This window comes from Rana temporaria, chromosome 4 (genome assembly GCF_905171775.1).
Source record: "Rana temporaria chromosome 4, aRanTem1.1, whole genome shotgun sequence".
Taxonomy (NCBI): Eukaryota; Metazoa; Chordata; class Amphibia; order Anura; family Ranidae; genus Rana; species Rana temporaria.
In genome coordinates, this window is record NC_053492.1 from 111,150,576 (window position 1) to 111,294,754 (window position 144,179).

At 43.7% G+C, this 144,179-nt stretch overlaps 2 protein-coding genes across 15 annotated transcripts in view; both read right to left on the reverse strand.

Annotated features, from left to right (window-relative positions):
- Positions 1-25,490, reverse strand: part of LOC120936435 (thyroglobulin-like) — a 115,028-nt gene extending 89,538 nt beyond the window's left edge. For all 14 annotated transcript variants that reach the window (XM_040348759.1, XM_040348764.1, XM_040348760.1 and 11 more), the window contains exons 1-3: positions 25,385-25,490; positions 17,321-17,484; positions 14,464-14,572 (exon numbers count right to left, since the gene is read on the reverse strand). In XM_040348759.1, the coding sequence (XP_040204693.1) occupies positions 14,464-14,572; positions 17,321-17,484; positions 25,385-25,427 (316 nt within the window). In that variant the 5' untranslated portion in view covers positions 25,428-25,490. The remainder of the gene's footprint in view (positions 1-14,463; positions 14,573-17,320; positions 17,485-25,384) is intronic.
- Positions 25,491-51,880: 26,390 nt separating this feature from the next.
- Positions 51,881-114,471, reverse strand: LOC120936436 (serotransferrin-A-like). Its single transcript, XM_040348768.1, has 17 exons — positions 114,365-114,471; positions 107,773-107,933; positions 103,331-103,439; positions 101,118-101,309; positions 96,910-97,048; positions 90,611-90,663; positions 85,228-85,391; positions 82,183-82,336; positions 79,040-79,188; positions 77,909-78,002; positions 73,266-73,301; positions 71,980-72,138; positions 70,072-70,207; positions 65,893-65,957; positions 62,374-62,558; positions 56,760-56,946; positions 51,881-52,053 (listed from the first exon to the last, which is right to left on the reverse strand). The coding sequence occupies exons 1-17, from the start codon at positions 114,405-114,407 to the stop codon at positions 52,013-52,015; spliced, it is 2,067 nt and encodes a 688-aa protein (XP_040204702.1). The 5' UTR covers positions 114,408-114,471; the 3' UTR covers positions 51,881-52,012.
- Positions 114,472-144,179: the final 29,708 nt, after the last annotated feature.

The window sequence follows — 144,179 nt, forward strand, 5'->3', positions numbered from 1 at the left end:
GTCACATGATCTGTCGTTACATATGCACACCTTCTTGAAAGGCCCCAGAGGCTGCAACACCTAAGCTAGAGTTACCACTAACTAAACGCTACCATGAAGACCAAGGAACTCTCCAAACAAGTAAGGGACAATGTTGTTGAGAAGTACAAGTCAGGGTTAGGTTATAAAAAAATATCCAAATCTTTGATGATCCCTAGGAGCACCATCAAATCTAGCATAACTAAATGGAAAGAACATGGCACAACAGCAAACCTGAAATAAATGATGGTGACTGCGCTGTGTGAGGAAGTGGAAAGAGCAGATGCACAGGGAAGTGAATAGCAAAAACCCACCACTGAGTAATCGCTAAAACCAGTGAGGGTGGGAGGTCTGTGGGTCAGTAATGGTGAACAGCAATAAGCATAAATTAGATATTAACATACACTATAATTAAATTAAATAGTGAACATCACAAACATGAGAAGCATGTAAATCCAAACAGCTTAGTTGATGTGGATAGTGCCAGAAAGTTCAAATATAACACAATCCAAATGGAGTCCCAGAAGTCCCAGAAGAGGGAAGATGTGGGACCGTAATAAGGTAAAAAAGTCAAATAACACAAATAAAGTCTTAAAGTGCACTGTGAACGATAATAGAGGCCCAAGGGAGTATCCCGTGGTAGAAGAGCAGACTTCGGTGCGCACACCTCTAGTGGTGTAAAAGGCTCAACTCCAGGCCATAGCACGGACAGCCTAAAACCAATTAAACACTGTATGTTCACAGGCTCAGCAGGGTAGAGGTGACATCAAAATCTCCACATCAAATGGTCATGTTGAAAGTGAAAGACAAGGGCAGATATGGCATAATACTGTGACTGCAGGTATGGAAGATAATATATCACATGCACATGCACTCACATGGAGGCCTATAGCAGTGGGCCTATCTCCTGCGAACAGCGAGTTCGTGCGATCCGTCTTGATAGGTGCACTTCCTCTATCTTTCGTTACCACCTAGGCATCCACTGGGTGTTGGGTGCTCGGAGGGGTATGTAAACATAGAGGAAGTGCACCTATCAAAACGGACAAAACTTAAAAATCAAAGGGTATCATGCCAAAATAATAAATTCCACATCTTTTCCACCCAGCCACTAATGCCAAGCTTATCGATCCCCGATCCATAGCTGATGCTTTCGGCCATTACTATAGCTCATTGGACAATTTAAAAGACGACACTACAACATCCCAACCTACTGCTGAGGAAATAAATTCCTTTTTGAACGACATTAAATTGCCCACTCTCTCCCCATATCAGTTGTTGGCTCTCAATGCCCCCTTTACAACAAGTGAATTATCAACAGTAATATCAAAATTGCCTTCTAATAAATCGCCAGGTCCGAATGGTCTCACGGGAGATTACTATAAACAATTCCAGTCAATTATAACACCCTACCTGACTAATGTATGTAATGATGCTGCCTCATCTTCCTCTCTCCCCCCTGAAATGCTCAAAGCTCTTATCATCACCCTAAAGTTGAAGAAGAAAGGAGAATAGCAAATTCAGGCGTGATGATAGGGAAACAGTCCTGCTCCCAAACGTAACACTTCTCTGCGCCACTCCTGCTTGAGTGGGATTAGTGTACCCAGACAGTCCTCTCTCACTTACCTGGCAGCCGGAGTATCACTCGAACATTTGTAGGATAGAGTCCCTGCCACAGACCCTCCTTGGTGAACTTGAACTTGAGGAAAAGTCTCTGCCACAGACCCTCCTTGGTGAACTTGAACTTGAGGAAAAGTTTCTGCCATAGACTCTCCTTGGTGAACTTCAGGGAGACACCTTTGCCACAGGCCCTCTCTGATTTGTTGTTACAGAGGCGATCCTCCTTAGATGAATTACGCCTGGATCTTCTTCAACTTGTCGCCCAGGTACCGACTGATAGGTGATCAATCCTTCAGTGTCCGGCTACCTTGATCCCCGGTGGTTTGTCAAGGCCCTTTTGGACCGCCAGCCTCTCAGGCCTTGTACACACGAGGGGATATCCGATGAAAACGGTCCGCCGGACCGTTTCCATCGGATATGTCCGCTGGCGGATTTTGATCTGATGGCTGTACACACCATCAGATCAAAATCCCCGCGGAAAACATCCGCAGTGACGTGTCCGCGCCGTCGCCGCGACGATGACGCTGCGACGTGCGCGACCCTCGAAGGTAAATACTTCCACGCATGCGTCGAATCATTTTGACGCATGCGAGGGATGGGGATCGGACGGACTTATCCGGTGAGTCTGTACAGACGACCGGATTAGTCCGACGGACAGGTTTCCAGCGGATAGATTTCTTAGCATGCTAAGAAATTTTTATCCGCTTGAAAACCGGAGAAAACCGGAGAAATCTCTGCCGAAAAATGTCCGCTAGGCCCTACACATGACCGGATTTGTCTGCTAGAACTGATCCGCGGATAAATCCCAACAGACAGATCCGGTCGTGTGTACGAGGCCTCAATGGCGCTCCTCAGATGGACTCCCCACCGAACAGCAATATAGCTTGGGATCCTCAAAGGTGGGAACCCAGTCACTCACTGGGTCCCCATCGCTGTTCAGATGCTCCGGGTCAACATGGTCCTGGAACCCTGAACACCGCGTGGCATGCACGCCCCCAGCCAGGTAGGCCATAACGCCGGGGCGCTGTGATGTGGTCACCCTAAAGGTGGGTGCCACACTCGAAGAAGAAGACCCAGAACCAATGGCGTCTGGCTCATAAATACCCCTCCCCAACATGCACAGCGATGCCAAACCCCCCTGATTGGCTGCTGGAAAAGAGCACCCAAATCTCGACTCCACTGCTGCCACCTGCAGTACCGGGGTTGGAAGAACACCCCAGCACAACAGAATAAGCCTACAGCACAGCCAAGCTGAGACAGAGACCCTGTTTTGCACATAACAATTTGGATCAGAGTTTAACTACACTCTGATCTCCCTCTAAATGTAACTAGCACCGGTACTATAAAGTACACAAGTGCTACATACAGAACAGCAATGGAGAGACCACAAAAGGGAGAACAAACAATAAGAAGAGGGGTTTATGGTGTCTGCATGCGCCTGTGTTATTTTTTAAATTGATCCCTGTTCCTATGGAGTCCTGAGGATGCTGGGTCCAGGCTGTACATAGGGTCACAGTTTTTCTTCATGCTGACACTTTCCCTTGCCAGTGTTAAACACCATCCCCTGCCACTCAACTGTCTAAAGCCAAAGCCTATACTACCCACTGAAGCTCTTCAGGTAAATCTTTTGTATAAACTGTAGCTATTCAAATTTTCCCTATAATTCTAGAAAATAAAGCTTTTGTTTTTGCCTTTTTCACACATTTCTCTCATCCACATAACACATATGCCAGAATAGACCATATCTTAACACCTACGCCTCTTCTTCCTTATATACTTAGTGCTCACTTCAAAGATACAGCCCTTTCAGATCACTCATTAATAATCATATCTATCTGCTCTAATGCTCTATGCAGAACGAGAGGCATTTGGAGACTCAACGAATCCATCCTTTCTGATCCAATTAGAGTTGAGGCAATTAAAGCGGTTGTATACCCAAATTTTACACTTGTACCTACAGGTAAGCCTATAATAAGGTTTACCTGTAGGCAAAATGAATATCTCCTAAACCTGTACGGTTTAGGAGATATTCCCTGTGCATGCTGACGTCGGCGGTGCATGCGCTCTGAATGCCCCAGCTTAAAGGGTTTGTAAAGGTAAAAATTTTTTCCCTAAATAGTTTCCTTTACCTTAGTGCAGTCCTCCTTCACTTACCTTATCCTTCGATTTTGCTTTTAAATGTCCTTATTTCTTCTGAGAAATCCTCACTTCCTGTTCTTTTGTCTGTAACTACACACCGTAATGCGAGGCTTTCTCCCTGGTGTGGAGGACACTCTCTACTTTGCAGATAGAGTAAGGAGCTGTGTGTTAGTGGGCGTCCTGACACTCCTGCTCACCCTCTCAAGAGGCTTTCTCCACACCAGGGAGAAAGCCTCACATTACGGTGTGTAGTTACAGACAAAAGAACAGGAAGTGAGGATTTCTCAGAAGAAATAAGGACATTTAAAAGCAAAATCGAAGGATGAGGTAAGTGAAGGAGGACTGCACTAAGGTAAAGGAGGGTCTGTGGCAGGGACTCTATCCTACAAATGTTCGAGTGATACTCCGGCTGCCAGGTCAGTGAGAGAGGACTGTCTGGGTACACTAATCCCACTCAAGCAGGAGTGGCGCAGAGAAGTGTTACGTTTGGGAGCAGGACTGTTTCCCTATCATCACGCCTGAATTTGCTAATCTCCTTTCTTCTTCAACTTTACTTTCCTCACCACAAGTTTACTGTTTTTACCCAGCTGGGTAATAAAGAGCACAGCAAAAAGGAAATCTGTCTAGACATTCCTTTACTTCTACTACATGCAATACGCATCATTCACCCCTAGGAATTTCGGAGGAGCCACAAGGTAACACGCCACCCAAAAATCCAGCAGTTCCTAAACTAGATCTCAACTTAATCCTCACTACACAAGCTGATAAGGAAATCCGCTGGACCAGCAACAAATTCTATTTACACACAAATAAAATGGGGACATTTAAAACTCTAAACTCCCCCCCCCCCCGAGTCCGGGTCAATTCTGTACCCAAAATCAGAATTTCGGGTCAACCTCCCACAGCCAACCGCGTCAAAATTCTAGAGGCCTTTCACAATTTTTTTTACAACCTCTACAATTCACCCACTCAAATTGATAAAGACTCAATTACTAGGTACTTCCCAACCCTTCACACCTAAATTTACCTGAAACTGCCTTCACTGTGGAGGAGGTTATAGAAGTCATTAAAGGTCTCAAAACATGTTCAGCTCCGGGCCCTGATGGATTGTCCATTCCTTATTATAAGACCTTTGCAGAAATCTTAGCTCCACATTTAACAAAAAAATGTAATGCCTAAACACTGGGAGAACCCTTGGATGCCCAACTCAACACAGCATATATCACAATTATACCTAAACCTGATAAAAACTCTGAAGAAATACTGTCCAATTTCACTAATAAATAATAATGTAAAGATCATGACAAAAATTATGTCCAATCGTTTAGCTTCCTTTATTAATACAACATACATAAAGACCAAGTAGGATTCATCCCAGGCAGACAGGCTCCTGACCAAATAAGAATAAATGTGATCTCAATACTTCAATCTAACTGGGAGGGGGGCACAAGACAGCAGGGGTTTCTTCTGGCCATAGATCTTCAGAAGGCCTTTGATACAGTTTCTTGGCCTTATATTTTTGCCCCCATAGAACATTGGGGTTTTGGAGAATGCTTCAAGGGTCTTCTACATTCACTCTACTCTCATCCTAAGGTGCAAATTCGCCTACAAGGACATTATTCTAAACCAATTAACATAGTAAGAGGCACTAGCCAAGGGTGCCCACTCTCCAGGCCAGAATTTCCCCCAAGGCCACAGAGGCCAGGCCTCCAGGCGCAGGGCACCTTTGGGCGGCAGCGCCAGCGGCATGGAGTCTCCAGATGGCCGGAACATACAGTTAAGGGCAGTAAGTTGCTGTGTGGGAGAATTGTGTGGGGGAATCCGCTCGCTCGTTAAGCGATTGTGGCGATGTCGCCAAAATCACTTGTCAAATGCGTCCCCCCCCCACATACCTCTCTCTGCTGGCTCTGTCTTCGGGACTCTGTCCTCCCCCCCGCCGCTGAGTCTGTCTCCTGTCCCTGTCGTCGATGTACACAGTGAGAGGGGTGAGCTGTGCTCTTCCCATCTCAGCTGTGACAGGAGTTCTAGCACAGTGCTGTCTTATTGCCTCAGCCATCCCCTATAGCAGCATTCCCCACATCCAACCAACCGGTGCTGGACACCACAATGAAAGAGATGCTCATCTTGCTGCAAAATTCACTCCATGTCAACATCTTATCCATGTTCATGAAATTCTCCTAAGAGATGCACTCCATGGGAAACAAAATTCCCTTTTAGGCAACCAAGTGGGTGCAATCACAGATACAGTGAATGATTTGGTTGACGCGCATGAGCACACACGCGATGAGCACCTGTGGATGAGAGCAAAAATGGCGCACCTGGAGAACAGGTCACGCCGCAACAATGTAAAAATACGCGGCATACCTGAGAGCATTCTGCCACAGGATCTGGCGACTGATTTCCACCATCCTTCTTGAATTATCTCCCATGGAAACAACAATTGATCAGATTCACTGCTTACCGAAACCTACTCATCTCCCTGAGAAAGTCCCCTGTGACGTTTTACTGAGAATTCATTTCTATCACATGAAAAATCAGCTTCTGTTCAAAGCAAGGCAGATGGGTCACCTACTAGCACCGTATACCGATTTGCAATTGTACGCTGATGTGTCGCAATATACCCGACAGCTCAGACGCCAGCTGAATACAATTACAAAACCTCTCAATAATTATAAAATCCCCTATCAATGGGTATTCCCTACAAAATTGCTGGTCACCAAAGACGGAAAAAAGCACGCCATTCGCACGGTTGAGGAGGGCCTCCAGATGCTCAAATCCTGGGAATCATCCCAGTATCGGATAACCAGCTACCGGCCCACCAGAACATCAACAACTCCTCTGTGCCCGGGAACACCAAAACATCAAAATGAGTGCTCCTCAAGATATACTTAATAATAGCATTTGCTCCGGCTCGGGCGCTACGCTTCTTGTAGCCAGCTCACAAACTTTTACCTCACCAAAGCCTGCTGGTGAGGTAACCCAATCCTGCTGGTATACTTCGATTCCCCCATCCCAGTTTATTTTGCCCTTGTTCCCCCTTCCCCCTTGTTCTCAGGCAGGCAAACTGTTTATTGTTTACATAATTGTTGACTGTCTTATTCTCTTGCCCTCCTGAGAGCCACCTCCAAAGAACACGCAAAGGACTACTACTACTGACCCGCTGCTGCATCTACTCAACAAAGTCCGACGCCATCATAAACGCTGTGCACGGAATCGGTCCTCAGCACCTTTAACTCCGTCCAATTGTAAGTACTCTAGTCACACGCTACAGCAGACTTCCATCATAAGCCACAATGCCGAAATTCCTGTCACTAAACGCCAAAGGCTTAAACCACCCTGCAAAAAGAGCCTCACTATGGCGCACGGCTCATGATTCACACTGTGAAGTGATCTGTGTACAAGAGACACATTTCAAGATCAATGCGGAACCTCAGTGCTCCAACAAAATCTTTCCCCACATCTTTAAAGCCTCCGGCCCCCAAAAGAAGAACGGAGTTCTAAGAGAAGTCAAAAACACTGTATCCTTTGCCCTCCACGACAGCCTCGTTGACATTGAGGGAAGATACCTGGTCTTAGACTGCACACTGGATAACACCAGGTATACCCTAGTGAACTTATACGCCCTCAATAACCGGCAAATTCAATTCCTACAGAAACTTATGAAGAAAATAAGCAATTTCAGACAATGTCATCTTATCCTCTGTGGAGATTTTAACCTTGCGCCAGACAATCTCATGGACACTTCTTCCCAATCCAATAGATATTCGTCTCCAATGGGATCGTTCCTCAAGAACATTGATTTGTACGTTGTTTGGAGGTGCCATCATACCACTGAACGTGACTTCACGTTTTTTTCTCACCGGCACAACTCATATAGTCAAATCGACTACTTCCTGGTAGACAAATGGCTATTACCCAAAATTTCTGACTCAAAAATTTCCACAATAACATGGTCAGATCAGGCCCCCCTCACCATTAATGTTGACACCCTGCCAATTGCCAATTCAAAAAGGTTATGAAGGGCCACTGCTTCCATTCTACAGTCCCCCAAGTATGCTGCATACCTACGCGATCAACTGGAAGCATTTTTCACCATCAACAACAGTGTCAGATAGTGCTACCCTTTGGAATGCCCATAAGGCATTCATCAGAGGTCTTCTAATACAAATTGGGGCTAGGGAGAAGAGGATAAGGGGGCAGCATCTGAATTCCCTCACATCATCCATTAAAGACCTGGAAAAGAGCAACCAATCTAACCCTGATCCCAATAACAAAACAAAACTTAAAAATCAAAGGGTATCATGCCAAAATAATAAATTCCACATCTTTTCCACCCAGCCACTAATGCCAAGCTTATCGATCCCCGATCCATAGCTGATGCTTTCGGCCATTACTATAGCTCATTGGACAATCTAAAAGACGACACTACAACATCCCAACCTACTGCTGAGGAAATAAATTCCTTTTTGAACGACATTAAATTGCCCACTCTCTCCCCATATCAGTTGTTGGCTCTCAATGCCCCCTTTACAACAAGTGAATTATCAACAGTAATATCAAAATTGCCTTCTAATAAATCGCCAGGTCCGAATGGTCTCACAGGAGATTACTATAAACAATTCCAGTCAATTATAACACCCTACCTGACTAATGTATGTAATGATGCTGCCTCATCTTCCTCTCTCCCCCCTGAAATGCTCAAAGCTCTTATCATCACCCTACCGAAGCCAGGTAAAGAACCTACATCGCCCCCAAATTTTAGGCCAATTTCCCTACTTAACACCGATACAAAGATATACACCAAATTAATTGCCACCAGACTATCTGATGTAATGCCATCTTCGAAACACAAAGACCAGTCTGGCTTCACAGCAGGTCGTAAAACGTTTGACGCCACGCGTAGAATCATAAACATCATACACAGCGCAGAGTGCTCCAGGACGCCTTCTCTGCTTCTGCCATTGGATGCAGAGAAGGCATTCGACAGGGTGCATTGGACCTACCTCCGGTGCGCGCTCTGCAAATTCGGTTTCCAAGGCCGTATTCTTTCGGCAATAATGGCCCTATATTCGTCTCCCTCGGCCCAAGTATATTCGGCAGAAATGTTATCTAAACCATTCTTTATTTCCAACGGGACCCGACAGGGGTGCCCCCTATCACCTCTTATATTTAACTTAATCATGGAGCCTCTCGCTGAACACATAAGAGAAAACCGACTTATTTCTGGGTTTCGCATTGGCCCCTTAGAGCACAAAATAAATGTATTCGGTGACGATGTGATCCTGATTTGACCATTCCCACTGTCTCCCTGGCTTCGGCACAAACAGTCCTGAGTAGATTTAGTGCTCTATCCTATTACAAAGCGAATGTTAGCAAATAACATATTCTTGATCTTGGCCTGGCAACATCCTTAGAAATAAGTATTCATACGCATGGACTGACTCAGGTATCTCCTATTTGGGCATCATACTTACCAGATCTGTGAAACAACACTTCAACAGTAACTATGTTGATCTTAAACACCCATGACCTGACCAACCTATCCAAATACGAATTTACATAGACTGGTCGACTAGTGGCCTTCAAAATGATGGTCCTGCTCAAAATATTATATCTTTTTCACACATTGCCCATTCTTGTTCCCTGTTCGTACCTCAAATCCCTTCAATCAGTCATCCATCACTTCATATGGCAAGGGAAAAAAGCTAGAAGCGGACATGACAAGCTCATTAAACATAGAATGGTCAGTTGGTCAGGGTATATTGATTTAAAAGACTACCACAATGCCACGATACTGACACAATTAAAAGACTGGCTTGCCGCGAAACCCACAACATTATGGAGTCACATAGAATCCACTCTGATCCCGGGAGGCAACCTTAAACGTTGGTTGTTTAGTACAACTGTGATTCCCCCCAGACATAGGTTTCTTGCCCAAACCATCCAGGCCTCAGTTTCCGCTTGGAAAACACTCTGCCACTCCAAATGGTCACACACAACCTCCGAAGCACTCCAAATTCCTCTCGAAACACTACGTCTAATTACACCGGACCAAATCATACCCAGTTGTATTACAGAATGATTCACCTTGACTTCAGAGCTACATGACAAATTAGCGCACAAATCATTCGCACAAGTCCAAGAAATATGAAAGGCAATGCCCAAAGACTTTTTGATATATCATAGAATTTTTCAGTGTGTGTCCTCCTGCCCTCGCCTGGAGGGAGCAATACCTACTGACATATGGAACTACTACTTTTCCAATAGCCAAAAATGCAAGGGTATTTTCCTAATATATGCAACCCTACATGAAAAAAGGGTATTTACCAAATCTCTACCCTTCAGGAGATAGGAGGAGGATTTACATAAACAATTTACTGATCAGCAATGGCAAAAGGCCTTAAATTCTATCTATAGGCCCACAAAGTGTGCGTCACTCTGGGAATTGACACAAAAATTAACACTGAGGTGGTATCTAACACCTCAGAAACTAACTACATTTCAATTCATCCCTACCCCCTCTTGTTGGAGACTCAATGGGCAAAATGGTTCACTGCACCACATATTTTGGGCCTGTCCACACCTGAATAAGCTCTGGTCAGATGTATCTGACTTGTTATCTAATAATACACAGTCACAGTGCAAAATCACACCACAATTGGCCAATTGGTATAGATTCGATCCCACCGAACTTTAGAACAATAACTACCCATGTACTGCTAGCAACTAGACTACTGATCGCCAGATTTTGGAAGACGGACAAAATCCTGACTATTGGTGATGTGACCGATTTAGTACAGACACGCTACTCTTGCGAATCCTTCATGGCGACTAAGCCAATCACGCGTTCAAAAATTCTTGCTCGTTGGCTTCCCTGGAATAATTGGTATGAAACTTTTGTAAATGTTTGACTTAACTGATGTATTCTACCTTTGTGTTCTCTCCCTCCCTGCCTACCCCTCCCCCTCCACTATAGTGTATTAAAGTGAAGGTGCTGTCTCCCACCCCCTGACACAGATTGGTCGCATATGGGGTGTCTGGGGATGTAGTGAACAGCAATCTGACCCTACAATTAACATGTTTACTGATTAACACTGTCGATTGCGGTTCACAACATGTTTTGTTATATCTTTGTGAATGGTGAATATCTTATGGTTCTTTCTCACTATACGACTCAAATATGTAACTATGTATGTTTGTCTACAAAAGTTAATAAAAATATTTAAACAAAAATCCAAACATTCAGGGGGTAACCTGTGGAGACCAGGTCCATAAATGCAGTTTGTTTGTAGATGACATTATTTTATTTGTTACATCCCCACTGACTTCACTACCAAACATTTGCCAAGTCCTAAATTATTTTTCTAAGATATTAGGTCTTAAAGTAAATTATACAAAATCACAATCACATCCTAACATTTCGCTTCCCCTTCCAAGTGTTTCCCTACTGAAGCAGTCATTCAAATTTGAATGGCATGACTCTTCTATCAGATACCTAGGCATCACACTGACAGCTCGCACGGAAACTCTCTACAATAACAACTACCCGCCACTATATAGGAAATTGGAAAATGATCTTAAAACCTGGTCCAAACACGAATTGTCCTGGTTGGGCAGGATCAACTCGATCAAAATGACTTTACTCCCGAGAATTCTCTATTATTTCAGATCCCTCCCCATTCCTGTTAAAAAATCACTTAAAATCACTTCAGAGCAAGATCCTCAAATATATTTGGGGTACCAGTGGCATATCCCAGAACACTCTATTTCTTTATAGACGTAGGGGAGGACTGGGTCTTCCAGATTTACACAAATACTTTATAGCAGCAAGATTAGCACAGGTCTCATCGATGTACTCCAAGTCTGACAAAAAGGTGTTAAATCAAGATTGAAAATCAGGCAGTACCCTGCTGTTCCCTTGATGATCTTTTATGGTGTGCACCCAAGAAACGACCACCTATAATGGCTCCTACCCTTTCTCAATCTTTTGCGCTATGAGACAGATTTAGGAATCATCCGGCTCTTGTCTCTACAGGACGCCCTCTAGCACCTCTATTCAATAACCCGGATTTTCCCCCGGGTCTAGACGTTGAGGCATTCAAGTAGTGGATGGATAGGGGATTATACTGTAAAGCAAATTTCTTTAATTCTGGGGGTCCTATTACCCTTAACCACTGCGTCAAAATATTAAAACTCTCGGACTCTGAAAGATTGCGCTTCCGTCAAATCTTACAATTCTTAAATCACCTATGGAGGGATAAACCATTACCGCTCCAATTTACGAAATACGAAACTTGGTGAGTCAAGCTGTGGAGCCAAGGGGAGACATTTCTGTGATATACTCGTCCCTCACTCACCCTACATTGAAATCCTCTTATATGACAGCTTGGGAAACAGACTTCCAATACAGCTGGGACCTGGACACCTGGCATAAAGCTTGCTCAAAGTCAGGGATCCTCAAACTATGGCCCTCCAGCTGTTTCGGAACTACACATCCCATCAGGCATTGTAAAACTCTGACATTCACAGACATGACTGGGCATGATGGGAATTGTAGTTCCTGAACAACTGGAGGGCCATAGTTTGAAGACCCATGCTCAAAGTCCTTTAAGGGTACATATATCTAATGAAAGCTAATATCAGGGTGCATCTTACCCCCACTAAATTAGCTTCCATATATCTATCTTCAGACCCTTCTTGCTTTAGAGGATGCCAACTTTCAGGATCAATGGCCCACATCTGGTGGGAATGTCCTAGGATTCACCCCTTTTGGAGCAAAGTTTTTAACTTGATCCTCAGAGTGACTGATTGTCGGGTTCCCAGGTCCCCGTCTGTAGCTCTTCTAAATGCACATATACCTCAAATACCTAAGACTACGCAAACATTAATCCATTTTCTTCTCACAGGAGCCAAGATAAGTATAGCTAAGGCGTGGAAGAAACCGAAACCCTTCCTTCCAGATGTCAAACGAAAATATCTTGGATAATGACCCAAGAAAAATTAGCTAGTATGCTAAATAACACAATCCCGAAATTTAAAAAATGATGGGAACCATGGGCTAATTATATTGGGATATCACTTAATCAAGATGTTCCATCGGTCTCTCATTCCCCAACAGCATTAAATTAGGCACGTACCCTCTCTCCTTTTCTCTTTCTTATTCTATTCCCAGTTCTCTGCTTTACTTTTTTTAATTTTTAATTTAAGGTAATATTCCTGGAGATGTTTCTAAGGAACATATTTTCATGTTATTTATCTAATGTTATTGGATAGTTAAGTTATAGATTAGACAAGTTATAATCCTGTTTATTAGGTTATATGTTTTGACAAGAGAGGCTCTGGGGGCTACAATGTAAGTCTATGAAAGAGACTGGGGATTCCCTCTTTGGGCACATCATGATCCCTATAGGGGTGCCACGGAGAGACGAGGATCTTCACTCTTTAAAAGGCCGGTTCAAAGAGGCCTCCTTGCCGTAGCCTAGTTTTACAAGTAATTTTTAGAATGTTTAATGTTATGATTTCATAATTTATAAGATCCTCTCTTCTTCTTATTATTATTTTACAGGATATTAAATATCATTCCTTCATCATCATCCTCCGGGATGTACCATTTATATATTTCAATGTCTTATGATATACTTTATGCTTTTTGAAAAATAAAATATTTTGAAAGAAAAGAACAAACCTACAGTCCATGTCTTTCTTGGGCTCGCCTGTATACTGCTGTTAAGAGTATATAGGGCCTGGGGGCCCCATGCCTTTTTCTTTTTTTTAATTTGGGTGCGAGTTCCCCTTAATATACATACAAGACCCACAGGGCCTGGTAATGGGCTGGGGGAGGAGGGGGGTACCCATGCCGTTTTTCTCAATAATTTTCATCTATATTGCCGGGACTCAACATTACATTAAAGCCGCAAGCAGTTTTAAATTACTTTTATTCCTTTCAAAATGTCATTTTGTGCAGGGACTGTTTTAAACACGGGAAACACGCGCCACTTCACAGGCATACTATAGACACCCCCCAGGTACAAAATTTAAAGGAATATTTCACTTTTATTTTTTCACTTTAATGAATGAATGACTTGTATAGCGCAACGCATGCGAACTGAATCGCTTCTGGGCGCTTTTTCCAGCCAGTATCTGCTTGGCTGGTGCAGTCATATTTACCCCGTAGGATCATGACACGCTAGGGACACACATATATACATATATACTGGGCCAATTTGGACGAGATCCAATTTACCTACCAGCATGTCTTTGGAGTGTGGGAGGAAACCGGAGTACCCGGAGGAAACCCACACAGACACAGGGAGAACATGAAAACTCCAAGCAGATGGTGTCGTGGTTGGGATTCGAACCAGCGAACCTTTTGCTGCTAGGCGAAAGTGCTACTCACTGCACCACTGTGCTGCCCTTTAAGCATCATTAAAATCACTGCTCCAAAAAACAGAAGTTTTTAAAACTTTTTTTGTATTGATATACGTCCCCTGGGGCAGGACCCGGGTCCCCAAACCCTTTTTAGGACAATAACTTGCATATTAGCTTTTAAAATTTAAAAATTTCTCAGGTTCGAGTCCCATAGACTTTAACGATGTTCGAATGTTCACGCAAACTTTCGGTCTGTTTGCATTTTCTGGATTCGAACCCTTATCCCTAGTATGTGTCTTAAATTCTATGCTTAAGACTTACCTGTATGGGAACTGGACGGTTCTGCAATAATTGACTTCAGGTTATAAGGATCCATTGAAGCTTTGTTGACATCTCCACTATCTAAGAACATGGCATCTGCTTGTCCATCCTGAAATAAGTTTGTTAATAAATCATTTTTTTTACTGGCAGTGAACTTTTGTAGTTTATTATTAAGCATAATAAAAACAACAGCTACCATATGGTGTCCATGATAAAGGTAGCTGAAAATATTCTGAAGTATTTAAATGCCAAATAATATAAAATAGTATTGGCTTCATAAGTTATAAAACAGTCTGGAGTCTCAACTATAGCTCAGTTTCATTTTGTTAAAGAGAGAGGAAAGGTTTAATGATGTATTTTTCCTCCTTAGGGAACGGTTTTCTCACGTTGTATCCCTATGAGACCAGGATAATAAATTGGGATGTAGGCAGGGGTTAGTATCCCTTTAGGGAAACCACTCCCCTGGGTGGACATAGTGAGTGGGGCTAGTCTATCTTTTATAATCCTAATCCAGAAAAGCCTGTTGCAGATGATGGTAGGAAAAGGCTACTCTGAGTATACTGATATTTAACCACCTCAATACTGGGCACTTTACCCTCTTCCTACCCAGGCCAATTTTCAGCTTTTAGTGCTGTCACACTTTGAATGAGAATTGTGCAGTCATGCAATACTGTACCAAAATTACATTTTATATTTTTTTAACACATATATAGCTTTATTTTGGTGGTATTTAACCATCACTGAGATTTTTTATTTTTTTTGCTAAATAAATGAAAAAATACCCCAAATTTTGAAAAAAAAATGTTTTTCTTAGTTTCTGTTATACAATATTGCAAATAAGTAATTTTCCTTCTTCACTAATGTGCAATGGCAAGGCTGCACTGATGAGAACTGATGGGGCTGCATTGATGGGCACTGAGAGGGACCGATGAGGCAGCACTGATTTAGACTGATGAGGTGGCACTGATCACCTGGATTGATGGGCACTGAAGAGGAGGCACCGACAAGACGACACTGATGGGCACTGATAGGCGGCACTAATGGGCACCAATAGATGGCACTGATGGGCCCTGATAAGGGACACTGATGGGTGTCACTGATGGGTCTTTACTGATCATCAGTGCACTGATGATCAGTGTGCTGATTGTCAGTGTAAATGCTGTATCCACTGTGCCCTGTGAGATCGGCTCTCGTTGTTTCAGTGTGAGGAAAGGAGAGCCAATAACTGGCTCTGTACATTGATTTAGCACAGCTGATGGCCCTGTGATCCACTGTGTCCAAGGGACACAGCAATCACAAACACTTCCCAATGCACACCTCAGGGGCCATGTGGGAAGCACATTCTTGGGAGGACATCCAGGATGTCCAAGGACATCCTCCCAGAACTAGAAATCTGCACTGTAGATATATATTGTGTGGTTAAAAGAAAAGTATGGACTTAAAAAAAAAAAAAAAACAACTGATCACTCAGTTCTTCCCTATGCTCTGAACAGAGAGCCATGACTGTCAGTCACTGGCTCTCTGCTCTGCACCTCCAATGCCCACTAGCGCACTGGGCTGTGGAGGGAGAAGGAGGTGCTTGCTTAGGCTCTCATTGGCTTGCTGAGAGGCTGAGCCAGGAGTTAGTCTAGGCATCTAGGTGGATCCCAACTATATGGGCAGGATTTTTTTAGAGCCTGGATCGGCTCCGTGACGTCAGAAGCTTTGGCTATACTTCTCCTTTAAGCTTGCAGCCTTAGGAATTTAACCATCTGGGGTAGGCACATAACAGTCTGGGTGGAGAACCAACTTATGGAGGACCTATAGTGAGGACTGTAGAAGAGTTGAATGGCCATCCAGTGTTAAAGTGGTTGTAAAGGTTGAAGGTTTTTTACCTACATGCATTCTATGCATGAGGGTAGAAACCTTCAGTATGCAGCTCCCCCTTTGGCCCCCCTTATACTTACCTAAGCCTGGTCCTGATCCAGCGATGTGCACGAGAGTGGCTGCTCTCCTGGGTCTTTACCTCCTCGTTGGCTTAGACAAAGAGAAGAGGAGAAGAGGAGAAGTCAGGAGCGCCGCCGGGGGACCAGGGAAGAGGAGGATCGGGGATGCTCCTGTAAAAACTATTGCACATAGCAGGTAAGTATAACATGTTTGTTATTTTAATTAAATTTTTTTACCTTTAATATTACTTTAATGTTGGACTTGCATTGTGCATAATTATGTGGGCACTGCTACAGTAAAAACATTACTTACATTCCTTATTTTGGGAAGTGGCCTGGAGGGTGTGAGTGACTGAATATGGCTGAGGTTCCCCATGCTAAAGATGTGTGTGTACCCTTTCTTGTTCCTCAGCATGAGGATGGTGGGAAGGGCCGTTTGCCAGTATTATCATTTCTGGCAAGGAATTAGGGCTCTGCTAACAGGGGCAAAGTGAATTACCCGTTGGAGACCTTTCCCATCTCTTTGTGTTTCTCTTAGTACTATCACCTCACTAGTAAAGGAAGTAAAGGGAAATCTCAACTCTATATCTGGACCATGTATATAGAGCAGTTTTCTGCTCAAGAATATGACAGTATATATAAAAGATGAGGCTGGTGGATACAGGTTTATACAGTAGCAGTTCAGAGAACAATATTCATACCAAATATAACGTGTAGAATTTTGTCTAACGTAGTCTGATCAGTGATATCTGACTTCTAACTATCTGATATATGATATTAATCTTTTCAAATTTCACACTGCCCTTTACTGTTTCATGTATAAATACTTAGTATAGTATTGTAGTTATACTGTAGCCCCCTGAATATCCTTACTGTGCAGTGCGGCAAAACAGTGTTGTGTTATGACTGTATAAATCAGCAACAATTATTACCTTTATAGCTGTCATACAGGCCTCAGTGGAGGATCTAAGCACACACACAAGGTTAATCTTCGGGACATTGCAGGATCCCACTAGATCATTGCACTTTTTCTGCTCAAGATCTGATATCACACACCACCGGACTTGTCTTGCACTTGGTGCTGCAAAGCTCAAGCCTAGATCATAGTAAATATAAAGAAATATAATAATGAAAATAATGATAATATACATATGTTGTTGTATAAGTGTCAAAAAATAAAAGCAATGTGGTGTTAGTTTGGTCATAAAAGATAACAGCATAATTTTTTTTTTAAACTGATTAAATATTATATTACTTTTGGTCACGTTAATGCTTTCAATTCTAGGACCCGTAAATTACAAAACTTTATACAGCACATGACTTCATGAAATTTCCAAAAACACAGGTACAAAATAAAAAAATAGATTGAATAGATTTGAAAGATCCTCAAAACACAGATTTACTCTTACCCCCCAAATTTGCCTACTGTATGCTAATATCCCAGATGTCCCTCCCCTTGTAGCAGATTGTTTCACTCTCTCTGTAGCTCCATCCAATGGATGATAGCTCTTAATTGGAGATCAGGTACTTTAATATGGTCACAGGTACTAGACAGGATGGAACTATTGAAATTATCTGATAGAATCTACCACACACTTACCGACACCCTCCATATATTTGATAACAAATGGTCATACTGGACAATCACACAGTGATCCCAGTGTCATCCCCATGTTGCACCATGATAAGGTTATTTCTCGATATTGATGGACTCAATAAGATAATCTTCCTAATATAACTCTATCATACCATGACCTTCTGTTATACTGTTTTATATTCCTCTTGAGACGGTTTCATATATATTGTCTATGTTTGTATGCAATCTAAAATTTACAATAAAAACTTTTGTAAACAAAAAAACAAAATAAAAAAATAAAAAAACACACAGCATGTAGAAAGAGGGCATCTCCCGAGGCACTTTAGCTGACTTTAGTCTATATGAGCTCTCCTAGGAAATAGTAAGAAGAGGTTAAAGCCCTGTACACACGATCGGATATCTGATGGAATCTAATTCGATGGATTTTTTTTTGTCGGATATCCGATGAAGCTGACTTTCATCAGTCTTGCATACACACTATCAGACTAAATTCCGACCGTGCCAAAACGCGGTGACGTAAAACACTACGACGTGATGCGAAAAATGTAGTTCAATGCTTCCGAGCATGCGTCGACTTGATTCTGAGCATGCATGGATTTTTCACCGGCATATTGCAGTAATTTGCAGTAACGCAGTACATACATTGGTGCTTTGCAGTGCCATTAATTTTTTTTTTTTTAAACTTTACATTTTTATTATTTTTGACAAAATACATTCCAATATAGATGAATACAATTAATTTGTATTGCTTATCATATTGCATAGAACAAATAATAACACAAATTGAGGAATGAATAACCAGACGTAATAATAACTTTAAGGTACAATATCTGAAGTTTGATATCCTGCTACCGCCCATCCCAAGTGGGATCATACTGTAGGCAGGAGCTGGTCATCATATACTCAAATTTTTAGGAATAAAAAGAAGAAGAGGGGTCTATAAGAAATTCAATACCTTGGTGTATCATATATCGCTATTCTATATTCAAGTAATTGGAGGCTCTCGGGTTGTTTATCCAAACTTGCCATTTTTTTTTAAATAGTGAAATTTTTGAATGCTAACGTCAATTCATATTGGGCCTGAGTGTTTAGACTTATAATGACATTTGACAAGTTAGGAGCTTATGTGCATTTCCACATGTTGGCAATGGTAAGTCTCGCTGCTATTAGGATACAGTATGTGATACTATTGTTCTATAGCAATGTGGGTATATATCTAGATTTCATCCTAATAATGCTATTGTCGGTGTCAGTTCTGTCAAGTTACCTGTAAGGTCTGCAATAAAGGAGGAAACTGAGTTCCAAAAACTTGAAAGGTTCTTGCATGACCAAAGAATATGATATAGGTTTCCCACTAATTCCTCAACCCTCCAGCAGATGGGAGAGACAGAAGGGAATATTTTGGACAATCTATAAGGTGTCAGATACCATCTGTTAAAGCGGTTGTAAACCGCATAAACTTTTTTTTTTTTTCCCCAAACCTGCAATGCAAAAGGCATAATAGGCTAGTATGCACCGCATACTAGCCTATTATGAAATACTTACCTCGGAACGAGGTGTGTACCACTTACCTGGTCCACGCCGAGCAGGATGTCATCTTGCTCCGGCGTGTCTTCCGGGTATCGCCGCTCCAGCGCTGTGATTGGCTGGAGCGGCGATGACGTTACTCCCGCACGTGCGCGCGGGAGATTTAAAATCGGCAGGGTCCGGCGGATGCCGGTCCTTCAGCCGTGGATTCCCCCCTGCGCATGCGCCGCCCGCATTGCGGGGGGAATATCTCCTAAACCGTGCAGGTTTAGGAGATATTCTCCTTACCTACAGGTAAGCCTTGTTATAGGCTTACCTGTAGGTAAAAGTCCAAATAGTGGGTTTTCAACCACTTTAAGCTTTTTTTATGAATTATCCCATGTTCTATACATTAGGATGCTTTACTAGGCCTTTATGCCTTTGTTCCCATGTAAAGGTTTGTGAAAAGTCCTTTTCCCATTTTAACATGTTGGGATTTTTTTCTTCTGGGGAAAAAGGGGAGAGAAGGTTGTAGAAAAGCCTAATTCCTCTTAGGCCTAGTACACACGAGAGGATTTATCCGCGGAAACGTTCCGGAGGTCCGTTTCCGCGGATAAATCCTCTGGCGGATTTTGATCTCATGGTTGTACTAACCATGAGATCAAAATCCCCGCGGAATTCCGTCCGCGGTGACGTGTCGTGCCGTCGCCGCGATGATGACGCGGCGACGTGCGCGACGCTGTGATATAAGGACTTCCACGCATGCGTCGAATCATTACGACGCATGCGGGGGATGGATTCGGACGGATTGATCCGGTGAGTCTGTACAGACCAGCGGATCAATCCGTTGGACTGGATTCCAGCGGATCGATTTCTTAGCATGTCAAGAAATTTTGATCCGCTGGAAATCCATCCCCGGGGAAAAAAATCCGCGGAAAATGATCCGCTGGATCGTACACACCAGGGGATCTATCCGCTGAAACCGGTCCGCGGATCAATTCCAGCGGATCGATCCTCTCGTGTGTACGGGGCCTTACTTTTTGAAATTTGTGGTGTGTGAAATATTGCCATATTTCTGTTGGGATATCAATATTGTCAGAAAGCTTTATATTTTTTTAGATATGCGCATTTGCTGAATTTCTTTTCCACTATGTCCTTGAAGTGTGCTGGTAGACAATTATAAGTTTGGTCCATTCTTTTGTTATATTTATTAAACGATTGGCTATAATCTTAGCATACATTTTTATGTCTACATTTAGTATGGATATAGATCAGTAATTTAAAGATAATATTGGTTCTTTGTCTGGTTTTGGGATGTTAATTATTAATGCTTCTAACATCTCCTTAGGGAATTGGCTAGATAATGCTGTTTGATTGAACATTTTGGTCAGATGTGGCAATAGTATTTCACTAAATGCTTGGAAATATTCTCCTGAGAGACCATCTATGCCTGGGGTTTTGTTTTTAGAAAGGGATTTTATAACTTTGAAAGTTTCTTGTAATGAGATTGAGTTGTTGATTTGTTGTAGATCTTGGAGACAGGATGCTGCAGCCATGAGGTTTGGCAGAGTCTGCACGAGACTGACTGGGACCAGTAATCCACCTTAATACAGCTAGCATGAAAAGACTCCTTGGCCCGGATTCAGATACCAGTTACGACGGCGTATCTCCGGAGGTCGAGTTGCGGGGTCGTATCTTTGCGACTGATTCATAGAATCAGTTACACATAGATTTTCCTAAGATCCGACCGGCGTAAGTGTCTTACACCGTCGTATCTTAGGCTGCATATTTACGCTGGCCGCTAGGTGGCGCTTCCGTATATTTACGCAAGGAATATGCAAATTAGGTAGATACGCCGATTCAGAAACGTACGTCCGCCCGGCCCATTTTTTTACGTCGTTTACGTTAGGCTTTTTCCGGCGTAAAGTTACCCCTGCTATATGAGGGGTATCCTATGTCGAATGTTAAAAATTTTACGTCGTTTGCGTAAGTCGTTCGCGAATAGGGCTACAGCCCTATTCGCGAACGTAAGTTACGTAAGTTACGTAAGTTACGTTCACGTCTAAAGCATTGACGATTTGCGGCGTAATTTCAAGCATGCGCACCGGGATTCTTTTTCACGAACGGCGCATGCGGCAAATACGTCAAAAAACGTCAAATACGCGGGGTCACACTTAATTTAGATAAAACACGCCCACATCATGCACATTTGAATTAGGCGGGCTTACGCCGGACCACATACGTTACGCCGCCGTAACTTAGGGTGCAAGTTCTTTCTGAATACGGAACTTGCTCCCTAATTTACGGCAGCGTAACGTATCTGAGATACGTTACGCCCGCCGAGAGATAGTCAGATCTCTCTGATTCCGGGCCCTTGACTTGAGAGGCCCTTATAGTCCCAATAGCTCCAGGCATTGAACAGGGGGCATTCTGCAGCCATGAGTGGTCAGTCCACTTCAGTAACTGGGAGACCCAAGAGCTTTTTTCATCACAATGCCCTCCCTTGCACAGGCCTACTCAGACAGTGTTGCTGGAGGAATGCCTGAATGCTTGATAGCGGGAAGAGGGGGGGCACAGGGACACAATGGTTACTGCTAGTTGCTATAGCCGCCGACAGTAATCGCACATAAAAAACCTGAAAGGCTGGTTGTACCCAAGTCGATTGATGGACAATCAGTGAGCTCATAGATCAAATTGTGATCTATGTATGGCCAGCTTTAGTGTTTTCAGCCATCAACAGGAAGTGCTTTACTGTCAGGTTCTCCAGGTAAGCAATTTTGTAAGAGGGTGACAAACTTGTATATGCTGTATTCAGTAGGAAATTAAACATACATACTGAAAAATTGATTTAGGGTTTACATACACTTTAAATAACTTGATGACTAATCATATGAGCAATGTCAATCATTAAACAATTGGGGTTTCAAAGTCAGCCTATTTAATATCATATCAATATACAGTAAAACCTTGGTTGGAGAGTAACTTGGTTAGAGAGCGTTTTGCAAAACAAGCAAAATATTTTAATAAATTTTGCCTTGATATAAAAGCGATGTCTTGATTTAAGAGTAGCGTCATGGCACAACTGAGTATAAAAGAGAAGAGAGGAGCCTCTAAGTGTAGCAATATGGTTACATTTAACCACTTGCCGCCCGCCAATGACAGATTGACAGCGGCAAAGTGGTTGTAGAATCCTGACCGGACGTCATATGACGGCGATCGTTGTTGCGGGGTGTCAGTCTGATACCCCGCAACACCGATCTCGGTAAAGAGTCTCTCACGGAGACTCTTTACCACGTGATCAGCCGTGTCCAATGACGGCTGATCACGATGTAAACAGGAAGAGCCGTTGACGGCTCTTCCTCACTCGCGTCTGACAGACGCGAGTAGAGGAGAGCCGAACGGCGGCTCTCCTGACAGGGGGGGTTCGCGCTGATTGTTTATCAGCGCAGCCCCCCCTCGGATCGCCACATGGACCACCAGGGAAGCCCACCCTGGACCACCAGGAAAGGGCAGATCCCCCAAAAAAAGGCTAAAAAATAAATAAATAAAAGGCTGTAAAAAAAAAAAAAAAAAGGGGCAGATCAAAAAAAAAAAAGGCTCAAAAAAAAAAAAAAAAGGCTGTAAAAAAAAAAAAAGCATTATAAAAAAAAAGATGCCACTCAGTGCCCACAAATGGGCACTGACTGGCAACATAGGTTAATCAGTGCCGCCCCAGTGTCCATCAGTGCCACCCTACAGTGTCCATCAGTGCCACCCCACAGTGCCCATCCATGCCCAGTGCCCACCTATCAGTGCCCATCTGTGCCACCCATAAGTAGCCATCAGTACCACCCATAAGTGCCGCCCATGAGTGCCCATCTGTGCCGCTTATGAGTGCCCAGTGCCACCTATGTGTGCCCATCAGTGCCACCTATGTGTGCCCATCAGTGCCGCCTATGTGTGCCCATCAGTGCCGCCTATGTGTGCCCATCAGTGCCGCCTATGTGTGCCCATCAGTGCCGCATACAAGCGCCGCCAATCAGTGCCACCTCATCTGTGCCCGTCAGTACTACCTCATCGATGTCCATCAGTGCCATCTCATCGGTGCCCATCAGTGCCGCCATATCAGTGCCCGTAATTGAAAGAGAAAACTTACTTATTTACAAAAAAATTAACAGAAAAAAATTAAAACGTATTTTTTTTCAAAATTTTCAGTCTTTTTTTCGTTGTTGCGCAAAAAAAAAAAAATCGCAGAGGTGATCAAATACCACCAAAATAAAGCTCTATTTGTGGGGAAAAAAGGACGCCAATTTTGTTTGGGTACAGTGTAGCATGACCGCGCAATTGCCATTCAAAGTGCGACAGTGCTGAAAGCTGAAAATTGGCTTGGGCGGGAAGGTGTATACGTGCCCTGTATGGAAGTGATTAATGAAGGTACAACATTTAGCAACTTATTGCTACACTTAGCGGTGCCTCCCTTCTCTTTTATACCCTGTAAAAAAAATGCTTTGATATACAAGTGCTTTGGATTACAAGCATGTTTCTGGAACGAATTATGTTCGCAAACCAAGGTTTTACTGTATACTAGATTTACAGTTGTTCCTAAAACTACCTATGGGCTTAATAACCACTTAAGGACCGCCTCCTGCACATATATGTCGGCAGAATGGCACGGCTGGGCACATGTACGTACAGGTACGTCCTGTACTAGTACCCAGCCGTGGGTCGCGGGCGCGCGCCCACGGCGCGCACCCGAGACCCGGTTCGAAGCTCCGTGACCGGAACTGCGGGTCCCGTGGACCCGATCGCCGCTGGAGTGCGGCGATCGGTCCCCGGAGCTGAACAACATCGGTCCCCGTTCTTCACTGTGACGGCTGCATCAATCGTGTCATCCCTGTTATAGGGGGACACAATCGATGACGTCACTCCTACAGCCACACCCCCCTACAGTTGTAAACACACTTCAGGGAACGCATAACCCCAACAGTGCCCCCTAGTGGTTAACTCCCAAACTGCAACTGTCATTTTCACAATAAACAATGCATTTTAAATGCATTTTTGCTGTGAAAATGACAATGGTCCAAAAAATGTGTCAAAATTGTCCGAAGTGTCCGCCATAATGTCGCAGTCACAAAAAAATCGCTGATCGCTGCCATTAGTAGTAAAAAAAATAAAATGCAATAAAACTATCCCCTATTTTGTAAATGCTATACATTTTGCGCAAACCAACCGATAAACGCTTATTGCGATTTCTTTTACCAAGAATAGGTAGAAGCAGGGCTTTTTTTCAGGGGGAACTCAGTTCCAAAACCCTTTGGTGCCTGTTCACCACAATCACTTGTAAACACAGAAGTCTGTTTTTTGTGTTTACAAGTGACAGCTCTGCACTCTGTGTGTAACCCCCTGAACTCTGCACCCTTTAAGACCCTATTACTGTTTGTGAAATCTGAATGGGGTTGTGGTTGGGTTCCTGCACGTATTTTCTGAGAAAAAAAGCTCTGGGTAGAAGAATACGTATCGGCCTAAACTGAGGAAATTTTTTTTTTTATATATATATATTTTTGTGGGATATTTATTACAGCAAAAAGTAAAAAATATTGCATTTCTTTTTAAATTGTCACTATATTTTTGTTTATAGCGCAAAAAATAAAAACCGCAGAGGTGATTAAATACCACCAAAAGAAAGCTCTATTTGTGGGAAAAAAAGGAAGCCAACTTTGTTTGGGAGCCACGTCGCACAACCGCACAATTGTCAGTTAAAGCGACGCAGTGCCGAATCGCAAAAAGGGGCAAGGTCCTTTAGCTGCATTTTGGTCCGGATCTTAAGTGGTTAAGTGCACCTTTGTGTTTAGCTGCACATATCTATGTGAACATTGCTGAAATTCCCACATAGAAATATAACAGCTGTACTTACCAATGATGGTGAAAAATAGGGCTGTTTGGTAAATCAGAGCCATCCTTCTCAGTGCCTTCTGTGCCTCGCTATAGCACTTCAATTTTCACATATTGTCACAGCTCACCCTTTTTATATGAGATGATGAGTGGGCGAGTGTGCAGACCCATTGTCCTTGACCATTGGTATCTGTAAATAGACACTGTTTTCTTTACACAAAGACATCTCTAAAACACCATACGAGTCCTGCCAGGTCTAATTTTGGATTGTTCATCACAACCAGTACTGACAGAAAAAGATTTCGCTGCTCTTTTCAAAAAGTTATGTTCCTGGCTATCATGCTGATTTAATTGATTCATTACTTTCTGACTCCCTGACCCAGGAAAAATATTTAACAAGATCTGATCTACATTATGTACATATATAAATAAATTGCAGCAATAAAATTTGTCTTATATCAATAAATAAGATAAATAAATTAGGTTAATCGGTGCTAGCCACAAATCCCCTGTAAACATCTCATCAGTGCACATGAAGAAATAACATATTTTACATACATATAAATTAGTCAATAAATACATAAAAAAAATCCCTTGTGCAAACTTCAGTGCTAATAAAAATAAATTATTTAACAAATCAATTCTCATATACTGTACATATAGTTTGATCATTAAATAAATATATAAAAATTCCCATGTGCATAACCAATCACATAAAATTAATGAATTAATTGCAGAATTTAATAGAATGAAAACATGGTGAATGCAATCATTAAAGTGAAACCCTAAAAGAGAAGTTCCACTTTAGCACCTCCTTCCCCCCTACTCTTTCACTTTTGGGGTGGTTGGGTTGGGGGGGGGGTAGGCACCTAGTTTTAACAGGTACCTGCTCCTACTTCCGGTCTAGCCACCTAGGCAATTAGAGCAGAATTCCCCCCCACTACTTTCTGGGATGTGTCACGGGTTCCAGAATGCTGCGGGACCATTCACAAAGTGCAGTGTGGTTTGCACATGTGCAGTGGGAATCCAACTGTGAAACCACAAGGAATCACAGCCTGCTTCTTGTAGTAAAAATGCTGGCACCAGAGACCCGAGTGCCCACAAATAATCCACCCTGGTGAAGACGGTGCTAAATCCTTGGATGGGTACGTGTCCTTTTTATAAAAAGTCAGCCACTACAATTTATTTTTTAATTTAAAATTTTTGTGTCCATGCCTTTCACACATTAAAATAATAAATGCCAGACATGAAGTAAGCCCACCAATTGGTAGTTATAGGCACTAGCCACTTTCTTTGGACACTTAGCACCTTCTTGAGGTGTGTTTATAGAGCTATACACAATCACCTAAAAAGTTTTTTCACATATGCTAATTTTTGTGAACACTTGAGCAATTAGTTGGATTAATTAGATTCACTCCAGCACCAATAGTAGTGTTTTTACAACATAATAACAACTTACCTTTATTAAGCAGCACCACATCCACCTTTTATTTTCCATTCAACTGGGATTCTACTTTGGTAGGTGTTTAAGTGGAGGCAGCAGCTTTTTGTACATAGATATTATCCAACCATAGCACGGAACCTTTTTTTTATTGTGTCAACAGGGACATTAACAGGGCATATGCATATGCTCCTAATGTTTGGTTGCTTGTATTGTGTTTTTCCCCTTAGTTACCCATGGTAACTACGCCTTCTTCCTTGTCTTGCCGAGTTAACCTTTTTGTAGTGGTATTTCTCATACTCCATAGTGCTTTACAGACCCAGGTTCTTTGGAATATACCAGAACCAAGATGCACCCCTTTCAGACCAGGCTCAAAGTGGTTAACCACTTCAGCCCGGACCATTAATCAGCTTAAAAACCGGAGGTTTTTTTTACAATTTGGCACTGCGCTGCTTTAACTGGTAATTGTGCGGTCATGCAATGTTTTACCCAAAATAAAATTTGCGTCCTCTTTTTCCCACAAATAGAGCTTTCTTTTGATGGTATTTAATTGCCTCTGCAATTTTATTTTTTTGCGCTATAAATGGAAAAAGGCAGAACATTTTGAAAAAAAAGTGATATTTTCTACTTTTTGTTATAAGAAAAATCTAATAAACAAAATTGTAGTCATACATTTAGGCCAATTTTTTTTCAGCCACATGTTTTTGGTAAAAAAAAATTCAATAAGCGTATATTTATTGGTTTGCGCAAAAGTTATAGCGTCTACATACTAGGGTACATTTTCTGGAATTTACATAGCTTTTAGTTTATGACTGTCTATCTCATTTCTTGAGGTGCTAAAATGGCAGGGCAGTACAAAACCCCCCCAAATGACTCCATTTTGGAAAGTAGACACACCAAGGAAATTGCTGAGATGCATGTTGAGCCCTTTGAATTTTTTTTTTTTTTTTGTCCCAAGTGATTGAATTATGACAAAAAAAAATCCAAAAAGTTGTCACTAAATGATATATTGCTCACACATGCCATGGTTATATGTGGAATTGCACCCCAAAATAAGTTTTGCTGCTTCTCCTGAGTACGGGGATACCACATGTGTGGGACTTTTTGGGAGCCCCCAAGATGGCACAACCCCCCCCCAAATGACCCCATTTTGGAAAGTAGACACCCCAAACTATTTTCTGAGAGGCATGTTGAGTCCATGGAATATTTTATATTTTGCCACAAGTTGCGGGAAAATTACAAAACTTTTTTTTGTAGTATTAGCGGTGGCATCATCAACTGGGAGAATATGCCACTCTCTAAGCAGGGTCAGACCACCTTCCAAGGAAGTCACTACATGGTTCCTGCCCTCCTTAGTGATGGTGATGCTGGTTGGGAATCCCCACCTTGGTTCCTCAAGGCCTTGGTTATAGTGACCAAGTTTCTCCGTTTCTTCAGGGTATACTGCGATCGGTCAGCATAAAACTGGGCGGTATGCGTTCTTTGTTGTGCATGGCCGCCATTAACTGCTCCTTAACATGGAAGAAGTGCAATCTCAGGATCACATCCCTAGGTATGTTATCAGGGAGGTAGGATGGTTTTGGAAGGCGATGAATCCTATCGATGATGACATCTATTGCAGTAAGGTCAGGGAGTAGGTCTGAAAACAGAGTAGTGGCGTAAGCTTTAAGTTCCCCCTGCTGAACTGATTCAGGGACACCTCTAATTTTCATATTATTTCTTCTACTCCTGTCTTCCAAATCTGCCAGCTTAGCTTTGATGCCCTCCGTCTCGTCCTCCTCCTGCTCTTGGACATCCATTAGGTCATTAATTGTTGAGGAATATTCCCCCATCTTGGAATCAATATGCTCAAACCCTTGTCTCCACCTTCTGTATGTCAGTGTGAAATGTTTTCATGCAGGACATCATGTCAGCTTGTATGGTGCTGCGGAGGGAGAGAAACATATCTTTTAGCACTGTGTCCTTTACTGGTTGGTTCATAGTGGGGAATTTCTCTATCCTGTCAGGGAGCTCCCTCGTGTCATCCCCTGAGTCCATCTCCGGCCCTGGGACTGGGCTGCATCGCGGCTCATCCATCCTGAATCTAGCCTTTGCGGGGCTAGTCGTCTGTGGTGTGTCTGGGCAGGACCAAGGGCTCCCAGGGCACCCGCTATGTTTGCTCTGCAAAGGAGAGAGGAGGGGAACGAGTGGGGCATGCTGGAGTGGAGGACAGACCGGCGCCATCTTGCCTACCTCCATGCTGTCTGAGCGGAAAGAATTCTGTCAGCTTATGAGGTTTCCTTTCCTCCTTTCTTTTCCTCGTCATTGCCGACGAGTTGTCGAGGGTGTCAGCCGCAGATTCTGGGTGGTGAGAAGGTGCCTTGGCAGCTGATTCATGCCGTTATGGTTCCCGATGGTGCGGAGCTCCTCTCTGAAGCTGCCATCTCTGACCGCAGCTAGCCACGCCCCCCCACAAACTTTTTTTGCACAAAGTTCTCACTAAATGATATATTACTCACACATGCCATGGTCATATGTGGAATTACACCCTAAAATACATTCTGCTGCTTCTCCTGAGTACGGGAATACCACATGTGTGGGACGTTTTGGGAGCCTTGCCTGGTACCGGACCCTGAAAACCAAGCACCGCCTTCAAGATTTCTAAAGGCATACATTTTTGATTTCACTCCTCACTACCTATCACTACCTATGACAGTTTTGAAGGCCGTAAAATGCCAAAATGCCCCCCCCCCCAAATGACCCCATTTTGGAAAGTAAACACCCCAAGCTATTGGCTGAGAGGCATGTTGAGTCCACGGAATATTTAATATTTTGTCACAAGTTGCGGGAATAGGACAAACATTTATTTAATTTTTTGCAAGTTGTCACTAAATGATATATTGCTCAAACATGCCATGGGCATATGTGGAATTACACCCCAAAATACATTTTGGCACAAACCCCCCAAAATGACCCCATTTTGGAAAGTAGACACTCCAAGCTATTTGCTGAGAGGCATGGGGAGTATTTTACAGCTCTCATTTGTTTTTTCAAATTTTAAAACTTTGTAACAACTTTAAACTTTACAACAAAAAATGGCACATAATTGTGAAGTGGAAGGAAAATGATAAATGGTTTTCACATTTTTTTACAAATAAATGTCTAAAAAGTATGGCGTCAATTCTTTGTAGAACCACCTTTTTGCTGCAATTACTGTCTTTTTGGATATGCCTCTACCAGCTTTGCACATCTAGAGAGTGAAATGTTTGCCCATTCTTCTTTGCAAAATAGCTCAAGCTCTGTCATATTGGATGGAGAGCATCTGTGAACAGCAATTTTCAGGTCAGGCCACAGATTCTCAATTGGATTTAGGTCTGGTGTTGAGTTATTCACTTTGGGGTCATCACAGAGGACAAGGAGGCACTCTTCACGTCTGGAGGAAAAAAGATTTACCTCCAAATATGGAAAGACTTCAGCGGCTGGGAAAATATGGAATAGACCTCATCAAGACCTAGTTCTAGCCAGATCAGTAGATAAAAAAAAGCCTGGATTCTTTCCTTAATGTACAAAATATAACTGGATACTAATACTTACTGTATAGGTAAAGTTGATCCAGGGAATGTCTGATTGCCTCTTGGGGGGATCGGGATCAATTTTTCCCCTGCTAGAGCAAATTAGATGATGCTTTATTGTTGTTTTTTTGTCTTCCTTTAAAATAGATCACCTGTGTGATTGTGTATATAGAGGTTTTCCTTTTGTTTGTGTGTTTTTTTTATATCTGTGGGTTGAACTGTATGTGTCTTTTTCAATCAGGCTAACTATGTAACTATGTAACCTGTCAGCTTGTTAGTTACATATGTCAGCTATGCCTCCTACCCAGTGCCTAAAGATTCCTTTATCCAGTCCTTAGGATTGTGTGTTATGCCGTGTACACACGATCGGTCCATCCGATGAGAACGGTCTGATGGACTGTTTTCATCGGTTAACCGATGAAGCTGACTGATGGTCAGTCGTGCCTACACACCATCGGTTAAAAAAATGATCTTGTCAGAACGCGGTGACGTAAAACACAACAACGTGCTGAAAAAATTAAGTTCAATGCTTCCAAGCATGCGTCAACTTGATTCTGAGCATGCGTGGATTTTTAACCGATGGACGTACCCACAGACGATCGTTTTTTTTTCTATCGGTTAGGTATCTATCGGTTAAATTTTAAACAAGATTGCTTTTTTTTAACCTATGGATAAATAACCGATGGGGCCCACACGCGATCGGTTTGGTCCGATGAAAACTGTCCATCAGACCGTTCTCATCGGTTTGACCGATCATGTGTACGCGGCATTAGTATTAAGCCAAAAACATATACTTGGGGGGCACACCCTAAAATGCTTTACATTTCAGATAGTGCTGCTATAAGACCAAAAACAGTAAAAAACAGATTACAGCGCACACATGCAAATATTACATTTATCCTGCAAGGCTAGTTAAAAACACCTGAACATATTAAAAAATAATAGGATTTTTATACTCACCGTAAAATCCTTTTCTCTAAGTTCATGGACGGACACAGCCTTAATCTTGACAAAGTGGGTATTAGCCTTCCTTTAGGAGTGACTAGGCAGAAAGTGTTAACAACTTCAAAGCTGAACAGCCCCGCCCAGTGGGTGGTCCTATTGGCTATATCCCCTCAGCCTGCACTAAGCAGCTTAGTTCGTCAAAAGCAGTACAAACTTAAAAAAGAGGGGTGGGTGCTGTGTCCGTTCATGAACTCAGAAAAAAGGATTTTACGGTGAGTATAAAAATCCTATTTTCTCCTTCGTTCATGGATGGACACGGCCTTAATCTTGACAAAGTGGGACATCCCAAAGCAGTGTTAAAACGAGGGGTGGGAACAGCATAAAATTAAACTTCACCCCAAAACAAAACAGAGCTCCTCAACTGTAACTAAACAGCTGCCTACAAAACTTTGCGGCCGAAGAAGCACCCGAAGATGCACTCACATCAACTTGTAAAGTTTAGTGAAAGTGTGAACGGGCGACCAGGTCGCCGCCTTACACAACTGGGAAACAGACGTTTGATGTCGGAAAGCCCAAGAGGCACCTATTGCTCTGGTCGAATGCGCCGTGACAGGGAGGCGCCCGACCCTTTATGGCGTAAGCCTGATCATGATCTATTGGGTTCACCTCGAAATGGTGGCCGATGAGACCGCTGGGCCCTTCTTGGGACCAGCCACCAAAACAAACAGTGAGTCTGAACTCCAGAACGGAGCAGTAACAGACAAGTATACTCTCGGAGCTCGGACAACGTCCAAGGAATGCCACGTCGTCTACTTAGGATTCGATGGATGAGGACACAAGGATGGCAGTACAATGTCTTCCTTGAGATGTAAGAAAATAATACAATTTGAAATAAACCTCCAGGCCTATGGGCCCAAAGGGAGCCATGTCTTCTCCTTAGCTAGGCAGAAAAAAACTGAGCTGCTTAGTGCAGGCTGAGGGGATATAGCCAGTAGGACCGCCCCCTAGGTGGGGCTGTTCAGATTTGAAGTTGTTAACCCTTTCTGCCTAGTCACTCCTAAAGGAAGGCTATTAACCACTTTGTCAGGATTAATGCTGTGTCTGTCCATGAACAAAAGAGAAAAAGGGTTTGGTCACACTATATTGTCATATAGTTCTAAGCCCACTTACTGTGACAAAGTACCCCGAATTAGTGGGTCTTAACCTAGTAATAGAATGAAAGAACCTGTGTCTCAACCATGGGAGACAAACTCCTCTATGTGGGAGAACTGAAGGGATTCTTCCTATACACTGATGGCCACTAATAAGAGGTCATGAGGAGGGGGAGGGTTGCTCCAGCCAAAGATAGACAGATAGACACATAGAGGAGTTTGTCTCCCATGGTTAAGACACTAGGTTCTTTCATTCTATTACTAGGGTAGGACCCACTAATTTGGGGTACTTTGTTGCAGTAAGTGGGCTTAGCACTATGTAGCGCCCCCTTACTTTCAGTATGGGCACTACGCTAAAGTTAGTGGGGAATGGGAGAGTTATTTTACTCTCATTCATAATTTGCTAAATTTGGGCTGCTGTCATTCCTGAACTGTCCTGTAGGTCAGTCTGCGCTCCAGGGGTGCCAATCCCACCCCTGGGCGACAGTTGGCGCTAAAGGGGTTCTGGCAGAGCCGCTTTTTCCCAGCAGCCAATTAGAGGAGTTTTCCCTCGCGGGGCATGCTGGGCGAGAGTATATCTGTGGCAGACGACATTTTTGTTGGTTCTTTGCGGGTTCCAGGTGCGGCACCCACCTTTAGGGTGTGCGTATCCAACGGACCCCGGCGATATGGCCTACCCGGCCGGGGTCACATGCTACGCGGAGCTCCATGTTGCTGAAAGGGGCCCCAGTGACTTGCTGGGTCCCCGACTCTATTGAAGAGATCCCAGGCTGTATGCCGTTCGGTGGGGGGTTGGCTTGAGGAGAACCCGGAGGCAGGTTGTCCAATAGGGCTTGAACGAACCATCGGGGATCTGGTGACCGGGACATTGACAGGTGCACTTCAACTGTCACCTGGTGACCCTAACTTAATTTACTGGGAGGATTCGCTCAATCCATTCAGCTCATCCAAGTACTAGGCCTGTGGCAGAGGTCCCTAGAGCCAGGTCTGTGGCAGAGACCTGTTCCTCCCAGCAACCTTAAAGTAGCGCTTTGGCTGCCAAACTCGTGGCAGGAGTTTGTCCGGGGGCACTTCACCCACTCTGGCTAGAGTGGCGACGAACTGTGTTTATTACTACTGAGAGCAGGATTGCTCGCTTCATATCCAGGCCTGATACTGCAAAGTTCTCTATCGCTTCATCAACCTTTCTCTCTACCTCATGTTGATGTTGGTCATGTTGGGCCGAGAATAAAGCATTCAGAAAACCTTTATTTACTGACTGGACATTCGCTCACTAATCTACTCATCAACTTCACCCCTAGACACCGGTAAGAGGTAACTTAATACGCCAATCCCAAAACAACCAGCGGCTCCTGAGCGGGTAGCGCTACAACTATATGACCATATAGGGTAACCAACCCCCCCCCCCCATATTTTTGAACATGTTCAGGTGTTTTTAACTAGCCTTGCATAATAAATGTCATTTTTGCATGTGTGCGCTGTAATCTGTTTTGTTAGTATTAAGGCAGGCACATCACTATGTGTGTATTATGCGGCAAAGGAGTGTTGAACCCCAGACATGACATCAGTTCCAGCAGTTTGGTATGTTTACTGTAGTTAAATAGCTTGTGCAAATTAGGTTACAATATTAACCAAAGTGCACGTACATGACCTAGCTATTGCATTGTATCTAAATTGTATCCAGTGTTATTGCACTGAGAATGTCAAAGTACGGTGTACTAATATTTGAGGTTATATGATGCTGCATTACTGATATTCAAAGTGGTGTGACCAGGGCCGGACTTACCATTGGCCTTGACTGGGCTCAAGCCCAGGGGCCCCACCCAATAGGGGGCCCCCTTTAAAAAAAAAAAAAAAAAAAAAATGTTTTTTTTTTTTTTTTTAGGGGTCCGGAGGTCCCCAGGGGCCCGCAGGGCCCCAGGGCCCCGGACGGCAACCCCCCTTTTTTTTATTTATTTTTTGTAAAAAAAAATTTTTTTTATATATTTTTTATTTTTATATATATAATATATATATATATATATATATATATATATATATATATATATATATATATATTTTATTATTATTATTAAAGGGCCCAGGGGTCTCCAGGGCCCCGGATGGCAACCCCCCTTTTTTTTATTTATTTTTTGTAAAAAAATGTTTTTTTTTTTATATTTTTTATTTTTATATATATAATATATATATATATATATCTATATATATATATATATATATATATATATATATATATATATATATATATATATTATTATTAAAGGGCCCAGGGGTCTCCAGGGCCCCCGGATGGCAACCCACCTTTTTTATTTTTTTATAAAAAAAATTACATTTTTTTTATATATATATATATTTTTTTTTTATTAAAGGGCTCAGAGGCCCCCGGGGCCCCATGTGGCAACCCCCCCTTTTTTATTTTTTTTATAAATGTTTATTTTTTTATTTTTTATTAAAAGGCCCAGAGGTTCCCAGGGGCCCAGAGGTCCCCAGGGCCCCCTGGTTTGGAAACCTCCGTTTTTTTATGTAATTTTTATAAATGTTTTTTTTTTTATTATTAAAGGGCCCAGAGGTTTATTTTTTCTTTTTATTAAAAGGCCCAGAGGTCCCCAGGGCCCCCGGATGGCTACATATATTTATATATATATTTGTTTTCTTCTTTATTTCTTCTTTATTTCTTCTTTTTTTTGTAAAGGCCCCCCCGCTTCTCAATTTGCGGCAGCCCCCACGCTTCTCAATTTCAGGCGGCAGCACCCCCACCCCCCCCTAGGTTCTCTGCTTCAGGGGGCCCATGCCTTAAGCTGTGCAAGGGGCCCCAAAATTCCTAATGGCGGCCCTGCACATACCTCCCAACACGCACGGATTCTGTGGGACTTTCCCGCACAGACAGCTTCTTCCCGCAGTCCCGCAAAAGGGTTAATTTTCCCGCACTGCTAGAGGAGGCAGCACGGAAGCAGGAGGAACCGGAGTGGTGTGTGGAGGACTGTGGCTGCTCAACAACTTCGATCCGCCCCCAATTCTCGGCTCCAGGGGGCCCCTACAACACTCAAGCCCAGGGGCCCCCACCACCCTAAGTCCTGCCCTGGGTGTGACTTATTTCAAACATATTTACTAAATCTCCTGTATAAAATACATCACTGGTTTAAAGCCTGCAAAATACAGGGAGTCCTACTAGACTCAGCTTTTCCTTAGTCCAAAATCTTGTAACTTATCATTTTGAATGTCGTTAAAGTGTGACTGCACCTTTGATGCAGTTACTGTAGCGCTACCCCTCCTGGTAGGCTGTGTCCTCTTTCCTGCCATGACTCTTTAAACTGCTTAGTCGCCATTGAAACACCTGGTTACAGACTGAATGCCTCTTACACCTGAGAAACATAAAGTGGTTGTAAAGCCTAACATTTTTTACCTTAATGCAAGGAATGCATTTAGGTAAAAAAGGTTTAGGCATCGAATTTGGCCCCTCGCCCCCTTACACTTACATGAGCCCTCATTCGAGCGAGCGCTGTGCACATCTGCAGCTCTTCTCTCCCAACACTTCCATATATCGCTTTGCTGAGGCATCAGGAGCCATCAGGAGCCATTGGCTCCTGGTGCTCTCAATCAAAGACAGTGACGAGGGAGCGGGGGGGTTGCTGGGTCCCACTGTCTGTGTCAATGTACACAGTAGCGGGGCTCATGGAATGAGCACACATGAGCGAGCACAAGCGGCTTCCTGTGGAGACACTGAACAGAAAGGAGGAGCCAGAAGTGGCGGCGGGGGATCCGAGAAGAGGAGGTTCGGGGGCCACTTTGTGCAAATCCTTTGTACAGAGCAGGTAAGTATAGAGATGCATGTTATTTTAATTTATTTTAAAATTGCTTTAAGCTTTTAATATGCTCTAAATTACTATACAGAAAATAGGCTAAGCAACTGGCAGTAGATTAAATAGTTGTATTGAAACAATGCGGTTAAACAAAGAATAAATCATTCAACAGACAGATAAACAGATTTACAGATGCTATACTAGATAAATGAGCACTAACCTATAAGCTGGAAATACGTTTAACTGTAGCAAAATTAACCCAAATTACAACTAGTGCAGGCAGAGTTAAAGCTTCGGCATCAACTAGCCCAGACATAGGAATTAGTTCTTGTGTGCACACTAGTAGGGATGAGCTTCAAGTGCGAGTCGAACTCATGTTCGACTCGAACATTGCCTGTTCGCCGAACAGCGATCAATTTGGGGTGTTTGCGGCAAATTTGAAAAGCCGCGGAACACCCTGTAAAAGTCTATGGGAGAAATCTAAAGTGCTAATTTTAAAGACTTATATGCAAGTTATTGTCATAAAAAGTGTTTGGGGACCCGGGTCCTGCCCCAGGGGAAATGTATCAATGCAAAAAAAGTTTTAAAAATGGAAGTTTTTTCGGGAACAGTGATTTTAATAATGTTTAAAGTGAAACAATAAAAGTGAAATATTCCTTTAAATTTCGTACCTAGGGAGGGTGTGTATAGTATGCCTGTAAAGTAGCTCATGTGTCCCGTGCTCAGAACTGTCCCTGCACAAAGTGTAATTTCTGAAGGAAAAAAGTCATTTAAAAGTACTCGCGGCTGTAATGAATTGTCGACTCCTGGCAATACAGAGAAAAGTCATTGAAATTCATTGATAAAAAAAAAAAAATGCGTGGGGTCCCCCCAAATTCAATTACCAGGCCCTTCAGGTCTGGTATGAATATTAAGGGGAACCCTGAGTCAAATAAAAAAAAATGGCGTGGAGTTCCCTCCAAAAATCCATACCAGACCCTTTATCCGAGCACGCAAACCTGGCAGGCCGCAGGAAAAGAGGGGGGACGAGAGAGCGCCCCCTCTCCTGAACCGTACCAGGCCACATGCCTTTAACATGGGGAGGATGCTTTGGGGGTCTGTGACTCCTCAAAGCACCATGTCCCCATGTTGATGGGGCCAAGGGCCTCATCACCACAACCCTTGCCTGGTGGTTGTGGGGGTCTGCGGGCGGGGGCTTATCGGAATCTGGAAGACCCCTTTAACAAAGGGAAAAAAACAAGCTGCGCTAAATAAATAAAAGGATAATTTGTCAAGAGCTGACAAACATGTGACCATGTGTCGCATAAAAAAATATATGATGAAGTTATATTTTATGCATAGATATTAGTGTGAACCAAAAACCTTAACTGAGCACAAACATGGCATTACATAAATAAACCCAATGTGGTTATCTCTGTGAATATTTAGATAAAGTTTGTGAATTTTGTGTTTCGAGCCCTTTACTACTTGCTCGACAGTGGGTGTGGTTTATTTTCTGGAGTGCCCATGTGGCCTCCAATATGTGGGTAGGACCAAGCATCCCCTGCAAGTACGCCTCAATGAGCATATCAACAATATAAGGAATGGATACACCAAACATTCTGTGTCCAGACATTATTTGTTGACCCATAAAAGAGATCCAACTAACACTATCTTTTTGGGGATTGACAAATACAATCCCCAATGGAGGGGTAGTGATTTGGTTAGAAGCATATCGAGGCTTGAGATGGCATGGATACATAAAGTCAAATGTTACACCCCTTTCGGCCTCAATATTAATGTCGATGTCAATTGTTTTATTGACAATTCATAGATTGACTATTAGGTGCCTTGTTAGCTCTACACTAATTTCATCCTATGTGGTATTGCTCAGATTACCAACATTAATATAATTTTTAGATAGGTGTTTAGAGGGTATTTTCATATTTGTATCAACAATCTTGCTTATTTCCCACAATAAGGATGATGTGGCTATATATATTCATATGATGTATGTGTACTTGATGTGAATCCCAGGTGGCCGGATACATGTCATTTTGCCCCTATTTACTCTATTTACTTTCATCAATTCTCATTTTATTTAATTTCAGTTTTTAAGTTAATATGCCTCTTGGTTGCAATATTATCCGGAATTTTTTGATTTTTGTTTTTAATTCTTCAGCCATGTAATCTCTGAGATTCATTTGGGGAGGTTCTGTGCTTTATTCACCTATCTGTCCTGCAATGAATTGCAAGATGTTTGGGTGTATGTATTTAATATTTTAACAACATAATTTTTGACGATTTGTAAATCCATTTGTCTCATACACATTTAAAATGTTTTTTTTTGTCACTACTTAAATTTTGCGCCGGGAGTTGCATGTTTGCGGGTATCTGTGACAACCGACGGCATTGATTATCAATGTTTTTTCCCCATTTCCGTCAGTCCATTGGCTCTCAGGTTGTTTCCCTGCGGTTTTCCAGTTTCAAAAATGGCGCCATTGTGGTATCCTGGGGATTCACATTGAGGCTAATGTTATGTATTTATAGCGGTGGTCAGAAAGCCGCCCGTATCCCGTGACCACGTCCATCTTTGAGACGAAACGTTGGGTAAGCGACGTTCTGACGTCACCGCGCTCAGCTGAACCCGGAAGACACGGGCAGGCGAATTGTGGAGCCGGCTCGATTCTGTAATATGCGATTTACATTCTGCTATGTTGTAAGTGCATCTTTTAATCTTTTTTATTAAATATACCGCGGATTTTATGCTATGAGCGTTCCTTTTCTTTTTTGGCACATCTCGTTACATCCATCCATCGAGGCTGCAATCCTTTGGTGCTACAGGCGGTTTTAACTCTATCAGCATACACGCTTTATTTGATCTCCTATAATAAGAGGTCAACATCAGCTGGTAAGAGTCAGTATTTCTCAAGGTGGCGGTGTTTACTCTATCATCACTTTCTGGGTTACCAACGTATCGGTTCATCACTTGGAGCTGGGGATCCTAATTTTTTGGTTAACCAACATCTTGGACATTGGTTATAGTTGTTGATTGGACTGTGTGTGATTCACTTGACACAAATTCACAAACTTTATCTAAATATTCACAGAGATAACCACATTGGGTTAATTTATGTAATGCCATGTTTGTGCTCATTTAAGGTTTTTGGTTCACACTAATGTCTATGCATAAAATATAACTTCATCATATATTTTTTTATGCGACACATGGTCACATGTTTGTCAGCTCTTGACAAATTATCCTTTCATTTATTTAGGGCAGCTTGTTTTTTTCCCATTCTTGTTTCTTGTGTAGTAAAACACTGTTAGTTGCTTGCTTCACCTTTCTCAGAACGAGCGCAGTATTTATTTTTCACTTGCTAGCCCTTTAACAAAGGGGACCCCCAGATCCTGCCCCCCTATGAGAATTGGTAAGGGGTACCCCTACCATTTCACAAAGAAAGTGTAAAAAAAATCTAAAAAAACACAGACACCGTTGGGTATACGTCCTTTATTAAAAATAAAAAAATACAAATAAAAAAAAGATTCCAGCGGTGGTAATCCACTTTTGATCTCCACTCCAACGCTGTCAGTATCCTGTGAGGGATGATCTCCTCTCCAGGCTCCAGCGATGAGATGTCCAGCGCAGCGCATCCTGTCTCCACCGGAGACACCCTGGGAATAACGTCTAAGCAGCCTGACAGGTAGCTGAGGACGGGGCCACCCGTCACGTGACCTCGCCCCCCTCTGACGCAAGGGGAAACCCAGGCTTTCCCAGTGACGTGACGGGTGACCCCGCCCCCTCTGATGTAACGCAGGTTTCCTGTTGCAACAGAGGGGGGTGGGATCACCCGTCACGTCACTGGGTAAGCCTGGGTAAGCCTGGGTTTCCCCTTGTGTCAGAGCGGGACAGGGTCCCATCCTCAGCTACCTGTCAGGCTGCCGCAACGTTATTCCTGGGGTGTCTCCGGTGGAGACAGGATGCGCTGTGCTGGACATCTCATCGCTGGAGCCTGGAGAGGAGATAATCCATCGCAGGATACCGACAGCGTTGGAGTGGAGCTCGAGAGTCGATTACCACCGCTGAAATCTTTTTTTATTCTTAATAAAGGACTTATCCCAACGGTATCTGTGTGTTTTTTTACAATTTTTTTAAACGTTCTATGTGAAATGGTAGGAGTACAATGTACCCCTTACTAATTCACATAGGGGGGGGCGGTATCTGGGGGTCCCTTTTGTTAAAGGGGTCTTCCAGATTCCGATAAGCCCCCCGCAGACCCCCACAACCACCGGGCAAGGGTTGTGGGGATGAGGCCCTTGTCCCCATCAACATGGGGACATGGTGCTTTGAGGGGTCACAGACCCCCAAAGCATCCTCCCCATGTTGAGGGCATTTGGCCTAGTAGGGTTCAGGGGGGGGCGCTCTCTCGTCCCCCCCTCTTTTCCTGCGGCCTGCCAAGTTGCGTGCTCGGATAAAGGGTCTGGTATGGATATTTGAGGGAAACCCCACGTAATTTTTTAAAAAAAAATGGCGCAGGGTTACCCTTAATATCCATACCAGACCTGAAGGGCCTGGTAATTGATTTAGGGGGGACCCCCAGACATTTTCTTTTATCAATGACTTTCAATGACAATTCATTATAGCCGCGAGTACTTTTAAATTACCTTTTTTCCTTCAGAAATTACACTTCGTGCAGGGACAGTTCTAAGCATGGGAAACAGGTGCTACTTTGCAGGCATACTATACACACACCCTAGGTACGAAATTTAAAGGAATATTTATCTTTTATTTCACTTTAAGCATTATTAAAATCACTGCTCCTGAAAAAACTGCCATTTTTAAAACTTTTTTTGCATTGATACATGTCCCCTGGGGCAGGACCCGGGTCCCCAAACACTTTTTTATGACAATAACTTGCATATAATGCCCCGTACACACCATCACTTTATGTGATGAAAAAAAATGACGTTTTTAAAAACGTCACTTTAATTGACCGTGTGTGGGGGAAAACGTTGTTTTATGTCTTCTAAAAAACGACCAAAAAAAATTGAAGCATGCTTCAATTTTATGTGTCGTTTTTCAAAATGTCAACTTTTACTTCACAGAAATTGACCGTGTGTAGTAAAAAACTTTGTTTAAAACGACGTTTTTTCACCCGCGCATGCCCAGAAGCTACTTATGAAGCAAGCTTCAATGGAAAAAGTGGTGAGAACGTAACCTCGCTTTGCTAGAACATTGTGAGAAAAATGATGGTGTGTAGGCAACTTCGTCTTTGAAAATTGAAGTTTCAAAAACGTCATTTTTTACTTCACAGAAAATGTCGTTTTTTTTCATCACATAAAGTGATGGTGTGTACGGGGCATAAGCCTTTAAAATTGGCACTTTCGATTTTTCATGTTCGAGTCCCATAGACTTTAACGGTTTTGGATGTTCGGACAAATTTATTGCCTGTTCGCATGTTCTGATGCGATCAAACTGGGGGGTGTTCGGCTCATCCCTACAAACTAGACTAGATGGGCCCATACGTTCCTGATGGAATGGTACCCCTAGCAGCGATTGCAAAGCATCTGTTGCCTAGATGATGGTCGATCGACTGTCAAAAAATTCAATCACCCACCCCATATAAAAATGCTATAAAAATGCATTGATTACTGTGAAAATGACAATTGCAGTTTAGGAGTTAACCACTAGGGGGCGCTGTAGGGGTTAAGTGTGACCTCACATGTGTTTCTAACTGTAGGGGGCGGGGCTGGAGTTGTGACGTCCATGATCGTCTTTCCCTATATCAGACGATCAGTGACACTGCCACTGTGAAGAACGGGAAAGGTGTGTTTACACACACCTCTCCCCGTTCTTCAGCTCCTGTGACCGATCATGGGACACCAGCGGCGATCGGGTTCGCGGGTCCCACGGCCACAGAGCTTCGGACTGGGTCGCGGGCACTTAAAGGGGACGTACCCTTACATGATTGCACCCTACATTAGGCGGTCCTTAAGTGGTTAAATATGTTAATATCTTGTAAATGATGGTAGTGGATTTACATCCACTTTAAGCCAGCCAAACCTGCAGTCTCATGCTTGTGATAGGGTGTGTAATACCTGTTCCAGACTCCCTGTTTGTCTGTCCTGCTCTGCTAGATTAGATTACCTCATTGACGACCTCTAATCAGATATCGACAATTTTTTTTAAATCTGCCTGCCAAAAGGCTATGGATTGACCCCGGCTAGTCTGAACTTGCCTGCCTTGTACCTGGACTGTCGTCGAAACACTCTTGCCTGTCTGCCAACTGCAAGCACTTGTTTGCTTTGCTCAGTTCACGCATGACCTGGCACGGTAGCCAGGCACTACAGCATTGTGTATAAGTCCTGGGGGCAACTCAGTACCAGTAGGCCTGCTTGCTTTATGGGAAACATGGCTGCTATAGGTGAAAAACACAGATACCAGCTATAGTGTCTGACCACCTTCATTAAGGGTAAGGGTGACAAGATCACTCCCTAATAGGGATGAGCCCAACACCCCCCTGTTCGGTTCGCACCAGAACCTGCGAACAGACCAAAAGTTCATGTGAACTTTAGAACTCTGTTAAAGTCTATGGGACTCAAACGTTTGCTCATTTTAAAGGCTAATTTGCAAGTTATTGTCCTAAAAAGTGTTTGGGGACCCGCGTCCTGCCCCAGGGGACATGTATCAAGGCAAAAAACAGAAGTTTTTTTCGGGAGCAGTGATTTTAATAATGCTTAAAGTGAAACAATAAAAGTGAATTATTCCTTTAAATTTCGTACCTAGGGGGGTGTATAGTATGCCTGTGAAGTAGAGCTTGTTTCCCGTGCTTAGAACTGTCCCTGTACAAAGTGTCATTTCTGAAGGAAAAAAAGTCATTTAAAACCACTCGTGGCTATAATAAATTGTCAGCTCTGTCAATACAGAGAAAAGTCAATGCTAAAAAAAAAAAAATGTGTGGGGGTCCCTCCAAATTCAATTACCAGGCCCTTCAGGTCTGGTATGGATATTAAGGGGAACCCTGCATCAAAAAAATTAGCCCCCTGCCCGCAGACCCCCACAACCACCGGGCAAGGGTTGTGGGGATGAGGCCCTTGTCCCCATCAACATGGTGACATGGTATTTGAAGGGTCACAGACCCCAAAAGCATCCTCCCAATGTTGAGGGCATTTGGCCTGGTAGGGTTCAGGGGGGGCGCTCTCTCGTCCCCCCCTCTTTTCCTGCGGCCTGCCAGGTTGCGTGCTCGGATAAAGGGTCTGGTATGGATTTTTGGGGGGAACTCCACGCCATTTTTTTTTATTTGGGGTGGAGTTCCCCTTAAAATCCATACCAGACCTGAAGGGTCTGGTATGGATATTTGAGGGAAACCCCACGTAATTTTTTTAAAAAAATTGGCGCAGGGTTACCCTTAATATCCATACCAGACCTGAAGGGCCTGGTAATTGATTTTGGGGGGACCCCCAGACATTTTCTTTTATCAATGACTTTCAATGACAATTCATTATAGCCGCGAGTACTTTTAAATTACCTTTTTTCCTTCAGAAATTACACTTCGTGCAGGGACAGTTCTAAGCATGGGAAACAGGTGCTACTTTGCAGGCATACTATACACACACCCTAGGTACGAAATTTAAAGGAATATTTATCTTTTATTTCACTTTAAGCATTATTAAAATCACTGCTCCTGAAAAAACTGCCATTTTTAAAACTTTTTTTGCATTGATACATGTCCCCTGGGGCAGGACCCGGGTCCCCAAACACTTTTTTATGACAATAACTTGCATATAATGCCCCGTACACATCATCACTTTATGTGATGAAAAAAAATGACGTTTTTAAAAACGTCACTTTAATTGACCGTGTGTGGGGGAAAACGTTGTTTTATGTCTTCTAAAAAACGACCAAAAAAAATTGAAGCATGCTTCAATTTTATGTGTCGTTTTTCAAAATGTCAACTTTTACTTCACAGAAATTGACCGTGTGTAGTAAAAAACTTTGTTTAAAACGACGTTTTTTCACCCGCGCATGCCCAGAAGCTACTTATGAAGCAAGCTTCAATGGAAAAAGTGGTGAGAACGTAACCTCGCTTTGCTAGAACATTGTGAGAAAAACGATGGTGTGTAGGCAACTTCGTCTTTGAAAATTGAAGTTTCAAAAACGTCATTTTTTACTTCACAGGGGCATAAGCCTTTAAAATTGGCACTTTCGATTTTTCATGTTCGAGTCCCATAGACTTTAACGGTTTTGGATGTTCGGACAAATTTATTGCCTGTTCGCATGTTCTGATGCGATCAAACTGGGGGGTGTTCGGCTCATCCCTACAAACTAGACTAGATGGGCCCATACGTTCCTGATGGAATGGTACCCCTAGCAGCGATTGCAAAGCATCTGTTGCCTAGATGATGGTCGATCGACTGTCAAAAAATTCAATCACCCACCCCATATAAAAATGCTATAAAAATGCATTGATTACTGTGAAAATGACAATTGCAGTTTAGGAGTTAACCACTAGGGGGCGCTGTAGGGGTTAAGTGTGACCTCACATGTGTTTCTAACTGTAGGGGGCGGGGCTGGAGTTGTGACGTCCATGATCGTCTTTCCCTATATCAGACGATCAGTGACACTGCCACTGTGAAGAACGGGAAAGGTGTGTTTACACACACCTCTCCCCGTTCTTCAGCTCCTGTGACCGATCATGGGACACCAGCGGCGATCGGGTTCGCGGGTCCCACGGCCACAGAGCTTCGGACTGGGTCGCGGGCACTTAAAGGGGACGTACCCTTACATGATTGCACCCTACATTAGGCGGTCCTTAAGTGGTTAAATATGTTAATATCTTGTAAATGATGGTAGTGGATTTACATCCACTTTAAGCCAGCCAAACCTGCAGTCTCATGCTTGTGATAGGGTGTGTAATACCTGTTCCAGACTCCCTGTTTGTCTGTCCTGCTCTGCTAGATTAGATTACCTCATTGACGACCTCTAATCAGATATCGACAATTTTTTTTAAATCTGCCTGCCAAAAGGCTATGGATTGACCCCGGCTAGTCTGAACTTGCCTGCCTTGTACCTGGACTGTCGTCGAAACACTCTTGCCTGTCTGTCAACTGCAAGCACTTGTTTGCTTTGCTCAGTTCACGCATGACCTGGCACGGTAGCCAGGCACTACAGCATTGTGTATAAGTCCTGGGGGCAACTCAGTACCAGTAGGCCTGCTTGCTTTATGGGAAACATGGCTGCTATAGGTGAAAAACACAGATACCAGCTATAGTGTCTGACCACCTTCATTAAGGGTAAGGGTGACAAGATCACTCCCTAATAGGGATGAGCCCAACACCCCCCTGTTCGGTTCGCACCAGAACCTGCGAACAGACCAAAAGTTCATGTGAACTTTAGAACTCTGTTAAAGTCTATGGGACTCAAACGTTTGCTCATTTTAAAGGCTAATTTGCAAGTTATTGTCCTAAAAAGTGTTTGGGGACCCGCGTCCTGCCCCAGGGGACATGTATCAAGGCAAAAAACAGAAGTTTTTTTCGGGAGCAGTGATTTTAATAATGCTTAAAGTGAAACAATAAAAGTGAATTATTCCTTTAAATTTCGTACCTAGGGGGGTGTATAGTATGCCTGTGAAGTAGAGCTTGTTTCCCGTGCTTAGAACTGTCCCTGTACAAAGTGTCATTTCTGAAGGAAAAAAAGTCATTTAAAACCACTCGTGGCTATAATAAATTGTCAGCTCTGTCAATACAGAGAAAAGTCAATGCTAAAAAAAAAAAAATGTGTGGGGGTCCCTCCAAATTCAATTACCAGGCCCTTCAGGTCTGGTATGGATATTAAGGGGAACCCTGCATCAAAAAAATTAGCCCCCTGCCCGCAGACCCCCACAACCACCGGGCAAGGGTTGTGGGGATGAGGCCCTTGTCCCCATCAACATGGTGACATGGTATTTGAAGGGTCACAGACCCCAAAAGCATCCTCCCAATGTTGAGGGCATTTGGCCTGGTAGGGTTCAGGGGGGGCGCTCTCTCGTCCCCCCCTCTTTTCCTGCGGCCTGCCAGGTTGCGTGCTCGGATAAAGGGTCTGGTATGGATTTTTGGGGGGAACTCCACGCCATTTTTTTTTATTTGGGGTGGAGTTCCCCTTAAAATCCATACCAGACCTGAAGGGTCTGGTATGGATATTTGAGGGAAACCCCACGTAATTTTTTTAAAAAAATTGGCGCAGGGTTACCCTTAATATCCATACCAGACCTGAAGGGCCTGGTAATTGATTTTGGGGGGACCCCCAGACATTTTCTTTTATCAATGACTTTCAATGACAATTCATTATAGCCGCGAGTACTTTTAAATTACCTTTTTTCCTTCAGAAATTACACTTCGTGCAGGGACAGTTCTAAGCATGGGAAACAGGTGCTACTTTGCAGGCATACTATACACACACCCTAGGTACGAAATTTAAAGGAATATTTATCTTTTATTTCACTTTAAGCATTATTAAAATCACTGCTCCTGAAAAAACTGCCATTTTTAAAACTTTTTTTGCATTGATACATGTCCCCTGGGGCAGGACCCGGGTCCCCAAACACTTTTTTATGACAATAACTTGCATATAATGCCCCGTACACATCATCACTTTATGTGATGAAAAAAAATGACGTTTTTAAAAACGTCACTTTAATTGACCGTGTGTGGGGGAAAACGTTGTTTTATGTCTTCTAAAAAACGACCAAAAAAAATTGAAGCATGCTTCAATTTTATGTGTCGTTTTTCAAAATGTCAACTTTTACTTCACAGAAATTGACCGTGTGTAGTAAAAAACTTTGTTTAAAACGACGTTTTTTCACCCGCGCATGCCCAGAAGCTACTTATGAAGCAAGCTTCAATGGAAAAAGTGGTGAGAACGTAACCTCGCTTTGCTAGAACATTGTGAGAAAAACGATGGTGTGTAGGCAACTTCGTCTTTGAAAATTGAAGTTTCAAAAACGTCATTTTTTACTTCACAGAAAATGTCGTTTTTTTTTCATCACATAAAGTGATGGTGTGTACGGGGCATAAGCCTTTAAAATTGGCACTTTCGATTTTTCATGTTCGAGTCCCATAGACTTTAACGGTTTTGGATGTTCGGACAAATTTATTGCCTGTTCGCATGTTCTGATGCGATCAAACTGGGGGGTGTTCGGCTCATCCCTACAAACTAGACTAGATGGGCCCATACGTTCCTGATGGAATGGTACCCCTAGCAGCGATTGCAAAGCATCTGTTGCCTAGATGATGGTCGATCGACTGTCAAAAAATTCAATCACCCACCCCATATAAAAATGCATTGATTACTGTGAAAATGACAATTGCAGTTTAGGAGTTAACCACTAGGGGGCGCTGTAGGGGTTAAGTGTGACCTCACATGTGTTTCTAACTGTAGGGGGCGGGGCTGGAGTTGTGACGTCCATGATCGTCTTTCCCTATATCAGACGATCAGTGACACTGCCACTGTGAAGAACGGGAAAGGTGTGTTTACACACACCTCTCCCCGTTCTTCAGCTCCTGTGACCGATCATGGGACACCGGCGGCGATCGGGTTCGCGGGTCCCACGGCCACAGAGCTTCGGACTGGGTCGCGGGCACTTAAAGGGGACGTACCCTTACATGATTGCACCCTACATTAGGCGGTCCTTAAGTGGTTAAATATGTTAATATCTTGTAAATGATGGTAGTGGATTTACATCCACTTTAAGCCAGCCAAACCTGCAGTCTCATGCTTGTGATAGGGTGTGTAATACCTGTTCCAGACTCCCTGTTTGTCTGTCCTGCTCTGCTAGATTAGATTACCTCATTGACGACCTCTAATCAGATATCGACAATTTTTTTTAAATCTGCCTGCCAAAAGGCTATGGATTGACCCCGGCTAGTCTGAACTTGCCTGCCTTGTACCTGGACTGTCGTCGAAACACTCTTGCCTGTCTGTCAACTGCAAGCACTTGTTTGCTTTGCTCAGTTCACGCATGACCTGGCACGGTAGCCAGGCACTACAGCATTGTGTATAAGTCCTGGGGGCAACTCAGTACCAGTAGGCCTGCTTGCTTTATGGGAAACATGGCTGCTATAGGTGAAAAACACAGATACCAGCTATACTGTCTGACCACCTTCATTAAGGGTAAGGGTGACAAGATCACTCCCTAATAGGGATGAGCCCAACACCCCCCTGTTCGGTTCACACCAGAACCTGCGAACAGACCAAAAGTTCATGTGAACTTTAGAACTCTGTTAAAGTCTATGGGACTCAAACGTTTGCTCATTTTAAAGGCTAATTTGCAAGTTATTGTCCTAAAAAGTGTTTGGGGACCCGCGTCCTGCCCCAGGGGACATGTATCAAGGCAAAAAACAGAAGTTTTTTTCGGGAGCAGTGATTTTAATAATGCTTAAAGTGAAACAATAAAAGTGAATTATTCCTTTAAATTTCGTACCTAGGGGGGTGTATAGTATGCCTGTGAAGTAGAGCTTGTTTCCCGTGCTTAGAACTGTCCCTGTACAAAGTGTCATTTCTGAAGGAAAAAAAGTCATTTAAAACCACTCGTGGCTATAATAAATTGTCGGCTCTGTCAATACAGAGAAAAGTCAATGCTAAAAAAAAAAAATGTGTGGGGGTCCCTCCAAATTCAATTACCAGGCCCTTCAGGTCTGGTATGGATATTAAGGGGAACCCTGCATCAAAAAAATTAGCCCCCCGCCCGCAGACCCCCACAACCACCGGGCAAGGGTTGTGGGGATGAGGCCCTTGTCCCCATCAACATGGTGACATGGTATTTGAAGGGTCACAGACCCCAAAAGCATCCTCCCAATGTTGAGGGCATGTGGCCTGGTACGGTTCAGGAGGGGGGGCGCTCTCTCATCCCCCCCTCTTTTCCTGCGGCCTGCCAGGTTGCGTGCTCGGATAAAGGGTCTGGTATGGATTTTTGGGGGGAAATCCACAGCATTTTTTTTAAATTTGGGCTGGAGTTCCCCTTAAAATCCTGAAGGTCTGGTATGGATATGGAACCCCATGTATTTTTGTTTTTACCAGACCTGAAAGGCCTGGTAATTGAATTTGGGGGGGGACAGTAATCCGGCCCTTTGTTTAGAAAGTTTGGAGACCTCTGGTCTACACCACCCGGCGGGTAGGCTCCACCTGCGCATGGCTGATGGATGACGAGGGACTCCTCACCATCTCCATCTCATGCCTTGTGTGCAGGGAGGAGCTCCTACCTGTCCACGCTGTGTCTTTGACACGGAAGGGGATCTTCTTTGGCCAGTGACGCGTCAGCGCGTGACCTCATCCCACCCCCCAGAGGCGAGGCTACACAGCACGCCCCCAAATCAGAGAACCTCCCTGTATCTGGCCCCAGCTGCAATCCATGCAGCAATGGCGCCAGATTTTTAACAGCTAGCATGGATCGTTCGAGCACGGCCAATGTGATGTGTGCACTTCCACCAGTGTATTGAAAGGTAATGTACTTTGTAATCCAGGCAACTCATGGCAATCTGTGCCTTGTCCCATCATCACAGCACATCGTTTGTGTCTGTGTATCAACTTCAAAACATTTATTAACTTCACTTTGTTCTCTTGGCTTTTAGACACTATTAGCGCTTCTTGTGGATGTAAGCTGTTTCCCTGTGGACTTTCTCAGCCAACATTAAATTCATCACATTGTTACTTGTTTCCTTTTTGTGTCCATTTAATTAACCTTTTATGTAAGTACCTTAAAGCCAAGTACTATATAGTTTATTATGTAAAATTAATTGTTTAGTTTATGTACATGCACTGTAGTGTGACCATTATGAAACTATACCTATATTTCAGATAAAGATTAAGTCACCCAAATGTAAATCTCCACTGATGAAGGAAAATATATACCAAAAATTTCCAAAACATGTTGGGATACATGCTATAAGTCTTCACTGACCTCAGCTTAACTCTGGCAGTACTTGGATTATTCGCCTTAGGTTTGACAATATATATATATATATATATATATATATATATATATATATATATATATATATATATATATATAATGTGTGTGTGTGTGTGTGTGTGTGTGTGTGTGTGTGTGTGTAACCTGGTTCATTGGTATACTCTGTATATTTTAATAATATTGTTTATGGTTATATTCAAAAATTATTAATATTATTATGCTGTGTACCCAATAAAAGTGGCAAGCCATTGTTTACAAAATAAAGAAATCTTACAGGGAAAATAAATGTAAATGTAATTTTTTTTCTTTGTACAGTATATGTCAGTTTTGCTACAGCAGGTTCTATACACAGTACAGATGTGCCACGTTACAGGCAGACTAAGAGGACCCCCCAGGCATTATATTTAAAGGAATTTTTCATTTATATTGTTTCACTTTAAGCATCATTAAAATCACTGCTCCTTTTAAAAAATATATTTTTGCACTCACTGAAACATATCCCCCAGGGCAGTACCCAGGCCCCCATACTCTTTATGGCCCATAACTTGCATATAAGCCCTCAAAATGGACACTATTTATTTTTCAAGTTTGGGTCCCATAGACTTCAATAGGGTTCGGAGTTCAGGGGCAAACCGAACCAGGGGCTGTTCGACCCAACTGTAGTCACAGTGTGTCATAAAAAAAAAATATGTAATCAGAATTCAGTGTCTATGATTACTACCACACCTGTTATATGATAATGATGTACTGCACTGGCGACAGTATGTCAAAAGAAAATTTGGGAAGTTTTTATTTATTTTTTTCCAAAAATTGTGACAAAAACTTAAAAAGACTTGCCACGACTCTTACTAAATACCTTGGATGGTCTACTTTCCAAAAAGGTGTCACTTGTACTGTCCTGGCATTTTCAGGCCTCAAGAAATGAGATAGGCCGTCAGTACATCATGACTGATCGATTTTCAGATATATATACCATAGTTTAGGGATTCTAAAACTTTCCTACAGACTAAATAATATACACTGATTTGGGTTATTTTCACCAAAAATGTAGCTGAAAACATTTTGGCCTAATTTTAGGAAGAAAAATTATTTATTTGGAAACAATTATAGAAACGAAAGTATGACAATTGGCCTGGGCAAGAAGGGGGTGAAAGTGCCTGGTATTGTAGTGAATCAGTATGATTTATTTGTGCTACTATAGTTATTTCATCTTTTTGGGAGTTTATTTTTATTCCATATAATTCCATATAATTATATTCCATATAATTTATCACGTTCAATTTACTGTATATCTGCCTCTGAAGTTCTCTGTGTTGACTTTTGAAATTGAGTTGTGATGACTAAGGCCCCTTTCAGACGTCCGTTCCGCCTGTCCGTTCATTACAAGTCCATTAACGGACTTGTAATGAATCCCTATGGGAACGCGTCCGTTAGCGGATGGAGCATCCGCTAGCGTCCGAAAACCCTATTTTTCTTCCGTCCGGCGGAACGGAACTGATGCAGACGGACAGACGGTCCGCCTGCATCCGGTTCCCCATAGGGCAGAGCGGAGCTCAGACAGGGCGGTCCCTGCACTGTGTGCGGGGACCGCCCTATCCGCCGACAGCTCAGCGGGGATCCCGGCTGAGCCGACGGAGCGGACGAAAGAAACTGAAGGGACGTGTGAAAGAGCCCTAAATCAAAAGAATAACAAAAAACAACAACATTATAACTGAAAATATTTATTGAGCGATTGAAGGCAAAACATCAGTGTAAGGGAGATGAATATGTATTTTCTTATGAATATATAAGCAGATAAGTGGAAGGAAACAATGGACACTGTTGGTTTTGTACATCATTACAGCTTGCATGTGTGGAATGTGCAGGCCTCCAGCAGACCTATAGAAGGAAAAGAAAAGACAACATTCATAGCATTTGGGTATGTTATTATTATTCTGTGACTTCATATAATCTGTGCTCCTTATAAATTAAAAATCATTTTCTTCATTAAAAGACTTGTGAAAATATACAAAGAACTACTACATGTTACTAGGCTCATTTATTGACAACATTCTTCCACCAGTGTAATTGGCGTCCCAAGACCTATACAGACTGGATGAAAGGTTTCTGGCTAAAATATCTGCAAACATCTTTTGTTGTAATTCAACACTTTACTAAAAATCATAATGTGAAGGATTATATTTAAAGCCGAAGTATGTACTCCCCCAGTGGCGGCTGGTGCTCAAAAACTGAAAAACCAAACTTTTAGTAATGCAGGGCTGCAAATAGCCATTTATCAGGTGATTATATATCATTACTGCTAGGTAAAACTGTGGCCGTCAATTGCAGTCTCACTGTGCCCATTATGAGGGGTTCCCACCATGTACTGCGTTCCCGGGTTTGTACAACTGCTGTGCTCATTATGAGGTGTTCCCACCATCCCTGTGCCAAGTTCGCAGGTCTGTAACCTGATGTGCCCATTAGGAGGGGTTCCCACCATCCCTGTGCTGAGTTCCCAGGTCTGTACATCCGCAGTGCCCATTATGAGGGGTTCCCACCATCCCTGTGCTGAGTTCTTATGTCTGTACACCCGCTGTGCCCAGGGGTTCCCACCATCTCTGTACTGAGTTCCCGGGTCTGTACACCTACTGTGCTCATTATGAGGGGTTTCCACCAGGGCTCAAGTCCTGCGGGAACAGCAGGAACTCAGTTCCCTTTGCAGGACTAGAGCAGCCGAGTCGCCCGAGCCAATCCTTCACTAAACGGCGATGCCCAGCTCGAGTCAATGTCAGGGGCAGGCGAACCATAGTAATCCTTTATGTTACTGGCCGCTTCCTGTATATGGATTCATCGGGTAGTGTGCGGGTATTCCGTCACTTCCTCGATGCCGCAATGTCTCCTGGGAGCTTTTGTCATTGTTCCCAGGAGACATTGCGGAGGTCTGCCACAAGTTATCGTGGGATTTAGAAATAACTTGCCCCCCTCTTTCCTGGCAGCCCCGTCTCATTGGAGGTTCACCCTGGCTGTATTTTATGTTTTTCATACTTACCTCTTCCAGATTTTCTCAAGTGGTGGACAGCCCCAGTGGTGCAGAGAGCATAATAGAAGTGCTTAAAGTTATTATAAAATCTTGGATTTTTTTCCTATAAAAATAATAAACATGTTATACTTATCTGCTCTGATTTGCTCTGATTTTCACAGAGCAGCCCGATCCTCCTCTTCTCGGGTGCCTCTTCTGTGCTTCCAGCCCCTCCCTCCAGTTGAGTGCCCCCACAGCAAGCAGGGGCACCCAAGCCGAGTCACAGCTCCCTGTGTCCATTCGGACACAGAGCCACTGCCTGGCCCCTCCTCGGTGTCCATTCGGACACAGAGCCGCTGCCTGGCCCCTCCTCCTTTCTCCCGATTGGCTAACTGACTTTGATTGACATCAGTGGGAGCCAATGGCGCAGCTGCTGTGTCTCAGCCAATCAGGAAGGAGAGTCTCAGAAGGCCGAGACACTCATGGACATCGCTGGACAGAGAGGGGGCCAAGGTAAGTATGAGGGGGTGCTGATTTTATATCTTGATGCATAGAATGCACTAAAGAGGTTGTAAACCCATAAAAAAAATGTAAGAGAAAGGCATAATAAGCTAGTATGCATCACATACTAGCTCATTATGTAATAATTACCTTAGAACTAAGCTCTCTCAGTGGTGCCTGCACACCGCTGAGATGGCTGACATTTTTCCTGGAGTTTCTTCCAGGTTTTCAGGCTCTGTCGCTGTGATTGGCTGGAGCTATTCACGGCAGCGAGCTCGTGAGGAACGACACCCATGCCGGTTCTTTTTCCGAGGAACACGTTTAGGAGATATTTTCACTACCTATAGGTAAGCCTTAAGCCCTGTACACACGGCCGGGAATCCCGCCAGGAAAAAATGTTGGTTTTCCTGACGGGATTCTTGGCAAGCTTGGCTTGCCAAGCCATGCATACAGACGGCCATTCAAAAGAACCGCCTTTTTTTGGAATGGCAAGAACACGGTGACGTTATCGACTACGACGAGCCTGCGCTCGTCACATTCGATGCCTTCGCCGCCATCTTGCTACAACCTACACTATGCCTTGTATGGTACCGCGCATGCGTCGAAGGCTTATAGAGCATGCGCGGGTTTACCTTTGGACAGGTAAGCATACAGACGGACGGTTTTCTCGTCAGGAAACACTCTGCCGGGAATCCCAACGAGAAAATAGAAAGCCAGGTTCTCTATTTTCCCGTCGGGATTCCCAGCTGTTTTCCTGATGGGAAAACTGCTAGGGAGCATACACACGGCCGGGATTCCCGGCCAAATGCTCTCCTGGCAGTTTTCCTGCCGGGAAAACCGGTCGTGTGTACTAGGCTTTATTATAGGCTTACCTAATAGTAAATGTATGCAGAGGAAGTTTACTTCCTATTTAAGATAAAAAAAACTTCTGACTTTATAACCACTTTAATGTAAATATAGGTTGTATATAGTTGTAACACCATCTCAGGGGCATGACTTTAATGACTCACACTCATGGGATGCCCTCAGCTAAGATTTTAGATTTTTTAGGGTTAGGCAAAACTAACATGTTCCACATAATATAGCAAATCTTTTAAACCTTCACTTTTTGTTTTCCGTTTCAAGGTATGTTGTTTAGTTGGAATGTATGTTTAGTTGCCTGTAATTATTTGTTCCTAACAAACTGCAAAATTTTATATTAGTATATATATATATATATATATATATATATGTAGAGCCTGGTTACTTCTAAGTACCAGTGCTATTGAAATTTAGAGGGTGATCAGAGTAGTAATGACTAATGATCCGAATTACAATGTTCAAATAGAGCCTCTGCTTCAGCTTGGCTGTGCTGTGGGCTCATTCTGTTGTACCTGGGCTGCTATCCCACCCCAGGGCGACAGGTGACAGCAGCAGGGTCGAGACTTGGGTGTTCTTTTCCAGCAGCCAATCAGGAGGGAGTGTCCTCGCTGGGCATGCTGGGAGAGGGTACTTATGGGACAGACGCCATTGAGTCTGGGTCTTCTTCCAGTGTGGCACCCACCTTTAGGGTGACCACATCACAGAACCCCGGCGTTATGGCCTACTTGGCTTGGGCATGCGTGCCACGCGGTGTTCCTGATTCCGGGGACCATGTTGGTCCGGAACGTTTGAGCAACGGCGGGGACCCTGTGATCAGTAGAGCTGTTCGGTGTGGAGTCCATCTGAGGAGCGCCATTGAGAGGCTGGTGGTCAAAAAGGATTTCGACAAACCACCGGGGATCAAGGTAGCCGGACACTGAAGGATTAATCACCTGTCAGTCGGTACCTGGGCGACGTTAAGAAGTAGATCCAGGCGTAATTCTTTAAGGAGGATTGTCTCCATATTTGCAATCAGAGAGGGCCTGTGGCAGAGGTGTCTCCCTGAAGTTCATTATAAAGAGGGTCTGTGGCAGAGACTTTTTCTCAAATCCAAGTTCATTCCAAGGCGGGTCTGTGGCAGGGACTTTTCCTCAAGCCCAAGTTCATTCTAAGGAGGGTCTGTGTCAGAGACTTTGTCCTAAAAAGGTTTGAGTGATACTCCGGCTGCCAGGTCAGTGAGAGAGGACTGTCCGGGTACGCTAAGCCCACTCAGTCAAGAGTGGTGTGGAAAGTGTTACGTATGGGAGCAGGACCGTTCCAAATACTACGCCTGAATCTGCTGTTCTCCTTCTTCCAAACTCTATCCTTTCATCACCGGTTTATTGTTTTTACCCAGCTGGGTAATAAAGAGCACAGAAAAGACACTTGTTGCGGACATTCCTTTACTATTGCTATATGAATCATTCACCCCTAGGAATTCGGAAGAGCCACGAGGTAAATGTGCCACCCAAAAACAAACCAGCAGCTCCTCCGGGGGTAGTGCTACACGTGTATATTATACATATATATATATATATATATATATATATATATATATCATTCGGCTACGACAAGCAATGATTTGTGGGAACTCTATTTAGAATAACTAATATATTTCTATTCAACGGTATAATAAAATATATAACAGAAGAGAATAATGTAGCTTGTCATTATGTTATATACTGTGTGGAATAATCAATACGTTTTGGATCAAACTTGCAGGGCGGTTTGGGAAGCTGACTCAACATCTCATACTGCAGTTTAAAAAACTAGTTTCTCTAGACGTAATTCAAGGTTCTCATAAAAACAACTTTCAATCTTGGTAGCATTGGAAGTAATACTGGGCAAGTGGTTGAAAAGTGACTCCCCATGGGTCACAGACATAGAGGCATTTGTCTCACTACATCATACTGGAGTTTTATGATTCTATGTCTGAGAAGGTCAATTTAGATAATGATTTGAAGCAATATCTGCTCCATCCAATGAAGACAAGGTGAAGATATCAAACTTTGTAATTAAGATGTGTTGATGTCTTACATTGGGGGAGGTGTGAAGTTTGAGAAATGTATGCCTGCATATATATTTTTCAAATAAAAAAGGAAGGTTTTATATAAAGTCTAAAATACATTTTTTTTTATATTTAAAAAAAAATTATAGTTGGAGAGTAGGGATCTCATCCTTACAATTAAGTACACATTTATTTTACCTGATTTTGCACATTTGTTAAGATTTTCAATGGCATCAGAATATTGTTTGCCCAGATATCCATTCATGGTGTTCTCTTTCACCTCAGACAGACATTGTGTAGAGTCCTTAAATAGTTGGTCTTTCTTTTTTTCTGAGACAAACATTTGGAACGGTGGATTCGGGCCTACGTTCTTTCCGAATTGTTCCTACAGTTAAGGACAAAGAGATTGTTGAATACCTTGGAGTACATACCTGCGGCCTGCCTTATATTGTACATTTACAAGAGAATTTAAAACTGGAAGGATGGTAAAATGTTTTTTTAGAACAAACTCAAACTGCATCTGAAAGCAACATCAATGTACAACATTACAACATTTAATCATAATGTAAGATTATAAAAATTAAGCTTTTGCTGTTGATGTCCCTTTAACCTGTAATATCATTGTTTTTATTTTATTCTTAGCGTATTAATTATTTTATGTTATTTTGTGCTTTGCTGATCTGTGTAATATTACATTGTAATCCATGTAATTATTTAATTGTCAATATATTTCTTGTTCTCTGGTGGCAATTTTTTAATTGATTGGCTTACAATGAAGTGATAGTACTGTTGGCCTTTTGTGTACACCTTTGTTGTGAGAGTGCAGGCTGCCATGCTTACTTACAGTACACCTGTAAGTATCCCTGTTACAGCTAATGCAGACATATCAACTGTCCTGGAATTTTTTTGGGAGTCATGCATATTTGTACTTCCTTTTCCCAATCAGAGTTTCCTCCTGAGCAGAGTGCTGTAATTTCAAAACCAGGTTGTTTGGCCACAGACAATGGCCGCTGCATTTATGCTTCTCATAAGTGACACTTGATTGAGCTGTATTTTCCAGTTCAGGACTCTAGTCTGTTAGTGACCAATCAGGGAGTTCTGAGATTGTCACGTGCATTTTGAGAACCCCCAGATTGGCTGCATATTACAGTCACACACCAGGTTAGGGACCCCTGCTTTATAGGACAGTCAAGATTTGCTGCCAGCCTAATCAATACAAATAAATTGGAGTTAATGCAGCGCCATATAATGTGATAATAAAGGTTACTTTTTTTTTTAAATAACATAAAAAAAAAAAGTTATACTTACCTGTGCAGTGCAAAGATGTTACACAGAGTGGTCCCTTACCACTTTTTTCAGTCCTGCCCTGGCTCCTCCTTCCTCTGGGTGCCCCCTCAGCAAGCCTGGTTTTAAGGAGGCACCCATAGACACATGCAGAGTCGGTGAGCCATGCCCCTACTCCCTCCTCACAGGAGTTTGACTGACAGCAGCAGCAACCTATGGCTCCCAGTGCTCTCAAGTTCTCATGTGAAAGCAGGAAGTGAGGGAAGCGGTGCTGAAGCTGGGATAGTGCTGAATAGATCACTCAATCAGGAAAGTGTTTATTAGGGATGAATTTGACTCGAACATTGGCTGTTCGCCCAAACAGCGAACAATTTGGGGTGTTTGCGGCAAATTCGAGAAGCCGCGGAACACCCTTTAAAAGTCTATGGGAGAAATCTAAAGTGCTAATTTTAAATTGTGACCCCGCCCCCCTCTGACACGACGCAGGTTTCCCATTGCATCAGAGGGGGTGGGGTCACCCGTACATGTCACTGGGTAACCCTGGCGATTCCCCTTGCATCTCTGGCCCCACCTTCAGCTATATAAGAGCTGTCAGGCTGGCAGCGTGTCATTCGTTGGGTGCCTCCGGTGGAGGCAAGATCGTGTGTGTTGTATCCTCGCTGGAGAATGGAGATCATTGCAGGAGCTCGAGAATGGATTACATCTTTGGAGATCGAGAATGGATTACATCGCTGGAATCTTTTTTTTTTTCATTTTTTATTTTTAATAAAGGACTTGTCCCAAGCCGTCTCCTGTAGTTTTTAACATTTTGACATTTTTTTTGTGAAATGGTAGGGGTACAATATACCCCTTATCAATTCACATAGGCGAGGGGACGGGATCTGGGGGGTCCCCTTTGCTAAAGGGGGTTTCCAGATTTCGATAAGCCCCATGCCCGCACGCCCCCACAACCACCGGGCAAGGGTTGTTGGGATGAGGCCCTTGTCCTCGCCCCCCCTCTTTTCTTGTGGCCTGCCAGGTTGCGTGCTCGTATAAGGGTCTGGTATGAATTTTTGGGGGGAACCCCACGCCATTTTTTTTCTATTTTGGCGCGGAGCTCCCCTTATTTCCATACCAGACCTGAAGGGCCTAGTAATGGAATTTTGGGGGATCCCTACGCATTTTTTTTCAATGACTTTTAATGACTTTTATCTGTATTGCCTGGATCCGAAAATTCATTATAGCCGCGAGTAGTTTTAAATGACTTTTGTTCCTTTAGAAATGTCATTTTGTGCAGAGATTGTTAAAAAACACAGATTTACAGACATACTATAGACACCACCAGGTACGAAATTTAAAGGAATATTTAACTTGTATTGTTTCACTTTAAGCATTATTAAAATCACTGCACCCGAAAAAACGTCATTTTTTAAAACTTTTTTTTGCATTGATACATGTCCCCTGGGGCAGGACCCAGGTCCCCAAACACTTTTTATGACAATAACTTGCATATTAACCTTTAAAATGAACAAATTAGCACTTTTGATTTCATCCATGGACTTTTAAAGGGTGTTTCGTGGCTTTTCCAATTTGCCGCAAACACCCCAAATTGTTTGCTGTTCGGCGAACTGGGGAACAGGCAATGTTCGAGTCGAACTTATGGCAGGACCCAGGTCCCCAAACACTTTTTATGACAATAATTTGCATATTAACCTTTAAAATTAGCATTTTTGATTTTTCATGTTCATGTCCCATAGACTTTAACGGTGTTCGAACAAATATTTTGCCTGTTCGCATGTTCTGCTGCGAATTGAACCGGGAGGTGTTCGGCTCGTCCCTAGTGTTTATGGATGGAGGTGGGTAGATTAGGTAGTAAGGATTTTTTTTTATATCTTAATGCAGATAATGCAGTACAGACATAGGGGGGGATTTCTTAACCTGAAACATGCAAAATCTGGTGCAGTTCTGCATAGAAACCTTTTAGCTTAAGCCTAATTGAACAAGTTAGAAGCTGATTGGCTACCATGCACAGCTGCACCAGATGCTGCAGTTTTAGTAAATCTCCCCCATAGTGTAGTACAGTCATAGGACATCAGTGAACTTTTTTGGGGTGGGAAAAACCTGCAAGAGGATTGTCCCTCATGGACTTCAGTTTCCAGTGCTCAGTCCACAGCCCTCACGGTTTTTGTGCTGTAGTTTCACAGTGAAGTGTTGGCACCCTTGCTCCCTCCTTTTGACCTACAGTGGTCTGGTAATGGAGGGCATTGCAATTGACATGGAAGCAAGTTAGGGACAGTTTGATGTAACCCAGAGATGTCACCCATTCACAAGTGTACCTGGCTGATAGTGTAACAAAAGTCTAAGTGTTGCAAAAAAAAAGTGTTACTAATTGAAATAAGTTTTACATGAACACCAGAAGACAACATCTTTTCCTATAGATGGCCTTTAATGAGGGTAATTTCAGAAACACAAATTCATTTCTAAGAGGCCCTGTGTTATTCAAAAACTGGGACTCAGGAGACTGTAGGTAAAGCAAAACTACCTAGGAATGCCAAGTGACTTGACAGGTCTGTATTGAAGATACAAAGCACCAACTAGGTGTAACCTATTATACATTTGCTGTAGGAGGAGGTGGACCTTGAAAAGACTAGTGAACGTTTCCTCTAATTCCATAATTGTAAAGCATCTTCTTAAATTTTCAACATTTCTCTATTCAATCATTAGATTTGGTAGGGTGCTGAAAAGATTTTCTAGGTGGGTCATTTAAAGCCTACATATAAAGGGTTCATTGCTAGACATCTAAAACAGCAGAAATGAACTTTTATGAAAAATCTGTAACTTACGACTTGACTTTACCTGACCCTTTTTGCATGTGCATTGTGGTGTGCTGTACCTTGTATATTGCCAACTACTCAAAAAATAGTATGTTGTGGTATCATTTATAACTAAGGGTAAGGGCACTGCAACTCACCACTATTCTGCTTGTGATTTACCATGTGGTTAAAAACTTGTGAATGGATCCTTAAATTTTCTATGTTTTTAAGCTAGTTATTTATAAATATGTGTATATATAATTGTACATATAAAATCTGTGTTTTACAAATAAGCCTGTAATACAGGGTTAACTTTTCTTGCCATAAAGGTTATTTACGAAAGGTAAATCCACTTTGCACTACAAATGCAAATTACAAATGCAAAGTGCACTTGAAAGTGCAGTCGCTGTAAATCTGAGAAGTAGATCTGAAATGAGGGGAAGCTCTGCTGATTTTATTATCCAATCATGTGCAAGCTAAAATGTTGTTTTTTATTCTCCTTGCATGTCCTCCTCGGATCTACAGCGACTGCACTTCCAAGTGCACTTTCAGTGCCATTTCAAGTGCACTTTGCACTTGTAGTGCAAAGTGGATTTGCCTTTAGTAAATAACCCCCATAGTGTTACTAGAGGACTACAGGCTTTCTAACAGTACAGCACAGCAGTAGCAGTGCTACTTCAGACAACTCTGTTGTGTATTTATAAATAAATTCAGATGCCAATTGACTCAGTGAAAGTGCATGTTCTATAGTACGAATGGGGCAAAAAAATAAAAATGTATTAGGCGATCTCCTGTGCTGGTCGAAAGTTTTTCATTGATTTAACATGGAAAATACTGCATGTGGTCCCTAGCATTTAGGTATATAACAGACAAATTGAGTATTTTTTTTTTAATACACCCCATGTTTCTGTTTAAATGTATCCGGCAGAAGACTCAAGAGAAGATAGGGGTTGAGTCACAGTCAGTCTCTATAATTTATCAGTAACTAAGGCGGGCCCTCTGACTTTCTGACGCAAGAATCTTCACAGTAAATGTTATTTTTTAATCCTGGCTATAGGACAGAAAAAATAAACACAAAACCACTATATCTCACAGTAAAATGTGGCAAACCCTACAGTGTGGAGAATAATGTCCAGGGTTAGGAAACTTCCCCATGAACTGCTTCCCCTCAGCCAATCAGAACTCATGGCATTGACCCCAAACCGCAGAGATGCTGCTTAGGTTGGCCATACATGGTGCAAATTTCTTTATTGCAACCAGAGGTTGATTGCATGATTCTCCCATCAACACGGATAGTGCTGCCAGGAAAATCTATCCTGCTGAGCTATTGTCTGCTCCTGGAGGGGGGGCAGGGGAAGCTGTTCTTGCTGGGAGAAGACAGTGGTTATTGCTAGTGGCTTTAGCAGCCGCTAGCTATAATCATAAGAGAATCCGACAGGCTAGTTGTACCCAAGTTGATCGATCAATCAACTTGGTACGTTCAGCCTGCCCATTAACGGTTTGAATCTCAGCCGGTTCCTGCTGAACCAACTGAGATTTGAACCGTGTATGGTCGGCTTTAGGCTGAAAAGAAAGACAACACCATGCTAGTAATGAAATCCATGAAATTACTTTCCTGTATAGCAGGGTCTCCACTGTTTAATTAAGTGTAGGAAAACCCCTATAAAGAGTTTATTTAAGGCAAACAAAAATCCAAATTTTTAAATGTGGAAAGAAAGTGCATGAAAGGGGCTTACCTGCTGATTTTTGAGAACTCTTACAACTATGTCTTTTCTGTCTGGGGTGGTGGCAACGGCATGGGCTGGTACTTGTGCGAGATTGCAGCTTTCGTATTCAGTGACAGGTTTGCGAGTGCCATCTAGACACAATAGTTCTAAATCATCTTTCTTCACATTTTTCGCCCATGCTGGAGAATTTTCATCTAGACAGTAAAACGAATCTCAATTATTTCATTGCCACTCTTCATAGGTGAAATAATGTGTAACAAATTAGCAAACAAAACAGTTGATGGCACCCTATTAACTCAACTATAGTGATAGCTGCCCCTTTAAAAAAGTGATAAGTGACACTTCTCAAATATGGCAAAAAAAATATAGTAAAAGTAGTGGCGCTTCACCATAAACTTCATAAATATATAGCCAAGTCTCTAATCAAAATCTGGTAAAATGTGCACAACATCCTCATATGCCCACTGTCCCCATTACTTTTTGTACTGGCCCTAGAACCGCTGCAATAAAAATTCGTACTTTGCTTAAAGTTCGAGGAATAGTATGTAGGAATAGCGAACATAAATGCATCCTTTTTGCAGATGACATTCTGATGCTGATTTCATTCCTTATCACCACCTTCCCAAACTTATATGTCATACTTAAACCATTCTCTATAATCTCGGGTCTCAAAATAAACCACAATACAATACAGGCTATGAACATTTTCCTTAGAAAAAAACACACTTTCCACTCCTATAAGTTCATATGGTAGACAGAAGCCCTTCCATACCTGGGTATTAATCTCACCCCGTCCTGGAATACGCTGTATTCACAAAACTACCCTGCTCTGTTTAAACGCATAGAGGCCGATCTGGCAAGGTGGCTGCTCAACCCGCCGTCGTGGTTTGGCAGACTACATTCGGTGAAGATGAATGTACTACCAAAAGTGCTCCATCTCTTCAGAATGCTACCAGTGGCACTGGTCCAATGAGACTTGAAAATATTTCAAACTAACCTTCTATCGTTCATCTGTGGAGGTAAGAGGCCTAGGGTAATAAACATACACTATTTACCTCCAAGAGAAATAGTGGGTTGGGAGTCACAGACTTACAAAAGTACTACTATGCAGTACAGCTGACCCACATCCCTAGATTCCACAGTTCACAACCCCATTCAATCTGGATGCAGATATAGGCTGGTGCCTGCGAGAAAAGCTAAATTTCCTCTATCCTCTGGCTATCGCCCAAGAAAAGGCCCCCAATTTTGTGCCCGGCTCTCTCTATTTCTTTGAACATCTGGGAATAGAATAACAAAAACTCCTACATTTTAATCCATGCATACCCCACTGGCCCCTATTTTGGGTATACACCACTCCTAAAGCACCCCAAAGATGCTGCTTGCAGGACTTTTTTTGACATCCTGCCAGTGCATCGCCCCAGTGTGAAAGCATTCGGGCTTTCACACTGGGATTGCAGATGAGGCATTTTTCAGGCGTTTTACAGGCGCTATTTTTAGCACTAAAGCGCCAGAAAACACATCCAGTGTGAAAGAGGTCTAATACAGCAGCACATAACTAATCATGTCAGTGACAGACTGTACACTGCACCTGGGCTGCAATTACACTGAATGGGCTCAGCCACCTGTGTGAAAGAGCCCTAGCCTGATGGTCTGGATGGAGGGAGGAAGGGATGAATGGATGGGGGGAGATAGATAGATGGATGGAGCGAGGGATGGTTGGAGGGAGGGGTGGATAAATGTGGGGATGGATGTTTGAATGGATGGAGGGAGAGATGGTTAGATGGATGGAACAAGAGATGGTGGGATGGAAGGAGGGCTGGTTGGATGGATGGAGGGAGGAATGGTTGGATGGATGGAGGGAAAAATGGATGGATGGAGGAACAGATGGAGGGATGGATGGATAGAGGGAGGGATGGCTGGATGGATAGAGGGAGGGATGGTTGGAAGGATAGTTAGATAGAGGGATGGATTGAGGGAGGGATGGATGGTTGATTGGCGGGAGGGATGATGGATGGATGGGGGATGGAGGGAAGAAGGGAGGGATGGATGGCTGGAGGGAGGGAGGGATGAATGGACAGATGGAAGGAGGGATAGAGGAATGAATGGATGGATGGATGGAGAAATGGATGGATGGTTGGATGAATGGATGGAGGGAGGGAGGGGGGGTGGTTGGTTGGATGGATGGTTAGATAGAGGAATGGGTGGAGGGGCGATGGTTGAATGGATGGAGGGAGGGAGATGGAAGGAGGGATAGATGGATGGAGGCTAGAGGGAGGGATAGATGAAGGAGGAAGGGATGGATGGTTGTAGGGAGGGATGAATAGAGGGAGAGATGGATGGATGGATAGATGGAAGGAGGGATGAAAGGAGGGATAGAGGGTTGAAAGGAGGGAGGGAGGGATGGATAGAAGGAGAGATGGATGGATAGAGGGAGGGATAGATGGATGAAGGGATGGATGGATGGAGGGAGGGATAGATGGACGAAGGGATGGATGGATGGAGGGAGGGATAGGTGGATGAAGGGATGGATGGATGGAAGGAGGGATAGAACACACAGACATCCTGTCCTGGTGCTGCTCTTCTAACTTTCAGTATCACACACTTTGAAAACAGCCTCTGCTCTCATTGCTGGCAGAAGCTGTTTCTTTAGTTTAATGAGCTCACTGCAGAGGCTGAGAAATGATCCGGTTGCCTCTTGTAATCCTTCCTCCATAGCAGGCTGTGTTCTCTCTACTCCTCTCCTGTCCCCCTCTTATTGATCTGACGGCACCTCCTCCTGATACAGCTTAGCTTAGAAGTCAATTCAGGCGGGCTGAGGAAGGGGGCAGATACAGTGCTTTCTCATTTGCTCAGAAAGTAGCAGAGAGGCTGTATATCAATCCTTCTCTGAAATCAGGCTGCTGAGTCTAACTAAAGATTATCGGCTTATGCGTCAGGAGCAGCTGTATCCCTCCACAGGAAAAAAAAGTCCCCAGCCTTCTGACATCAATAGAGGATGTGCAGGTACAAAAAAAAAATGTGACATATTCAAGTAGTGGCATCTGAATTTTGGGGGTGCTATGAGGGTGCTTAAAGAATGTTTGGGGGTGCTTAAGCACACCCAAGCACCCACCAGGCGCCGCCCCTGCCGGGGACACAACCGGGCAAAGACATGGTTCGGGGACGTCTGGTCACCCTAGTTTAGAATAAAGATGACTGCAATAGATTGTCTCATATAGGTGGCGATTTCAATCATGAAGGTTGGAAGTTATTATCAGATTGCCCTGATGCTTGGTCAGATCCAAATTTCTGTAAAGATGCGGGACAGATAGCACTGATAATGAACTGGCAATAGAAACTTCTTCTGAAACTGGCTTGTTAAATATTAAAAAATCAAATATTAACTCTTGGAACATACAGAGTCATCATTTTCATACCTCTCATGTGGTAACATGTTGAACCATAAAGGGGAAGATTTGGGCTGTTTCGGAGCATGTTCCTTCTATATGAGACTAAAGCTACAGATGTAGAACGTAACATTTTACTTACTTTCAATGAGTTCTTCAACAGTGGTGTGCTTCACAAAACCTACTTGTCCTTTCTCAATGAGACACCTGAAGAAAAACAGAGTATGCATGTATTAAAGTAATTGTGCATCGCTTATCATAATATGTATATATAAATAATAATAATTATTATACATGATTTATTTAGCGCCAAAAGTTTGCGCAGTGCTTTACAATGTAGAGGGGGACAGCACAATTACAATACAGTTCAATACAGAAGGGACAGGAGGGCCCTGCTCATGGAGCTTACATTCTAAGGGGGGGGGGGGGGGGGGGGGGTGGTACAAAAGGTAATAGCTATGAGGGATGATTTGAATGGGGTGGCTCGGGTACAGTTCTTGGGTGGGCGTGAGATAGGCTTCCCTGAATAAATGAGTTTTCAGGGATCTCCTAAAGTTATATATATATATATTATCTTCACTTGAAGACTATGTCCTGTCCATAATACAGTTGAACCTTGGATTATGAGCATAATGCGTTCCAGGAGAATGCTTGTAATCCAAAGCACTCGCATATCAAAGCGAGTTTCCCCATAGAAGTCAATCGAAACAAAGATATCTTGTTCTGCATTGACTTCTATTGCATGCAATGCCGCATGTGGCCAGAGGTGGGGGGGGGGGTGCCGGAGAGCCTTGGAAATTCTTGGGGACAGCTCAGCTGAACAGAGTATTTCCAAGTATTTCTGAGTGATTCTGAGTATTTCCGAACGCCTCTGAACCTTTCTGAGTGTCACTAGCGCCCCCGCCCCTCTGGCCAAATGTGGTACTGCACACCCCATTAGCTTGAATTCTGCTTGTTTTGCGAGACAACACTCGCAAACCGAGTCAGTATTTAAAAAAAAAAGTTGCGTGTCTTTCAAAACGCTTGTTAAACGTGTTACTCGTTAATCAAGGTTCCACTGTATTTATATGCATATACACATCTGGTGCAGGGCCTATTTTAGAGAGTATACTTACTGGTTACGGATTTTTTCAGTGAACAGAGAACCAGGATGCTAATGAAGGGGACACACTAGAGCAGGGATATGCAATTAGCGGACCTCCAGCTGCTGCAGAACTACAAGTCCCATGAGGCATAGCAAGACTCTGACAGCCACAAGCATGACACCTAGAGGCAGAGGCATGATGGGACTTGTAGTTTTGCAACAGCTGGAGGTCCGCTAATTGCATATCCCTGCACTAGAGGAACCCTCAGAATGGGGGGAAGTTGTATGAGCCCCTGGTCAAGACTCTGCAGTGACATCTAGTACAGTTAAGATGAAATAGTTGCAGTAGACATATTACAGGTGTCAAAACACTGGTATAAACAGCACTCTTCTTATCACATTATATAAAGATGCTTTGAAATATTTATTCTTTGGTCCTTGAGATCAGAACTGAATGAGTGAATGAATGAGTGACTTGTATAGCGCTACACATGCAAACTGAATCGCCTCTAGGCGCTTTTTGCAGCCAGTGTCTTCCTGGCTGGTGCGGTCATTTACCCCGTAGGATCTCGACACTCTTGAGACACACACAGTGCCGGCCCAAGACATTGTGCTGCCTGGGACCAAGAATGAAATGCTGCCCCAAATCACGCCAACCAAAAGGCCCCCACATTCATTATTTTATATCATGATAACTAAAGGGGACCCGTCATGGATCTATACATGTATATAGAGGACCTGTCATTTACTCTTTACATGTAAAGGAATATCAAGAGGACCTGTCATGGCTCTATAAATGTATATAGGACTATAAAGAGTACTTGACATGGCTCTATATATGTATAAAGGAGTATAACGAGGGCCTGTCATGGCTCTATAGATGTATAAAGAGAACCTGTCATGGCTCTATACATGTATAAAGAAGTATAAAGAGGACCTGTCATGGCTCTATACATAGTATATAGAGGACCTGTCATGGCTCTATAAATGTATATAGGAGTATAAAGAGGACCTGTCATGGCTCTATACATGTATAAAGAAGTATAACGAGGACTTGTCATGGCTCTATAGATGTATAAAGAGGGCCTGTCATGGTTCTGTACATGCATATAGGCGTATAAAAGGACCTGCCATGGCTCTATACATGTATCCAGGAGTATAAAGGGATCTGTGAATTGCCGGCAGCCACAATGTCTTTTGCGCAAACTAATCAATGTGCGCTAATTGTGTTTTTTTTTTTTTTTTGGTACCAAAAATATGTAGAATACATATCTGCCTAAACTGAAGAAAATGGTTTATTTTTCTAAATTTTGGGGATATTTATTATAGCAAAAAGTTAAAAAAATATATATATTTATAGCACAAAAAATATCAAATATCACCAAAAGAAAGCTCTATTTGTGGGGAAAAAAAGGACATCAATTTTATTTGGGTAGCGGAGCTGGCGGAACGGGCTGGTGGGCATCAGTATGCTGCCCCCCTAAAAGTGCTGCCTGGTACCCATGGTACCACCCGGGCCCATCATAGGGCCGGCCCTGGACACACAGTTGTACACACATATATACATATATACTGGGCCAATTTCAACAGGATCCAATTAACCTACCAGCATGACTAACAGTCCTTTTTTTTTTTCTTACACTGAGAGTTGCATTTTTATCTCTATATCTTTCTCCAGTGGCATGGGATAAGAGTGCAAAGCCAATGCACTATAAACAACTATGTCCATGAGGAACTCCTCAGATGCACAACCATTTGTTAGAGTCCTTTACATGGGAACTTCACAATCTGCAGTCCTACTCTCTCCGACATCGATCAGCTGCCTGAGGACCTCTGTTCAGCTCTTTGATGACCAGAGAGTCAAACAAGAAACATCAGAACTCATAGTAGGCTTGCACATTGGTGGACACACACATTAAGTATGTATTCTGCATCCGGTAATGTTCAGGCCTGTGCTGACTTGTTGTTTCCTACACAAATTCTAGTTGATCATAGAGAAGAACGGATACCTTTCTATGGCCAATATAGTCTGGTGTGAGACTTTGGGCAGGAAGATCAGAGGTAGGGCATTTTATACTGCTGCATATAGTTAGCCAGGTTAAAAAAAGACATATGTATATGTAGCGCTCACCCCCAAAGGAGCCTCTGCTTAGTTTGGGATCGGCCTATTTAAGTTACCTTCTTGACTTGGTCTAGGGGTGATAGCTGTGAGTGTGAATAAAGAGCAAGTGTCCAGACGTCAATTGAGTTTTCAATGCTTTATTCCAAGGCCCAACATGGCCAACATCAACATGACACACAGTAGAGAAAAGTTGATGAGCGTAGAAAAACTTTAGTATCAGGCCTTGGATATGAAAGAGAGCAAGCCTGCTCTCAGCAATAATGTAACCCAATTCGTCGCCACCACAATCAGGGTGGGTAAAGTGCCCCCGGACAGGCGTCTATCACATGCCTGGCAGCCGGAGCGCCACTTAAGTGTCACCCACTGACAGCTTGAGCATACCTGTCATGCAGTGTGGTGACTGGATCCCCGATGGTTCATCTAGGCCTCCCAGACAACCTCTGATTCTAGGTTCTCCCTAGCCAATCCCCCATCGCACAGCTCCCGGCTTAGGATCCTCTCAGCAAAAGGTTGGAACCCAGCCAATCGCTGGGGCCCCTCTCTTGGTTAGGCTCCGCATTGGTGCATGACCCCAGTAAAGCAGGCCACGGTGGCGGGGCCCATGGATGCGCGCACCCTGAAGGTGGGTACCGCACCTGAAACTCGGGCCCCGCACAGAACAGAACGGCCAAAAGGCAGTTGCCCAGATATATCCCCCTCCCAGCATGCCCAACGAGGGAAGACCTCCTCTTATTGGCTGCTAGAAGAAGGTGGGTCTGTCAGAACCCCTCTAGCGCCAGCTGCCGCCCGGGGGTGATAACACATCCCCGGAGCACAGACTGACCCACAGGATAAATTCTGAAAATTGGCAACAGCCTAAATCTTCATAAACTGTGAATGGGAGTAAGCTAATTCTCCCATTTCTAGTTATTCTAGCGTAGCGCCCGAACTGAAAAGTAAGGGGGCGCTACACATATATACTAATATATATATTTTTTATAGCTTAATTTTTTTATTTTTTTCCTTTAATTGCCTTTTCTAACCTAAAATTAACTGTCATTCACAAATCCTGCTTTACTATTTGGTTTACAGTGAAACTACCGGTATATCACAGCAATAATCCTTCATTCCATTACCTTAATGCACCTTCATAACCAAAATATATCTCTCTGTTATTTGGAAGGCATTTTGTTTTTTCATTTCCAGCACACAGACTGCAGAGGTTAGAATTAACATCAGCTCCAGGAATACAGCTCTCCTTGAAGTAGGTTGCTGCCAAAACAAATGAGTGTCAACATGTTTGTAGGACAATAAAAAGACCCCCCACTCCCTTTCAATTATGATACTTCAGTTTTGCATGCCATCAGATAGTAAAGCCCATTTTGTTATTTCTACCTACAGGTAAGCCTATAATAAGCCTATTTCTACAGCGGTTTACTACCACTTTAAGGTTTTGGGTATGTGAGCTCTTCTTCCTTCCCTTTCATGCTATAAGGGCCAGCTCACACCAAAAAACATTGCAGGAAACCCACATTCTGTGTGCGTTTGCTGCACCACATTCAAAACACACTGGAGTTGCGATCTGCAGCGGGTGTCAATATTAGGTTAACCGCTTCCGGACCGCCCACCATACATATACTGAAGCAGGGCGGCCCGGCTGCGCAAAATCATGTACCTGTACGTGATTTTGTGCACGCAGTGTAGTGGGGGCGTGCACGCCGCTGAAGCGCTGCTTCTGCTGTGATTGGACACAGGACGCAGGACATGTCCCGCCGATCGTTCACATGTAAACAAGGCACACCGCTGATCTGTCAGTGAGGAAAAAGGAGGTCTTCTGTTTCAGAATGCGTTAAGATAAAAAAAACCTTCTGACTTTACAACCCCTTTAATACTGAAAAATGAAAAGAAATGCACTTGGGAGCTAAAAATTCTGGGGAAATCAAGGATGGAAAAAGATCTGGGGATGCTAGTAGATCACAGACTCAGAAATATCATGCAATGCTAAGATGCAGCAAGAAAGACTAGAAGGCTATTAGCATGCATTTAAAGGTTATTTGCTCAAAAGATAAAACTATAATTCTACACTTTACAAAACCCTGTGTAAGCTACATCTCGGGTAAGCTGTCCAGTTTGGGTTACCAATCTTCAGGAAGTCCCCGAAATGGATGAAAGTCCAGGGATGGGCAACAAAGCTGATAAGGGACCTGGCGGAACTCAGTTATGAGGACTGACTACTTTAAAATTTAAAATGAAGAGACATTTACGGAGGGGGTATGATCATGATATAAAAATCTGTAAACGGTGACTCTAGTGTTGGGAGAAACTTATTCAACTAAGGTTTCTAAATAAGACACATGGCAACACAATGAAGTTGAATGAGAAACAGTTCAATCTTAAATTGCGTAAGGCCTTGTACACACGGTCGTTCTAAACCGATGAGAATGGTCCGTCGGACCGTTTTCATCGGTTCACCACTGAAGTGGCCTGACATGCGTACACACCATCGTTCCAAAAACCGATCGGGTCAGAACGCGGTGACGTCAAACACACAACGTGCTGAATAAAACGAAGTTCAATGCTTCCAAGCATGTGTCAACTTGATTCTGAGCATGCGTGGGTTTTTAACCGATGCTTTTCTGTTTGGTTTGGACCGATCCGGCAGCGGTCCATCGGTTCGGTATTGAAGCATGTTTTAAAATTTTGGACCGAAGAAAAACAGACCGATGGGCTATACACACGGTCGGTTTGGACCGATGAAACTGAACCTCGGTCCATTCTCATCGGTTTTGTCTGACCGTGTGTACGGGGCCTAAGGGGTTCTTTACTGCAAAAGCAGTGAGGATGAGGATCTCCCTTTCACAGTTAGTGGTGTCAGTGGGGAGTGTAGATACATTCAGAACACTTTTAGATTTGTTTCTTAGATGTTCACAATGTATATGAATTTAAAAAATTGGCAATGACCTAAACACACAAACACACGCAGTTGGTAAGGTTGAATAAAATCACCGATCCAACCAGTTCAACCTGTGTAAATACTAACTTACACAAATCACAAATTCCAGTTTGCTTGTGAATTAAACCAGCAGGAATATTATAGCCAGCGGTGCGTCCAAGAGCTGTGTGGCAAGACTTAACGCCTCGTAGATTTGTCAATGTGATGTCCTTGTCCTTCTTTTTTACGACTGCAACAGCGTAGTATGTGCCTTGATGGAGATCAAATAAGACATTATTATTTCTACTTTGCAAAAGTAGATACACTTCTCTTTCTTCCATAACACATATAAACACATATAATGTAGAAAAACAGTATCTCCGAACAGTGTAACCACTTCATATGTGCCATATCCCAAGTATAAAATAAGGAATATATACAGTCTTTCAATTATACAATGAAAATGTGACTATTCTGTACAAATGCAGATTCTTTTTTTTTAAATAATGTACATCTTTCTGCTGTGAACGTGTGAATAGGTAGAATAGCAGTCACCTCCGGGTTTTATGCCTGTCTACTTATGGTGTTGGCTGGTGACCTCTATCTGCACACTGGAGCTTCCACATCTACACATTGGGGGCCAGATCCACAAAGAAGTTACGCTGGCGTATCTATTGATACGCCACGTAACTTCTAGGATGCTCCGGCATATCTTTTTTCTGTATTCAGAAAACAAGATATGCCGGAATTTTGCTAAGATCCGACTGGCGTAAGCCTCTTACGCTGACGTATCTTAGTTGCATATTTACGCTGGCCGCTAGGTGGCGCTTCCGTAGATTTACTCAAGGAATATGCAAATCAGGTAGATACGCCGATTCACAAATGTACGTCCGCCCGGCGCATTTTTTTACGTCGTTTACGTAAGGCTTTTTCCGGCGTATAGTTACCCCTGCTATATGAGGCATACGCAATGTTAAGTATGGACGTCGGGCCACCGTCAAATTTTTTACGTTTTACGTCGTTTGCGTAAGTCGTTCGCGAATAGGGCTGTGCGTAAGTTACGTTCACGTCTAAAGCATTGACGATTTGCGGCGTAATTTGGAGCATGCGCACTGGGATTCTTTCACGGACGGCGCATGTGCCGTTCGTAAAAAAACTCAAATACGTGGGGTCACGATTAGTTAGCATAGAACACGCCCCCAACCAGCCTCTTTTGAATTAGGCGGGCTTACGCCGCCCGATATACGCTACGCCGCCGTAACTAAAGGCGTAACTTCTTTGTGAATACAGTACTCGCCTTTCTAAGTTACAGCGGCGTAGCGTCCGCTTAAAGATAGGCGCATGTACGTGGATCTGGCCCTAGAAATCTAACTCAAGGCTTAAGTATAAGAAGATTACCTTTTACATTTGGTGTTTTTTGTTTGCAAGCTTCAGCTGTTGAAAAAGAAGACACATAAGTTAAAGCAAGCAAATTCTGTTACATGAAATCAGAAATAAAACTTTTTGATATTTCCCTAACATAAACCTTTTCCTCTATTTGCTTTCTACAAATAACTGAAGATTGCGGCAGAAACAGTAAAACAGTTATTAAATACATACATACATACATACATACATACATACATACATGGATATGTGTGTTTTAAGAACCTGTTACAATATATTCAGTCGTTAAGCCTAAAAATTTGACTTTATTGTGCAATGGTCAGCTAAGACTTCAGAGTCCAGATATACAGCCTTGCTTACTAGTAATGACTTTTAGACATACATCACAGGAACTACTGGTGTACTGCACTTAAAGTGGAACTAAACTGTATCTGAGCACCAAAAACCGAAAATTTTATTTCATTATTTTCTTCATATGGATAGCAAACTCACCCATCCATCTAGGCCTCCATGATTTATTTTGCTCATAAATCACTTTGAACCCCCCTACACACACACACACACACACTGGGCCGGATTCAGATACCTGAGCGTATCTGTCCGGCCAGCGTAACGTATCTCCGATACGTTACGCCACTTTTAACTTTGGGCGCGAATTCTTTATTCAGAAAGAACATGCGCCCTTAGTTACGGCGGCGTAACGTATGTGTTGCGACGTAAGGCTGCGTAATTCAAATGGGGATGTAGGGGTTTTTTTTTTTTTTTTATTTGTCTTGACCCCGCGTATTTGACGTTTTTTTTAACGGCGAATGCGCCGTTCGTGAAAACATCCCAGTGCGCATGCTCGAAAATCCGCCGCAAAACGTAATTGCTTTCGACGTGAACGTAAATTACGTCCAGCCGTATTCGCGAATGACTTACGCAAATGACGTAAAAGTTTCAAAACTCGGTGCGGGAACGACGGCCATACTTAACATAGGATACGCCGCACATACCCCTCATATAGCAGGGGTAACTTTACGCCGAAAAAAGCCGAACGCAAACGACGTAAAAAAAAAGCGGCAGGCGGTCGTTCGTTTCTGAATCGTCGTAAATACTAATTTGCATATTCCTCGCGTAAAGAAACGGAAGCGCCACCTAGCGGCCAGCGTGAAATTGCAGCCTAAGATACGACGGTGTAAGACACTTACACCTGTCGAATCTTAGGGATATCTATGCGTAACTGATTCTATGAATCAGGCGCATAGATACGACCGAGCGCACTCAGAGATATGACGGCATATCAGGAGATACGCCGTCTGAGACAGGTATTTGCACCACTTCCGGGAATAGACTCCCACGAAGTCACGACCCTTCGCGTCACCCCTTGCTGTCTTCTGGGAAAGACACTGGTCCCAGGAGACACCGGGGACCAGTTAGGACGCGATGTGCGACTCGCGCATGCGCAGCAGGGAACCGGGCAGTGAAGCCGCAACGCTTCACTTCCTGATTCCCTCACAGAGAATGGCGGCGGGGGCAGCCGAGAGAGGAGCGATTGCTCGGCTTCGGCTGCCGACATCGCGGACACCATGGACGGGTAAGTGTCCATTTATTAAAAGTCAGCAGCTGCAGTATTTGTAGCTGCTGGCTTTGAATATATATTTTTTTTGTGGGATCTCTGAAAACTATATTTAGAGAAATGTGTGGGCTGTCATTGCTGATCTCATTTTTAAAATGTTAGTTGCCTGGCTGTCTTTAGCATCAATAATTAGAGAGTCATTTAAAAAAAAAACAAGCACGAAGCAGCAAAAGTCAGAGCGAAGTATGAAGTTCTGGGTCTGTAACTCACACTATTGAAGCCGTTGGACCCACAGACAACCAACCAAGGCTAAATCACCCACAAGTAAAAATATTTAAAATAAGACAGCGCTGTAAACGGGTGTGTGCAAAATTAATGATCAAAAAATATATATATACAGTATACATACTGTGCTAAATTCTAATATTATCCTTATTGAACCCTATTATATATTAACAATCTCGCAGTGCTAATGATGTTCAAAAAAAATACTTTGTATCATAAACAAAACAAAAAGTGACAAAATGGCAATAATCTAATATACAAGTGTGTAGTTCTGTGAAAAAAAAAACATATAAAAAAAATATATACTCAAACTCGTTAATGTGTCACAAAAAGGTCTCAATAGTCCAGCAGTTCATATCAAATCACACATATAGCAAATTCCATGTGTGATCTCAGAGGACATCCAAGTGCAACTTGACAATTTACTTCTCTCTTGTTATAAATTACCACCACACCAAGTGAATTATTCACCACCACTTATGATCAAAATCATTTACCAACAATAATGGCTGATAATATATGAACCAGCAAACGGGCGTTTTCCCTTATAGGGCACAATCATCTGCAAATCTCTAATGGATCTTCTCTGCAATCTTCCCCTGATCTCAAGCGATATCTCCAGAGAGGTGAAACCCAGTATAGGACAGAAAGCTCAGCATAGCATAAAATCCTTTAAAACAATTTATTAAAATCACCATACACTCACATTTGGAAGTGTCTCCACTGACACAGGTTTGCAAGCTTAAAATTATGTATGGGTCAGCTCCGAATCTTCCAATACCTGATCTAACGTGATGGACGACACCTCCAAACACCGGCCCTACGCACGTTTCGTCACTGGACGTCTTCCCAGGGAAGTGGCACTTTTGGAGGTTTAGAGGTGTCGTCAACACGTTAGATCGGGTGTTTGCTTGTGGTATCAGAACATTCAGAGCTGACCCATACATGATTTTAAGCTTGCAAACCTGTGTCGGTGGAGACACTTCCAAATGTGAGTGTATTGTGATTTTAATAAATTGGAGATATGTTTTAAAGGATTTTATGCTATGCTGAGATTTCGTTCCTATACTGGGTTTCACCTCTCTGGAGATATCACTCGAGATCAGTGGGTGCAGAGAAGATCCATTAGATATTTGCAGATGATTGTTCCCTATAATGGAAAACGCCCGTTTGCTGGTTCATATATTACCAGCCATTATTGTTGGCGAGTGATTTCGATCATAAGCGGTGGCGGATAATTCACTTGGTGTGGTGGTAGTATATAAGAAGAGAGAAGTAAATTGTCAAGTTGCACTTAGACGTCCTTTGAGATCACACATGGAATTTGCTGTACTGTATGTGTGATTTTATATGAACTGCTGGACTATTGAGACATTTTTGTGAAACATTAACGAGATTGAATATATTTTTTGTTTTTTCTCACAGAACTACACACTTGTATATTGGATTATTGCTATTTTGTCACGTTTTGTTTTGTGTTTTTGTTTTGTTTATGATACAAAGTCTTTTTTGAGCATCATTAGTACTGTAATTTTGTTAATATATAACAGGGTTCAATAAGGATATAAGTAGAATTTAGCACAGTGTATATATATAATATATATCATTTTTTTTATCACTAATTTTGTACACACCAGTGTACAGCGCTGTCTTTTTTTTATATATATTTCTACTTTGGGTGAGGTCCCTCAATTAGATAGCAGCAGACTGGGTTAAGAGTATTGCTACAATCTTGGCGCGGTCATCTTCATTTAGGGTGACCACATTTCCAAACTGCCATTCAGGGACACACCCCCTCTCTCACCTTCCCCAAAAAAAGATGAGGGAGGTACTGTAGTCTCGGGGTTGATGGGGACTTTGGTGACAGGTTATTTGTCAGGTGAATGTGCCACTTGCCACCAGATGCAGTACCGCTTGCCACCCATAGCCTGCCACCAGATGCAGTGCTGCTGTCACTCCCTCTGCATGAGCCGCGTGCATAGAAGTAAAGGAGTGGTGTCACTATCTGGAGAGCGAAGATCACACCAGTCCCTGCGGCTTGTCGCTTGGTCCCGGAGAAGGAGGAGGTGCCGAGGTGGGTGGAGACAGCAGTGCTGCACTAGGCACAGGCCTCGCTCTCGGTCTCACTGTCTGAGAGTAAATTGTCACTGGTTGCAAGATGCCGGGCAGCGCTGGCCCTAGCAACCAGTTCTGGAAATGTAGTTATTAGTTAGTAGGGGGTGGCTGTGTCCTCTATTTCATTCCGGGACCTTGTATTGTCCCGGAATGAAGGTGCCGGGACCCAGGACAGACATGTCAATTGCGGGACAGTCGCAGGCAATCCGGGACATGTGGGCACCCTATCTTCATTATTTTTTAAATCACCTACAAGACTGTCTTTGCAGGAGCCTAGGACCTGGCAAATATCCAGGGGGTCTAGCTACAATAACATTCATGTTTCTACAGTAACTAGTCAAGTGGATAGTGCAGTTAGTTGAAACTGTGAACTCATCTGTCATTTAACAAAGAAGGATGCACTTTAAGGTAGTTAAATGGGGGAAGCCTTGACAGTTTAGACAACCCTATTAATGTAAAAAAAAAAATGAAGGAATGAGTGGAAAGGTAGGGGATGTAAATGTCAACAACTGCAAGCAATATATTCCTCTCAGTACAGATTTTCTTTAGAAGTTCGTACTTGCTAATAAACAAGTAAGCAGATAGCAAGTGCTGTTTATTCAGACAGTGTTTACATGGTGGAGTATGCGGTGGCCATGTTTGTAATGACTTTGCATTATTACTAACTATACTACTGTGTGATATCTTTTTGTCTTACCATCATAAATTTCTTGCATTGCTGGGACTAATCCACATGCTCCTGCTGTATACAGGTATCCACCATCAAGAGAAACAGCATCAGCTTCGCCTTTCTGAAAAATGTAATACACAAAGCAAAACATCACACCGGCACAATACTGTCCTAATAAAATGGAGGAGCCAACTGACGGTTTGGCATACGCACATATGCACAAACACGCAACACCCACTTCCAAGCATAAGAAACTCCTGTAGTGGGTAAGAACGTAAGAATAATAGCATACTATACTGTACAGATCTACTTCTTTCATTTTAGAGAGTCTTGAATAAAGCGTGGTAAAGCGCTGCTAGTTTTAGCGTCTCTTTACCGTAATTTTAACGGTGCTTTTCGGCCGCTAGCGGGGCACTTTTAACCCCCTGCTAGTGGTCGAATGAAGGGTTAAATGCGCCCAAAAATCGATTTTCAGGTGCTTCGCCAGCACTGCCTATTCATTTCAATGGGCAGGGGCGGTGGAGGAGCGGTGTCCTTCACCGCCCTAAAGATGCTGCTTGCAGGACTTTTTTCTAATGTCCTGACAGCGCACCACCCCAGTGTGGAACCGTTTGGAGCCGCTCTGAGTCGTTTGGAAATACTCGGAATCACTCAGAAATACTCAAAAATACTCCATTCCCAGGTGTTTTTGAGGCCTTTTCGAGGGTTTCCGAGGTCAGCCGAGGTGTCCCTGAGCATTTTCAAGGCTCTCCGGTGCCCCCCACCTTTGGCTTCATGCGGTATTGCATGCCATTGAAGTCAATGCGGAACAAATTATTGTCATTTCCATTGACTTCTATGGGGAAACTCGCTTTGATATGCGAGTACTTTGGATTACGAGCATTCTCCTGGAATGGATTATGCTTGAAATCCAAGGTTCCACTGTAATTACAAATTCTCTGAGTGTACACTGTGCTCCAGTTTATCAACACACAAATCGGTAACAATATGGCCCTATTTGATCGTATTGTGTGTTGACATACTGGACTGGACAGTTTCATAGAATAGTAAGTGGGAAATTGTAGTGAATAAGCAGCAGGGAATGCTTCAAGGGTTTGGCCTATTCCAGCATAAATTCCAACTTCTTGTTCTTATTCATTCTAGAAATGTCTCACTCACCAGAACTTTTGTAATGCATTCTTCTGCAAAGGAAGCCTCAACACATTCAATGCTTCCTTCACTTGCAACACTCCAATTGTCACATTTATTCTTCTCCTCTGTGCTCTGTGTACACCAGCGGATTGATTTCTCTGATGGAGGCTCCAACGCTGCATTAAAAGTGATGGAAATTGTATTTAGAGTTCAATAACACTTGTCACTGCTAGGAATGTGAAGCTTAGGTCCATGACTAGTGTTTTTCGAATGGTGCCGTACACATGACAGGGTCGCTTTTTAAGCACGTAAAAATGTGGGATGGGAAAACAAAACATCCTTAAAGTGTTACTAAACCCACAACAGGTTTTCCTGCGGTTTCCCTGTCAGAGGGGGCGGAGTCACCCGTGTACGTCACTGGGTGGCGCCCGCCCTCAGCTATAGAGGAGCTGTCAGAGCGAGAAAAGAGTCACTCAGCGGGAGCCTCCTCTCGAGACGCATCTGTATCGTCTTTTTTTTTTGGTCCCGTCGGAGCGAGATGGATCTACATCGCTGGACTTTTTTCTATTTTTAATAAAGGACTTGTCCCAAGTTGGCTCTTGTTTTTTAATTTTTTTTACACTTTTCTTGGTAAAAATGGTAGGGTACAATGTACCCCATTACCAATTCACATAGGGGGGCTGGGATCTGGGGGTCCCCTTGTTAAAGGGAACTTCCAGATTATCATAAGCCCCCCCCCCTGCAGACCCCCACAACCACTGGACAAGGGTTGTGGGATGAGGACTTTGTCCCCATCAACATGGGGACAAGGTGCTTTGGGGTCCAGACCCCAAAGCATCCTCCCCATGTTGAGGGCATGTGGCCTGGTACGGTTCAGGAGGGGGGCGCTCTCTCGTCCCCCTCTTTTCCTGCAGCCTGCCAGGTTGCATACTCGGATAAGGGTCTGGTATGGATTTTTGGGGGGCCCTTAACGTAATTTTTTTATTTTGGCGCGGGTTCCCCTTAAAATCCATACCAGACCTGAAGGGTCTGGTGTGGATTTTGAGGGGGGACCCTACGCCATTTTTTTTTATTTGGCACAGGGTTCCCCTTAATATCCATACCAGACCTGAAGGAACCGGTATGGAATTTGGAGGGACCCCCACGCAATACATTTTTTTTATTTTGGTTCAGGGTTCCCCTTAATACTCATACCAGACCCAAAGGGCCTGGTAATGGACTGGGGGGAACCAATGCCTTTTTTTAAATGAGTTGTATCTGTATTCCCGGGACCCGACAATACATTATAGCCACAAGTAGTTTTAAATTACTTTTTTTTCTTTAGAGATGTCATTTTTGCCGTGGGACTGTTCTAAACATAGGAAAAATGTGCCACTTTACAGGCATACTATAGACACCACCCCCCCCCCCCCCCCCCCCCCCCGGCATGAAATTTAAAGGAATATTTCACATTTATTGTTTCACTTTAAGCATTATTAAAACCACTGCTTTAAAACTGATTTTTGCATTGATACATGTCCCCTGGGGCAGAACCCAGGTCCCCCAACACGTTTTATTACAATACCATGCATATAAGCCTTTAAAATTAGCACTTTTCATGTTCGTGTCCCACAGACTTTAACAGTGTTCGAACCAATTTTTTGCCTGTTTGCAAGTTCTGGTGCGAACCGAACCGGGGGGTGTGTTCGGCTCATCCTTACTGAGCACTTGTATAACAACAACACAGATATGGCCATGTGGAATCCTCTGACAGAACTCTATTTGCTGCATCATAGCAATGCCTAAAGTCTTTAAGTAAACCAATTCACCCTTTTAGGAGGTTTTTGAATATTATTTGTTCATGGAGACAATTGACTTAAAGTGTAACTAAAGGCAAAACTTTTATCTTATTTAGTTTTGGATGAGGGATTAGAACCCTGGTCAGTTTAAATTGCTGTCTGTGCCCCCGTTAAGGAGATTCACCGTTTCGATTTGTTCTGTTTACCATTGTCATTGAAAGTGAAATAAAATGTCCCCAGAAAAGTAATAGAGGGTAAATCTTCCAATGGGGACACTAGTTCTGGTGACCTGGGGGGCCTAAGGAATTCCCCTAATTTACAGGGATTTCCTCTCACTTCCTGTTAGGCTATTGGACAGGAAGTGAAGGGAAATCGTCGAAAAAAAAAACCTGACAGGGGTAAAATGAAAAATGTTTCCTGTAGTTCTATTTAGGATTAGAGTTTTCTATCATGAAAATTAGTGTTTGATAATAACCCAAATTAATTTTGCTATTTACATACAGTATTAATAAAACATTATCGTAGAATTGACAATTTCTGACACGTTTCATTTTTTACACTTATCTCATTTATGCTTTAGTACGATGCATTAAAAAAAAAATTCATACCTGATTTATGGTGCAATAAGTGCCCTGCCAGCCCTTTCAGATTGAATGGCCTGTCTTAAAGTGGATGTAAACCAGATTCATGAAATTTGAGCTGAGCACTGGGCATCTATCTGTAGTGTCTTGTTATCCCACTTGAAAGCACTATGTCTCATAGCTTTCTCCTGCAGCGTTCTTCTGTTATCACCATGAGAACCCCTAACAAGTTCTCCATCACATGTGATAAAAGCAGCTTGAGGTTTGTGTTGGGGAGGATGCCATAAATACATTAGCAGAGCCCGGAACTATTCAACAAACAGAGCTGAAAGTCTCTACCTATGAGGAGAGGGGGGTGTGTGCCTTTCCTCCAATCAGCTGTCTTGGATGTATGCTCAGGCTTCACTGCAGTGCTTACCAAAAAGACAAAATCTCCTAACATGATATGCACTTTCTAAACAGTATATAAAAGCTGAAGACAGCAGATATACATGTAAAACCTCAAACTTATGGCAGCAATAGCAACTGGTCACATCTTTAAGCCCAAGACAGCAGTTAGATATAAGGAATATTTCAGGAATTTAAAAAATGGAATCTACAGAAAACGGAAATATCAATTTGAGGGCGAACTGATCCTTTAGGCTTTATTTTATATAATACAATTAATACATATATTTATACAATTTAAGTAATTGGTTCATGAATTAATATTTACTTGTACCCCCAATATAGTTTTTTTATCCTTTGGTTCTGTTTTTCTGTTGTTAACAGAGAATATGTAAATTGTAAATGAGACATGTGGGCCACGTACCATTACTCAGGGCTTTACTGGCACTTGTGAATGCTGATCCCAAATACAGGAAGGTGTCCATTTCCTTGGGAAGTGTAATGATGCTAGTTGCAGAGTCTTTGAACATCAGATCATGTCCATGTGGAGAACTGAACAATTTGCATTCAGATTTTTTCTACAATAAAAAGAAATTGACAGTAATTATGGTTACTGTACACGTGCATGTGTTAAGACTAATCCTGTCAGACATTTTGAAGCCTAAAAAGTAAAAGTCAATACCTGTAACAATCCAGACATGACTGACCTGGGTCACAGCTTGTGGACAACTAGCTCTTCCTTCTTTCCTGGAGTTTATAGGAGATTTAGGGGGTTATTTACGAAAGGCAAATCCACTTTGCACTACAAGTGCACTTTCAAGTGCAGTCGCTGTAAATCTGAGGGGTAGATCTGAAATGAGGGGAAGCTCTGCTGACTTTTTCATCCAATCATGTGCAAGCTAAAATGCTGTTTTTTATTTTCCTTGCATGTCCCCCTCGGACCTACAGTGACTGCACTTCCTTGTAGTGCAAAGTGGATTTTCCTTTAGTAAATCACCTTAGAGTTGCTGAATTTATGAACTATCCTGTGCACTGCAGCTGTGCTGCATCCTCCATACTTGGACTTATTAAAAGATTTTAGAGTGAAGCCAGGGCTACCAGCCTTTTCAGGTTTAGCCTGACTTCCATATACTCTGGATTACTCTGTAGATTATCTGGGTATCTTCCAAGCTCTGCTTGTCTGCACCGGTCCAGATTATTTGCTCTGACCACCTATCTGAGATTTCTCTATCCATTGTTTCAGCATCTGCCTTGCCTATAGTGGTATGTTACCAGCTCAGCAGTATCAGTGGTCCTGGTGAAGATCTGACACATCGGGGCTGTGCAAGAGTCCTGTACCGCCTTGTGGTAACATGAACTGCATAGCTCCCAACTGTCCCTGATTTCGAGGGAGTGTCCCTGGTTTGGAACAAAGTCCCTCTGTCCCTGTTTCCTCCTCATTTTGGTCTAATCTATATAATTGTATATAAAATGTGAATTCTTATGCCTCAACCCAGGGTTTGACGAATTTGCTTGGAATCTAGGAGCCAGCTAAAAAAGTTAGGAGCCAGAAAACGCGCCCCGTCCCGACGAGCTCGCGCGCAGAAGCGAACACATACGTGAGTAGCGCCCGCATATGTAAACGGTATTCAAACCACACATGTGAGGTATCGCCGCGATCATTAGAGCGAGAGCAATAATTCTAGCCTTAGACCTCCTCTGTAACTCAAAACATGCAACCTGTAGATTTTTTTAAACGTCGCCTATGGAGATTTTAAAGGGTAAAAGTTTGTCGGCATTCCACGAGCGGACGCAATTTTGAAGCGTGACATGTTGGGTATCAATTTACTCGGTGTAACATTACCTTTCACAATATTAAAACAAATTGGGATAGCTTTACTGTTGTCTTATTTTTTTATTTAAAAAAGTAATTTTTTTCCCAAAAAAGTGCGCTTGTAAGACCGCTGTGCAAATAGGGTGTGACAGAAAGTATTGCAATGATCGCCATGTTATTCTCTAGGGTGTTAGAATAAAAAATATATATAATGTTTGGGGGTTTTAATTAGAGGGAAGGAGATGGCAGTGAAAATAGTGAAAAATTACATTAGAATTGCGGTTTAACTTGTAATGCCAACGGCCACCACCAGATGGCGCCAGCTGACAGAAGAAAGAGCTTGGGACTTCACAAGGCCGCAAAGCCGCGGCCTCAATTACCAGCCGTCACAGGCCCACCGCGATCACGCGGCGGGGGAGGTGGGGCCGCACGGAGACACATTACCGCGGCGGCCGGTAATTGAGGCTGTGGCTTCACGGCCTTCTAGGCGAGCGCGGGCACCAGGTCACAATTTCTTGTCGCAATTATTTATAATTTTTTTGCTAACACCGTATTTGCTCAGTGGTCTTACAAATGCACTTTTTTGGGAAAAAGTTAACTTCTTTTAATTAAAAAATAAGACAACAGTAAAGTTAGCTACATTTTTTTTATATTGTGAAAGATACACCAAGTAAATTGATACCCAACATGTCACGCTTTAAAGTTGCGCCCGCTCGTGGAATGGCGACAAACCTTTACCCTTAAAAATCTCCATAGGCGACGTTTAAAAAATTGTACAGTTTGCATGTTTTGAGTGACAGAGTAGATCTAGGGCTAGAATTATTTCTATCACGGCGATATCTCACATGTGTGGTTTGAACACCATTTTCATATGTGGGTTCTGTTCAAATATCCGTCCGCTTCTTGGCGAAAGCTCTTTGGGACGGTGCGCTTTAAAACTATTTTTTTCTTATTTATTTTACTTTACGTTTTTTATTTTGACACTGTTTTTAAAAAAAAAAAAAAAGTAAACATCCCTTGTAACAAAAAAAAAGCATGACAGGACCTCTTAAATGTGAGATCTGGGGTCAAAAAACTCAGATCTCATTTTAACACAAACATTCAATACAAAAAAAAAAGGTTAATTTAATGCAATTTAAAAAAAAAAGTCTCTTTAAGAGCATTGGGCATTGGGCATTGGGCAATCTTCCCCTCACTGGTCTCCATGTCACAGAAGGAAAAGCATCCAGTTGCCTGCGCCGCTACTGACGGCTCTGGTAAGCGGCGGAGGGCACCAGAGAGCGGCGGGAGGGGGGACCCTCTCCCATGACCGATAAAAGTGATCACTGGTACATGCACTCTGAAGGCATAGTATACCTGTGCCATCCCTTCAGAGCTCTGTGCCGCAGTTTGTTACTCCTGCATGCATAAGCGGGAGTGACAGCACCGTGGCATGGCCAATCAGATGGCCAGAAGACGCAAACCCAGACTTTTGAAGAAGATAGAAGTGCCTGTCAGCTGTGACAGTGCGGTATTGGAGGGCTTCATTCTAAAGTAAGCATTTCATTATGTGCTAGTATGTGATGCATACTAGCACATTATTCCTTTACCTTGCAGTGTTTTTAAAAAAAATGGTGGAGTTTACTACCGCTTTAAGGAAGGAAAAAAAGGATTTACCTGAGCTTCCTCAAGGAACTGAGTAACAGATCTGATTTTATCTTCCCTGTCCACAGTCACCACAGCATGAGCTGGTATTCTTGTCCAGAAACAATCCTTGTACTCTTCAACTGGCTTCCTAGTATTGTCCAGGCACAACAGCACATAACCTTTATGGAATTCCTCTGCAGATTAACATAGATGCACAGTTGGTAATTTCTTAAGCAGTAAATGAATTGCTGTACTGGTGTTTTGTTTATTACTTTGTATATCACAGAGAGCTAGCAGAACATTACCAAAAACCATGAAGAAGCATTAGGCTGCATTCACACCTGAGCGTAGCGTTTTGCGGCGGTTTTTACCGCGATTTGCCATGACAAAACACCGCGTTTTTTACCGCGATTTGCCGCGACAAAACGCAGCGTTTTTTACCGCGATTTTTTACAGGTCTAGGGTCACCAATGAAAAACGCCCAAACGCCCAAATTGGAGCGACAAAAAAGGATCCAGAACTTGTTTGGGCTTCAGGCATTCAGCGTCAGGCATTTTGTAGTGGAGATGTGAACCATCTCCATAGAGAATAATGTATTTTTTCCCCTCTAGCGTTTTGGGGCGTCGCGCATCAGGCGACAAAACGCTCAGGTGTGAATGCAGCCTAAGTGCTACCACATCCAACAACTGCAGGGTAGGGTGACCACGTCTTCTGGATTTCCCGGGACAGTTCAGCATTTTGCAGGTCTGTCCCGGGCACCTTCATTCCAGGACAATACAGTGTCCCAGAATGAAATTGACACAGCCACCCCCCGGGCCACCCCCTGCTTGTGATTGGAGAAATCATAAATCCCACCTCTTGTGTCCAATCACTGTGCTGTGACAAGCTGATTTTTGGGAAGGGTGTCCCTGAATAGTAGTTTGGAAATGTGGTCACCCTACTGCAGGGTGGGAGTAGCGTGTGCTTGGGCCTTGGTCACCAGCACTGTGATGTAGACTGAAACAAATATGTAGCCATAGAAACTATCCATGAGGGAAACATTCGAATATATGAACTAACTGCCGCTAGTGTATGTATTGGGCCTCTGTGAAAGCTGAAATGCTAATATCTCTTTGGTAGCTTACGCAGGTCCTTAACTTCCTTGTGACATGACAGCAACATGGGATGTCCAGCTGCATTGGGACAACAGATTAGCACCATGACGGTGGTTGAGCATTTGTCCTGAAGAAGGAGAAAAGCCAAACATGCAGGTATTTTCACAGACAATGGAGGTGGTATCATAAGCCCTTGCCAAAGCAGTAGACTGAGAGGTATGTGTGTGGGCCACTAATCCTCCGATGGGGAAATTGCATATTTCATATTTTTGATAACAGGAGCATTGTCCCTTGAGGGCGACAGTTTCCCCTTTACCTCTGACCTTGGTTAAATCTTTGCCTCTGGCAACAGGAATGGTTGTCCTCTGTTAGGAACTTTGTCTTTGACTTTACCTTCGACAAAGAGGGGTTCTCTGTCTGGGGGCCCGCATCGAGATTAGAAATGCTGCACAAACTCCACCACAACCATGTGCATTGCAGGGCAGACACTTGAATGAGTCACATTTTGCAGCAGTAATACCCACCAAAGGTGACAGGAGAATCTTTTTTCTGTAGCTGCAAAGCATCACAGCCGTGGCATGTGTACAACCCAATCTAGCTTCCTTTGCATCTTCAAGGGATGGTTGGGGGTCAATTAAATGTGTTATGCATGACCAGGCCCGTCGTTACAGGACAGGAAAAACAAACAATTGCATGGGGCCCCGAGCTGGCCTGGGGCCCCCAACTTCCCCTTCCCAGGCTGCAGTGTGGCCAAGCTCCTCTTCCTTCCTCCTGGAGTCCTGTCAGTCCGGCCGGGTACCGCGCGTGATACAGGAGATTCAATTTCCTGTTCCCGACCGGACTGACAGGAAGTGCACACTGAGTGCTCACTTCCTCTCAGTCCGTCCGGGAACACAGGAAACTGAATCTCCGGCCCGGGTACTATCTGATAGGGGACTGGGGACCCATAATGATAGAACACCGGACTGACAGGAGGAAGAGGAGCTCCGCCATGCTACAGCGGCTGCCTACAGGGAAGAAGGGGAGGTGAGAATAGAAAAACATAGGGGGGGGGGGGAATAAGAACATGGGTGTAAAAAATGTGTGTAGCGCTAATGTAGGCTTTGCATGTGGGGGGGGGGCTTGGGGGCCCCCATTTTGCATGGGGCCCCCAAATTCCGTCAAACGGCCCTGTGCATGACTAATCTGCTTCTGCAAATTCTTACGGAACAGCTTAGTACGACATAACATATTTTCATTTGCCAAGCTCTATATATACTCAAACTAGACATGTACAATTTGTTTCGTTCCGAATTCATTTTTTTATGTTTTTTGACAAATCCGTTAAAATTCGGAAATTAGGAAATTCGAAAATCTGAAAACCCGAAAATTCGAAAATCTGAAATAATAACTAACTATTAAAATATAGGTATTGGAATTTATTTTCAAATTTGGCTGTTAGTGAACATAAAGAATACAAATTTATCCGAAGTTACGAATGATCTGAAATAACGAATGCCGTATATAAACGAATGGAACGTAACGAATTAATAATAATAAATAATAAGAATAAGAATAAGAAAAAAAATGTTGAATTATTATTATTTATTAATTCATTCCGTTCCATTTGTTTAAATGCAGCATTCATTATTTTGGATAATTCGGAACTTTGGATAAATTTGTATTCATTACTGTAGGTTCTCTAACAGAAAGTTACAATACCTATAATTTAATAGTTAGTTATTATTAGATAGTTAATTAGTTAATGTTTAGAATTTTTGGATTTTCGTTTTAAAATTTTCAGACTTTCTTTCTTATTTTCTAATGCCGCGTAAACATGGTCGTTTTTTGTCTTGTAAAAAAACTTAGTTTTTTCTCATGAAAAAAACAACGTTTTTCAAACTTCATTTTAAAAAACGACGTTGCCTACACACCATCGTTTTTTCAAAATGCTCTAGCAAAGCGCGGTTACGTTCAGCACGTACGGCGGCACTCTGTTCCATTCAAGCTTGTGTCATAACTTGCTTCTGAGCATGCGCGGGTTTAAAAACGTTGTTTTAAACGTCGTTTTAGCCCACACACGGTCATTTTTTATGACACAAAAACAACGTTTTGAAAAACGACATAAAAAACTGAAACTGAAACTTTTTCTCCCACTGACACCAATGATGTAGCACTATTCCGCCCACTAACACCAACAATGAGACACTATTCTTCTCACTGACACCAATGATGGGGCATTGTTTACTCCCATTGATGCTGGGGCATTTTCTACTCTCACTGGTCACAGTCTGGCCCCCTCAAAGTCTGAACGACAGCAAACGGGCCCTTTGTTCAGAAGGTTTGGAGACCCCCTGCTGTTAGACCCCTTTCACACTGGAGACATTTATTCAAACTGGGGTGCTGTGCTGGCAGCGCATAAAAAAAAGTCCTGCAAGCAGCTTCTTTGCAGCATCTTAGGAGCGGTGTATACACCGCTTCTAAAGCGCCCCTTGAAATCAACGGGCAGCGGCGCCGAAGCACCTGCGGGCGCTTTTAACCCTTTATTTGGCCACTAGCGGGGGTTAAAAGCACCCTGCTAGCGCCTGAAAAGTGCCACAAAACGACGATAAAGCAGCACTAAAACTAGCGCCGCTTTACCGCCGACACCCTGGCACGTGCTGGCAGTGTGAAGGGGCTCTAAAGGAAAGAAGTCTATGCTTACCTATGCTTAGGCCACTCCCATCCGGTCATATGGTCAGGTCCCGGCGCCAGCTTCAGTGTAGAGGAGGGACAGCCACAATTGGATGTCAATCTCTCCTCTTCACTGAAGCTGGGGCTGGTAAGATCACATGACCAGACTGGAGCACCCCATAATAGGTAAGTATAGACATCTTTCCTCTACAGCAGGCATGTCCAAAGTCCATCCCGGGGGCCAATTGTGGCCCCCCTGGTGATTTAATATGGCCCCCCTGGGGATTTGGATATATATATAGCCATTGCAGCCTCACATGTGCCCTGTGGGCCACAAAAGATCTATACCGTATTTATTGGCGCTGCCTCGGAGGGGACAGGACGTGCGCCGTCAGATTACATAAAGAGAATCTCATGTTTACTCGGCGTCGTCTGTAATAGGAAGTCCCGTTTCATGGGATGCCATTGGATGACTGATCTGTTTATCATAGGAGGCGGGACTTTGTATTAAAGAGGCCACAGAGTAAACAAGAAATTCTCCTGTTTGTAATCTGACGGCACTTGTCCCTCCCCCTCCCTGTCCCCTCCGAGGCTGCAGATGGGCATCGATCAGGCTGCACTGATGGCAATGGTAAGGCTGCATTCAGGGCAATGGTGAGGCTGCATTCATGGCAATGGTGAGGCTGCATTCAGGGCAATGGTGAGGCTGCATTCATGGCAATGGTGAGGCTGCATTCATGGCAATGGTGAGGCTGCATTCATGGCAATGGTGAGGCTGCATTCATGGCAATGGTGAGGCTGCATTCATGGCAATGGTGAGGCTGCATTCATGGCAATGGTAAGCCTGTGCGTGTTTATGCTGATAAATACAGTATATCCAAATAACACGCCCAAGCTCATCTCTTCACCACACACCGTCACAAAGGCAAGAGAATTCTTGTTGGGCCGTGTATTAGTGGTCGGACGAACACACTTAGATCAAATTTTAATGGTTCAAAGAATGTCAGGCAAAATGGTCGGCCCTCGAGCATGTTCACTTCATCAAATGTGGCCCTCTTTGAAAAAAGTTTGGACACCCCTGCTCTACAGGGTAGTTAGAATAGACTTAGGCCCCATTCACACTGGGGCGGGAGGTGCGGTGGTAATATAGTGCCGTTATTTTTAGCGGCGCTATACCGTCAGAATTGCAGCGGTATTCGCTCGCTAGCGGTGTGGTTTTAACCCCCGCTAGCGCCCGAAAAAGGGTTAATACCGCCAGCAATGCGCCTCTGCAGAGGCGCATTGCTGGCGGTATAGCCGCGGTTTCCCATTGCTTTCAATGGGAAGGTGCGGTGGAGGAACGGCAAACACACCGCTCCTCTCACCTCTCCAAAGATGCTGCTAGCAGGACTTTTGGAGCGGTCCTGCTAGCGCACCGCTCCAGTGTGAAAGCCCTCGGGCTTTCACATTGGAGAAACAGCAGCCGCTGTTTAGGGTCAGTCGCTATTTTTAGCGCAAAAGAGCCTGCAAACCTCCCCAGTGTGAAAGGGGCCTTAGAATGCGGAAGGGAATAGGTTTAGGCTTAGTTAGTATATTTGACTGGAATTACACCTTAAGGTTTTGTGACCAGATTCAGCATTAAATGTCTACATATTAAGAAACTGCTATGTTAAATATATTTTAATTACCTGGTAAAATATGCTTCACAAATGCCACGTCACCTTTGTCCTCTTTCAGACATCTGCACAAAGAAAATAAAAGGTTGCTTAGATACAATTGTAACCGTGTTTCACGAGTTGTAAATGTATTCTGGCATTGTGTGCCCTGTGTTAACCACTTAAGACCCGGACCAAAATGCAGGTAAAGGACCAGGCCCCTTTTTGCGATTCGGCACTGCGTCGCTTTAACTGACAATTGCACGGTCGTGCGACGTGGCTCCCAAACAAAATTTGCGTCCTTTTTTCTCCACAAAGCTTTCCTTTGGTGGTATTTGATCACCTCTGCGGTTTTTATTTTTTGCGCTATAAACAAAAATAGAGCGACAATTATGAAAAAAATGCAATATTTTTTACTTGTTGCTATAATAAATATCCCCCAAAAATATATAAAAAAAAATATTTTCCTCAGTTTAGGCCGATACGTATTCTTCAACCTATTTTTGGTAAAAAAAAAAATCGCAATAAGCGCAAAATTTGCGCAAAATTTATAGCGTTTTACAAAATAGGGGATAGTTTTATTGCATTTTTATTAACTTTTTTTTTTTTTTACTACTAATGGCGGCGATCAGCGATTTTTTTCATGACTGCGACATTGTGGACACATCGGACAATTTTGACGCATTTTTGGGACCATTGTCATTTTCACAGCAAAAAATGCATTAAAAATGGATTGTTTACTGTGAAAATGACAATTGCAGTTTGGGAGTTAACCACAAGGAGGGCGCTGAAGGGGTTAAGTGTGTTTACACACAGCTCTCCCCGTTCTTCAGCTCCGGGGACCGATCGCGGGACTCCAGCGGCGATCGAGTCCGCGAGTCCCGCGGCCGCAGTCACGGAGCTTCGGACCCACGGCTGGGCATTTAAAAATCACGTACAGGTACGTGATTGTGCCCAGCCGTGCCATTCTGCCGACGTATATCGGCGTTAGGCCGTCCTTAAGTGGTTAAAGAGCATTTAAACTCAAAAACAAAAATGTAATATATTGCAGCTTGCCAATCCTTAAAGCGGAGGTCCGCTATTTTTTTAAATTTTAAGTCAGCAGCTCCAAATACTACAGTTGCTGATATTTAAAATAAGGACACTTACCTGTCCAGGGCGCCCGCGATGTCGGCACCCAAAGCTGACCCTTCCTTTGGATGCTGCCGCTGCCATTTTCGGTAAGGGAATCAGGAAGTGAAGCCGCAAAGGCTTCACTTCCTGGTTCCCTACTGCGCATGCGCAAATCGCGCTGCACGCTCCGAATGGTGGCTGCTGTCTTCTGGGACCAGTGTGTCTCCCAGAAGACAGTGGGGGGGACGGGAAGTGGCGTAGACAATTTGTTAGGACTGACATTCTGAAAAAATAAACCCAAATAATTCTTAGCTACTGTATCTGTCTTTCCACTTGTCCCTGGTAAACAAGATATTTAACTGTTATTAACCAGTACCTTAGCTATGTCTGTTGAGTTGAGTAGTGGTACTGTCAGGTGTGTTAATGCAATTTGCACTGTGGTGCATTGCTCAAAAATAGCGCAAGTACACTTTTCTTTGGGCTGAGGCTTGTTAAAGAGAGTTCTGGGCATCATTCAGTCCAAAAGACTCATAACATCTTGTGCAGAGGGGAGATACTGCACTGTGGGGGGACAACCACAGATCGGACAAAAAACAGATGTAAACTGACAAATGGTCAGTTTTTCACCCGTTTGTGCATTGGTAGTGGATGTAAATAAAAACTGATGGAAAACTGACAAGCACTAATGAAAACCTGATGAAAAACTGATGAATACTTCATCCATTTTGGGATGACTGGGACTGATGAAATGAACGGTCCGCATGTGTGAAAGGGTCCTAAGGGTTTGCTATGTAGTTTGGAGGGGTGTGTGTGTGTGCTGTTTTGTTTTTTTTATTATTATTGCCAGAAGTTGGCAATGAAATGTAATTTACCAGCAATTTAAACTGTGTCATTTGTTTTTCTTTGTAAATGTTGCTTTTGCTATTGCACATTCTACAGCAAGAATAAAAAAAATTGTGTAGGGCTCTCCCCCAAAAACACATGCCAGACCTTTGGCATCAGGTATTGATTTTAAAGGTGTGCCTCAGGCAAAAAAAAAGAAAAACACCAAACCCTTTATCCAAGCATGCAGCCTGGCTGTCCAGTTAGGAAGCTTGCGCGTCCCCTCCTGAACCAAGCCAGGTCACAGGGTGACTTGCAAGCAGAGACCCCCTGGGAATGCACCTTGCCCCTCATGTTGGTGGGCCCCCTGGTACTGCCCTACCCTCCATGTGAATGTATATGGGATAAATTAATCAACAATCACGATGCCTGCCGCTCACTGACTCACCAACCCAACAACCTAGCGCACATGACTGATACCAAGGGTGCCATTAGCCGAAGTACAGGGAAGGGGTCGAAATAGAGGTGACATCATTGCCCAAATATGGCCAATGGAACCATTGCTTATATTGCTAGGCATTCCTGGTAATGTTAGCTGTTTCTAGCAGGGATGGACTGGCCATCGCGACTACCGGGAGTTTCCCGGTGGGCCGATGGCTCAGTGGGGCGTTTTTTTAATGCAGAGTTCAGCGGCAGCGTGAGCGTGGCAGCAAACAGCGGTGGGGATTCGGGGAATGTGGCCAGCGAGGGGGGGAGTTAGCTGTAAAAGCCGAGGAGGGAGAACAGCTCCACCCCCTCCCTGACCACCAAAGAGACGAACAGGAGCGAGCGTGGTCAACCCAACGCTCCCATAACCTCGATTCCTCCACCTCCTCCCTGCTCTAGGAACTGTGCGGCCCGGGCCGGAGGACAGGCTGGCTGGGAGGCGGGAGCCTGGAGGAAGAGAACATGCGGGAGGCCGAATCTATAGGTAGACTCGGCGCTGCCACTGCTGTCCATCAGGTACCCAGCATTTTGTACATACATGCCAGCACACTGAGATGGGGGTAAGCAGAAGAGGGACTGCACTGCAGGAAGGGACAGTGCTATGTGGTCTGTCTCAGCCCTCCCCTCTGTCTCTCAGTCCCCCCCTCCTCTGTCTTTCAGCCCCCCTCTGTTTCTCAGACCCCCCTCCTCTGTCTCTCTGCCCACTCCTCTGTCTCTCAGACCCCCTCTGTCTCTCAGACCCCCTTCTGTCTTTCAGACCCCCTTCTGTCTTTCAGACCCCCTCCTCTGTCTCTCTGCCCACTCCTCTGTCTCTCTTCCCCCTCCTCTGTCTCGTTCACTACCTGACTCTTAGGCTGCTTTCACACTGGGGCGGGAGTTGATGGTAAAATGCTGCTAGTTTTAGCGGCACTTTACTGTCGTTTTAGCAGTGCTAATCGCCCTCTAGCGATCCTGCCAAAGTGCTTTACAGGCGCTTTGCAGGCGCATCAGCAGTGGTGGCCATTCATTTCAGTGGGCAGGAGCGGTGTATATACTGCTCCTCCACCGCCCCAAAGATGCTGCTTGCAGGACTTTTTTTATGCCCTGCCAGCGCAGCGCACCAGTGTGAGGGCACTCTGGCTTTCACACTGGGACTGCAGGGGAGGCGGTTTTCAGGCACTTTACAGGCGCTATTTTTAGTCCAAAAGTGTCTGAAAAATGCCCCAGTGTGAAAGGGGTCCTATACTCACTCCCTCTCCCACACTCATCCCCTCTCTCTCTCTCTCTCACCCCATCTCACCCCTTTCCCTCAACCCCCCTCTCTCTCTCTCTCTCTCTCTCTCTCTCTCTCTCTCTCTCTCTCTCTCTCTCTCTCTCTCTCTCATTGCCTCTGTCTTTCACCCTCTCATGATATATAATAATGGATGTAAGGGCCTTTTGGTGGGCGTGATTTTTTTTAAGGGGGGGTGGGGGGCAGAATTGTATTGAATTAAAGTGGGCTGGTCTTGATGAAGTCCAGGGCCAAATATTTTGTCCCAGTCCAGCCCTGGTTTCTAGGGATGCAGCTAGTGCTGAACCTGGGTTTAGACCACCTGCACATCCCAGGAGACCATGAACTGTTTTGATGGTGTGCCTGTCCACTCCTGCCTGGAAGGCACTCGTCTTCAATTATTTGCCTAGGTGTGAACAAGCATTATGGAAGATTTGTGGGATATTTCTAGTGTGCCCCAGAGGCCCCTGTTGGTCCTTCAAATCCTGACTACCGCAGAAGTTTCTACTCACCTCTATCTTCAGTCAAGAAGAAAACAGGTGATCTGAGACCAGTTCTGGACCTGAAGTCAATGAACAAGAGAATCCATATACCATCTTTGCAAATGGAGTCAATGCAGTTAATTATTCCAGCCATTCTGCAGGGGAATTGGGTGCTATTCGATGATATATCTGATGCATACCTACACAATACTTTCCACCAGAAAATCCAAAACTTCCTTTGATCTGCAATTATGGAAAAATGCTTTTTTCCAGTTTCTGTAGTTTAACTGGTTGAACATGGTGTAATCTAATTCCAGCCCAGTGATTTGTCTTCCTAGGAGCATAACTGGTATAATAAACAGCTCATACTGAGTTTCCACCAGAAGAGATTGCAGGCATTTAGAAACAAGGTCCAAACAGTTATGTCTTCAGAATAGATGCATGTGTCCTGGTGTCTGAACTTCTTCCTGCACAAAACTCATGATCAGATGGGCTCAATGATGAATTTCAGGTTTTCTCAAAAATGGAACCAAAAGGATATTCACCAACCATCATATCATTGCACAGCATGAGAAATTCACCATAGTGGTGGATGTATCAGTCAAATCTGCTTAGACATTATTAAAAAAAAACTCCAGAACCCCTGACTATCCTAAGTTTGGGTGCAGCAGTGGAACCCACTGCAAAGAGTTAGCGACCCAGAATTAATGACATTTCCAAACCTCCAGGCTGGTATCCAGCATTCTCAAAATGAGGGCAGCTTTTATGGCCCTACAGTACAATGAAACTGCAAAAACGAATGTTCACTTATGCCCACTGGTCTTTAAGGCAGCCCATTCCCTTGAATGGATCCGTAAAGCCCACTTTTTTTTTTATGTCCCAGCAGGAATAAAAAAAAATTGCAATACTCACCTAATTTCTGGAGGTTGTCCCCCCACAGTGCAGTATCTCCTCTCTGCACAAGATGTTATCAGTCTTTTGGACTGAATGATGCCTAAAACTCTCTTTAACAAGCCTCAGCCCAAAGAAAAATGCACTTGCGCTATTTTTGAGCAATGCACCACGGTGCAAATTGCATTAACACACCTGACAGTAACACTACTCAAATCAACAGACATAGCCAGGGACGGACCGACCATTCGGGCACTCAGCACTGCCCGAGGGCCCCATGCCACTAGGGGGCCCCATCAGGTCTGCCAGCCTCAATAAAACCAGGGACAGTATGTAAAAATCTGTGTTTTAAAAAAAATCCCAAGATTATAGCTGCCCGCCTCTCCAGTACCTTTTTAGTGTGTGTATGTGTATTCTGTGTGTATGTATACTGTGTGTGTATACTGTCTGTGTATATTGTGTGTCTGTGTGTGTATACTGTGTATGTATACTGTATGTCTGTGTGTGTGTGTGTGTGTGTACTGTGTGTGTGTACTGTGTATGTATACTGTGTGTGTGTACTGTGTATGTATACTGTGTATGTGTATGTGTGTGTGTGTGTGTGTGTATACTGTGTGGCCCCATTCTCCTATTGCCCGGGACACCCATAATCTCCTATTGCCTTGGGGCCCCATAATCTCCTATTGCCCGGGGCACCCATAATCTCCTATTGCCTTGGGGCCCCATAATCTCCTATTGCCCGGGGCACCCATAATCTCCTATTGCCCGGGGCACCCATAATCTCCTATTGCCTGGGGGCCCCATAATCTCCTATTGCCCAGGGGCCCCATAATCTCCTATTGCCCGGGGGCCCCATGAGTTGTCAGCCTGCCCCTGGTCAACGCTAAGGTACTGGTTAATAACAGTTAAATATCTTGTTTACCAGGGACAAGTGCAAAGACAGATACAGTAGCTAAGGATTATTTGGGTTTATTTTTTCAGAATGTCTGTACTAACAGATTGGCTTCATTTATCAATGTGTTTTAAGCAAAGCTGGTCATAGGTGGGTTGCAAATTGGAAGGTACAACTGGGACAATGTCCCAGCAGGGGGATTTCTTTAATAATTTTGTGTGGATGGAGGAATCCATTCATTGGAATGACATCACTTGAGGTTTTATAACCAGAAGTGGCTCTTTTTTTTATGGAAAGACTTGGACAATGGTAGTAATAATATATTGAGTGATGACTGTCCACAATTTCAGCTGAGAACTCTAGATGAATCGGATGGCAGAGGTTACAGTATACTCACAAGCGGGCTCCAGCGTAGCCAAAATATTGCTCAATTTCAGATGCCTTGCACTTTTTATCTTGCTTTCCTTTACACTGCTTACATAGAATTGGTTCTTTGGCTCCAGGAGCACAGGCGCCAGAAACAAATGCTGCAAAAGCTGAAAACAAGAAATGTCATGTTAAGCATTAGAAGTCTATGTATAGACATTTCAAGGAAAATCCCCCAACCCACCTTACTCAGCAAGCAGTCTTAAAGCGGGGGTTCACCCAAAAATACATTTTTAAAGGGGAGTTCCAGCCATTTGTATGTTTATTAAAAGTCAGCAGCAACAAAAAGTGTAGCTGCTGGCTTTTAATAAACAGGCACTTACCTGCTCCATCGCTCCAGCGACGCGCCGGCCGGGGCTCCGCTCCTCTCCCCCCCTCCCCGGCCGGCGTCTTCATCTTCAGTGTGGGCACCCGGCCGTGACAGCTTTCGGCTTCACGGCCGGGCACCCACTGCGCATGCGCGAGCGCTAGCGGCGCGGCACTGCGCATGCGCGAGCGGCGCGGCCCGGCGCCGCGCCGTGTAATTGGCCAGGAGATCGCCTAGGACCTGTGACGTGTCCTAGGCGATCGCCTACAGCAGCCACTTCCTGAAGGCGATTAAGCTTAGTCGCCTACAGGAAGGAGGAAGTGGGACAGGAAGTCCCACTCGTGCTGAAGCCCCCACTCCCCCCCCAAAAAAATTACATGCCAAATGTGGCATGTAAGGGGGAGAGGAGTGGGTTAAGAGGAAGTTCCAAATTTGGGTGGAACTCCTCTTTAACATTACATTCAGCCGAGTTGTCCTAATGACAATCGGCTGTTTTTTTTTTGTTTTTTTTCCCGTACATACCTTATTTCACCGCCGCTTCCGGGTATGTCTTCTCCGGGACTGGGCGTTCCTATCTGATTGACAGGCTTCCGACCGTCGCATACTACGCGTCATGAGTTGCCGAAAGAAGCCGAACGTCGGTGCGGCTCTATACGGCGACTGCGCACCGACGTTCGGCTTCTTTAGGCAACTCATGACGCGTAGTATGCGACGGGTTGAGGTTGTTTTCGTCATCATGTCAATCACCTGCTGGATAGGAACGCCCACTCCCGCGGGTGTCCCGACCCGGAAGCCGGGGTAGAAATCAGCTGTACGAGTTATGTACAGCAACAACAAAAAAACAAACGGCATACTGTCAATGTAGACAGTGAGCTGGATGTAATGTTAGAAAATCGTTTTAAGGGTGAACCCCCGCTTTAAAAAGAATGTAATATACTATACTTCAGTAAAGGCAACCTTTCAACCTTTATACAATTGTGCAGGAAAATTTATCAAACCTGAATTTCTCCTAAATATCATTGTGTTTAAAAACAAATACAGGTTACTTTTAAATTCTTAAAGGGGTTGTAAAGGTTCATGTTTTTTCACCTTAATGCATCCTATGCATTAAGGCGAAAAAACATTCAGCGATTGCAGGCCCTCCAGCCCGCCCCCCCCCCCCCCATTTACTTACCGGAGCCCTCGAAAGTCCCGTGTCAAGAACACGCTTTATGTTGGCCTGGTCTTCTCAGCTCATTGGATAGATTGATAGCTGTGCAGTTATTGCCTCGCACTGCTGTCAATCAACTTCAATGATGCGGGGGGCGGGGCGATTCCTGTAGTCGGCGGCTTATGGACGCCAGATATAGGACTCGGAAGCACGCCCGCAAGCTAACCCCCTTGGGAGAGCGCTTCCCAGAGGGGGTTAGCTGATGTGGGGAGGAGCCGAGACAGCCACCGGGGGACCCCAAAAGAAGAGGATCGGGCCACTCTGTGCAAAACAAGCTGCCCAGTGGAGGTAAGTATGACATGTTTGTTATTTTTTTTTTAAATGAAGCCTTACAACCACTTTAAAGTGGATGTAAACCCGATTCATGAAATTTGAGCTGGGCACATAGATCTGCAGTGTGTTCTTGTTTCTCTTCAAAACCCTGTGTCTAGTAGCTGTCTCTTTCTGCATTCCCCTGTTATCAGTCTGACAAGTTTCATCACATTAGGATAGGAGCAGCCAAAGTTTGGAGTTGGGTGAGGTTGCTATGTATAGATTAGCACAGCTCTGGATGATACAATGGAGAAAGCTTAGAGTCTCTACCTATGTGTAGAGGGAGTGTGGGCCTTTCCTCTAATCAGATGCCTTGGCTGTCTTGGCGGTGTGCCCAGGCTTCTCTGTAACAATAACCAGGAAGAGAAAAATCCTAACACGAAGGGCACTTTCTAAACAGTATCTAAAGCTGAAGACAGCAGATTTTGATGTAATACTTATATAGAGAGGTTTGTTTCATCCCTGTGTATCTTCTGTGGCTGTTCACACAGACTCTTATACTGGTCGATTAATTATTAAGGTGCAAGTGCCAGCATCCAAGTGCAAATTCCGCTATTCAGCATATTCAGGTATATAAGATAAGAGGCTTGGGGAAATAGTGTGGCGCATGCTGAACAGCGGCACTTGCACCTTAATAATTAATTGACCAGTATAAAAGTCTGTGTGAACAGCCACCGATGATGGTAAGTATAAGAGTTTGGTAAGAAGCATATTATCCTGCCGTATGAGGTGAGAGGCTTGGGGAAATAGCGTGGCACAAACTGAATAATGGAAACTACACTTGGATGCTGGCACTTGCATTTTATCATTGATGACTTTATCTGCACATTTTTTGGATTTTTTATTCATCTGAATTCTTCTGCACATTGTTTTATATATATATATATATATATATATATATATATATATATATATATATATATATATATATATAGATTTGGATCTTGGTTTCAAAGCAGCTGCCTCATACTTGCCAACTATTCCAGTTTAAATCCCCTTGTCCCTCCCTTGAAGTTTTAGTCCTTTCCTCGTCCTAATATATCAGTGTGAAGTGCTGCTACTAATGCTGCCCAGTTCTGCCCAATTTTTTTGTACAGATGACTCACCTGCAGACCCTGTATTTACATGTAAATAGCCATCATTCATATGTAAATAACGGGAGCATTCATATTTAAATAGCTGAGGTTGGCGTCATTCATATGTTAATAAAGGCGGCATTTATATGTATATCATGACCCTCTGCAGTGAAGAGATGATGTGCTGTAACCTCTAGCAACCAATCAGTGAGCAGTATTACTGTACAGTAATCTCTAGCAACCAATCAACAAGAAGAAATCATGTGCTGTAACTTCTAGCAACTAATCAGTGAGCCGTAATGTGTGCTGTAACCTCTAGCAACCAGTCAGAAAGTGGTAATGATATGCTGTAACCTCTGGCAACCAATTGCAATCACTGCCTGATCTGATACAGTAAACTGATTTTAAGTCTAGCTGAAATTGATTGTATGTCTCAGAGCATGTGGAGAGCAAAATTGCATGGGGGGGCAAGAAAATGTTTGCCCAGGGTCCAATCAACTTTAAAGACGGCCCTGATCATGTTACTGCCTATCCATAAAAAATTCCTGTGCATAATCAAAGGTTTCACACTACTGCTTGTCGGAGCAATTTTACCCAGGTTGTTATCGTTGTTGTCCCTGCAATCTCTGTATATTTTTATTGGTGGCATGGCATCATGTATTGGGTAATTTTAACTCAACCTTATAAGTTATGAGCCAGTACACCTAGAATTTAATTGTTAGCAGAGTCAGGTAACAGCTTTCCTTAGGCCCCGTACACACGAGGGAGTTTCTCGGCAGAATTCAGCCAGAAACTCGATCGGAGCCCTATTCTGCCGAGGAAACCGGTCGTGTGTACACTTTTGGCCGAGAAAACCGACGAGGAACTCGTCGAGCCAAATAGAGAACATGTTCTCTATTTCCTCGTTAGTCAATGGGGAAACTTGGCTCGCCGAGATCCTCGGCGGCTTCACAAGGAACTCGACGAGTTTTCCCCGTCGAGTATCTCGGACGTGTGTACGGGGCCTTACTCTTCTAATGGTTTATTCTAGGTGTACTGATCCAGTTTGTGTAGCTAGGACACTTATATTCTTAGTGTGATGCTAAGGTTGGATGAGATAGGGGGAGAGGGTGATGGTAGCACAAGACAATAGGTCTAGGGAGCAGGAATTATGAATATAACCATGACCTATTTTTGCTCTTGGCCTAATCAGGAAAATGGTGTAAATAAAGAAAAGTTGTGAAATGAAGAAGACTATTTATTTGTAGACCTGTAGGTAAAGAAAAAGTGTTTACCTTTCTCAACAGGCTGGTTCTCAGGTCCCTCCCATTTAACCAATCCCTTTGAGATGAGCGTTCCAACCACTGAATTCCAACCCGCTGCCCTTCCGACTGCAGTGTGACAAGTCCTCTTGCCCTTAAGCTCGGAAAACATGAAAGAACTTGACTCTTTTGCCAGAGCCACTGCATAGTAACACGTATCTGGTTCTGAAATGAAAATTAATAAGCAAGTTAATTGAGTTGAGTTAATATATATATGTTGGGAGGTGTGATATAATAATAATAATAATAAAAAATAAATATATATATATATATATATATTTTTTTTAATTATTATTATTATTACTATATCACATCTCCCAACATTTTGAGAATGAGGAATGAGGGACAACTACTAGCAAATGTATGTAAGCATAGGACACGCCCACATCACACACCTTAAAAGAGAATTAACAAAAAAGGTTAATTAAATCCACAAGTGCTTTTTTTACCACTACTATTCCTTTATATTAGCTTTTAAAATTTACAAATGCAGCAATTTAGAATTTGGATGAAAGGTTTTGCACTGGGAAACACTTTTTGAAATATAAAACGTGCATTTTATATACAAATATATAGATCAGACGAAAATAAGTGACAAATGAGGGACAGAGCCTAGGTTCACACTGCTGCGAATTCAAAATCGCGGTAATTTTACCGCGATTTCGCGGCTGCGATTTTGCCGCGATTTTGCCGCGATTTCGGCCGCAATTTAATGTAAATCGCGGCCCGAAATCGCAAAAAGTAGTACAGGAACTACTTTTTGAAATCGCAGATGCAGCGTTGCACTGATTAGGACAGTGCCATTGCCGACAATTGCCGCCGATTTGAGATGCGATTTGACATGTCAAATCGCATCTCAAATCGTTCCAAATCGTACCCAGTGTGAACCAGGGCTGAGGGACATTTCTCCAAATCAGGGACAGTCCCTCGAAATCAGGGACAGTTGGGAGCTATGCTATATTTGTCCCATCCCACCTCCTTGTAAACAGCTGTTTCAATAATGCATCAGCCGTGTAGTGAGTGTACTGTTTTTAATGAGCCAGCTGAGTCATGGAGGTGGGTTTACTAATGGCAATTAGACAGTTGCATTCTGCAAGAACAGTTGCTCCAGCGCTTAGTAAATGAGGAAAAGCTTCACGTTGCAGAGAGTACCCAAGCATGTGCAAGGTTTTTTTTTTTTTTAAAACAGCATTTTTACTTGCACCCGATTGGATGATTGGCTGTGTGATGTTTTAACACCAAGTATAGATATAAGTATAAGTACACATCATTACAGGCAGAGCTTCTGCTCATTTACTAAACTCTGGAACAGCTTTTATGCATACCTTTACACGCCTTTAAAGGAGGATAGGAGAATTGTACAAAAAAACAAGATTGGTTAAGCCCACAAGTGCTTTTTTTTTTACCACTACTACATACCTCCCAACTGTCCAACTGTCCCTGATTTCGAGGGACTGTCCCTGATTTGGAGCAATGTCCCTGATTTGGAGCAATGTCCCTCTGTCCCTCATTTGTCCCTTATTTTAGTCTGATCTATACAGATGTATATAAAATGCTTTTTTTATCTATCAAAAAGTGTTTCCCAGTGCTAAACCTTTTATCTGGTTTCTAAATTGCTGCATTTGTAAATTCCAAAAGCCAATATAAAGAAATAGTAGTGGTAAAAAAAGCCCTCGTGGGTTTAACCAATCTTATTTTTTTGTACAATTCTCCTGTAAGGGGGCGTGGCAAGGGGTGTGTCCTATGCCTACATACTTTTGCCGATAGGTGTCCCTCATTCCCATCTCAGAAAGTTGGGAGGTATGCTACTATTCCTTTATATTGGCTTTTGGAAATTACAAATGCAGCAATTTAGAAATTGCATGAAATGTTTAGCTCTGGGAAACACTTTTTTGATAGATACAAAGTGCATTTTATATACATCTATATATATATCGGACCAAAATGAGGGACAAAAAAATGTTTATGAATATGGTAAAAACATACCAACTTAATGCAGACTGCATCTTGGCTGGTCCTACCTTAGGCAGAATTGCCAACCATTGTGTGCAGGTACTGTACAGACCATTAAGAGAAAGCAATGACATATACTATCCCATAGCCTTCAGTAGAGAACCAAGTTCACTTATGTAGCCTGCAGCCCGCGTGATTGACATAATTATTTTCAAGTGTTGGGATCAATCTACCTTTCCCCGTGCCATAGTTTTCAGAAGCAACTGGTCTCAAGTTGTAAGGTTTCAAGGAACCTTTGTAAACTTCTCCAGCATCCAAAGAAATTGCATCCGCCGTGTCTTCCTGAAAAACAAACACTTTCAGTGGCAAACTAAAAACTGCATAAAATCATAATGGTACCTAAACGGTTTCTAACTCCTTTATATCTGACCTATGTTGTCCAAAACTATAAATGGATTTAGCAAAATGAAAAGTTTTTAAATACAGCGATATGAACTAGATAAGGGATGGTAGACTCAAACAAACCCTGCAGATGAATATGCCAGAAGCATCCTCTATTCAACCGATACAACGTATTTATTATACAATATGATTCTACCTTTCCAGTTTTTTCTTTTTGAGAACTGACGGGCAAAAAAAAAAAAAACCTGCAGAAAATTAAAAAAGAGCCCTAACATACAGTATGAGACTCAGGACTTGGTTGTGTAATTGTTTCCCCTTAGTCCTTTTTACTCAATCCACGTATTGCAATGTCCTCAGAGAATGGCTTATGCTGACAATAAAGGGAGTCTTCAGGCCATGAAACCACAGCCCTCTGCCACAGAATATTAGTCCTTGGATTAATAGATAGAGGGAAGTATCCCAGTCCAGTATGACTGTTCACTGGCAGTACAATTTGTACCTCTATTTAGTCTTGTTTATTATTGTTTTTGCAATTTTTTACCAATAAATCCATTTTCTATATGGCGTGGTCCGCCCGTGGCTTCTTTATCCGGAGGGGGGGATCACTCAGACCCCCCTGTCTTTTCCTAATGTCTTGGGATGCTGGACTCTATGACACACACCCCTCCTGTGACTAATGAACCAATTGTCTCTTCTCTATGCCAAATCTATATTTCAGAGTTTTCTTTTTCCTTCTAAAACTTTTTGAATCGGCAGCCTTCTCTGGACAGTTACTTATTACTATTATTTTGAACTTTACATGGACTAAACAGTCAAAAAGAACTGTTACTATTCCATTGGCCTCTCCACCCAATCCCTTCTTATTTGTACTGAGTCTGAACCTGAGTGCGCCATATTAACCAATCTTGTTTACAGCTTCTAACTTTAGCTTGTTCAATTGAGCTTTGACAATAAAATCAAGAAGCTGGTTGGTTACTATGCACTGTTGCAACAGATTCTTTGTACACCGGTTTTAGTAAATCTCCCTAGGATTGTGTAAAAAGGCTGTTTTATCCTGTATGCACAGATCCTCCCAGGGATGGACTGGCCATTGGGACTACAGGGAGTTTCCCGGTGGGCTGATGGCTCAGTGGGCCAGCTTCAGTGACAGCGGACCGCCTCTGTCTCTCCCTCCCCGCAGCGCTCAGGCAGGGGGAGGAGCAGGGGGGATTATAGAGGAGCATGACAGCTGACTCAACAGCTATGGCCTCACTTCTGCCTAATCTTGTCCCATTAGGGGGGGCACCGAACTGATTCTTTGTCCCGGGTGAAATAATGTCTAGCTTCCCCACTGGTACTGCCTATAAGAGTACCAGTACCAGCCGTTCTACTCTAATAAATAGAACGTCTAGTGGCTAGTGAAGGGGGAGAGGGGGCTTGGATGGCCGGAGGGTGCAGGAGTTGTCCGGCCGCCATGGGAGAGACCTGTCAAAGTGAGCCAGTCTGGATGAAGTCCAGGGCCAAATTTCTGTCCCAGTCCAGCCCTGGATCCTCCCCTCCTGCAATGTCTAGCTTGGTAAGGCCAGCTAACACACAGGCAATAGCCAGCCTGCACATGCTCAGGTGTGTCTTTTATGCTGAAGATAACATATACTTGTTCTCAGAGATAGCCAAGTCACATGATATTGGCATCACACATGTGGGCGTGTATTCAGTCTGTAGTGTAAATCCCCTCCTACCTGAACTCTCAGCACTGGAGAAACTGTAAAGTTTATCACGTTACCGTGGTATACAGATCATCCAAAAAGGTATATAGTGGCAGTATTTTAATGTAAAAAAGAAGATTTGTAAGCCGTGGGCACTGTGGAGGGGGGCAGATTAACTATTTTCATATTATTGGGTTTAGTAACACTTTAAGATTTTTGGTGAAAGTGATACATTAGCGTATTAAATCCATTTATGTATTGACTTTGAAAAAGAATACTGGAAAACAGTCACAGAGTTAAAAGAAAAATGGACCTGCAAGCAAAATAAGCGCTAAACGCTACAGCACTATGTTTTTTTTTTGTTTTGTTTTTTTAAGGTGTAGTATCACTTTAAATATAAAATTATTAAGCTAATGCTTAGTTGTTTTAAGGGTACACACAAATTTAAAGAGTAAAGTTGGCCACACATGGCTCAGGTCTCGTACACATGACCGAGTTTCTGGGCAAAAACCAGCAAGAAACTTGCTGGGAGATATTTTTTTGCCGAGGAAACCGGTCGTGTGTACATTTTCGTTGAGGAAACTGTTGAGAAACTCGACGAACCAAAAAGAGAGCATGTTCTCTATTTCCTTGACGGGAATGGAGAAAATTGGCTTGTCGAGTTCCTCAAAAGCCTAACAAGGAACTCGACGAGGAAAACAATGTGTTTCGCCCATCGAGATCCTCGGCTTTATTTTTTTGTGCTCAGCCAGCGGGTTGAAATTAAAATACTAAACTGATTCCCCCAACAACACATTCAAGGTGGATACGGGAACCCTCCCTGCTGTGTCATTGTATTCTGACAGCAGGACTCCTCTCCTGTCAGAATACATTGACCAGCGCTGCAAAACTTTTCAACAAACCCGTTCATAAAAAGTCAATTGTTAGATTGACAAATCATGAACGGGAATGGACGAATCTCAATCTACTTCTTAATCAGGGGCGGACTGACAACTCATGGGGTCCCTGGGCAATAGGAGATTATGGGGCCCCCGGGCAATAGGAGATTATGGGGCCCAAAGGCAATAGGAGATCATGGGGGCCCCCAGGCAATAGATTATGGGGCCACACAGTATACACACACACACATATAGTATACATACACAGTATACACACACTGACACACAATGTACACACACAGTATACACACACAGTATACATACAAACAGAATACACATACACACACAGTATACATACAAACAGAATACACATACACACTGAAAAGGTACTGGAGAGGCGGGGCAGCTATAATCTGGGTATTTTTTTAAAAACACAGATTTTTACATACTGTCCCTGGTTTTACTGAGGCTGGCAACCCTAATGGGGCCTCCTAGTGGCATGGGGCCCTCGGCAGTGCCCGAGTGTCCGAATGGTCAGTCCGTCCCTGTTCTTAATGTATGTTTTCAAAAATCTTTTTAAGTGAAATTGTCTGATTTAGCTAACCTTTTACCTTCTAAAGAAAACAGAGTTAGAGTTGTCTGTGTTGTTGTCTGAGGCCAGAGGGGAGGATTTCAGTTATTATCAATGTTTGCCAATGTGATAGTGAATTTTTGGACTTCATGACACTGACATTTTTTTATCCACAATCTCTTTCTCTCACCCCCCCCCCCCCTCCCCCCACTACTGTTCCACCTCATGGAAGGACCCCCTTTCTAGTTCACTTTACATAGACAAAGATGTAAAGTATTTTAATGAAAATCATAAAAAAGCATAGGAAATTTAACCAAAAAGTCTGAAAACTAAGAGGCTTTTGCTTAATTTAAAAATGAAAAGTTAAAATGAAAAAAAATGAAATAAAAAATAAAATGAAAGTTAAAAATGAAATGAAATGAAAATTAAGTAGTTTTAGGCTGTAAATTGTAGAAAGCCATCAATATAAAAAAAATGTAAAATAAAGTTTAAATTCATCTCTGTATAAACAGACTCCTTAAAGCGGAGTTCCAACCACAATTGGCATTTTTTAAATGTAGGTCCTTTCATCCTGCGTTTTTATAAAATAAATCCGGTCACTTACTATTTTACAATCTGCCACCGATCCGCATAGATATTCAAAAAAGATAGTTTATAAAACTATGTCCACACTGTTGTCATTTTGCTTGTGGGCATTGTGAAGCCTACAAGCACTTACTTCCTGAAAGTCTTGGATGGGGAGTGATAATTGGACAGCGCACTGCATCCTGGGAAATGATGACACACATTTCCCAGGAGCATTAGAGGGAGATGATGTCAGAATCCTAGGTGATTTCAAAGGCAGATTTCGTGGGACCGCATAGCAACAGGCATTTCCAGATGAGTAAAAAAAAACATTTTTTTTTACTTTTTTAGGTCTAATGAGCACAATAATGAAAATAGTTTTTTGGGATGGAAACTCCACTTTAATAAGGCAACAAGAGTTTTTCAGGAATGTCAGTTGCTCTTTTATGCTCCCTAGAGGCAAGTGAATGTAAGTACTCATGGCATTAGTACCCATGCTTTTTTTTTTTATTTGCATTTTCTTTTCATTTACGTGATTTAGGAAGTCTTTCACCAAATCTTCAAAATGAACTTACGGAAATTGCTTTGAGGCAGTCATCAACGCTGCTTTTGAGAACACAGCTGAGGGTTGCCTGTTCACTTCCACAGGTTTGGCTCACATCTTTGCATTTTTTCAGCTCAGTCTCGGATTTCACACACCAGCGGACGTTGTTTACTGGATTTGCAAGGCACAGGGCTGTATGAAGACACAATGGATGATTATGACTTCAGTAAAGAAAAACTACAATGGTTTTGTCCACAAACTTGCTTAATTATCACCACTCGCCACCACACACACCAGCTGGGGGTGCCAGTCAATCCAGTCAATCCTCTCCTTCCACAATCCACGTACACAATAGGGTTAGACATCTAACCTTGTTTCTTTCCATGTTTCTTCCCAATAACATTATAACGTTAGAGGTGAGGGCACTAACACCTGCCAACTTCGTCTGATGCATTTCGCCCCATACCACTAGTCTCTGTAACTGAGCCCCAGTAGGGGCAAAAAATGTCAGAAGAAGTTAGCAGGATTGTGTCTTTACTATTTATCCTTTCCAGGCTCCATTCACACTTGTATGACTCCAAAGTTGCATCTGTTTTTTAGGCAGACCCAATCGGGCCATCCATTGCCCTATATGGAGCAGTGGGTGTCAGCGTATATGTGTCCATTGACACCCGCTGACATCCAATCCTATCTGCTAAAAAGAGACGGATGGAGGATCCTCTCCCCATCCATCTGGCTGATTGGATTGGATGTCAAAAGATGGTCCTTTTTCATCCGACTGCCCATAGAGGAGAGCGGGCTGTGTCCATAAGCGAAGCAGACATGGACCTGTCATCCGCCTGCTCAGCGGGGATCAGTGGACAGATTCCCCACTGAGCAAGCAGACTCCAACAGAGCCTGTCTCATGTGTAAAGGGCCTTATTATTTCCATGCATTCTATTTTTGTTTTATAAATAAACATTTAGTACATGACATAGGATTTCCTGAGCCCAGACAGCACACCAGTGACTGTTTGTCTATTGGCTTCCTTTTTCCACCTAAAACTTCAGACTAAATCATATGATAAGGGATATCATATGGTCATTCACCTTTGTCTGTAAAGCTTGAGCTATGAAGCCTGTAAACAAAGTGTTTTTTCAACAAACAATAAATAGATAGGGAAACATATGTGAAAAGAAGCCTAAGCCCCCGTTTGACTGCGGCTTTGAAATTGTGTGACTTCATCTGAAATCACACTATTTCAAAGCTGCATCTCAGTGTGACTTTGAAGGCATCTGTGCGGCTTCATGCACAGATATCTATTCAAGTTGCACCTGAAGGGCCAGATTCACAAAGAGATACGACAGTGTATCTACAGATACACCATCGTATCTCTGACTTACACTGGTCCTATCTATGCGCCTGATTCATAGAATCAGTTACGCATAGATAGGGCTAGATCCGACAGTGTTACACTGTGTTACACTGTCGGATCTATTTTTAAATTTATAAATGGCGCCGGGGGCGTTCCCGCTGATTTACGATAAATAATATGTAAATCAGCGAGATACGCAAATTCACGAACGTACGCGGACCCGACGCAGTCTTCTTACGACGTTTCCGTAGCGGCGTACCCGTCGTATACTTACCCCTTCTTTTATCAGGCGCAGCCAATGTTAAGTATAGCCGGCGTTCCCGCGTCAAATTTGAATTTTTTAACGTCGTTTGCGTAAGTCGTTCTCGAATACGGACGGACGTCGTTTACGTAAGCGTCGAAACCATTGACGTCCTAGCGACGTCAGTGGGAGCAATGCACGCCGGGAAATTTCGCGGACGGCGCCTGCGCATTTAAATCGGCGCGGGAACGCGCCTGATTTAAATAGTACACTCCCCTAGCCGCGGAATTTGAATTCCGCCGGGGGAGTTAGGATACGCCGTCGCAAGTTTGGAGGTAAGTTGTTTGTGAATTAGCCACTTGCCTCCTAAACTTGCGGGAGCGGATCTTAATTCACGTAGATCAAGCGGATCTATAGATCCGCTGCGCTACGTGAATCTGGCCCGAAATCTCCAATAGTAGTGCATGTACTACTTTTTCAAATCAATGCGGCACCGCAAAGTTGGCATCACACCGATTTGTACATTGTGATTGCCAGCAATAGGATGCGACTTGTCATGCGATTTGACCTGTCAAATCGCATGACAAGTCACTCCAGTGTGAACGGGGGCTAAAGTTCTACACTCTGGTTTTAAAAAATTATAAATATTTAAATTAAGTTTTTTTATATTTACTTGCCTTTAAAAAAATATAAATATTAAAATTACGTTTTTTTTTTACATTTACTCGCCTTTAAAAGATTATGTTGGTAATTGTTTTGGTCCCAGTCATAATAAATTAAGAAAATATGCACACATCCACTAAATATTCTCTTTTTTGACTTTACATACTGTATAACAGTGAGAAAAAAAATATTATTTCCCCAACCTCAACTGGACTGTACTTCAAAATGACTCATTAGAACAAAATAGGAAAGACAATTTATGTCCATGTTGATGTTCAGTGTTTTTATAGCATGAGATAAATTGCAAGATTTTTTGTCTCTAAACATAGGACTGCATGCCCTATCACTTTACGTTCAAGAAAATAAAAATGCTGTCTCCAAACCACCTAGAATATTCGTTACACTGACTATATTCATACTTCTTAAAGTTCATTCAGGGTGTCACTGACACCACAAAATGCTGTCCAATGCACAGACCAATCTCAGTATAACACTGTTCTGATGATAAATGCTGAGCCATCAAGTGAAGTATGAGCTATATGTTGCAATACATGCCACTGTGTGTAGACTTTTTAGCTAACAAAGATCAAAAGGAACCTGCACTGAGGCTAATATGGAGGTTGTCATCACTGACCTCCTGGCAGTGTCTGGTTTTAATACTTTGAAGTCAAGGGGAAAGGTCTAAAAGCGGTATTCACCCCTGTTTTTGCACACATTTTTAAAATTATTTTAGGCTTGAAGATTAACACCCCACCCAAACATTATATGTTTCCTAAAAGCAAAGACCCTGAAGAATTTTGTTATAATTTGTTACAATTTGTTATATCACACTATATTAGTGCAATGGTTAGCACAATGTTTCCATAAAACATACACTAAAAACAGCGAACGGTTGGCTTGTCAGATCTACACACATTGCTACAGCAGCTGGGAGTGTGTATAAAACCCCCAATGCTGCAGACATATGCCATATGTTGGTGGCAGCAAAAGGACTAAACCCAAAAACCAAAATTTATTATATGTCGCAGTCATGATAAAAATCACTGATCGCCGCCATTAGTAGTAAAAAAAAATATATATTTTTATATATTTTTGGGGGATATTTATTATAGCAAATTGCATTTTTTTTTAAATTGTCGCTCTATTTTTGTTTATAGCGCAAAAAATAAAAACCACAGAGGTGATCAAATACCGACAAAAGAAAGCTCTATTTGTGGGAAAAAAAGGACGTCAATTTTGTTTGGGAGCCACATCGCACGACCGCGCAATTGTCAGTTAAAGCGACGCAGTGCCGAATCACAAAAAGAGGCCTGGTTCTTGACCACCAAAATGGTCCAGGGCTTAAGTGGTTAATGCCACTTTTAATTATAAAGGTTTAGAGTACAAGGCCTGTTTAGATATACAGTATTTAAAGTGGTTGTACACCATGTACAACCACTTGTACCTACAGTACAGGTAAGCCTATAATAAGGCTTACCTGTAGGTACTGGAAATATCTCCTAAACCTCTATGGTTTAGGAGATATTCGCCATATACGCTGGCGCCGACATAATTGGCGCATGCGCACTGAAGAAAGGGCATAATCCGTGCCATTTCTATAGTGATGTCACGTGACTCTGGCCAATAGCAGAGCCAGAGTCCACAGCCCCGGAAGGAAGAGGGGTTGAACATGGACGTGATTAGACAGCGGGGACAGCGCTGGCATCTCAGGCTTCTTCTGCAGGTAAGTGGCACATAATGGGCTAGTATGCGATGCATACTAGCCCAATATGCTTTTAATTTGCAGGGAACAAAGATGAAGTAAAATCCATCAGGGTTTACTTACTCTTTAAAGCATTTATATTGTTACCCTAACACTTCATTTTTCTGATATGTGCCTGCTGTACCAAATACTTGTATGAGAAAGTATCCTGTTCTCTTTGTATTGCTTCCTTTGTGTGAAAGCCCCGGTGATTCTGCCAGTCCATCTGCTATCCTAATAAAACTGACCACACAGCAGGAGAACACACAGTAGTCAGTTCTCTACCTATGCTGGGAACTCAGCCTGCTCTCCTCCAATCATCAGACCTGTCCTGACACTCCCCCACTGCACAACCATTCACTGGGAAGCTCGGGGTACTGCTGTTTCTCCTCCCCCCCAGCTCTCATGCAGCTGAGAACAGAGGGAATGTGATCACTTATAAAAAAGGGAAAAAAGGTATTTATTATGTTTTTTTTAAATCTATACATAAATCTTTTGCCTTTAATTTCTATGTTAAACTGAATGGGTTGCTTTACAAGGAGATCATTTACAATCACTTTAAGGTGCAGTTGAAATGTGTTTACTTTGTGTTTGCCAGGCATTCACAATGACATTTATAAAGGTGTAAAAGCACAAACTGATCTTAGAAAATATGTATAGCCAAAATATTTATGGATAGAGTAGGAAAGAGTTAAAACCCCACTCAATTATTATTATTATTACTGTATTATTATTATTATTGACTGTGCAACATTGGAAAAATTTCCTTTAATTTCCTGCCCCAGAGATGTAACAGAAAGTTAGTGGGAAATGAGAGAAAATCTCTCTTAAGCTGTTGTTCCTAAATCTTATCTCTTGCTCCTGTGACAACTGAATAGAAGGGTTATGCCGCATACACACGATTGGAATTCCAGATGAAAAAAAATTCAGATTGTGTTTGGGCCCCATCTGACTTTTTCCCGTCGGTGTTTAGAAATAGAACATGTTTTATTTTTTTCCGATGGACAAAAAAAAACGATTAGGAAATTCCTATCGTCTGTGTGGAACTCCGACGGAGAAAAAACCCATGTATGCTCAGAATCAAGTCGACGCCTGCTCGGAAGCATTGCACTTCATTTTCTTGGCTCGTGGTAGTGCTTTACGTCACCGCGTTTTGGACGGTCGGAATTTTGTCTGACAGTGTGTATGCAAGACAGCTTTGAACGGGATTCCGACTAAAAATTCCATCGGATTTTAGGCCATTGAAAATTCCGATCGTGTGTATGGGGCATAAATCTCCCCCAATGGAAACTTGGACAGCAATAAAAACTTGAATGGTGGAATTACCCTGCCCACTCTATCCAAAAGTTAAGAAAATAAAATAAAGAGGATTTTTCCCAAAGATGCAGTTTAATCTGTCCGTAAGTGATCTGAAATGCCAAGGTGCACTTGTCTACCATATCATTTTGTCTGAGCATGCCCCTCTGACAATCAAAGCTAAAAACTGTCTAATGCCCTGAGCACTGCCTAATAATAATACAGGCAGTCTCCAAATTCCAGAATGTACATAGCAAAATCAAATAATGGAAACCCATAAGGCCTCCTCCACACAGGCGGACTCAGTCGCTACGGAGTCCGCCGGCTCAGGGGGAGATCTATCCGCTGATCTCCGCTAAGCCGCCGGATGACAAGTCCCTCTCTGCTCACTGAGTGGGGAGGGGCTTGTGTAGCGCCAATGTCTCCTATGGGGAGATCTGATGAAAACATGCTGTTCGTTTTCATCAGATCTCACCCGATCCGATCCGCCATGGACGGATGGGGACGTATCGCCATCCGTCCGATTTTGGCGGATCGGGACGGATGTCAGCAGTAGGGTGACCACATTTCCAAACTACCATTAAGGGACACCCCCCCCTTCTCAAAAATCGGCTTGTGCTGTAACGAATCACAGCACAGAGATTGGACACAAGTGGCAGGATTTATGATTTCTCCAATCACAAGCAGAGGGCGGGGATTGTGCTCCTCCAGGCATTCCCGGCCAGGGCAAGTACTGTCAGTGAGTAAAGCGGTGATGTGGCGGCCTTTTTTGGGGCATCAGATTGGCCCGGGGGGGGGGTGGCTGTGTCAGTTTCATTCCGGGACACTGTATTGTCCTGGAATGAAGGTGCCCGGGACAAACCTGCAAAATGCGGGACTGTCCTGGGCAATCCGGGACACGTGGTCACTCTAGTCAGCAGACATGTCTCCTCTGACATCCGACGCTCCATAGGACTTCATGGAGCGGCCGTTCAGGTCCGCCGTCAAAACTGACAGGCGGACCTGAACGGGCCAATCGGGCCTAACTGTCTACATTATATTTAACTATAGAACTCTGTTTTCTGATCTCTGTCAGTACAATTTTTATAGAATCCCCCAATTATTCTTTATGCCTCAGTTATACCCATATGGAAAATCTAAAATAAGGACCTTTGTACGAACACTCATAAATACTGTATTTAGATAGCATTTAAAATGGTTATAACACCAACATTAAAAAATGTTTCCCAACTCAACTTATGTTTTCTGTAAAAATTCTTCTGTTATAAAAAAAAGCACAGAATAAATTTGTAACATCGTCTTGCAAGTAAAAGATGGCTTTTACTTACCCACCATCCCCAGACAAAGAAAAAGTTGTAATGTAGAAGCCATGGTCACTGCAGATCTCCCAAACTGTCAGACTTCAGTTTGTGAAGGAATAACGAACAAGGTCTCTGGCATTTTATACAAGAGCAGGGGAGCTGAGTGGACAAAATCCATGTTGCTGTAATGTTTACCTAATAGTGTTTCTCAATATCAGCCACCTCCTCGCCCTGTCATTTCTGGAGACAGATTTAAAGTATTGGCACACAACTTCTCAATTGTTTGAATGGCCGAATTAACCCTTGCTTTTAATAAGGGTATTAAGCATGGGGAAGAGAAGGGAAATTCCCAGCTATAACTTTGGCATAGATACAAGTCAGAGATTTGCTCTGCTTTGCTTGCATCCCAATAATGTGCTTCATTGTTTTATTATAGGACACATAATACACAGTAAGTTCAGTCTAATTCAGTCCAAATTGTTTCAAATATCTCATAACATCATTCATTATACTTTGTAAACGGAAGATCATAATAATAATGTTTACACTTATATAGCGCCAATTAGAGTCGGTTCACACTAGGGCGACACGACTTCCAGAGGCGACTCCGACACGACTTGAGCATGAACCACAGGGCGATCTGGGGCGATTTACAACACGACTTGAAGTCGTCTCCAGGACAGGAGACTTTTCAGTGGCCAATCAAACAACAATCAGCTCTAGGGGAGGGAGAGGTTTGCCTGAGAAATGTATGTTATCTTCCTGGAAAGTCGCTTCAGTTAAGACAGTGATCAGACTTGGAGGCGACTTCCATTGAAATCAATGGGTACAAATCGCCTACAAGTCAGATTGAAGTAGTACAGGAACTTCTTTTGAAGTCGGAGCGACTCGAGTCGTGTGTATTAACACCGCTCCCATTCACTTGCATTGTTTTTCTCAACAGCACGACTTGGGATGACTTAAGGCGACTTCAAGTCGGATCCCAAGTCACCCCAGTGTGAACCGGCTCTTACAGCGATGCCGCTGTGTCTAAGCGCTGATAATGGTTGTCATTATTACCCAACTCAATGGTACTCATTTTACCAACCTCGGAAGGATGAAAGGCTGAGTTGACCACGCCGGGATCGAACCTGCAACCCTTGGGACACAGGCAATCACAGACTGCTGCAAAGGAGCATTAGCCCCCTGTGCTATCTTACCAGCTTTATCACAAAGTCATCCAGAAAAAAATCTTCCACTGTCAATATACCAGATCATAAATAACACTAATCAATTACAAGATTAGGATACCCAGTCTTCAAAGATAATAACAACAAGAATTGACTTTAAAAAAACTTAGGGTATCAACCATGTGATGTAGCAATATACATACCGTATATACTTATGGGCAAAAACAAAATACCGTATTTGCCGGCGTATAAGACGACTGGGCGTATAAGACGACCCCCTAATTTTCCAGCTAAAAGGTTGGTTTTGGGATATACTCGCCTTATAAGACGACCCCCTTCCGACACACCTCACTGTGCTTATTGCACACCTCACTGTGCTCATTGCATACCTCACTGTGCCTGCTGCATACCTCACTGTGCTCATTGCATGCCTCACTGTGCCCACTGCCTACCTCACTGTGCCGATCTCCATACCTGTATGCAGAGTCAGACTTCGGGCATCCATTGTTCAAAAGCCGCGCCTCCTCGTCCTATTCCGTGATAGGCGGAAAACTCAGTTTCCCAGCAGAGCATGTGTTCGGTGATCCGCCTATCACGGAGGTCCTCTCATCCGAAAGCCGAGGCTCTGCTTGGAAACAGTGTTCCGCCTATCACGGAACAGGACGAGGAAAAGGCGCAGCTTTTGAACAATGGACGCCCGCAGTGTGACTCTGACTCTGCATACAGATTCCATCGTCCCCACATGATTGGAATTTACGAAAACGTCTGATGGAGCTTACACAAGGACAAAAAGCTCCCATCGAACATTTGTTGTCGGAAATTCCGACCGTGTGTACGCGGCATAAGAATGCCTTTTATTTTTTTCAATGAATACAAGGCAGTTAGATGAGGTAACAATTGTGACATCACAGCTCATCCTTTCCACCTCATCCAATCAAAGAATGCATTGTATTCACTGCAAACAAATAGTGCAAAATCTTTGTTTTTAAAATAATCACCACAGAGGTGGTATTTAAATAGGATGAAATAAAAACTTTGCTAACTTTTAACTGTGTGGTTTAAATTTTGAGGCACAATCTGAAGTCCATTATTATATGATCAATCATAATTAATACATTATGAAGGGATGTTGCCCCTCCCCAATGGCAAAGTATCAATTATTGCACTTTCCCTAGTATTTCTCTTAATTTCAACAGGATCAACACATATGCTGGTACTTGCTGAAAAACGTTCTTAGCTTGCAAAAAGAAAAACTAAGGACTGGTAAGCTACAGCATATTTTGTACTTAGGTTTATCTATGCACAACATTAGAAAGTATACAGAAAGAATTTCATAATCCACACTTGTCCTTTTGACACGTATAGGCTACTAGTACAGCCACATTCTTATATGGTCATAAAGTGAGGAAATTAAAGCTTTTGTGGTACCCCAGTGAATATGGGCTCCTGGGTACATTTGGACCTAAACTGCTAAGAAAGTTTGTTTGGGACTAAAAGCATAAGGAGCAATTATGCTTGGCACCTGATAAATTAAAGTAGAAGTCCAGCCAAATAATATCTAAACTTAAACCTACCTTAAAACTACCATTCAGGGACACCCTCCCTTCCCAAAAATCAGCTTGTGCTGTAACGAATCACAGCACAGCGATTGGACACAAGAGGCGGGATTTATGATTTCTCCAATCACAAGCAGGGGGCGGGGATTGTGCTCCTCCAGCCATTCCCGGCCAGGACAAGCACTGTCAGTGAGTAAAGCGGTGATGTGGCAGCCTTTTTTTGGGGCATCAGATTGGCCCGGGGGGGGGGGGGGGGGTGGCTGTGTCAGTTTCATTCCGGGACACTGTATTGTCCTGGAATAAAGGTGCCAGGGACAGACGTCAACACATAGGCATTGCAGCCATTGTTGCCAATCTCTTTTCTTCACCGGAGCAGGCCACTGGGCAGATCATGTGACTCGACGTGAGCACCTTTAAAATAAGTATATACATTTTTCCTTTACAGGGGTAGTTAGTATACGACTTAGAATGGGAGTGGAAACAGGTTTAAGCTTAGATTAGTATTTGAATGGATTTGATCAGCACAGCCAGAAAACAAAACATAATAATTTATTATAATCCATTTAAAACAATTCAAATCAGGTACAGAAAACACCTACCTCCGGATTATTCAGAGGAGCATGTTTTTGTTATCTGCCTTGCATTTATTTTACATAAATGTAATTAAAGGATTTTGCTTTATATTTTGGCAGAACTAATCAACTTGTGGCTTCAAACTTGACAGTGTGAAAGAACAGCTCAGACCTGTCTTAAATGGAACATATAGGGCCAGATTCACATAGAGATACGACGGTGTATCTTCTGATACACCGTCGTATCTCTGAGTTGTGCCAGTCGTATATATGCGACTGATTCATAGAATCAGTTACGCATAGATATCCCTAAGATCCGACAGATGTAACTGTGTTACACCGTCGGATCTTAGGCTACAATACCAGGCCGGCCGCTAGGTGGCGCTTCCCTATCTTTTACGCGACGATTATGCTAATGAGCAGTTACGCCGATTCCGAAACGAATGACCGCCCGGCGTTTTTTTTTTACGTCGTTTGCGTTCGGCTTTTTCCGGCGTATACTTACCCCTGCTTCTATGAGGCGCAGCCAATGTTAAGTATGGCCGTTGTTCCAGCGTCAAATTTATTTTTTTTACGTTGTTTGCGTACGTCGATTCACAAAAGCGCTGGACGCAAGTTACGTTCAGGCCGAAACCAATGACGTCCTAGTGACGTCATTGGGAGCAATGCACGCCGGGAAAATTCGCGGACGGCGCATGCGCATTTACATCGGCGCGGGAACGCACCTGATTTAAACACTACACTCCCCCTAGCCGTGGAATTTGAATTCCACCGGGGGATTTACGATCCGCCGCCGCAAGTTTTGAGGTAAGTGTTTTGTGAATTACCCACTTGCCTCAAAAACTTGCAGCGGCGGATCTTAAATCACATAGGTTACGCGGATCTAAAGATCCGCTAACCTATGTGAATCTGGCCCATAGAGTTTAAACTGGTTTGTACATTTAATCTGATAAACTAAACCTGGATTTTTAGATGTTAAAATAAATCTAAACTTCAAAACTAAATATTGAATAAAGTGTTAAATGGTACTCCAATTACATTTTTTTTTTTTTTTTTTTACAATTTTGTGCCACCCCCTACTATATAAAAAAAAATGGCAAGCTTTACTTTACTCTCCATGCTGTGCCACCAGTCCTTTTTATGCAGAATGACAATCAGCCTCTTTCTAGCCATTTTGTGTGATCCCAGCCTGTCTTTGAAACAACCCCTGAGGCGCATCATAACACAGACTGGACTCAAATAGACAAAGGGCCAACACACACCCCCCCCCCCTGTTCAGGAGTTCTGCTGCAAAATCTTCTAACCTGAACGGCGAACCCTATTGAAGTCTATGGGAGCCAAACAGGAAAAATAAAAAGTGCCCATTTTGAAGGCTTGTATGCACATATTTGTCAATAAAAGGGGTATGGGGGTCTGGGTACTGCCCTGGGGGACATGTACCAATGCAAATGTTTTTTTTTTTTTTTTTTTTTTAAGAATGAAAAAAGGAAGGGGGTGTCTGATATAGGCCCACCTTTTTGGATGGGATCACTGCAGCAGCATTAGGTGGCTAAAATTAATATGGTCAGCTTTGTATGTCAGTTAAAGAATCAGCTGGCTGGGTTCAAGTAGTGGTCAAAGGGTCAGGTAAAAGTCAGATGGGAAGGTTAGTGCTGGAAATTTAACGGTTAACTTAGTTAAGGCTAATAAACTGCAGGTGCTGTCAGCCGAGGTTAGGAGGGTGAGAGGCAGTCAGGGATTGGCCCAGTAAGGCCAGGTGATACATAGGAAAATTCTGGAACCCAGCCAGGAGCCTATTTAAGGGTCCAGTCAGGCTGGTGTCGGTGCCAGCTGTTTCATCAGAGGTAGCAGAACGAGCTCCCCGCCCCCCCCCCCCTGTTTTCTTTCCCCGTCGCGGCCGGTTTACGTGGTGGCTCACTCTGGTAGTTTTCCAGAGGGGAGAGTTGAGTCAAGTTTCTGAGGTTAACGATGGATCAGCTCGAGTCTCAGTGGCTGGGCTGGAATTTGATGGTGATTTAAAGTTGGTGTGATAAGAGTTAAAGTTAAATTATTCTGATACGTTATTCAACGGACTCAAGAAACCAGTGAATCAGGCCGTGGCCAAAAAATTATTCCAAAGTAATAATTTATATTCGAGATGTATGATTTATGATGGTCATATATGACGGTAATATGTGGACTATGTAAGTGGGATTAATAAACTTTTAATAAATTATATTGTTTTCATGGTGTTTATTTCTCTATGCATGTTTGGATTCTGTTGAATGGTAGTTTGGTGCATGTGATCCCATCAGCAGTGATTTTAATTATGCTTAAAGTGCAACAATGAAAAATGAAAAATTTGAATACATACAAACGACCACTGACTAGATTATTAATCACTGCCGCAAAAGTAGTGATCCCTAAAGATTGTAAATCCACAAATACCCCCACAATTAAGGAATGGCTCAACAAGGTACACAACTTTATGCAATGGAAGAAAAAATGGCAACTGCTCACAAAACTACTGAAAAGTTTAACAAAACATTCACAAAACAAGTCATCTTCAAATACTCTCGAGATTTTGACTCACTTACTGGAAACTAATCACGGCCACGCCTGGACCCCTGCTCTATGTCTTCTACCTCTTTTCTAGTCTTTTTCCCAACTTTTATTTTTCAACTCTACTACTTTCCTATATTTCTTATTACATATTGTTACTTATGCTCACATAGCAGATACCATGCTTACTCGAATCAGAGCAAACATTCAAACTATATGCAACATAATGATTAATGACGACATCAGTTCTTGTTTTAAAATCATAATTTCACATAACTGTCTATTCAACTCACGTCTAATGCGGCGTACACGCGATCAGTCCATCCGATGAGAACGGACCGATGGACCGTTTTCATCGGTTAACCGATGAAGCTGACTGATGGTCCGTCTCGCCTACACACCATCGGTTAAATAACCGATCGTGTCAGAACGCGGTGACGTAAAACACAACGACGTGCTGAAAAAAATGAAGTTCAATGCATCCAAGCATGCGTCGACTTGATTCTGAGCATGCACAGATTTTTAACCGATGGTTGTGCCTACTAACGATCGATTTTTTTCCCTTCGGTTAGGAATCCATCAGTTAAATTTAAAGCAAGTTTGCTTTTTTTAACCGATGGTTAAATAACCGATGGCGGCCAAGCACGATGGGTTTTGACCAATGAAAACGGTCCATCAGACCATTCTCATCGGTTTAACCCAGGGGTCTCCAAACTACGGCCCGCGGGCCACATCCGGCCCGCTAGGACGTTTTGTCCGGCCCGCAGCTTCAGTGATCAGACTCACTGCAGGGACGGCTTGCTTTGCCTTCTGACATGCATTGAGGGATTTCAGCGCAGACCTGCTGCACTTCCCAGCTCCTCCACCAGAGTTAGTTAATTTTAGCTGTAACAGCTTGTCTGTGTAAAAGGGGCGGGAGCCGGGAAGTACAGCGTGTCTGCTCTAATGCTGGCTCTTCAGAAGCAGGCAAGCAGCACAGAACACGCTGATATACGGGGAAACTTGCAGACAGACAGTGATGAGGAAAATACTGTGCTGGGGGGGCACACAAGTATAGAGGGGGGACAAAACTGTGTGTGGTGGGAGATCTGATGGGGATGTGGATGTGGTGATGGCTCTGATGGGGATGTGGTGGGGGCTCTGATGGGGATGTAGTTATGGCTCTGATGGGGATGTAGTGATGGCTCTGATGGGGATGTAATTATGGCTCTGATGGGGATGTAGTGGTGGCTCTGATGGGGATGTAGTGATGGCTCTGATGGGGATGTAGTTATGGCTCTGATGGGGATGTAGTGATGGCTCTGATGGGGATGTGGTGATGGCTCTGATGGGGATGTGGTGATGGCTCTGATGGGGATGTAGTAATGGCTCTGGTGGGGATGTGGTGATGGCTCTGGTGGGGATGTGGATGTAGTGATGGCTCTGATGGGGATGTAGTGATGGCTCTGATGGGGATGTGGTGATGGCTCTGATGGGGATGTGGTGATGGCTCTGATGGGGATGTAGTAATGGCTCTGGTGGGGATGTGGTGATGGCTCTGGTGGGGATGTGGATGTAGTGATGGCTCTGATGGGGATGTAGTGATGTGGATGTAGTAATGGCTCTGGTGGGGATGTGGTGGGGGCTCTGGTGGGGATGTGGATGTAGTGATGGCTCTGATGGGGATGTAGTGATGTGGATGTAGTAATGGCTCTGGTGGGGATGTGGTGGGGGCTCTGGTGGGGATGTGGATGTAGTGATGGCTCTGATGGGGATGTGGTGATGGCTCTGGTGGGGATGTAGATGTGGAGGGGGCTCTGATGGGGAACACTGATGTAAGGCCTCGTGCACACTTAATATTTGGCCCTAGTGCATGAGGCTCTGGCATTTAGGTGCGGGCAGAGGATACAGGTGCACCATCCAGCCCTGCTAATGGCAGCTTTTTTTTAAATTCTGCTCTATTCCATAGCTGAGGAGTAATTTATAAATGGCTTCTTTTTTTTTCGGCCCGCGAATATCTGTAAAATATACAATGTGGCCCTCGAAGTCAAAAGTTTGGAGACCCCTGGTTTAACCGATCGTGTGTACGCGGCATTAGAACAATTTGATGAGGTTACGTATGTGTTATGACAATCATACTATTCATGTGTATTTGTATACAAATGTCATACTTTGGTACGACTGTACAACTGTTATCTTTGCACTGGCAATACAAAATATTATTGGAAAAAAAAAGAAAAATTCCTTTAACCACTTAAGCCCGGACCATTTGGCCTGCCAAAAACCAGGCCACTTTTTGCAATTCGGCACTGCGCCGTTTTAACTGACAATTGCGCGGTTGTGCGACGTGGCTCCCAAACAAAATTTACTTTCTTTTTTTACCACAAATAGAGCTTTCTTTTGAATATGCTAATTAGGTAGATAAGCCGATTCAGAAACATACGTCCCTCGGCGCATTTTGTTACGTCGTTTACGTTAGGCTTTTTCCAGCGTAAAGTTACCCCTGCTATATGAGGGGTATCCTATGCATGCGCCTCTCGTAAAAAACGTAAAATACGCGGGGTAACCATTCATTTAAATAAAACACGCCAACATCATCCCCATTTGAATTAGGCGGGCTTAGGCCGGACCACAGACGTTACGCCGCCGTAACTAAGGGTGCAAATTCTTTCTGCATACGGAACTTGCGCCCTAAGTTACGGCGGCGTACCGTATCTGAGATACGTTACGCCGCGCCGAAAGATACTCCAATGTATCTGAATGCGGCCCACAGTGTGTAGAGGATATTTATGCATCCCAGGTGCTGTATATACAGTATATTTATACACTGTATACAGTAGTTTAGCTATATCTGCATTTCCTAATTTACTGGCAGGCAGGTGATTGTGCTAGCTGTAGTATTCTCACGTGGTGTACTGCCTGTGTCCTCTGCAGTGTGCACCTAAAGCTACGTGGTGTGTGTACTGTCTGTTCATTTTTTTTATTTTATATTTATTTAAGCACCATTAAAATCACTGCTCCAGAAAAAGGACCGTTTTTACATTGATACATGTTCCCTGGGGAAAGACCCGGGTTCTCAATGACGTTTTTACAGGCATACTATAGACACCCAGCAGGTACGATATTTAAAGGAATTTTTCATTTATATATTTTTTTTTTATTGAAGCATCATTAAAATCACTGCTCCAGAAAAAACAACCGTTTTTAAAACTTTTTTTTCAATGATACATGTTCCCTGGGGCAAGACCCCGGTTCTCAAAGACGTTTTACGACAATAACTTGCATATTAGGCTTTAAAATGAGCACTTTTGAATTTGAACGTTCGAGTCCCATAGACGTCAATGGGGCTATAAATGTTCACGCAAAAGTTCGGTCCGTTTGAAGGTTCTGGTGCGAACCGAACGGGGGGGTGTTCGGCTCATCCCTACCACCCCACATCCTTCTATAAGATGAGCTGAGTCTGGCAGGATGTGTGATTCCAAGCCATAAATCAGTTTGAAAACAAAGTGAGATCTTATTATGTAACTTTTTTAAATGAAGAGGCTCATGGATTTGAAAACCTTTTTTAAAGTTTCCATAACTTTCTGTAATAAATAACACACTAATGTCTCCTTTCCTCAGCCCACCACTACCTGTTAATATTTTACCCATTATGATGTTTCTCTGTGCAAACACTCCAGCAGTTTGTCCTTTTGGCAGAAGGGAAGGATGATTCTCTGGTTTCGCAAATCATTAAATTAGCCAATATTATATGGGGACATTTCTTCATGTTCTCATTATAGAGCACGTGAAACCAGAACTTCTGCACTTTACAATTCCATCCCCAATCACTATTAACAATAAAAAAGCCATACTTAGACCTGGTTCACACCTATGCATTTTTTTTGTGTGTTTTCAGTTTTGCAGAAACACAATACAGTCCATTTAACACGGTTTCCTATGGATTTAGTTCACATCTGTGCATTTTATGGAACGAGCCAGGGACTTTTTTCTGGTTTTTGGTTCCATAGACTTCAATAGATCAAAAACATGTATTGAAAAACGCAAAATGCACCTGGAATATTCAAACTTTAACCTGCATAGGTGTGAATCAGGCCTTAGGCTGGATTCACACCTATGCATTTTTAGTGCTTTTTGCATTTTGCAGATTTGCACTACAGTCCATTTAACATGGTTTCCTATGGAACACGTTCTGTAGAGCAAATCTGCAAAATGCAAAAAGCACTAAAAATGCATAGGTGTGAATCCAGGTTATAAAAATTGTATCATCTCCACCTTTAGTTTCCAGTGAATAGTAATCCTTGTTATAACATTTTCACATAACTAGTTACAATATAATGCTTCTATACAACTCACCACATACATTATACTGGATATGAAAAAAACATAGTGTGTGTGTGTTAGTATCATACATGGTACAAAGAAACCACAATGTGTCAATATGTACAATAAATACATAGGGCCAGATTCACGTCGAGCGCGTAACTTTGTGCGGGCGTAGCGTATCCTATTTACGCTACGCCTCCGCAACTTGGACGGGCAAATGCAGTATTCACAAAGCACAAGGCATATACGCTACGCCGCCGTAAGTTAGAGAGGCAAGTGCTGTTTTCACAAAGCACTTGCCTCCTAAAGTTACGGCGGAGTAGCGTAAATGGGCCCGGCGTAAGCGCGCCTAATTCAAATGAGGATGGGGGGCGTGTTTTATGTAAATGATTGGTCACCCGACGTGATTGACGTTTTTTACGAACGGCGCATGCGCCGTCCATGTACATATCCCAGTGTGCATTGCTCCAAAGTACGCCGCAAAGACGTATTGGTTTAGACGTGAACGTAAATTACGTCCAGCCCCATTCACGGACAACTTACGCAAACGACGTAAAATTTTCAAATTTCAACGCGGGAACGACGGCCATACTTAACATTGACTAGGCCAGCTATTTGTTCGACTAACTTTACGCTGGAAAAAGCCATATGTAAACGACGTAAAAAAATGCGCCGGGCGCACGTACGTTTGTGAATCGGTGTATCTAGTCATTTACATATTCTACGCCAAACTCAACAGAAGCGCCACCTAGCGGCCAGCAGAAAAATTGCACCCTAAGATACGACAGCGTAGGAGACTTACGCCGCTCGTATCTTAGCCTAATTTAAGCGTATCATTGGGTAGATTCACACACAATGGCCTAAAATTAGGACGGCCTAGCCTAGTCTTTTTAGGCTACACCGCCGTAAATTATTTAGGCTATTAGTGATTCTCAAACCACTTACCTGTTAATTTTCGGCGGCGTAGCCTAAAACGAGCGGGTGTTTGGGGGCGTGTACTATGGAAATGAGGCTTGACCTCACGTTTTTAGACGTTTTTGCGTACTGCGCATGCGCCGGGCGACTACATTTCCCAGGGCGCATTGCGGCTAAGTACGAGGCGGACGTAAACGACGTAACTCCCGATTCGCGGACGACTTACGCAAACGACGCTAAAAATTCGAACCTCGCGGCGGGAATGGCGCCATACTTAGTCCACTAGAGCATAGCTCTAAATTTAGGCAGCCTATCCCTTACGGAAACGACGTAACTCGACGGTGTAGGCCCGGCGTACGCTCGTAAATCGTCGGGAATCGGCGTATCCCCTCATTTACATAATCTAGGCCGGCCGCAATGTAAGCGCCACCTAGCGGTAAGCCAGAACATTGCAATCTAAGATAGGGCGGCTCAAGCCGTTCTATCTTAGATATGTTTAAGTGTATCTCTGTTATAAAATACACTTAAACATAGGTCGGCTTAGATTCAGAGTTAGGTCGGCTTATCTGTAGATAAGCCGGCCTAACTCTTTGTGAATCTACCTACTGGTTTCCAGAATGCGCTTAAATTTAGGATGGCGTAGATTCAGAGTTACGTCGGCGTATCTACTGAAAAGCTACCTGAATCTAGCTAAGTGTGTATTTGTGTACCCACACCTGTCAAATTAGAACTTACAGCTGTGTTCATACAGCTGCTGCATCCCCATAGAGTAACAGCCACACAAGCAAACCAGATATTCACATGACTGTGAATAAGCTTTTACATTTTTTACATATTTTTTCCACAATGCCATGAGGCATCTAAACAGGAATTGAAGACACTCTTTACAGAGGCTCCTGTTTATTTTACAAATGTAAGTATAGTAACTGAAGCACTGTTTACTAGGCTACAGTTATGAAAGAACACGGTGAGTGATCGGTACTGATCATTCACTGCGTTCATTCAGAAAAATCTCCATTTTGAAACAATCCCTCTGTGGAGGAGGAGGGGGAGTTGGCAGCATTAAGCGGGAAAGGGGGACACAAGGGGGCCCGAGTAGCAGAGGAAAGGGGATCATGAACAGAAAGGGGTGCATTTTCTGGAACCGATCTCCTGCCGCTCTCCTGCAGCAGCTGAAAACCTGCAGGAGAGAGAGGAGGACAAGTCTGATTTCAGCCTCTGCAGGAGAGCCACAGGGGATCAGTTAAAGTAATGCACCACTGCCACACCAATAACCCTTCCTGTTCACAATCTCATTCTCTCTGCTGGCCCTATCAGTTCAACAGGAAGGGTGGTGGTACCCCCTTATCTATAGAAAATAGTGCCTATGGCAAGCATTGAAATTCCCACTCAAAATCTATATCAGAATCCTTATCCTTGATGAGGGTCTATTATGAATTTTAATAGAAAAACCCAAATTTGAAAAAAAGAGAAGAAAGGGGCATTCTGGTCCCATGCCTATACCAGGGCTGGTATGGTTTTTAAAGAGGAACCATAACACAAAAAAATTATGTGAGGTCTCCCGCAAAATCCATACCAAACTCTAATCTAAGCTGTGTACACTTAACATAGGAGGTTGCTCGGGACAAAGGCCTCTTCCCTTACATCCCTGGCTCATGGATGGGGAGTCTGAGTGTAGGGGACCTGGACTGGGCAGATATTGGTGCCAAGTCCTGCCCCACTTCCTCTTGGATACAGCACCCATTAACCTGTTATTTAGTCATCATCTTGGACATATTTCTTCCGGCCAGAGGCCCACTCCCATATTCCCCGGTATGAGACCAAACACTAGAAAAAAAGGACTGTCCTGACTGCAACTTCATGGTTCTTCTCATGACATATTACATTTGACATGGGAAAGCAGATGGAACATACCCTTAAACTACTTAAAATAAAAATAAGAGACATCAGACAACTTGTTGGATGATAAAGGCCGTGAGTGTTTATTATTGGTTTCAAAAGGGTAATAAATAAATACTAAATAAATAATTTAAATATTTACATAAATAAATAAACTTAAATAAGCCTTAAGCTAACCTCGCCACTACGGCCCAGGCTGCCAATAAAATTACCCAGCTTGAAACAAATACCATAGCATTAGCTAAATTAATATTATCATCATAACAAATACTCATGTAAAGTAATGAAAAAACTCGTCCCCCTTTGATAAGGCAAAGGTGACCCTACCACATAACAAACACTGCGACAAAATTAAAAAAGAGGGGTGGGGGGGTGGGGGAAAAGAACACCACAGCTCCTAAGTCTTCTGAGGCGAATGAGCCTGAGCTATCGGAACCCTGTTTAAATAGCCCAGAACCGGGTAGGTTCTGGCCAGTTCAAACTGGATTTTCCCGGGCTTTCTACCCCAGCTGCAGAGGTCATCTGTCGGTCAAAGAGCCCGCCAAAATCCCCATGCAGTAAAAGGTCAATGCAAGGGCAAAGAGCCCGCCAATTTTACCTGAGGGAAAACTGTTCCTCAGGTAAAATTGGAACCATAGGGTCCATCGCTTTCCCATGAGGAAAAGGGGGGCAAATGCTGCCATTCCCCTTTTCCTATCATACTAACAGAACCTTGGCTCGGAATGCCAAAAGCATCAAAAGACATTCTGTAGCAGTCTTTCTAGTTGTGACAGACAGCCCATGTCAGTGGTTCATGAGGTAAATGGGTGGCAGTGAAAGGTCTGTAGCAGGATGCTAGGGGTTACGCACTGGCCACGCATTGCTTCCCACCTGGGGTATAATTGGTCTTCCCTGGGTTAATCAGATGGGCGCTGTGAATGGAGACAAGCAGGCTGTAAAGGAACATGCCTGCAGAACTGTAATAGACCCAGTGAGGTCTATTTATTAGCCAGGAGGTTTACATTTGTTTTTGCTGGACTTTTGTTTTGGGACTGTGTTTTCTACCCCTGCGTGGGAATCCTTTCTGTTATTGTCTATGCTGACCAAATAAACACAGGCAGGAAGCCCTTAACTTTTAATGTGACTTGGATCACCTCTCTGAAAACTCTCCACTTGAAGCTGAACCCCGCCCAGTGCAGAGCACAACTCACAAATTTTATCCATCCTCCTTTTTATGTCTCTCCTTGGGAGCACCACAGAATTGGTACCACTTCCAAACGTATACTTCGTCTCTAAACTCTAGTTCAGCTGAATTCACGATTTCAAACTGGCATTGTGGGTTTCTGCACAGATGTCTATTCAAATCACCCCCCCCCAAGTTGGCAAAAGTAGTGCAGAAAATACTTTTGGGAATCGGTGTGGTGCCGCAAAGCACCAATTCATATGGTGCTGTTGCCAGCAATAGGCAGTGATTTGACATGTCAAATGGCCCAATGTGAACATGGGCTTAAAGATACTTCATAATGGTCTTTCTTGTGCTCAGCTGATTACATTAATCCAAGGTAGAACATCACCTCAAAATATATTTAACATAGGAAGTACTAGAAAGGTATTCCCTACATACAGTAATAGAAATGTATACTCTATGGTGAGTGTATTTTCAATTTGTGGTGACAGTCTACAGGGAATTATTAGAATTAGTAGAGTACAAGAAGGTTTACTATTAAAGTATCTTTAAGTGAATAGATAAACTTTGATATGTTTGTTATGAAAATTTTGGACTGATTGTAGTTTTATTGTACTGTGTGTGAGTAGTAATATATACATTGGGGTTTATTTACTAAAGGCAATTCCATTTTGCACTACAAGTGCCCTTGGAAGTGCAGTCGCTGTAAATCTGAGTGGTACATCTATGAGGAGAAGCTCTGTTGATTTTATCATCCAATCACGTACAAACAAATATGCTGTTTTTTATTTTCCTTGCATGTCCCGTTTGGATCTACAGCGACTGCACTTCCAAGTGCACTTGTAGTGCAAACTGGCTTTGCCTGTAGTGAATAAACCCCTAAGTGTTTTTTTTTTTTTATAAATATTGAATATTTATATCTCAATTTTAGGGTGAATATAGAAGCAAAAGCACAGGTATTAAAAAAATAAATACAATTATTTTTTAATAGTTTAATAAAAAATAAAAAAATGTGTCCAATTGTTGAACTGAGTAAGCAATGGTTTTAAACGCCTCTCAGGTTTTTTTTGCAATCTGCGTTTCATTGGGTTGATTTACTTTACTTCCTGCCCTGTATAGACAACAGTAAAGCCCCATACACATGGGCAGAATGACGGGAGACATTTGTCGTTTCAAAAAAAGGTCCGACATTCTGCTATGCTGTGTATGCTGGTCTGTCCGTTCATGGAAAACCAGCATGCGACCGACTACCGATCTGCGCTCTCAGCCAATGGCAGAGAGAGCTGATTGGAGTGACATGGTGGGGGGGGGCGTCCCCCTGTCAGAACACAACAGCTCAGAGGGGGAGATCACTGGACTAACCTTGCATGGTTAGTACAGCGGCTCCAGCCGTAGCTGACAGATTTTTTTTGTGCAACCCGCTGGATTGCACGAAAAAAAAAACTGGTGTGTACCTAGCTTAACTGCTTGTCGACCAGCCGCCAGTTATACGGCGGCAGGCCGGCTCTGCTGGGCGAAATCACATAGCTATACGTCACCTAGCCGAGCACACAGCTCCCAGTCCTGTCAGGGGGGGAAATTACCTATCGTCTGTTCATACAATGTATTAACAGCGATTTGTAATTTCAGTAATGTCAGTCCACCCCCCCTTCAGTTAGAACACACACAGGGAACATGATTAACCCCTTCCTCGCCCCCTAGTGTTAACCCCTTCACTGCCAGTGGCATTTTTATAGTAATCAATGCATTTTTATAGCACTGATCGCTATAAAAATGCCAATGGTCTCAAAAATGTGATAAAAGTGTCGGAAGTGTCCGCCATAATGTCGCAGTACTGATAAAAATCGCTGATCGCCGCCATTACTAGTAAAAAAAAATATTAAGAAAAATGCCATAAAACTCTCAGCTATTTTGTAAACGCTATAACTTTTGCGCAAACCAATCAATAAACGCTTATTGCCATTTTTTTTACAAAACATATGTAGACGAATACGTATCGGCCTAAACTCAGGAAAAATATGTTTTTTTTATACATTTTTGGGGGATAATTATCATAGCAAAAAGTAAAAAATATTCATTCGTTTCAAAATTGTCGCTCTATTTTTGTTTATAGCGCAAAAACTAAAAACCGCAGAGGTGATCAAATAACACCAAAAGAAAGCTCTATTTGTGGGAAAAAAGAACGCCAATTTTGTTTGGGAGCCATGTCGCACGACCGCGCAATTGTCAGTTAAAGCGACCCAGTGCCGAATCGCAAAAAGTGGCCTGGTCTTTGACCAGCAATATGGTCCGGGGGTTAAGTGGTTAAGTGTCAAGCAATCTTCCCAAATGAAGGGAAATCTCAATTAGTTTGTTGTCATTAAAACAAACATCTTTTAGAAGATGTCCTGTACAAGTAATCCTGTTCGGGTGACAAATCAAAATGTTTGATTTTCTTTCACTTTCAGTCCTGGTGACCAGTGTTAATTTTGTTAACGAAAACATTTTCGTCTGCTAAAGTAACACTATTTTAGTCAACTAAAATATGACTAAAACAATTCAGATGACTAAAATACCTCAAAAGACTATTGGACTAAAATAAAATCGAAATTTGACTTCAAAATGAACACTGTACTACCACATACAAATAAGCAGGGGCATATACTAAGCTGCTGAAAGAAAGAAATTATGAAAAAGGCTTTTCCTATTTTTTCCCCCTAATATTTAATGTTAGTAATATATTCAGATAATATGTACAATGGCATTACAGCCAATAGAGTTTTTTGTTTTTTGTTTTGTATTTTGAAGTTGTACTTCTGTTTGTCAAAAAGCAATATTTTTGTTTGGTTTTATTTATAAAAACGCTGTATATCACAACGGCTAAATCTGTGTCTGTGGTGCATGTTCAAACCTTAAAAGCGTTAAAGGTACAATTTTTTCCCCCCGAAATAGCTTCATTTACCTTAGTGCAGTCCTCCTTCACTTACCTCATCCTTCGATTTTGCTTTTAAATGTCCTTATTTCTTCTGAGAAATCCTCACTTCCTGTTCTTCTGTCTGTAACTACACACAGTAATGCAAGGCTTTCTCCCTGGTGTGGAGTGTCATGCTCGCCCCCTCCCCTTGACTACTGGAGAGTCAGGACACTCTCTACGTTGCAGATAGAGAAAGGAGCTGTGTGTTAGTGGGCGTCCTGACTCTCCAAGGGAGGGGGCCAGCACGACACTCCACACCAGGGAGAAAGCCTCGCATTACTTTGGGGAGTTACAGACAGAAGAACAGGAAGTGAGCATTTCTCAGAAGAAATAAGGACATTTAAAAACAAAATCGAGGGGGCGTGGCCTGGACATGGCTGAGTGAGGACGCAGGAACTTAGAGCTCCCGGCCCTGTCCTCTCTTTTACCGGCCAAAACCAGCGATCCTAGGCATGCAATCTGCCAAAAAGACTAAAAAAAGATCCACGACCCGTACCACCCGTTCCAGCACGAAATCCGGAGATTTACACCGGTTCTTTAGCCCCTCTACGGCGATTCCTCCGGGCGCGAGGGTGGCGGCGCCAAGAGCCAGCCCACGTGGCAGCCCAGCGGAGGATCTGGAACAGGGCCTCTGGACCTTTCAACCGGAGGAAACTGCAGTACACCCCGCTACTCCGGGCACCTCCGAGGACCTATACCCAACTATGTCGACCCTCTCTCCACCGGCCGGAGGCCCATCAGCGGAACAGCAGATAAGGGCGCTGTTGCAGGCCCTCCCCACGCGGCAAGACATAGAGTCTCTCATCCTTAAGCTGGAGGAGACTCATAGAAGAGACTTCCAGGAGGTGCGCGCGGAGATATCCACGTTGTCAGACAGAGTGACCACCGGGGAGGGGTCGCTGACGACCCTGGAGCGGAGGGTAGCGGACCTAGAGCGGGACAGAGACCACCATAAAGAAGCGGCTGCTGCGCTCCAACTACACCTCGAGGAGGTCGAAGACAGGAGCCGCCGCAACAATCTTCGGCTGCGGGGGATCCCGGAGACGGTGGAACCCGAGGCCCTGGATGACGTCTTACTGGGCCTATTCCGTGAACTACTGGGCAACCCGGCGGAAGATGTGGAAGTGGACCGTGCACACCGCGCCCTGGGCCCGAAATCGGCTGACCCGGACAGACCGCGGGATGTGGTATGTCGACTGCTGCGCTACACGCAGAAGGAGCGAATCATCCGCGGTGCAGAGGGGAGATTCTCCTGGAAGGCGCAGCGGTGAAGGTGCTCCCGGACCTCTCAAGGGCGACACTACGCAGAAGGGCGATGCTGAAACCCGTTCTAGACCTGGCAAGACAGCGGGAGTTTACCTACCGGTGGGGCTACCCGCTAGCGGTGACATTCAAGAAAGATGGAGCAGCCTTCACGGTCCAGTCACCAGCAGACCTACCGGCCCTCTTCCGTTTTTTGGATGCGGACCAGATACCGATCCCCGACTGGCTGCAGATACTACCCCGCGCGGCGGGAAGATCGGGTCCCTCACACTACAGGCCAGGAATAGAGAACCGGCAGAGAGGACGCGGACGGAGGAGACAGCGAGCCCCCTCGGGAGAGGAACGCCGTGAGTAGGCCTTGGGCCGCGATCCCCTGACCCCCCCCCAGGCTCCCACCTAGCTTGATTTCCTGATCCCTTCCGTGCCCCTCACCTGGTGTACCGGTGTCCCTCCCCCGATAATGTGTTCCCGGCTCTAGGACACTGACCACTGCCTTCCGCGGCTCTCCTGGGTCTGGGAAGCCACTAACCATCCAGCCCCCTGTTGAAGCCCTCCTCCGGCCCGTACCCAGATCCGATCACCTTAGACTATGTGACACACAACACTGGGGTTTTAGGGCCTATCTCCGGACCAAGGGGGGACACTGCAATAATGGGGCTCCCGCGCTGTTAGAGTGCGCCCCGGCCGGCTTCATAGACATATGAGTGTCCCCCACGAGAGGTGGATCCCCCCCAACACCTGTTTAATATGCCAGGGTTAATCATACGAGACAGACGAGGCGCATCTACTCTTTATTTTTGATACTTTCCCACTAGCCTGATTTGTTTTATTTTTTTCATACTTTTTACCCAGGCATGATCCTTTCTTTTTTTTTCTTTTTTATCTTCCTCCATTGTCTCTGCACACCCGTCGGCGACGCAGGCCATTGAAGGAACTTCTGAACTCAGTGAGAGGAGGTTGCCCCACTGACTAATACCCATGCTGGGGACGGGCGGATATTAGCAGGGCCCCCTTTTTTGTGCTGTGATATGATGGAGGAAGGGAGGTGATACGACTTCCCCTGGAGGAAACGGTGGGAAGGAGGGGGAGAATGGATCTCTACCGTCCTGCGGAGGGGGAGGGGGACAGGAGACCCTATGGGACATTGAGGTGATGAGAGAGGGAGGACGGAGGGCATTATTTGACGTTGCGTGGGAGGGGGGCCGGGAGATGTGGGTCATGCACAACCCTTCTTTGGCTCACTGATCGATCCCCCTTCCGGATGTGCCCCCTCGGTGCTGAGTGGGGTCCCCCGGAAGGGATTCTTATGGGATATGTGCTCCTTATGTTCATGTTACTGTTTGTTACCCAAATGCTGTTGTATGTTATAGATGTTTTAAGATAGATTGCATTGCCATACTTATGTTATCTTATTTACGTTGGCCGGGGGGGGTTGGATAGGGTCGGGAGCTCGCAGCGCTGGCTCTGTCCAACCACCTACCCACATAGGCCTGCGCTCGATCCCCGGACTAGGTCTGGTGAGCGCTCTAGCTAGTTAAGCTAATTTAGATCTCTCTCCTAGCCACACTCTCTGGTGTCGGCTTCCTACTACGCTCTGTACCTTTTCTATTTTTCTTGTCTCTCTACCCTATACCTCTCCCATTCCCGGACTCATCCGGGACACTTCCCAATCCCTCTTCTTACCTCTACCCAACACTCCCAACCCCCCCCCCTTTTTTCACCCAAATCCCCCCACCCCCCCCCCCCCCCCGCCCACGAGCATGGACGCACTGACAATTGTCTCATTGAACGCGAAGGGCCTAAATACCCCCGAAAAACGCAGGATGCTACTACACGAAGTGCGCAGCCTGAGAGCGGACGTGGTAATGCTGCAGGAGACGCACTTCAGGGAAGACAAGCTTCCAATCCTAAAAAATAGATATTATCCTACGGTCTACCACTCCTCATACTCCGAGGCAAAATCTCGGGGTGTCTCTATTCTGATAGCAGCCGGGGTACCTTGGACGCTAGACGACATACAGAGAGACACGGGGGGACGCTTCCTATTCCTAAAAGGACGGATAGGGTCGACAGGGGTTACCCTGGCGAGCTTTTACGCTCCAAATGACAACCAAGACACCTTTCTGACGAAACACCTAGACCGACTGACGAGATTTACCACTGGGCAGTTGATAGTGGGGGGCGATTTTAACGTCCCATTATCTCCCTTAGAAGACACCTCCTCAGGAACTTCCTCCACCTCGGGGAAGATGCGCGGACGCATACAGTCGGCACTTCACGCATGCCAACTGGTGGACACATGGCGTCTATTCCACCCGGGAGAGAAGGATTTTACCTTCTTCTCCAGGCCCCACCAGGTATACTCCAGGATCGACTATTTCCTGGTCCAACACAGGAACCTGATGGCGGTTAAAGAGGCTAAGATAGGCTCGATAACTTGGTCAGACCATGCCCCGATAATATTAGTATATGCCCTGACGGACATGGAGACGGAGAGAAGACACCCATGGAGACTAAACGAATCCCTACTGCAGGACCCCGAAATACTGGCAGACGTGGTTAAAGAACTGGGACATTATTTTTCCGCCAACACTGTCCCAGACAGTAGTCCGGAGGTGGTCTGGGAAGCGCATAAGGCGGTCGTCCGCGGCATTTTTATTAAACATGGGGCCAGACGGAAAAGACTCAGGACAGAACAACTAACGGCATTAATGACTAAACTAACATCCTTAGAGGCGCAACACAAACAGACACCGACGAAACAATTGGGTCTGGAACTGGACACAGTACGGCGACAGGTGACGGACGTCCTTACATACAAGGCCAAGGCGGCCATCCAGATCTGTAGACGTAAGGTCTATGAATCGGGGGACAAATGTGGGAAGATGTTAGCCCGTTCACTGCGGACACAAAATAGCGCAGCATATATACCCCACATTGTCACCAATAGTGGGCAGAGGGTGTCGATACCACAAAAGATCGCTAGAGAATTTAGAGACTTCTATGACACATTATACAATCTACCTTCAGCGACTTTGAACCCCGACGGAGGCCCTTCTCGGGACTATCTGACCACTTCAACCATGCCAACGCTGCCCGCCGAAGTTAGGGAGGTACTAGAGGAACCCATTACCCTGCAGGAGTTTCACACGGCCCTAGGCAACACCAAACCGGGCAAGGCTCCGGGCCCTGACGGCCTGACAGTGGCGTATTACAAAGCACTGCTCCCTACCCTGGGCACACGTCTGGTTGAGTTGTTTAATGGTCTGGGTCTGGGAGGGAGGCTACATGTGTCCACCCTACAAGCGCAGATAGCCATCATCCCTAAAGAGGGAAAAGACCCCAGCCAGTGCGGTAGCTACCGCCCTATCTCGCTCCTTAACGTGGACCTTAAACTCCTTACCAAAATTGTGGCAACTAGAATCCAACAACACCTGACGAGCCTTATCCACCTTGACCAAGTGGGGTTTGTCCCTACTAGGGAAGCTAGGGACAACACTGTCAAAGTCCTCAACCTATTACACGCGGTAAACACTTCAAAGACGCCATGTGTCTTGGTGAGTACGGACGCCGAAAAGGCGTTCGATCGTGTTAACTGGCGATTCATGTTTGACACACTAAGACACATCGGCTTGGGACATAGAATGATGAATTGGATTTCGGCGACGTACACAGAGCCGACGGCACGGGTCAGGGCCAACGGAGTGGTGTCAGAGACCTTTCAGATTAGGAACGGAACAAAACAAGGGTGTCCTCTGTCGCCACTATTATTTGCGCTGACTCTCGAACCATTTCTGAGACATGTGAGACTGAACACGGACATAGCGGGGGTCAGGGTGGGGGAGGGAGAATATAAAGTGTCTGCCTACGCGGACGACCTGATGTTCACACTGACGGACCCCGAGGTGTCCCTACCGAGCCTGATGAGAGAGTTTGAGATTTATGGGAGACTGTCCAATATGAAAATCAACATGGGAAAGTCGGTAGCAATGGGAGTGGGAATCTCGAGCCCCCGCCTAGATCGACTACGCCAAGGCTTCAGCCTACAGTGGACAGATACAGCCATAAGTTACCTGGGAACCCGTATCCCCTCGTCACTCTCCCAACTTTTTAAGCTCAACTTCCCGCCACTGCTTAAAACCACCCAGAAATTGCTAGACCAATGGACAACCGGCCTGCACTCCTGGTTCGGGAGGTGCGGAATACTTAAGATGTCCATTCTACCTAAATTCACGTACCTTCTCCAAGCCCTACCTATACGCATACCGGCGGAATATTTCAGACAGGTGCAATCCATGTTTAAAAACTTTCTGTGGGCGGGGAAACACCCCAGGATTCACAAAACAGTGCTGTCCCTTCCCAAGGCATATGGTGGATTAGCCATGCCCAATGTCCGCACGTACTACCATGCGGCACATCAAAATAGGCTAGTGGACTGGTGTCGACACGGGAACACAAAATTATGGCCCCACATAGAGCAAGCTCAGAGTGACATTCCCCTGCGGAGGGCCCCGTGGTGCGCTGCGGGGCTGCCCAAATCCCTACGTTCTCACCCGCTGATAGGCACCACGACCAGTATCTGCGCCAAAATGCTCACTCAAATGGGTTCACCGCCGGAGAACTCGCCCCTACGACCAGTTCTGGGTAACCCGAATTTTGAACCGGGGCTACGTGACGGAAGATTCCGAGCACTGAGAGATTTGGGTGTAAGTCAGGTTTCCCATTTTAGCATAGCAGGCCGCTGGAGGACACCCGCAGAGTTGATGGATCAGGGAGGGGGATTTCAGCTGGACTTTATGAGGGCAAACCAGCTGAACCACTTCCTACATACCATGAATCCCCCACATACAGGGTCTCAACTTCTCACACCATTAGAGGAGATATGCTTGGAGACGGGCACATTGCCACACGCGCTATCCATCCTACACAACATACTGGTAGCACCGCAGGAGGGGTATCAACTCCCCTGTATCACGAAATGGGAACAGGAGCTCCATTGCACGTTCTCGGCTAAGATGAGACAACAGATTTTGACCTTCACACACAAATCCTCTATTTGTACCAAAATACAGGAAACAAACTACAAAATCCTGACTAGGTGGTATCGCACCCCGGTTCTACTTCACAAACTCTTTGGGTCCACCTCAGAGGCATGCTGGCGCTGTCAAGGAGACGTGGGTACATTGACCCATATTTTCTGGTCATGCCCACTACTGAAACCCTTCTGGGCGGAGGTTAGAAGGATATCACAGAAGTTCACTGAACGCCAGATCCCAGACGAACCAGCATACCTACTGCTACGCGCTAACACATATCCTACACGCGTATACAAGAAATCGGTTATCAGACACCTTTTAGACGCCGCCAAAGCGTGCATCCCCGCTTGCTGGAAATCTCCACACCCACCGACGGTAGCAATGTGGCTCCGGAGGGTAGATGACATCAATAGAATGGAGGATCTTATCCTCACGGACCGTGATAGGCAGGAGTCATATAAAAAGACTTGGCAGTTATGGAATGTGTTCACCTACTCAGATGAAGGACAAGCACTTAGGGGACAGACCTAGACTTTTTGACACATCTCCCCCCTTCCCCAGGGAGGAGTTAACTTTGATTCTCAGAGGAGCAATGGCAGGCCGGACGGCTGACTTGATCCATGCTCGCGGGCAATCCCCCCCCCCATCCCACCCTCCCCCTCTCCTCTCTCTCTTCTCTTTTTCTTCCTCTCTTCCATGACGCTGTCGGGACCCTAACTCCCGAGGCGACAACCTTTCTCTAACCCTCAGATGGGTGACGGGGGGAGATACTCCCTACCGTTTCACCCTCTCTCCTTGTTCTCTACTTCCTTGATATCGGAAAAAAGAGGGCGAGTCCACGGATCCATGACTACACACCGCACTCCACTAATGGACGTTCTATTAGTGGCAGGATCATCAAGAAGAGAGGTGGGAAGCTCGGTGTCACGAACATGGAGCTGACGGACCACGGACTTTGTTACACCCACTACTCTACTGCACCTAACTAGTTTAGACTTGAACGTGTGAAGATGTTACTGTTTTATATGCTCTTGATGTGATCCATGTGGATGCGCTCTTTGTTGTGAGTAAATAAAGAATTTTGAAAAAAAAAAAAAAATCGAAGGATGATGTAAGTGAAGGAGGACTGCACTAAGGTAAAGGAAGCTATTTAGGAGAAAAAAAAATTGTACCTTCACAACCCCTTTAAGATTGGGTCTAAATGAGGGTCTTGAAAATATAATATTGAAAAGGAGGTCTTCTCTTTGGCTGCATTGGTGTAAGTACAGCATTACATTTATTTATCAGACACAAGTTACCGGTATATATGGAGTGGGTGCCCATGGCTTGGGTACTGCCCAAAACCCATAATAACTGTAATTTACAACCCACAATGACCAGTCAGAATTTCATTTTTTTTTCTGTCACCAGATTGGTTGCATCTTCTTTGATTTTATGTTCCCCTAGTTCTACAAATCATTTCCTTATGACAAAGCAGGATTTGGAGTCTTGACAGATTTGCTGGTCGTGCTTATTAGTTGTTTGGATAAAGAGATGAATCCATGGGTATGCACCTGCTAGGCTAGAGGTCTCTCAGTGTGTGCAGTATTCCCATGGTTTCCTATGGAGGAACATTAAATAGCCACAGGCAGATCGCTGTAGCTGGTGCGGACCCCATTAGTACTTATTTATCGTTTCTAGAACTGCACACATAATTTGATTAGAACATGTCCATGTGTGATTTTAATTGACGGATTTAGATATACATTTAAGAATGTGGTTATTGTTTGTTTGTTCATTGTAAGCACCAAGGGCGCTTTTGTGCTTATTACATATGAATTTAACAACTGAAACTATAAAATGTTGAAATCACAGCAGGATGCAAGTGATGTAACGTTAAAATATGAAGGTCGCTATTGCTGACTTTGCGTTCTTCAAAACTGGCTGTCATGTCATTTTAATGTACTTGCACACAGAGCAGTTACATGACCAGCTGATCTCATTAACACCCTGCATCATCTACCCTTAGTGGGTCAACTCCTTCCATCCTGTGTCTTGACCTTTAGAGCCAGTTCACACTGGGGCGGCACAACTTCGGGGGCGACTCCGCCAGGCGACCTGAAGACGACTTCTAAGGCGACTTGCAAAATGACTTCTGTATAGAAGTCAATGCAAATCGCCCCGAGTCGCCCCCCGAAGTTGTACAAGAACCTTTTTCTAAGTCGGAGCGACTTGCGTCGCTCCTATTAGAACGGTTCTATTGGCTAGAACGGGACGCGACTTGTCAGGCGGTTGAGTCGCCTGACGAGTCGCCCCAGTGTGAACCGGGTCAAAGTCTGTCTAGGAAGTAAGGCACTAATCAAGCAGTGTTTTTAAACAGCTATGAAGAGAGTGAGGTAAGCGTGTGTAGTATAAATAGAAAGCTGTTGATTTTTGCTAAATAAGTACATTAAAGGGGTTGTAAAAGCTCATGTTTTTTCACCTTAATGCATCAACGGAGTCCCGGCTTTGATTGGATAGATTGATAGCAGTGCAGCCATTGGCTCCCGCTGCTGTCAATCAAATCCGACACGGGCGGTGGGGCCGACTCATACATTCGGCGTCTATGTACGCCAAATGAATGACTCGGGAGTGTGCCCCAGCAAGGTAACCCCCCCTCGGGAGAGCACTTCTCCTAGAGGATTATATCATGGGGAGGCGCCGCCGAGAGACCCCAGAAGAGGATGTACGGGGCCACTTGTGCAAAAAAAAAATTGCACACTAGTGGAATAGGGCCAAATTTTGGTACTTAAAAATCTCTATAGGCGACGCTTTAATTTTTTTTACAGGTTACTAGACATGTGCACACTGAAATATTTTGTTTCGTAATTTCGTTTTCGTCCGAAAAATAAATTTATTTAGTTACTCCCGAAATTCGTTTTTTATTTATTTTGTTTTTCGTTAAAAAAATGCATTCGTCCGAAAATCCAAATTAAGGTCGAATCTGAAGGCTTATGGTGTCTGTCGAATGTTCTAAGAAAAAAAAAAAAAAAGATTTGACAGAATCTTTAAAAAAAAAAATTAGACTCTTCATGTCTCTCTATGTCGAATCTTCATGTCTCTCTATGTAGAATTTTTTCTCTCTATGTCGACTCTTCTTCATGTCTCTATAATGTAAAATCTTTTCTCTTTATGTAGAATAATATTGGACTAATAGAGTTAAGGTTAGGCACATTCGACCGCAACGAAAACTAAAATAAAGCATTTTTTTATGTCGGATCTTTTGTTTTTCGTTTTCTGTGCTTTCGTTATCATTTGTTAAAACGATAACGAAAATACCTGAAATTCGGACGAAAATGCATTCGGACGAAAACGAATGCACATGTCTACAGGTTACCTGTTTAGAGTTACAGAGGAGGTCTTGGGCTAGAATTATTGCTCTTGCTCTAATGCATGCTGAGATACCTCACATGTGTAATTTAAATGTCGTTTACATATGTGGGTGTGACTTATGTATGCGTTTGCTTCTGTGTGCGAGCACGCAGGGACGGGGGCGCTTTCGATTTTCTTATGTTTTTTTATTCTTTATTTTACTATTTATTTTTTATTTATTTTTTTATACTTTGTCTTTAAAAAAAAATGTATCACTTTTTATTCCTAGTGCAAGGAATGTAAACATCCCTTGTAATAGGCCTGTTTATGGAGAGATGTGGGGTCAATAAGACCCCCATATCTCTCCTCCAGGCTGGCAAGACTGAGATAAAAAAAAAAAATCTCTCTGCCTTTGCAGCCACGTCCCCGGCATTGTTTACATCTGCCTGGATGTGACGTCATAACGTCTCACTCGGGCCTCCAAGTGTTATAGGGATAACTGGGGACCATCTGGTCACCGGAAATCTGTATGCTAAACTTCTAGCGGTGACCGATTCGTTCTCTGGCTCACCGATCGCAGGCATGTAGCTGCAGGCATCATTCAGATATCCCCACTCAAAGTCCAGGACGTCATATGAGGGTCTATGGACGGGAAGTGGTTTTATTATCATGACACACCTGCAGGCTCAAACATGAGCCTCGCTACCTGTGTCCACAGATAGCACAGCTTGGCCTGACCCCGGCTCGCTTGTAACAGAATTTGACTGACAGCGCTGGGGAGCCAATAGCTCCCGCTGCTTCAGAAAAGCCTGTGAGACCAGGAAATAAGGGGAGAGAGCTGCTGTACATGGGCAGATTGACTGAGGACTAAGGGTAAGTATTGGGTTGGTGAGGGCTGATACTTTACCTGAACATTGTTTACCTTCAGCCTGGGTTCACACCTCCGACGAATGTGGCTTGCAGCAGGGGTCTGGTGTGTCTCTGTTCTCCATTTCAGGGAAGAATCAGGGCCACATTTTTACCTGAAATAGAGATCTATAGAAGTCTATAGAGGTCTAAACCATGAGTTCACATTTGGGAACATGTGACATGTTCCCAGTTCTGCAGCTTCTGAACACAGCAACTTTGACATGCGTTAGTAAAACTGTACATATCATTGCAACTACATAGTGTATCCAGATGGATTATAATTGGGCTTTCAATTGGTGGTAAATGGTAATGGATATTTGCTGATTATTTTTTTTTATTATCAAAGGAAAACTGGCACAAAATTGTAAAAAAAATAATTAAATGTAGCTGTATATTTATTGCTATTGCTATAGCCCACCACCATCAGCCAACAGCCCATCCTGAAGATTACAGCGATACCACATATTACATTTTTTTGTGTGGGCTGTACAGTGACTGATCACTGTGATTGCCAATCAGGGGTTATCACAGCAATGAAGTTATTGGGATCTGGGCCTCCCAGTTCTCTCTGTGCTGGGAGTGCACTCTGAGCTTAAACACAGTAGTACATATATGCATCGGCACAAATAAAGAGCCACTTCCATGAGCCGGAATCAGTGGCGGCCCGTCCATAGAGGGCGCATGGACGCTGTCTCCCCTATCCATGTATCCAGCCCCCTGATCTACATATCAGTGGGCCGGACCATGCATTCCAATGCGGGGTGGGAGTTTTTTTGAAGAACCTGATTAGAGCCAGAGGCTCTAAAAGGCTTCAAAAAGGGTGAGCTGGGAGCACAGAGCATTGGGCTCTGAGCCTACTCAGTTGTGTGACCATAGCAAATTAATTTTCTCTATCACAATAAAGTTCCTCCTCACCTGTGAGACCTGTTTCCCAGATTGGCCAAAGTGTCAAGCGATCCTATTGGATGTCTAGCGCTTTGGCCGAAGACACACGGCGAGGAAGCTGGAGGAACGGACACCGAAGTTGCCATGGTCGCTGCCCGCACTCCAGGACAGGACACCACTTCCCTGCCAAATGAGTGGATAAGTGCCGGACCGCCCGTGGGGGGGGGGCCGTTTCAGTGCCGTGCCACGCCACGTGGGGGGGGGTGATGTTTGTTTTGTTTGCCGCCCCCCAAATGTAGAACCCACCAGCTGCTACTGGCTGAATGTATGCATACGCTCGGCAGGAGAGGGGTTAATGAAACCTATACTACATATATTTTGCCTTTCCTGGTTCTTCCTTTTCCCTTTCATCAGCATACAAATGGAATGTTCAAATAAATCCTTTTAATTTTCATTACATATGATGCCATCACTGGGTCTCATATGGGTAAACATTTTTATGCAATGCAATCATGTCTGGTGATAGGGAGTGGTAGTGTACAAGGCTTTCTAAAAACAGCACAACACCCTACCACAGCACTGGTGCAAGCAGCTGCCTGGCTTTTGATGCAGAGAGGGGGAAGAGCTAGATAACGCTGGACATCTAGCCATGAAATGAAACTCTGACTTGCTGCAACTTCTAGTTCTCACTGTGAGAAGCTCATAGTGTACACTGTGCAATCAAAGTAAGGGATTTAACGTGCTTATAACCCCAAAAAAATGGATCCTGTTCCCTTAAAGCATGTTATACGGCACAGTGCTGTGTAATTTGGCCCCTTGTATCACCTGAAATACCTAGCTGATCCTACCTGGTGCTGCCCTCCCCCCTGTAAACTGACCACGGTTTATTACATCGTGGGCAGTTTACATGCCTCCATCATCCATCCGGAGCACTCCTATGTCTTCTCCTCTCCCCCCCCCCTGCCTGTCAGCTCTGTCCGCTCCCGATCCTCCCCTCCTGATGCTTTCATAACAGTTTAATGTCCCTACAATCCGCTCTGTTAAGTAACAATATGTGTCCCACTGTATATCCTTTTTTCTTAAAAAGCCGATATCTAACTTATTTCAGAGTGCCTCCCAGCAGCCTTTCTTCTCCTCTCATCCTCTCCTTCCGGCTGACATCAGGGAGTATTCGGGCCCTCCCACTGCAGCTGTCAGACGGGGAGAGGACAGAGGTGGTCGGTCATAAAGAACATACAGTGGGGTACACATTGTTACATAACAGAGTGGATTGTAGGGACATTACAAGTGGCTTTACAACCACTTTAGGTACAGGAGAGAAACCTGTACAACTGCAAGATTGGA

Bases quoted from the DNA above. Each gene is read 5' to 3' on its own strand.
- LOC120936436 (XM_040348768.1), bottom strand. From the start codon at position 114,407: ATGGCTTCTACATTACAACTTTTTCTTTGTCTGGGGATGGTGG. The intron at 65,958-70,071 runs GTAATGGAATGA...GTTTTTCTTCAG, and splicing joins GGTTATGAAGGTGCATTAAG to GTGTCTCATTGAGAAAGGAC. The intron at 52,054-56,759 runs GTAAAATAAATG...TTCCTTCTATAG, and splicing joins TAACAAATGTGCAAAATCAG to GTCTGCTGGAGGCCTGCACA.